General features: G+C 39.7%; 1 protein-coding gene across 1 annotated transcript; it reads left to right on the plus strand.

Annotated features, from left to right (window-relative positions):
• Window positions 1-11,953: 11,953 nt before the first annotated feature.
• RNF217 (ring finger protein 217) lies at window positions 11,954-75,489 on the plus strand. The gene is made up of 9 exons (XM_041423706.1): window positions 11,954-12,025; window positions 37,602-37,673; window positions 43,063-43,296; window positions 49,881-50,045; window positions 57,275-57,476; window positions 63,811-63,882; window positions 65,991-66,050; window positions 67,061-67,124; window positions 70,534-75,489. The coding sequence occupies exons 2-9, from the start codon at window positions 37,650-37,652 to the stop codon at window positions 70,586-70,588; spliced, it is 876 nt and encodes a 291-aa protein (XP_041279640.1). The 5' UTR covers window positions 11,954-12,025; window positions 37,602-37,649; the 3' UTR covers window positions 70,589-75,489.
• The last annotated feature ends 43,382 nt before the right edge of the window (window positions 75,490-118,871 follow it).

A 118,871-nucleotide genomic window follows, 5' to 3' on the forward strand; every position in this document is an offset into this window, starting at 1 on the left:
TACTCCTCTTCAAAATTTTTTTACATTGCACTCTGAAGAAGAGAGGTGAAAGAGCTGGACTTCAGAGAGGTCTTTATATTTTTTCTCTTCCTAATCTGAGTATTTCAATGCTTTTATTATTTTTATGGAAATATTGCTTTTTCTCCTGAAGTGTTTATATAATCTACAGCTTTGTAATCCAAGAGTTGTACACTTCTGTACTGTGGAAGTCTGACTTGGTTGTTGCCTAACAGTATTGTCCTAGTAGTTCTTCCCTTAAACACAAGATGTCAGGTTTTCTACCCAAATATCTCTAAGCAAGTAAAAAATGTTCTTGGCATTGGATAAATTCTAGTATCACTGGAAAGAAGAAAATCACTAAAAAAATAAGCAATGGTTGCACAGTCGCTTTAACAGGTATGATAAGACTGTTAGTTCCTTGTGTATCTAAATTAGTGCCATGCTGGAGATGCCAGACTAGGAAATTGGATCTCACACTCCATATTATGAGACTGGCAAAAGGCAAAACATAGTACCATCATTTGATCTTGGTAAATTTTATTTGATCACTGAAGGCCTACTGTGTCTCTTGTATGTCCTTCTGAAAGAGAGGAGACAGAACAAAGTAGGTATGCAGAGTTATGGAGTTGAAATAAAACATAAAATCTTTCTGTTTATAAAATCTCCTCTCTGAAATCAGATTTTTTTTTTAAATAGTCTATGGTCTGTTGAACAAAAGTAGCAGTGGTTCTGAGGCATGAAGTGGGGAACATTTGGGTCCAGATCCAAGTGGTCCCAAAGCTTAAAGCTTTTAATGGATTGTGGATCAAAACTAATGCTACCATTAGTAGGGAAGGTGTTTTTGTTCTTCATCTCTGATCAGATCCAGCACAAACACAGGACCTGGCTGAAGGCATGGTTAGCCATTGAAGGAGCATGTTCCTGGTCTGAAATGGCAGAATGACACTCACATCCATCATGCTCTCTTAACAATCACTCTTTAGCTTTTAGTGCCTCATGCATTTAATAAAATTGCTCTTTTGCATATGCTCCATGTCAATTTTACTCCAGGTTCAGCATTCATGAAAGGTTTATTTTCTAGTCAACTGATGCATTTCACTGTTTTTTTACTGAAGGTCTCAAAGACAGTAGGAAAGGGAATTCAGCCTTAGTGAATTTAGCCTAGGTGAAAGAAAGCTCTCACACCAAGTTTTCATATATTGTTATAATATAATCCAGAAAACATTAACTACAGAACTCCATATGTTCTAAATGCATGCATTTTAAAACAAAAACTCTTAATGCTTGTTTTCCTCTAGGATACAGCCAAAGCTGTTTGAATGCTTTAGGATTTGAAATTACAATATCCTCCTGTATGTAGTGAAGCCTTTCTTCCCCTAACCTGGAAGAAACCAGAATTAAAGCACTTACAGTGGTCCCTTACTTTGTGCAGAGCTTTAGAGATAATTAATGGAGGAACAATAAAAATACAAGTACTAAAAGCAAAATCTGCAAAGCAAAAATCCATAGCAGATAACACCACAATCACTTAATATATGGCAAGATATCAGGCAGGAGAATAATGTCCTGGAAACATCCATGTACAAAAATGGAGAAAGCAAACTGAGAAAACAAAGAGATATGTACTGATAAAGTCACAGAAGTGGCTTTTCAGGAAGTAAACCTGTAGAGGAGTGGAGGCAGGACTTAAAAAAAAAAAAACCAACCTAAAAAAAACAAACAAAAATAACTGGCAACGTACTTGTTTCCCCTCCTGAATTCTCTGCAACAGGATTTCCTCATCACATCATATGGAGCCATGTAAATATGCCCCCTTTGGCTACGTGACAGGAATCATTTCCTCCACCCTGCTTGCAGGGAAGGAAAGCAAAAAAGAAAGGTCAGGATCTTGGGGATTTGTATTAGCAGAAAACACTTGGTCAGGAAAAGGATAAAGATTACAGGGGAAGTGGTGCTATTCATCTGTGATCCTTTTCTGTCGCACACACTTTATATATTAATAATAAAAAATATGTGGAAAAAATTAAGCTTTACTATTCTGCACTTTTAATTCTTTATTGGTATTTAATGAAGGTATGAAGATTTCAAAATGCCCTAGAAGAAACTCATAAGCTGAAATTTTTATAGCATCCACAAATGTGAAAGCAAACATTTTTCCCTGGTATAACTCCCATGGAAAAAAAATTGCACTGCAAGTGAAGTTATTAACCAGGAAAAAGCTTCCTTAATTGTTTGTTTGCAGGAATTGTTCTGATTGTTCCCAGTCAGACTTCTGTGTGTTGTATTGCTCTAGCAGAGATGGGACCCTAACTCATGCTTAACACAGTTGCACAGAAAAAGCCCAGACTCCTGCAGCAGCACTGTGCCTAAACACTCAGGTGACAATAGACAGCTGCTTTTACCAGCTCTGATCAATGTGCAGGAGTTTTGCTATTACCAAACAGATTCATAAAAACCAATAAAAAATTATTTTTCTAGTAGATTTTAGTCTCATTTTCTACTTATTCAATATATACAGAGTACAGTTGTTATATCTTTGATGGAAAGATAATTTCTAGAAAAGCATCTATTCTTGAAGATTTTAGGTGCTATAAAGTCTGTTACAAACTAGATTTGGAGGTTGAAACATACTAGTTTATTTTTCATTAAGACATTTTATTGAAACAAGACTAACACGGTCGAGTTAAACTCCTTTGTAAAACAGTGATTTTTTTTTTTTTTTTTTTTTACTGTTACTCACTAGCTTTTAGTCACTCTATATATTTTCTCCCTGCTCATGAAATAATTGAGCAATGCCAGGACTCACATAAATCCCCACTGAACTGTACTGGAAACAGCCCCACCTGATGATCCTTGCCTACTGATAGTTACTTCTTGAATTAAATTACCAGTTTTTTCATCTATATTTTACATGTATACTACTTCTGTTGCAATGTAATGTGTTTTAAACAATAATATTACACAACATTAAGATAAATGCTTTACCCATTTTTCAATATGTGCATTCTTAGTGAATTTTAGACTAGTTTACTGTAGTGTTGATGTGACTAAAGAAACTGAGAAGAAGATAACTAAAAGTACATTATGTTATCATACACTACTAACTGATATATTTAAACAAACACATCTTGTTTTGGATATTTTTTTCATTGGCATTGGTAACTAAAAGTACCTTATGTTATCATACACTGCTAACTGATATATTTAAATAAACACATCTTGTTTTGGATATTTTTTTCATTGGCATTGGTGCAAGCTAAACCAGTTTATCTCGACTCCCTCTGAATTGCACCATTTTAATTTCACTGATCTAAAATCATGCTGTTAGTGCTATGTTCAGATCAATTCTTAGCTGAAAAAAATATTCCATTTACTTTATAGTTGTGTCCCAAAGGAACAAGAGATAAATGTTTTCACTGGAAAGTAAGAAGTAGTCAATAGATGCACTTCATTAATATCCACAGAATAAAGCAAGCCTACAGCTGTTTCACATATTAATTGCTTAACCAGTAGTCTTCTAGCATCCGACTTTTTCACATGCCAAAAAGTTTATAGGAAACAAAAATTTAAAAGACAAATCTGATTGCAACTACACAGTTGCCTTCCTCTTTATTTTTATGCTCTCTCTTATAAGCAGATTAAATCACTCCAAGCAGCAGGTGAGATCACACTAAATCAAGCAACCATAAGTAACCCGGTACCTCCTGATCTAATTAATAGAAAGAACACTGTTGCAGTTCTATTTACTATTTCTCTATAAAATCCGCCAGTGTTCATATGAAAGTGAAACTTATGACTGACACTGAAGAACACGACAGTGAGAATTTTCTCCACTAATCTGCTTCAAGTTTGTCTGAGGTTTAAAGTGAAATCAATGCTTTTTATCTTAGTGCTCTGCAGCTGCATCAAATAAGTTAGGCTTGGTTCCTCTCCTCACCAACAGAGATTCATGTAACAAGAGCCCATCACAACAGCTGATTTCCCAGCAGACAGCCACGTGAGTGGCTCCTTGGAAAGGCTCCTGTGATAGCTTGGCATTTCTGACTTTTAATGTTGCTGATAAGCATACCAGAACCACAAAACAAAGTGCAAGGCTTTCACCGCAGCTTTGGCTTGGCAGCAGTCTCAGATTCCACTCTGACAATCTAAGGATTTTGTTTTCTGCCAAGACAGTATCTTCAAATGTTACATTTTTTCCCCCAAGTCAGGATTCCCTAGGATAAGTTTACTGATGCCCTTCTATTGCACCAGGGATTGTTCTGACATTTCCATCCAAGACTTAATCTGCAAACCACACAGCTGACCTTGTTGTCAGGGCATGATGTACCAACCTTGTGTCTAAAATGGCTACTAAGAAACAACTCCTGAAGGGAGAGTGTGAACCATTTTTCACCTATATTTACCAGGTTTCTAGCTGAACTTTTCTTTCAAAACAGCTTTCTATTGCAGTCTGTAGATTGTTCTAGCTGGCCAGCACTTTCTAACAGTATCATTGGTGCCTGTTTTAAAACAAGACATATTAGATAAGAGAATATAGGAAAAGACTTCTAGAAACAGTTTTTTCACCGTTGCTGAGTACTACTTGCAAGAAGACTCATGAGGCTGCGTGTAGACTCATTACTCGTGCATGTACAAGAGTGTGGTCTTAAGCTGTATACAGCAATTCCTAAGGTAAAATACATGCCTTTCACCAACAACTTTTTCAATGTATGCAATGAAGGCTTTAAGAATCAACCTTTAGATTAAAGTGTGGACAAGCCAAGAATGCTCCATGAAAACAAACAGTCCATAACAAAAATATTGAAATTACCTTTCAAGGAAATAATTTAACTGATTCCCTGTTAATTGCTGTGTCTGAGCAGCAATTCAGAAAAGATGTGGCTCCTGACATTGTGTTGTGTCACATACTGGATCTGTGTAGCAGCAAGTTCAGTATTAAGTTTTGTCAGGGCAATTTGTTGTTTTGCCTGTTTCCATTTTTGATGTTTCTCAATCCCCACTGCAGTCAAGCTATCTATAGAATAATCAATTGAGGGTATAATCAATATATCACCACTTTAATTTTGCAGAGTCATAATTCAGACTCCTTTCTTTCCATCTAGCTGAGAAGATTTTCTTATCATGGCACCTCCACAGTGAAGCCAGCTTTACAGGCTGCAAAGCACAGGGACTTGCAAATTAGGGAGAAGGCCATAAAATAAATCTGTATTTTGACCTGTGATGTTATGAAACCAGCATCATCTCACTCTGCCAAATGACTTACTGAGTGTAGTCAGACATTACTTCTTGTGGCAGTAATAAAAATGAATTTGTGGAGAGAAATTACAGTATTTTGATCCTGCTAGTGACTTAGGTTTTATGCTGACCTTTCTCTCCCTGGTATAATTGTCACGCATACTCTACTACATACCTGTTTTGGTATACTAGATAAAATCCCACTGGAAATCTGGACACATGGTCTGAGCAAGGGAAAATGTTTAGATCCCTGCATTCTTACACAAAAAGAGCACGAGGCTGAAGGTGGGTTAAGTTCCTGGTGTTAGCTTATGCAAATAAAACCCTCACAGCGCACACAGTGCTATTCAGTAATTACTCCAGCTCAGCAGAAAAATTCTTGTGAATGTAGTATTCTGCAGTCAAATGAACTAAAAACAGAGTGAAGTATCTGAACATACATAATTTTACTTTTAACTATAAAATGTGCTATTAATGAGCTAATTTAACATGGCACTCTGGATGAGGAAATGACTGTGTTTTGTCTGTGATACAGTAGTAGTACCTCGAGCATCAGCCAAGACCAGGGGATTCACTGGGTCACACAGTGCTGCAGCTGCCAACACTCCTTGTCACACACGGCTTACAGTCTAAATAATGGAGACACGCAAAGGGTAAAAGGGGAAACAGAGATACAGGAGTGTCTCATCCAAGGTCACAAGGCTGGTCAGTAACAGAGCTGAGATTAGAAAAGAGGCCCTCCAGGTCCCCACTCCAGCGCCCTCACCACAAGACCTCACTGCCCTGGTGAAAGCAGCTCCACTTGTTACAGCAGCTTCCTGTGCAGACATGGTGAGTCCCCATGGAGTCACAAAGCCTGTAATGGGAGTCTCTGCTGATAACGGTGGGGGTTGTTGAATTACAGAGATGAACTTAAGGAAGTCTTCAAAAGCATTCTGAAATTTGGCTTTAAGAAGCAAAGCAGCATAATTAAAAATTAGCTAATTTGAATAGCTCTATTTATCCCCAGTGTCTGATCAGGTTAATTAGTTAATTTCACTTTTTTTTTTTCTGAAATCCTTTTAAATTATTTGCATTGCAAAAAAAAAAACCCTCTAGTACAAAATGAGAAAAGCACAATTTGATAATCCAGTAATAAGGGTAGACAATTGTTTTAACAAATGTTCAACTGCTTTTCAGGCCTGAAGCTAAGAAGGAAAAGATAGCAATTTGCACATCAGAGAATGACTCACAATATTTTCAAAAACGTAGCTGCTAAGTCTTTATTTTACAAAACATTCTATTTGTGTGCTACTCTGCATAGTTAATCAAAGCAATAATAGCTATAAAATATACTTGCCCTTCAGCAGAATTTACTCTCACTGTGGTGTTGTCAGGTAATCCTGTGGCCAACTATTACTACAAAAATAAATTCAAAGAAATGCTAATAAAAATAATGCAGTGATGAAGGATTCTTTTTTTGGGAGAGTCTTAAAAGGCTGATGTAATTTAGCATGGTCTCAAGGCTGTACTACTGCTCATGGTGGTAAATAACTCCTGCTTACCCAAAATGACTGCATTGCACCCAGGCCGTGCATTGAGGCATTTCATTCCAGATTAATGCTGACAAATGATTTGGGTGTTGCCTGTTGTTAAGGAAAAAAAAAACAGTGACTGTGGGATACATGGAGTGTAGCTTGAATATGATGTGCTTCTGGGACTAACAGTGAATAAGTTCATTCACCTGGGAAAGCAAGCCATGGTCATGAGATTCCTAGCTTAGTTTCTCAGTTTTAACCTCAAGAACTTGAAAATATATACTCCTGTTCTATGAAAAGTAAGTTTCCTGCTTCACTCAAGTGGTTCTTCATTTGTTGAAGATGAAAGTGATTCCTGATTTATGAACCCAGGTGATATAACGGACATAATGTGGTCAGAAAATCTTGGAAGAATAAAAGATTTGAGTGATGAGGAGAGGGAAATCATTTCCATCAGCTTAAGTTTCTGGTTAGTCTAGCCTTCAGAGGGAAGCTGGATTCAGCAATATCCAGAAGGCAGGCATGAGTCTCTCTACAAAGCTCTAGGCTAAAAACAGATCATTGTGACAAATTTAGGAAGTGAAGATGTGATAGGAAAAACCATAAACATACTAAAAATTAATGATGCAGGCAGAAAAACAAGAAAATAAAAGCAGTGTTGCAAGTGTAAAAAAGGACTTTTAAGAAGTGTGTAGAATTAATAATTCCAAAACAAGAGAAACAATTAAGGTTCTAAGTGCCGCTTAAAATATGACTTGAGACATTGATAAGATCTGTTTGGAAAGATCCATAAATTCTAGAAAAGCATTTTTTCTCCTTAGCCCAAATGTGGGCAGTAAGTACCATAGGTAGTACAAAGGGTTTGATCTGTTTAAGCAATATGTAAGATACATAGTTATGTTTTGAAGGTTGTTTCCATAGTGCTAGATAAAAATAATGGCACAGACTGTTTTCAAAATAAATACTGTAACAATTAAACTAGGCACACAGTCATTCTTCCTGATCTAATTAGGATGCTCATAAGAAATTATTCTAGTGCATGCCTTTTTCTAACCTACACTTTCTGTAAAATATACATGAATCTTCCACCTCACAAGATGAACAGAAGCCAAAGAATCCCCCTCAAAAAGTAAGTTCTGCACCCAATGACCCAGTACCATACTGCCAGTTACTTACTACATAAAAAAAGCAGGCTTCACATTTCCTCAGAGGCTATCAACATAAACCCAGAAGAATGAATGTTAATTACTTATTCTAAAAACATTAATTATTTTTAGTAAAAGTAATTTTCAAGAAGTCTCAGGAATTACAGCCCTGGGAAATTAAATCCTCCTTTCACATATAAGTGTACACACAGATAGATATATGACACAAAGAGCACGGACTGCTTTAGTTCTGTTGCATTGCTGAAATTAAATAATCAGTTTTGTAATTCATTAAAGAACTGCTTTCGTGACTGTGTGTAGCAATGAGTTCTACAGTTTGCCCTTATGCTGCACAGCCCAGTACTTTCTATTGCTGAAATTTTACGTAAGCTTTTGCTCTTTGATTAAAGAAAACAAAGGAAGGTAGGAATGAAGGAACTAAGAGGAAAAAAGGGTGGAAATTCTCAGGCACTACTCTGGAAAATTTTACAAATTTGGAAAAATGCAACTAATTGATGCAATAGCCATCACAACCTCTTTGTTCAGTGTGAATAATTAATAACAATAATAATAAAAAACCCAAAACAATCCCAAATTCGGCATTACTAGAACAGTGGCAGTCAATTACTTTCATTGTTTGAAAATACAAGTGTCTCCCCTGGTTCTAAGCTGTGGAACTTTAAAATCAGGCATGAGTAAAAGGACCAGCCATAAACATACCTTTTCAAACCAAACCCTCTAATTTTATTCAACAGAGAAGGAAAGTATTATGGGATTTGCTACGTTCCCAAAGATAAGCAAATCTAAGTTCTGGTGGACAGCACTGGATAGAGCTTTCCAAAACCAGGCATGTCTCAAAAATAATTAATGCCCTGCCAGCTGCTTCTTCATACTTCATTTGCAGAGTTTAAATGTGTGAATCTCTGTGGAGTTTGACTTGGCAGTACATCACAGGGAGAAAAGTGATTTTTCAAGCAACTAGGCTCAGTTCTACACAACTGTGCTCAAACATAATGAAGTTCTTGTAAACCAAACAGTTTGGTGATAAAAAGGTTTATCTCTGCAGGATAATTTATTTTAATCTGTTATCTTATGCAAATCCAGCAGGGCTGCTACCTTTCTAATATCTTCCGTAAGGCTAGACATGCTCTACAGAGAGCGTAAAATGTGTGGATTTAAAATCACATTTTAAACCAAGAAGGTTTCAGCAACAGACTCATTCTGGATGCAAATCTGACTCGTGGTTTCTCAAAACCTGGGCAACAGCCAGCCTAAGACACATCATGCAGCCTGTCAGCAGCAGTGCAGCCTCTTTGGGATCCACACATTCATTCCTGTGTGGACTCCTGCTTCATGCACCCAGGCACCCACCAGCAGTGCAACAGAGCCAACACTCACTGCTCCTTCTCTCACCAGCTCTCTTGCAGAATAAGCAAGGGCCATGCAACACAAAAACTTATTTTGTCAGATTGTTGGGGGCTGGTGGGAGGCTAGGGTGGTCTTTTTGTGAAAATTCTCCCTTAATGTCATTCAAATATGAGTCTGTGTAAAGGCACAGTGAGAAAGGCCATCAGTACATACGAGCAGGTCAGGTTATTTTACCTCAAGCCTGTATTTTTTCTGTCTATTACTGTATAATTTCATACTTTTTCAATATGCCTGAGTGAATATATACAGAATATGGCAAAGACTTGTTGCAAAAACTTGGTTGATATGTTTGTCAAAGAGTGGGAGAGTCCACTTGGGGGCTGCTCACCAGCCAGAGCCAGGGCCAGGGTCAATCCCACAATCCCAGACAGAATGGGGGACCCTGGGAACAGCTGGGCTGGCACATCTGCGCTCACGCTTCACAGTCAGAACCAGCAGCACCCATGGCTGGGCGCAGGCCACTGAACTACCCATCCTTAGACCATAGGCTAGTAGGGCACAGGCAATTCTGTAACTCCTATTTGCTTCATGCTTCCCCTCAGCTAAGTATGATTATCATTGCCATCCTGAATTCCTGAAGGACCCTTTCCCCTGCTGTGCTTTAGCACACACATTTTCCGAATTAACAGTGGAACAACATTCTGGTTCTTGCAATGATGCTATCTTTCTAGCTTTTACTTGAAGTTCCAAGTGCTCAAGTAGTAGGCCTGTAGGAAATTCTAATGTTTATTCAATCACTAGAAGTTCTACACTTTGTATTTTCAAAGTAAACTTTGGGATCATAACACCTAAAGGCTCAACTAAGCAAAGTTATACATATTGTCTAATAGAAATAATTCCTCTACTTTGTTTTCCTGAAAGGGTAATGATAGTCTGGCATTGCACAAATTCATACCCACTGACTTTCACATCTAATTGGGTCTGCAAGAAATACAGCATTTTCAAGGCAAAGAGCCCCCCAAGCCAGCAGCTGTTGCCAGTTGCTACACAGAGCCTGTGGTGCCTCCATTGCCAGCCTTCAGCAGCCACCCTGTGTGACTTTCTGGGAGGCTCAGCTCTTTCCCAGAGTGCACAGGTACTCCAGTGCTGCACAGGAACCAAAAGCTGGACTGGCTGTATACAGTGCCCTCCATGCCCTGCACTCTGGGATGCTGCGGCTGAGCAGCTGCGCTGCTGAGCTCAGGCAAACGCACGGAGCTGCTCCCTGCATGAGCCTGAGATCATGAGCTCACGGGGGTTGAGGGGACGACATGCAGACAACCATGATGTCCCTGTCATCTCCAGACTTGCAGACCTCCTCCTCTCAGTCTAGTTAAGCCAAACACCATGTCCTCTCAAGCAGAGCATCTAATTAACCTCTGAGAAACACGAAGTTCGGGATGGAAACTGCACAATCCATGTTAAGGTACTCAGTTGCTGCAGCATCAGTTCCATGACATCTTCCCTATGTGATGATGTAAATGATGACGTCAAGGCCCGGAGATACCATCTTCAAGCAGAGGCACTGGCATATTGGCCAACTCTGGAGCAGAATGTGCATACATCCCCCTCATCCCCCTCAGTACCTGAAGAAACAAACACCTTTTTGGACCTGTGTAGATACTCCCGTTGCTAACAGTTTCAATTACTTTTGTGAATGTCACTCTATTGCCTTGATGTTAGTGCGTGGCTCTCACAGTGGAGTTCATGATGCTCACCACATTTTTTTTCCTTCGGGAATGATTTTTAATCGGACGCGCACCATTTACGCAGAGGACATTATTCTGCGGCCGGGCCGCAGGTACCGGCACACGGCGGAGGGAACCCGGGGATCAGGACAACGCCTCGCGGTGCCGATGCCGGGCGCTGGCGTGCGAGCAGCCACGCAGTGTTTACGGCTGAATGAGGGGCGCAGCCGAGGAGCTGCGTCAGCGCGGGCGGAGGCGGGCCGGGGCGGGCGCGCCCGCCGGGGCGGCCGGGCGGCGGCGGCCGGCGCCCGCGGGCGGGCAGCGCGGGTTTCGGCGCAGCGGGGCTCGGGACCCGGAAGCAGAAGCGGGGCCGGGAGGCGGCTGGATGGGAAGGAGCGGCGGTGGGCGGCGATGGGGGAGCAGCAGAGCTCGCTGAGCACCCCGCGGGCGGACGCCGCGCCGCCGAGCCCGGTCGGGGACCCGCGGGAGCCCGGCCCGGACGAGCCGCCTTCGCCGCGAGAGGCGGTCCCGGGCGGCGGGGCGAGGCGGAGAGCTGCCGACGGCCGCCGCCGGCCCGGAGCGGCGAGGAGCCGAAGAGGAGGTGGAGGCGGCGGCCGGGCCGGAGCAGCCGCCGGACTCCGGGGAGCCGGCAGCCCCGGCGGAGGAGGGGCCGGAGGGAGGCAGCGGCCGCCGCCGCCCCCCCCGGCGGCACGTGTACTGCACCGTCTACTGCGTGGAGAATGACCGGCCGGTGGCGGCCCCCGGCTCCCCCCGCGGCGGCCCGGGCGTGGGGCAGCCCCCCGCGCGGCGCGGGGTGGTGTCGGGCGACGACCCGCTGTCGTCGGGCGGCAGCATCGAGGTGGTGGACTTGTACCTGCTGCCCGAGCCCTTCTCCGGGCTGATCGCGGGCGAGTTCGGGCCGCTGCTGGTGCTGAGCTGCCGCGTGTGCCTGGAGGAGAAGCCCATCAAGCCCCTGTCCTGCTGCAAGAAGGCGGTGTGCGAGGAGTGCCTCCGGCGGTACCTCAGCTCCCAGGTACTTCCCAGCGGGCGCTGCCGGGGTGTGCTGTGGGGGGCTGTGGCCGCAGCGGGCTCGGGCAGCCCGGCGGGCCGAGCGCTGCGCTGGGCCCGGCGAGCCGGGCTGGGCCGTGAGGGGCGGAGGGAGAGGGAGCCTTTCCCGTCCCGCACGGAACGTGTTCGGCCACCACCTGCGTGCGAGCTGCGGATTCGGCGACCTGATTCAGTTCCTGAAGCGCTGCTCTGCGCGTCCGTACGCGGCTGGTCGGGCTGGTCGCTAGCGCGTTTTTAGGCTCTTGCCGTGTTTATAAGAATTTTCGCTTTGCAGTCTCAGACTCTTGCTGTTACCTGACCGGCGGCACCAGTTTTCTTTTAAGAGGCGGCCAAGGAGTGATAAGGAGCGGAGTTTGGGAGCATTGGCAGCCGCCTCCGAAGCGACTCCCGGAGCCGTGGTTTTGCCCGCTCCCTCTTTGTGTTCGGGCCCTTGGTGCCGCCGCTGCCTGCTCCTCGCAGGACACATCGCGTTTGGTGTTGCGCCAGTTATGCTAGCTTAAAATAGTGTGTGTGGCTGTTGGTGAACAATTGCAGCTAACAACAGTAAACAATAACTTATTTGGAGGAAAAAAATGAAAACACATCTCTTCCATCCTGGGCTGGCAACTGCTCATCGTGGCAGATAGCTGGCATATAGGGTGTTTACATGTTCATCACTGTTTTGTCAGTCAGAACTGCTGTTTCAAACCGAAATCAGCAGCTCTGATTAGCAACTAAGCTCTGTCTTTGCTAATGTTTTCTGTAGTTAGTTTAGCACTACTAACTATTTGTGTGTTTCTGTTAGTGTAGTCATACCCTAAACACGAAAAACAATGGGAGAAGTATGGTGTATGTGGGAAAAACAAAATAAACGAAACCCTTTGCTTACCACCTTTATGGTTTTATTCAGCAGAAGCTTTTAGGATGTGCCTGGTGGAAATGTGCTAGTTTATTGGTGGAATGAATTTTTTCACCTATTTGGGGCTTGGTGCTGTGGTGGGGCAGTTTGTGCTCCTGCTGGGCTGTACGTGTAGGGAAGGAATGAGTGAATACAGCTACCCCTGCAATCCATTAATAGTTGACAGGCCTCTTCTGACCAGAGTACATTTCCATGCTTGGAAATTGCACGTAAAGTGCAAGTTGCTCCTCTCTGGGCCCTGGTAGCCTATACAGCATTTGCTGGTGCTGGTAGCATTTTTTTCGGGTAATAGTAAACTCAGTAGCATTTTTATGATCTTGTTTGGATATGTTTAGATAATAGCGAAGGGCTTTACTTGGTAACTGATGGAACGGATGGTCAGAGTTAATGTTTTGTGTGTTTTCCTGTAACACTGAAACTCAGGAACACTTAATAAGCCTTCTTGAGACTTCATGCACAGAATGATTTGATTTGTAGATAAGTGGCAGACTGCAAATTCTCACTAAGTTCTTAGATTATGTTATCAGTGCACATTTGTGCTGCTTTGATATCTGCCACTGAGGTCATATGTCAGAGTATTGACTTTGATTTAAGCTGGAAATTGACAAGTGTTTTGATGTCAGGGTGATCTTCCCCATGTTCTGCAGGTGCCTGCAGTTTACAGTGATATAATGGAACTTACATGATCTGGTATCTAAAGCCATACTGAAGAACTCTTCTGCCTGGTTTAGGCTGAACTCTTGGAGAAGGAAGCAGCAGCTTGGTGGCTGAAATAGCTGGCTGGCCTAGGAAGCAGGTAGATGTGCTATGCAGTGAGTTTAGCACTGGCCAGGTGTTGGATGTGTATGCAGGGATGCCCTTCAAGGAAGCCACTACTATTGCTGAGCACCTGCAAAGCTGTTCCCAGCAGCTGGTGAAAGGTACCCGTATGGAGCATAGCCATGTGGGTACTTAACTGTGGTACTTCAGAGGTGGGGCAGGGATACTGGTCTTGAGGAGTGAGATTCACAGAGCACTTTTGTGGACATGTTGTTACAGATGCTTTTATGACCAGGCAGAATTCTAGCTTCTAGATAGATTTGTTAGGGAAAAGTGAAACAAAATGCAATAAATAACAGTCCAATGTGTTCTTCCCTTATCTTCCTTTTTGAAAAGGACGAGAAAGCGATATTTCTTCACGAAGAACAAAAAGTGATCTCTCTTTCCTTTGTGCTGTGGAAGGACCCTGTGAGTCATCCTGGGGAGAGAGAAAGGCATCTCCGTGTCAGTTATATTAGAAGAATTTCTGGGAAGGATGAGTGAAAAGCCAGTAGTATAGGTTAGAAATCAAGTTACTTTTCATCTTTGAGACTGCATTTTTTGTAGGATATTAAAAAGAAAATTTGTGAGAAGCTCAAAAGGTATAAATGCTGAAAAGCTATTTTTGTTTCAAAACTTACTTTTGGATATGATCAGCCTGATTTAAGAATGTACCTAAAATTGAAAACAAACAAAAAACAATTGGAAGAAAAAAAAGCCAAGCAGCATTTTGAATAGGTTAGATCTGGTTTTCTTGTCAGAGAAATAGTAGGCTCTGCCCTGGCTGACTGCATCTCTGGAGGAGTGGTCTGTCATGCTGAAAATGTGGAATATATTGGCAGAAGTATAGCACTTAAAATAATTTGTGTAGCCTTTGATGTCTGTGTGTGTTCTCTCACTGAAGAAAGCTGTATTCTTCATGATAGCTTCATTGTGATTCCTAAAATGATGTTTAATGGAGTAGCAAAGTAAAAACTCTGTTAATGCACCCTGCTTTCTTCTATGCAAATATATAAGAGCATCAGAACTTCTGCCTTCAAGCCCTTTATAGATAAGAAAATCAACTGAAGTTTTAGGCATTCTTAAAAGGAATGCCAGATGAAAATACTCCAACTGCAGCGTTGTTGCTCATCATGCTGGAAAATGAGGGTAACGTCTGAAGGTCCTTAGAGGTCAAATTCAGTCTTATCACTGGCACCTTGCTGCGTAATCCCTTTCAAAGATTTAGTGGCTGGAGCAGAAGCTTAGCAGGTGAGCCTGGAATGCCCAGGCTGGTGTGGAGCCTGACTTTGGGAAATCATGTAGTGTTGCTTCTGCCTCAGTTTAGCTATTCTGTCTCACATCCTGACAGTCACAGAGCACCTGGGGCTCTTGAGGGTCTGAATATGACCAGTTGATCTACCATTCACAAAAAATATTCTGTGACCATATGTTTGGGCTCACAGAAATTGATGATATGGTAATTGATGGGTATGGGTAATGGGTTGTTGTGGAAGAGGTTATGTGGAGCTCAGGATCTTTTGTGGATCCCACAGAGCCTCAGTCAGGTCCCAGCAAGCCCTGTCTCCAGGAATTGATGTAGCCCTGAGCTGTTGTTTGTTATGCTTAGTGGGTGAGGTTGAAGAGTTTGATTGTCTGAAAGGCCAGTGTTCTCCCTCCATGGACTCTCAGGTATGTGTTGAGTGGGGTTGGGATCAAAAACGTGGAAGAACCATTTCCCATTCAGCTGGAAGCTGTGGGTTTCTGCACTCTGTCATCCAGGATACAAATTTCTGACAGGGAAGCAAGAACCAGGCCACTTAATCTCACAGGTGTAATATTAAATCTGTATCTCCTTCACTTCCTTCACTTCCCATCTTTCTCTTCATTAAATGTGGCACCAAACCCAGATTATTGCAGAAACTGCATATCGAGGTTTCATTAAAAAGTGATTCACTACCAAATCACTCTGGGCTGCTTGTATTTTTATGTAAGAGGGAACATTTCACTTTTCCTATAAAATGGCCGCAAAAGTTTTATAGAAACCTCTGTGCCTGCTTTTTCTACATGCAAATAGGGAAACTTGATAATCCAGTTTTGATGCTGTGCTCATTAGTGATGCTTTATTTTGTAAATCTTGTAACTCTGTTGGAGTAGTCATTCTTACAGTAAAAGACTTTGGGTGAGTTAATTTAAACAACGTACTGTATTCTTCATCAGATTTTATGGTGCTTTAATTATAGGAACTCTAATGAGATTAGTAGCCATGAGTAAATCAGAAGAGATGGTTGGGGGTGGGGAAGGACTGCATCTGACAGTATTTTGTGCATGGTTAGCTTTGGTGGGACAAGAATTCTTCTTTCTTCTGAGCCTGAAATGTGGAGATCATCCTCCCTCTGCTCAGGACCTTAGTCGTTCTCTCTCTGTGACCTGAGATTTTTTTTGACCTCTCTCTTTTCTGTGCATGATTTCTTTCTAAAAGAGCTGGAGAAAAAAAGCTGCTTACTGTTACAGTCAGAATTTTTGTGGGGAATGTGATTATAAAGCTTCATAGTGAAGAGGAAAATTGAAGAGCAATCTGCATCACAGAAAACTAGTACTGGCTTGGAGCTGGAGGGCCTTGACACCTGTGTCTTGTCAGGTGTCTGATGGTATCATATAAATGATACATCTTCAAAGCTGTAGTCTGCTGATGAAAACCAGCCAGCAGAAATGTAGGCACCAAGTGCTGAATCATCTGATGGTTAATGAGCTGCTTGTGCCCTGAGTCAAACCAGAGCTCAGAAAGGCCACTGTCATTCAGTGCAGAAGCAGCTCTGTGTTTACAAGGGTAATTAATCTAAAACCTTGCTCTAACACCAGCTACCAAGTTGCTGGGACAGCTGCACACTGCCTTCCAGGAGGTGATAGCGGGGTGAGCGACCACCCTTCCAGCTGACATTGCCAGAATGCAGAAGTTTCCAAAGGAGAAAGAGAGGTGCAAGAGGAGAAAAGAACCTGCTGGTTTACCCGCTTCCTAAACCAAATCAGCATCCTCTGCCACTGTAAGCTGGCTGTGTTCCCAAGGAGAAGAAGGCAGATAGACTTGGTCCGTCAGATGCAAGCAGCCCATAAGCTGCAGGAGCACCTGAACTACTTCTCTGTCATTTTTAGCAAGCAGCTTCTGCAAGTTTGTTGTGTTCTCCTGATGTTTTGTATGCAGTACCAGTATCAAAATTCTGCTGCATAGGCAGATGTCACAGTGCGGGATGATACCCAAGTAACTCTAAGATTGTGAGAGTTAGTCTTTCAAGTTGACAAGATACATGGCAGACTTTAAGTCTGTCTTGAATACTTCTTTGTGAATCTAGTTTGTGCCAAAACTCAAGTCTGGAACAGTTTACAAAATCCAGCATTGAAGAAAATGCTTTGAAATTAATTTTAAAGAAAACTAGTTTTGAGCAATGTTCTTGAATGTTCATACTGCCTAGTTATCCCACTGTGTGTAGGCCTAGATACTCTGTTAGCGTATGAGCACAGCATGTCATATGTTTGTTCCCTGTGCAGGAGTAGCTTCAAGCTTACTCTGCGTGGCTAACTATGACTTCCTCTTGTTTGGATAAGTCCTTTGGCAGGTGTAGAGCTGGAATTGTGGCTGTCATTTCTTAGCCATGCTGTTATGAAGTGAGGTGGAAGAGAGTGGCTGTTCTTTCAGCTAAGAACATTCTCAGTAAAACTCTGGGATCCAAGATACTGAGAATGGAAAAGATGGTGTCACATTTGAACAGTCAGGAAGGCTTTTGCTGGTATAAAAAGGCCTGACTTCGTGAGAGGAGGATAAATGGCATCATGAAGTTGTTGATCCTGGTAGCGAGGGGTAAGGGTAAATGGTGGGTGCTACGGTGGTACCATGAGTTGGCTGATGTTGATAGTAAAGTTGATTGAGACGCAGAGTTTTCCTGTGAATGGGAAATTGCAGTGGGAGATGGAGAACCAGTTTTGTTTTAGTTGGGGTTGAGACCTAATTATGAAAATGTGTTATTTCTATGAAGCAGAAACCCTCCTTGTCAGCTGTCTCTCACAGCCAGTGTGTTGCACCTCGCTGGTCTGTGGGTGGTGTTGGCTTTGGGGACCGCAGACAGGCTGAGCCGTCAGGAGATCATCTGCATGCCCTCCCTCCCACTGCTCCCACCAGCTGTTCACAGGATTTACCAGGCACAGGTATGGAATCAGTCCAGGGAATATAAAATTAAATGAGTTGAAAACTGAACTGTTGATGTTTAGTTGCCCAAACAAAAAGAGATGAAGGAGTTAAATGAGGGTTGGGAAGGCCTTCAGCTCACCTCTGCCCCATAACTGCTTCTCCACCCAGAGCAACTGTTCTTCCAACTGTTCTGGGGCCTCTTGGCCCTTCATTCCTCTTTTCTTCTTGTACAAATATCTTGCTTCCTGCTGTCTAAACCAGCCAGGCTCGAGGAAAGTATGTATTTTAAATGGCCAGGATGTCAGTACATTGTCAAAATGATTAAAAGGTGTAAGGGATGTAATTTCTTTAGAAGAATTCAAACTGGAGGCTTCCCCCTGAAATACATTACTTACCCACCCAGGTTTATCTGTCTTTCTGTATGCTTTATCTGCTTGTGTTTATGTTTCTGTTTCTTCTTTTTTTAAAGTACTTTCTTGATGAATTATATTTTAAAAGTAAAAAAGTCCTTGTCTGTAGGATTTTATTAGCCAAATACTACTTTTTCTATTCTAGAAAAAGTGACAAATTTGCCTAGTGGTGAAGAGGCTATTTAATTTTTGAGTCTATTTTTAAGGACTTGAAAAATTTTTGGTAAGGCAAAGAAATTAATTATACTTGGAAGTTAAAAATTAGGATGACAAATTTAAGACTTTACTCAGAAGAAAATTTTATGGATTTTAGTGCAGAAAGTCAGAAGTTTAACAGTAGTTTAGGGCAAATTTGGAATTAAACCTGAAATGGCTTAGATTCCATGTTCAAGTCCACATTTACCTTAGATGCTACCTGTCTGCTTCAATTTGAGATTGATGTATATTTGCATTGACAGCCTCGTTGGGATGTGCTGTTGCTCTCATTTACTTACTTAGTTGTGAGAAAGGCTGTGCAGCTTCTAGATTAGAAGTCCATGAAAAGTCCAAGTCTATCACACTTCCATTTCCTTACGAGCTTGCCATGTAGATGACAGAGCACTCATTTTTCCCCAGTGATGTTTTTATTAAGTACAGCACAAACAATATAAGATGTTGTACTGGAAAATATAAGGGGCAAAGTTTTATTTTCTCAAGCTTAGTCATTCTGATGCCATTGTATCTTGTTTTCTACCACTAACATGATGTGGATGGCAGCAAAGGCAGGTACCTCTCTGGTTTACTTAGTTTGGCTTCCTGACCTTTTCGGAGTGCTGGTGTATCAGCTTGGGGTTGTGGGATGGGGATCTGAGTGACTCTGTCCCTTTAGCTTGTAGGAAAGGGAAGTCCTATCCCAACTGTTCCAGCAGTGACGTGGCTCTGTGGGGTTGCTCACACAATACAAGGAAGGAAGAAGAGGGAGAAGATTGCTGGGATGGGAAGGGCATGGTGATCATGTAGGAATTGGTTTGCTCCAGAAGGTGGACTTGATCAGGGTAAGCTTTCATAAAACAAAAGGGGATTGTGAAGGCTGGTGGCCTCCACGTAGGGTGGAACCTTGGCCTCTGTTTAAAGCTGCAGCTGAATACTGGCCAGTTACTCTGGTAAATGGTGGTCAGAAAATGAAATGGGACTTGCTCTTTTTCTGGTTTCCTGTTGGATGGAGGCAGGCAGGAAATAAATCTAGCTTTAAAAAAGAAAAAAAAATAGTAAGGATTCTAAACACAGGTTAAAGTATAGAACTTGCAGGAAAATAATGTGTTAGTGTTTTACTGAGCTGCTGGAAGACTTCTATACCACATTGGCAGCAGGGTGGGTGGAGTAGGTAGGTAAAGCATCCCATATGTGGCACGATTACAGAGTGCCTGTGAGGTGCCACTTTCCTGCAGAAGCAAAAAGAATATCGTGTCCTTCACTATAGTCAGTACTATTGCTGCTAGGGGGCCAAATAAATGTGGGGAAGGGCTTCTTAACCTTTCAGCCATTTTAATGTTGCTCACTATGAGAGTGTTAACTGGGAACAGGACATCTTATGCCTTTCCATCCCAGTGCAGCTGTGCAGTCCTGGGCAAAATTAATCCACTTAGAAGCCTCACAGGAGCAAGCATATGAATTGCTCAGTGTTTTTTTACATGCATGGGCAGTTCAGTTGTGCAATAGCTTGGATACTGTTTAGTTAACTTTATGGCATGCAGGTTAAAAATGGGAAACAATGTGCAACTTTGGACTTTTTTGGAATGGATGGATCTGCAAAAGAGCAAAGATAGCCCACAGTATTTCAATGCCTAGTGTTGCATACCAACTACAAAACTTACATGTTAGTATGGTGTTTTGTGATGAACAGATCTATATGGAGGTTAGAAAAGGAGTTGTGAAACACTGGAGTTGAGTCTTAAGTGTTGTTTCTGTTAGACATTTATGCATATTGACATACACAAGTGCACCTAGACCTCAAAGTGGCCAAAGTGAAATACAGTATTAAAATCTGGATATTTCCAAGTATGTACATATCTGGTGGTCCCCATTTGTCTTACATAAGGGAAGTGGAAATCAAGCAGACTCAGGAACTTTCACTCATGTGTATGATGGAAAGTAAATTCAGCCTTGCTTTTGTTATATTTCTCAGTAACATTTAAAGAGTAATTTTCAAACTTCTAAAGATATCAAGTCTTTCAAGACATTATTTGGAGTTCTTAACTTTATTTTAAATTACTAGCATCTTCCCAGTCAGTAAGATCTAAATCTTCCTTGCAGTGAGTTGCAGCTGTTACTGATGGACATCACTGAGTGCTTTTGTCTCAGCAAAGTAGGTAATTCATGTCAAGGCTTGATTTGTTGTTCTTTCAGTGAAAGCAACTCATCAAATCCTACCTGAATTATCCCAGTGTAATGCTTCATGAGAACCTCACCCAAGCCATGACAGGTAGTTAGACAAGGCCAGGCTATCACTTCTGGTAAATTAAGGGTCTAAAATGAGTTCTGGATCTCATTCTATTTTCTCTCCATGTCAGGAAAAGGAAAGTTGTCTAAAGCTGATGGTATACAGTGATTTTAGCTAGCAGTGCTGCTTGCCTCAGTCTGCTGCTTGTTCCCTACTATTTGTGCATCATTTGATCCATCATCAGAAAAAAAGATCTGGTTTAAAAAGTAACCTTTCGTAGTAATGTTTTGCTTCTTTTATTCTTACCCAGTTTCTAATTGAGTTATGCACAATATACAGATGTTTATTTCACCATGAGGTGGTGCTGAATAAAGTGCTAAGCCAAGCAGTTTATTTTGGCAACTGTGGCAGCCTGTCAAACCAAAATATTTGAAAATTATATGTTCACCGAGGTGGCAGATGGGGGTTTTCATTTCAGCTCGATGAAATCAAAAGTACAGTTTGCTTCTTTTGTTGCATCGTTTCCTCTTTCACAACACAGACGGAAGTTACAGCACCTGAAGGTGCATCTGCACCCACAGCTCTTGGACAGGCAGGGTCCAGGGAGTTACTCAATCTGCTCACAGCTGAGATGCCCGGTCAAGCCCAGGCTGGTACCCACTGGTCCTGTCTCCACTGCCTGTGGCATCATTTCATATGAGCTTTCAACTAGCTGAATTCTGAAGTATCCTCTTGTGTTTTGTAACATAGATTATTCTGAAGATAGTCTTACAAGTGAAGTTTTTCATGTGAATATTGTTGCAAATGAGGAACCTCTCTCTTGATCTTGCTTGTTTCAACAGCTTTAGTTTGCTGCAGCCAAGCAATGCCAAGAATGGTTGTTATTTTCCTGAGAGAAATTTTTTTGTGCACCACAGAGCTCTCACAGGAAGTCTCTTGTTCCTAATCTGTTTGAGTAACAAGTGAAAAGATGCAGAACTTAAAATTATAGAAGAATTTGGGGGTTTTATTTTGTGGGTTATGTTGTGTTTTGTTTAGGTTTTTTTTTTGGTGGATGAGGATAGGGGTGTTAGGTTTTTTGGTGTTTTGTTTTGTTTGGGTTTTTTTCCCTGCAAAACCACAAAATGCACATTGGTATTGAATATGACATTTAAAAACATACAACAGTGCAAGGTATGGCACTGTCATGGAAGAACTGGTATGTGTAGTTAGATTTTGATAGTGAAGGTTTGTTTGAGCTTGGCCGTATAGTCTCTTAGTAGAAGTAAAAAACCTAACATTTCTGTTGAAGAAGGCAACCAAAGCATATTCTTTTCTACTCTAATTGATTTTTTTTATGTTTCTGTAGGTGTACTGCTTCTGACCCATAAAAATTGTGAGCCTCTTTTTAAAATTAATCTAGATTTTTAGAAAAGTTCTAGCATGTGCACTAGGCTCTGACTACAGCTTTCACAGGCTAGAAGCATGGTTTTTTGTGAACAGCTTTGAGATGTTTGGTGAAAGGAGAGGAGAACAGGAGCAGAGTCCCATTTCATTGCATCAGTAATGAGCTGGCACCAGACTATAAGTTTTATGATACTAGCTTATCATTTTAGTTCTGTATCAGCTTTCCATGTAGGAGAATTTTATCTATTCTTATAGTAAAAAGGAGCAAGGAAGAGGTCTTTGATTATTTTTATTTTTCAAGTACAAGCTTGTCCAGCTGTTGGAATGTTAGTAGGAGACAACAGATCTGGGTGAATGATGGCAGATGATGCAAATGGCTGATAATGATGAAACCACTAAAAACCTGAATGCAATTTGAGGCTCTAGTACAGAGAGGAGAGCAGTGAGGCACTTGTATCTGCTGAGGCTTAGTCTGATGTCTTGGGTGTTGTCAGTTGATGCTGGCCAAATGCCAGACACCCACCAAAGCCTCCCTCTGTCTCTCCTCTGCAGCTGGACAGGAGAGAGAAAATACTTGGGGTTCATGGGTTGAGATAAGGACAGAGAGAGATCACTCACCAAATACCATCATGGGAAAAACTGAATCATGTTAGAGATATTAATTAAATTTATTGCTAACAAAATCAGAGCAGGATAATAAGAAGTAAAATAAACCCATAAAACACCATCTCCCCACCCTTCCCTCCTTCCCAGCTCCACCTCCTACCCCAGGGAACTAGGAGATGGGAAATGGGGATTTATGGTCAGTTCATCATGACAGTAGTTTCTCCCACTGCTCAGGGAGAGGAGTCCTTCCCCTGCTGCACCATGGAGTCCCTCCCACTGGAGACAGTTCTCCAACCTGAGTCCATCTCACAGGCAACAGTTGTCCTCAAACTGCTGCAGCATGGGTCACACTTCCATAAGTGCAGTTCCGCAAGGACAAGCTGCTGCAGCATGACCCCTCTCTTCATGGGGCTCCCACCAGGTCACAGCCTCCTCTCAGGCATCCACCTGCTGCAGCGTGGATCTCCTCTGTGGGCTGCAGGTGGATTTCTGCATCACTGGAGCTCCATGGGCTGCAGGGGCACAGCTGCCCCACCATGGGCTGCAACCCAGGCTGCAGGGAAATCCCAGCTCTGGTGCCTGGAGCAGCTCCTGCCCCCCCTTCTGCACTGACCTTGGTGTCTGCAGGACTGTTTCTCCCACATGTTCTCGCTCTACTCTTCCCTGGCCAGAATTATATCTTCACAATAACTTCTTTTTCTCTTGTTTAAATCTGTTACCCCAGGGGTATTACCACCATTTCTGATGGGCCCAGCCTTGGCAAGCGGCACATCCGTCTTTAGAGCCACCAGGGACTGGCTCTGCCGGACATGGAGGAAGTTTCTGGCAGCTCCTGACAGAGGTCGCCCTTGCAATCCCTCCACCCCATACTACCCCCCACAAACCAGGTGAAGTAAACCCAATAAATTAGGTTTTAGAAAAATGGAACCAAGGAGGACTGCAAGGAGAAAGGAACTGTTGTTATGATGCAAAACTCTTTACTTGAGCCTGAGAAGAACTGGGAGAAGAAATAACTGTTCTGTCTAAATGCAAGAGGTTTTAATTCAGGTAGGTGCTTATAAAGAATTTTTGGCACAACACAAAACTTTAAAAATTCCAATGAATTGCTAGAAATTAGTATGAGCCTCTATTGGAGAGAGGGATTTGGAAGCATCATTCCAGTCTCTGAAACTGGGAAGAAAGGCATGGTATCACAGCAGTTTGCAAAGCTAGCACCTTCAGTACTCTCAAGGCTTTCTGTGTGGTGCCACTGTATGCTGAATTTGTCCCAGTTGGATGGTAAGGCTGCCTGTGCTTCTCAGTGCACTTTGTTGAGAAGCTGGAGTCCAAGGAGGAAACGGTAGAAGAGTTTTATTGTCTGGGATTCTTTTTTTCTTGACCACTGAAAACAGTAAAGTACTTTGTAATGCCCAATGGGTCCCTGCTTGCAGCACACTTCAAACCGTGCTCTGCATCTGGCATTTTGTTTGTATGGAAGGTAAAGTCAAGCATCGCACACTGGTTTTATGAGAAATAGCTCTCAAATACATTTCAAACCTGAGTTCTTGCAGCAGTTTCTGATTAGACTGTTCTGGCTGAATCAGAGCAATTTTGAAGCAATTCCTTCCCTGTGCTGGCAGAGGAGAGACTGCATTGGTGTTACCCGAGTTGACCTAGGCTAGAGAGGATGCCTTTGTGAAATAACTCTCCAAGGGAACGCATACAGGCTGTTGTATAAAAAACTTGTGAGAGAGAACATTTAGCAAAGACCAGTGATTGTTTTAGTTTCCACTGATTGCTTTTACATTAAAACAATGAACAGAACAGATGGTTAAGGTGGAGGAGCTATGTAACATTGAAAAACAATCTCTGAAATAATGTGATTTGGGCGTGGGGTCTGTTTGAAAAAGACTTTTTTTTTTTTGTGAAACTGTTACCACCTGGGCAAATTTGCTGTAAATTACTGGAAGGAAGTAGTTGGTTGTTTAATGTCCTTGTCTTTCTGTTAGTTAGCTGTGTGCTTCAGTTGACAGGCTGCAGCATTATCATTCTGGATTTATCTCCTTATAGCTCATTCTAAGTGGTTTTCTCTTTTTCTCCTTTTTTTTTTTTTTCCTTCTATTTTTTAATACCAATATCTGTCAAGTTTGGTGGAAAGATTTTGGTATTCTTAGTTATTTATCTTGGCTGCCAGGTAGTCCTTTGGAAGCTCAGGGTGCTTGCAAGGTGGTTTATTGGGGATTATGGTGGCGTCCATCCTGACTCTGTGCCTGACCTGGTGTACACAGGGAGGGCTTTGCTGCTGAGATGCAGTAAACATTGAGTTTCTGTACTTGTCATGAAATACATCTGCAAACTGTCTAGATGAACTTGTTGAAGCTGTTGTGCTCTTTATACCTGCTTTATGTAGAAGCTAGATCTCCAGAGAAAATCAGTAAATGTTGCATAGAGTTAGAGGCTTAGTATCCGTGCACAAATGCCTTATGTTTTTAATGTTCTCTGTGTGTTTGCGCCTTTGAAGACTGTGCAACATTGAAGAATTTTTTTTTTTTTATTCAGTCCTTGTTAAGTTAGGTTTATGTGAGACTAAACTGGTCTCCTGCAGGGTTATATCACTTCATGTCTCCGAGTTCACAAGTGAAGTCTGTCTGGAAAGACAAATTTAATGGAAGCATTGATAGATGCAAGTTTTGGTTCTGCAATCAGTATGAACACCAGTTGGATCACAGCAAGCCTACTTCTGGATTTGTTTAAACCTTGCACAAACATGAAAATTGACATATGCTGACACCAGCAAGCATTGAAACATTGAAAATATTTCGGAGAGTTGTGTAGTTTTAATGGATGTCTTCATATGTATAAACCATGGTGGAAAAACTGATGGGAACTCTCTGGAATATATCAGATAATGATATATCTTGTGTAATGATCTATTGAAGCACCTGAAAAATGCAATGCTGCTGCCCAAGTAATAAGATGGATGAAAAGGAAATAAATGGCTGGCTGGTGCCTATTTTAAGTGGGTTATAAAACCTTTATTTATGGCAGGAAGTTGAGCTTCTTCAAAAGATATATGCTTATCTAGTGAGTGCTGTAAAGATCCTGGAGAGTGACCTCTGTAATCACCAGCTTCCAACTTTTGCTCTCTTTCCTCTTCCCTTTCCTGGATAAGTTTCCTTTCCCCTGTCAGGAGGTTTTTAAAATGCAGTTTCCTTTTCAGAGCAATCCTTTTGCATACGGTGTTTGTAGTAGCACTCTAAAAAGGTTTTGAAGGCAAACTTGGTCACATTATAGATAGTTCATCAGTGCTATTCAAGTGAAAATTACTCAATTGTGAATTTTTCTTATTTCTGTTGTCTTGAAGTGTTTGCCTTGTTTTTCTTCCTGGCAATGTTTAATTGCCTAGAGAGACTTCCTTGCAGGAGGATCTTTGTAATTATATGTCATATCCTTTTGTCTGATGAAAGCTTTAGAGCAGGTAAAGGATTTCCCTGAGAGCTGTCCATGCTTTGCACTGCTGTTGTCACTCTTGTGTTCAGCTAAGACAAATAAGGTTGAACATTCATGACACATAATTTACAGCTGGCTTCTCTGTTCCTTGCCTATTGTGTACACTGCTGGAGAGGGGACTGAACTGTGTTCAAAGCAGTGAATGGTCATGGGAAGTGTTGTTCCTTGTGGCTAGAAGTTCTGAGCTAGCCTGTGTTACTCTGTTACTCAACTGTGATTCCAGTACTGGTTTTGAAGACAGAGCTCAGTAGCTTTGTGCTTCTGTGATGTGAATAGTTGTGGTTGCAAAGTGGAATGATTACGAAATTTGGAAGTATAAAAGCATGTAGCATTATCTTACTGTTGCACTGGTTTTTACCAAAGGTTTTGGAAGACACCCTCCCATCTTCTTGACGTAGGAGAAGAGATAGATTTTGTTCTCCCTTTTCTTACCTGTCGAGCTCTATTATATTCTGTAAGAGAATGGAATAACTGATATTAAGGCTTCATTTATCTGCTTTTCCTTCCTCTTTTCCTCCTCCTCTCTTTCTCTTTGAACAGAATTTGGTTGGGGTAGGAGGGCATTGGAAAAAAGATCTGATCTTTCTGAAGCAGTAGAGTTCCTGTGTGTGATGTCACAAGAGGCAAGTTTACTCCAATTGCAGCTTTAATGTTTCCGTTAAACCTGTGTTATACTGTGTTGGATGAACTAAGAGGTGTTTTGATGCCATGTAGGTGTCCAAATGTCTTTGTGCAGGAAGTGACTATACAGCTGGGCAGGTAGGGCTGCACTAATGAGACCAGAAAAAAAAAAAAAGGGGCTTTCTTTAATAACAGGGAAGCTCTCACTGTCCAACTTACAGAACACATCTCACGGCATCAAGAAATTTAGTGTTGTTTTGTCATATTGTTGCTTTCGCTACTTACTCACATTTTAGAATTTTTTGGGGGGGGGGATGAAGGCTTTAGAGAAATTATCTGCATATATTATGCCTTGGGTTGTATAACAAATAAATTAGTTGTGCTGATACTGCATGGTGCAAACCCAAGCAAACAAATGATTGCTCCTAGATTTCTGGGTTTTAAAAAAAAACAAAAAAAAACCACACACCAGAATTAGGAGAGCAGTTCAGTCATACTTGTCCTATGGTGACCACAGTGAAAAATCCTTGGAATCATGCCTAATTGTGGATCCAGTTCAAACTACTTTAAAAACCAGTTTTGCCATAACTCTTTGGGAAAACCATGTTGCTTTTGGTATTGTTTCATGTGAAACTAGCTGCAAATTCGTAAAATTCCAAACTTCCCCCCCCCCCACCAAAAAAACCCTGTAAATTTGGGGGTACCTGATTGCTGATTGTTGAAATTTCCCTGAATCTGTAAACAGTATATTGAATTACACTGATTACACTAATAATATGAATATGATGATCATTAAACTCTCATACTAAAGTTAAATTACAGCTCATCTAATGAAGGTGGAAATATATGCATTTTGCATAACTTCCTTTCTCCTTTCATGTTCTCTTTTGGATTTCTCTGTTTGAACTCCTGCTGTTAGGTCCTCTCTGCTCTCTGAATTTGCACACCTCAGTAAATGTAAAGTTCCCGGAATATAAACAGAATTGTGGTGCCCCCATCTTTAGTGGGGTCTAAATAAGAGTTCGAATCTACTCTTGTGGACTTTTTCTGTTGCTTGTTGTTCTACTTTTCTCATTATATCTCAGGCAGTTTCTGCAGGTTGGCAAGTTATTTTTGCTGTATTGAACACAAATTTATGGTTTAATGGGCCTTTCCAAGGGTCTCTTAAAAGTACTTCTGTTTTGTGGTATTCTGCATGTATGCAGTTTGTCTAGTCATGTAGGATGTGAATCCAAGACCTTCCATCCTAAGATATTTGTCTGCTGTCATAGCTAAGTAGGAAAATCAGGTGACGTCCCTTGAGAATTCAGCAAGTGTATTTTTAATTTACTAAAATTATCATTTTTGCATCGCAGGTGCAATTTATTGTCTGCTGTTAGAATTGAAGGTTCCTAACACAGACTTCTAGTTTTTCTTGGTTTCTTCTAGATGGAAATGTTCCATCCTACTTGAATCTGTGTGGGAAATCTGAAGAACAGTTAGTTTGAAGAATTTTGAGCATGAACTTCGGAGAAACCCACTTCCTTGGTTGCTCCTGTGGTTGAAAAAGCAAACCAACAGAATAAACAAACAAAAAAAACCAAAAACAAAACCCCAAAACAAAAAAAAAAAAAACCCCAGTCAATCCCCACCCCAACAAATCACATTTAGGTTATTTCACTAAAAATCCTTAGTGTTTCAGTAACTGAATGAGGAACTCAGTATTGCAGGATGTCTGTCTTCGTATTTACAAATGCTGTACACAGGAATGAAATATTTAACTGCAGTTTTTCACCATGTATTAGCTGCAGATTTTTTCATTAGGTGGCTTAACTCACTAATTCTTACAGCATCAAGGTGTCCCAGTCCAGTGGGACTTAAACTAGATGCACTTTTTGTCCATGCTGGCAATTTTAGACCTCTGTAATATGCTGTGATGGATTAAATGCATGGGACAAGGCTCTTTTTTTCTGGATGCTGTGCCACAGCATGGTCCCTGAGGGCAGCCTGCATTCCAGGGGGCATCCAGTAAGGCTTCAGATGCAGGGCATGAAGGCTGACTGTCTGGCTTAGTGAGGAGTGACACCAGTGTGGTGTATGGGAATCCTGGTGCAGAGACCAGAAGAGATGCAGGGAACATTGGCAGCAGGGCACAGGAGAGGCTGGGTGCTTGCAGGCTGCAGCTGAGGCTGCAGGGCTCTTCTTGCTCCCTTCCTTTGCTCTGCCTGGGATGTGGTCCCTCCTGGCACATATCTCCCTAGCAGCTGATCAGCATGAGGTAACTGCCTGCTTCTCCTAGTAGCTATTCCCTTTGATCAAGGGTTATGTTTTTTTTTGCTCTGTATGTGATGGATTGATTTCCACCTTGCTGACAAAAGTGTGTAGAAGCTGATAGTCTCCCATAGAAATGTTTTTGAGGAGTAGACGATTATGATGACTTCCGTGAGTCTAGGAGCAGTAAGATGAGAGAGAATAATGTAATAGTGAAGGTAGAAAAACTGTGTTGTCAGTTTTTCCCCGTCCTGGTACTATTAGAGCCCTCCAGGATGATCCCAGCTAGTCCCTGGGGACTTCTCACAGATGACCACTTAGTGCAGTGACTCAGTTTGTGATCTCACCTTTGGCATTCCAAATCACTAGGAGCTGTGCTTTGAGGTCAATCAAGCTGGTGTAAGGAAAAATACATTTTTACTTGCAAGACATTTATATTCTATTATGAGAAATGAATAATTTTCTTTAGAGGTTTCGTGTGCAGAAATTGCTGAAGGGGCACTTTAAAAAATGCTTTCATTATTTGTTTTATCTTTCTTTGTGTAGACTTGCTAGCCTGTACTTTCTTACTGATTACAGTTTTGCAAATGAGAAATCAAATGGAACGGTAATTTGCACTTTTAAGCATAACAGTTTGTACTTTAGAGACACAAAATGTTGCAAGTGTATGGAAATTAGCACTGGTATAGGGTTTCATTTTTTTTCCTAATTTTAATAATGTTTGTTGCTTTTTTGAGTTACATGGTTTTGTCATACTTTCTCATATGTATTGTTTATTGTGCAAAATTTGCATAATTATTCTGCATATGAAAACACGATGTGTAAGTGGTCATTTGGGGGAATCATTAATCAGTTGAAAGGCTCAGGTACTTTTCTATTCCTCTTGAGCTATATGTGAGTGTTTTCTTCGGTCTTCTGTAATTCTTAGCATAGGTACATTAAAATATTTTACTAGGCAGGTATTTCAGTACAGGTTGAAAGAAGACTCCAAAGACCTCATTATTTAAAATGGCTTTATAATTAGGTTACCCTATGCATAAGAATACAGCTGATTATTACTTCAGTCATAAATACAAATACTCCTGCCTTTATTTTGCACAGAAAGTCAGTGTGCTTTGGGACAGCAGTTTCCTGCATAGCAACAGCAGCAGCTTTTAGTGGCAGCTTCTGCTGTTTGGTGCTGGCTAAAAAGAGACTTTACAAGTGCAGAGTCATCACTGGATGAAAATGTGGAGCAACTAGTAACAGTTCAGAGGTGAGCCAACCTGTATGTGAATTATTAAAGTCAGGAAAAGTAGGTGGATTCAGAAAATTTTGAAGACTAGACTCTTTTCCCCCATGAATGTCAGGCAAGAGGATGTTATTTTCCAGGGGGAAACTGCAAGAGAGAAAATATGCAAGTTATGGGAAAGGCAGGATTTCCTAGGAAAGGCTGATATGGGTCCCTCTTCTTTCTTTTTCCTGCATTTTCTGTTCTTCTCTTCTTCCTCTCCCCAAACAAGCTGTCAAAGCTGCAACTTCTTTTCCCCTTTCTGAGGTGAATCACTGCAGCTACCCACGCCTCTAGAGAAGCTTGTTTTGGTGGTAAATGGTGGTTAATGATTGCTTAACCATAGGGAATAATCACTGTGGGCAGATCTAGAAGAACTATTATTTTTTGGGTTATATTTCTAAAAAAAATTAGTTCTTATTCCATTTAAAATCTGAAACAAAACTAGTATTTTGGCTAGACAGGTCAGGGTTTGACATCATGTGGGGTGTTTCCATTTCAATGCAAATATCAATGAAGTGTGAATCAGAGAGTTTTGAAAAGTTTTCTCCTCCTTGCTAACAATTGTTTTGTTTATCTGCTTGTCTCTTTGTCGCAAAATCCTGTTTGATCCTTTCTTTCTTGCAAAATCTGGAGTTGGAGATGTATGTCCTTGTGTACAAAGCCTCTTGTATTCTGTTACTGTGGTTTGTAAGTTCTACTCCTGTGCTGCTTCAGTTCCTACTTAGTAGCTTTTCTCCCACTGAGTACTATATAAATTATTTGGAAATAATTAATGAAAATAGAATTTCCTCCACTGATATTGAATTAAATTACTATTAGAGTCCATGGCTTCAGAAGTGGAGATGCATATAGTTGACTTGATACCTTCTTCACCTCACTTCACCTGCCCATCTCCTGTTCCCCAGTCCTTTCTGGTGGTCATTTGAAAACTGTTACCGTCTGGTACTGTAAATGTTTCTTTAAAAAGTCAGTATGACAAACCACTTTCTACAGCCCCACAAAGTTTAGCACTGACAGAAGTGGAGTATCCAGATATCTAATGACCTGTTCATAATTTTTCAAACCTTTGTACTCAATAATCCTTGATTACTCTGTTTTTGGGGTTTGGTTTATTGCAGGCGGTGATGTTGAGACAAGTTTGAATTACTTTTGTTTGTAAAGAGGTAGGCAGTACCTACACAAATAAAAAGTAGTGGTTTTCTTCTGATTGTAAGCAGTTTCTCCTAACCATAACCATTTTTAACTTGGAGCCTCCAGAGGTAATATATTTACTGTTGGACTGGAAAAATGAAACATATTTAGTAAAAACATCTTGCAGTGTATTTCAAGTTAATGAGATGTCCTGTTCATAGTATATATTTTAATATTATTCTTATGGTCAGCTGCTTCACAATGTTTTGTAGCATATGTGGCAGTTGTTGGTAGAGCTCCTCTCTGCTTCTTGGCCCAAAGTTGCTGAGGTTACCTATTAACTTCAGTTGTTTCATTACAAGTCATGTATTTCTTCATCTTGAAAAACCTACTTACTTCATAACAGTTCCTCTTGCTTTAGCTTTACAGATAAAACTCTTGTATCCTTCAGGGAGACAGTTGAGAGGAGAACAGGAATTGTGCCTACAGAAGTAGAAAGCATCAAGACCATCTGAGAAGGGCTGTGGGGTGGGTATTAGGGCAAATGCTGAGCTGAAACCTGAAGCTCAGTGAAGGATTTTCATGCATGTTGCTGAGCATTTTAAGTGCAAAATGGGAAAATATACTTTAGTGCTTATAAAGCTAATAATCACCTAGCTATAACAAAATAAAGGCTGCTTTCTGAAGAACAGGAATTCTGGCAGCTGTGCAGAAAACACTGCTGCTTAGGCTGCATGGAGGCAGTGATCAAGTGCATTCCTTAAGTGCTGTAGTTAAGCTTTTCTTATTTACTGAGAGGAGCTGCTGAGCATGTTTTGGGCTTGTAGCTTCCTAAAAGTAAACACAGTTAACATGAGATGTGCTTGGTACTTGATCTGAAGGTGTAGATTGACATGACAGGTAAGACAACTGGTGGCCTGCTACCTCTGCAAGAGTCTCTCCTTGTCTGTGTGCTTCCCACTTTTCTCTTGGGTTGTGAACTAGTGATCATGTGTCGCAGGGGGAATTAATTCAGCTGCTTCATCAATTAGAAAACTTAATTTAAAAACACTTGAGACTCCTGTATTAGCTAACTGCAACTTCTCTCCTTGCAGCCTTGCAATTGTTCTCTAAAGGAAAGAGGAGGAAGGGAAAGTTACATTGACTTCTTCCATGAATTTTTATCCATTAGTCGTGGTGGAGTCTGAGATAATGTCAGTTTTGGCTGACTGTGACCTGATAGAGTGGCTCAAGGGGTGTGACACCAGGGTAGGGAACAGTTGGTATGGGAAGGGTCTGTCTGGAGCTGCACCCCAAACCTTTCAGGTTCATATAGGTGTTTGATCACTTAACTGGAGCCGTTGGATTAAACTGGTGATACAGGGTAAACCTGGCATACCATTCACAAAGAGAGGTCTGTGTGGGTAGGAGTCCTCTTTTTTCCTTTCTATTCCAGATCATTCTCTCTAACCAGCCAAAAAGGATAATTGCAGGGATCTGAATTCATTGTTAACAACAATTATCCACCTTTCCATATTCATCCACTGTCTGGGACTGCTGTTATTCTCAAAGTGATTAAAAACTTAAGGCAGTGAAAGGAAACTTCTTTTTATCTTGTGGTGTTTCTGTTGTTTTGGGTTTGTTTTTTTTTTCCCTGTATGCAAGTATTTCCACAGCCTTATCTGATCACAGCGGTACTTTTGCACAAATCAAATCTCCTCTTCACTGTTAATACTGAGATTTTAGCCCTGAGTCTCCCAGGGTCACTTGGCTTACTCTACCTTTGTTCATTTTTGCCTCATCACAAAAGCAAGCTGTCAGAGCACAACTCTGCCTTGCAACATCTTTGTCAAATACATACCAATGTTTTGAAATAGTGAAAGGTTTGTGGTGAAGGTCATGTTATGTTATACTTTTCTGTTAAACATAGATTTACGTATATAAATAGCAGATGAGATAACTAGTAGTGGGTTTGGTTTGTTTTGTCTTTATAAAAAGAGTTTGTAAAAAACAGAAAGTTGTAGTTTCTCCTCCTGTTGTAAACCTGATGCAAAAATTAGTATGTTAATAGCCTTGTCAGCTGATAGTATTGCCTTTAGGAATTTAAATGAACTTGCTTAATGTTTTCTCTGCTTTAGGAGAAAGTGGTAAGTGTAATATGGTGTTCTAAGTACAGTTACAGTTTGATTTTCCTAGTGTACAACACCCGTATTGTCTGCTTCCCCCCTTGTTGTTTCTAATGGGTTTATGATACAAAGATTCTAGCTGCTTTTGAAAAGCAAGGTCTGCAGCAACCAATACGCAAACTGTCCTTTAATCAGTATGAAGTTCCAGCTTCAGTGGGGGCCCTATTCCATCAGATTCTTGGGTAGACTGACCTGACACAGTAACAACCCCAGAATTACAGACACCGTTTGATCATCAGAAGAATTAACTCTCACAGCTTGGCTGTTTTTTAAGCTGTTTAGAAATTATTGTGCACCAGGTTGAGTGTAGCACTCTGCAGGACTGGATCAATTATGGAACAGAATTGTACTTTCAACTTTCATAAGATTTTTTTCTTGTGTGCTGTAGGTTTCTGCTGGTGTATCGTAGGTAACAGTGTAACTCTTTGATGATGGGTAATTTGCTCCCAGCTGAGGTGACACTTGACTTGAGTTCTGCTTCTCCCAAGTATGGATCAGAATCACTGTTTAAGCTTTTGCCTCAGCTCCCTGGAGAAGGCTGTACTGTTTGCACTTGTTTATCTTGCTCCCTGTGGTGGCTGTATCCATCATTACACTGAATGTGAATCCAAATGTGGTTTCAACTTAAAATGTGCTATGAGAAATAACTCGATGAAGTAATATGACACTGGAGTTATAGCACGGTATCTAGGGTTTGTCCAAGTGATGGCATGTGGGGAGAAGCTTGAAAGTTTTTTCTGCATTAGCCTTTCCTAGATTTATTCCTGAAAATGGGTCAGCATGCACATCCATTACTGAAGCCATGTAAAAGTTACCAATTTCTGTCACTTCATGGTACCTTGTATTAGCGCAGCTTTTCATCAAAACCAGCTGTGTTGTGGATTGGTACTGGTACAATGAGATGGGTTACTTTTCAAAAAGGCAGAGCAAAATAATTATTTATAAATCAAAACTTAGCTCTTTGGTAACAAATTGATGATATAAAGAAGTTTATTCAGGTTACCTTGTTTGTAGGGGAAGACAAGTGATGGTATTTTAACATAATACATTATACCTTGAATGTAAGAAATGTCTACTATTACTCCTGACAATGACCTGTCAGTTAGAAAATACTTTTCAGGCTTTCTTTTGTGTTTGCTTATACCTATGCAACTCTGCTGTTTCTTTATTAAATTTGTCATGTAAAGAGGACACAATTTGGCTTTATGTCTGATAGTCAAGCATGAAAATACTGATTATTAATACATGCACAAGAAAACTCAAAACTAGCAAAGGCATGGAAACTAGTTGTAGATATCTTTCTGAAGAAAAGCAGGACGGTTTAGGAACCACTATAAAATGTGTGTCCTTTTTTTCTATGGGCAGGGGAACATAGACAATCAGGTTGGTGAAGAGAATAGTTGAGAAATTTGTGTTAAAAGTTCTCACTATTTTTAAGTAGTCACCCACATCCATGCCAGCTCTGTCAGGTTTTGTAGTTGTCTTTTGGGATGTAATAGTAAGATAAGCAAGAGTGTACTTCTCTTACCTCCTTTGCTTGATTATGAGAGCTTTTCTTATTTTTTGCTAAGTACCACTTTCTATTGGAAGAATATCAAGCATCATGAAGTGTTTCTGTAGGTGCAACAGTAAAACATACAGCTGTTTTTGGAGAAACCAAGGCTTGATTGATTATTGCTGATGGTATCAGTTGAGCTTATCTGTATGAGAGGTTCAGTAATACAGGCTAGTGAATAGGTTGTGCAAATATACAATGATTTGCCCTGTTTTATTTGAAATAAATAACATACTGCTTGGCAAATGGGAGCTCAGTAGCCTATTCTAGGTTTCATGTCTGATGAGGAACCTGAATACTACATAGCAGAATAGTAGAAGAATGAACTTTTGATCTTGTTTTTTTCAACATAAATAACTGTAGGATAAATTTTCACAGTTTATGGATTTTTCTTGTCTCTGGCTGAAGACCAAAGTGGTGATTCCAAGTTAAAGTTGGGACCCTGTTTTCTCACTGTTCTATAACAGCTTATCATAGAATGGTTTGGATTGAGAGGGTTGATCCAGTTCCAACCCCTGTGCTGTGAGCAAGGATGCCACCCACTAGACCAGTTTGGCCAGGACGTGGTTCAGCTTGACCTTCAACACTTCCTGGGATGGAGCATTGACAGCTTCTCTGGGCAAGCTGTGCCAGTGTCTCCCCACCCTCTCAGTAAAGAATTTCCTCCTAACATCTGATCTAAACCTACCTTCTTTCTGTGTTAAGGCCTTGTCCTGTAACTCCATGCAGCTGTAGGAAATCTCCAGCTCTCTTATAGACCCTTTTTAGGAACTGTAAGGCTGCCCTAGGGTTTCCCTGGAGCCTTCTTTTCTGCAGGCTGAACAACTTCCTTAACCTGTCTTTATCAGAGAGGCTCCAGCCTTCTGATCATCTTATGGATGTTAACATTCTGACCATCTTTAAGAAAGGCATGGGAAATGTTTTTATACCTATGCTGAAAGCCTAACAAACCACTACCATTACAACAAAGGTGTTGCTTCTTTGCTACTTTGCAGTAGTATTTCCTAATGCTACTGAGACCCTCCAAGCAGGGCTCACTCCTTAGATGCCCAGGTTATTTAAATTTGTCATGGTACATGGATGGTCTCCTGGCCCTTGCTGGTTTTCTGAAATCCCTTCCTGCACCTGCTCAGTTTTAATGTGGGGTTTCTTGTTCTCCTAGGCAGGAGCAACTGCCTCTCTTTTCCAGCTGAGAAAGGGCAGGTATCTGGCTTGTTCTGTTGTCCTCAAAGCTCTTCTTTCAAGAGCATCAAGGATCTTTTATTAAAAGTGAATGTGTGTTCTAAGGAATAGAAAAATCAGCATAAGCATACTTCCATTGGTAATATGCACACCTGGGCAAAATGAGAAAGCTTTTGTGCTTTTCCTTCTTCCCTTAATGAATGCTGAGAGGGCTGTGGGTTTGGGTTAGATTGCTCCAAGGTTTGCAGTTTCTGCCATTACTGTTCCCAAGTTAACTTCCTCCACTGGGATTTCCCCCTCCCTCTTCCCTCACACACGTGTGGGGAGGAGAGGTGAAAGATAACTTTCACAACCTCTGGGAGCCCTGGAGAGTGCAGGATGAAGCATTCTGCTAGTCAGTCTCTAACTAGTCAGTCAGTCTAACTCTGGAATGCCTCTTGGCCAGAGTGACCCAGCTCTATGGGCAGCCATCCAGGTTTTGTCCAGGCATGGGACTAAGCTTTATCTCTGCTTTGGGTTTCAGCTCGTTGTGGATTTCAGAACATCAGAACAGAAAGCAGATAATAACCTCCATGCTTGCTGGTGATGTGCACTAGGATTGATGAGTAGTAGCAGGCAGAGGCATAATTTAATGCAGTGCAGTTTTTCTAAATGCATTGCTGAGATAAAATTGTTTCCGTCTTTAATTCACTCAGTGAAGTAACAGGAGATGAAAAGACAAAAAGGGAGAGCTCTCCATGTTGATAATTGTTCACTTCTTGCAAAGGAGAATTTCAGTATTAGTTTGTTTTTCTGTAAGTAATTTTCTGTAAATCCTATTCTGTTTGGTGAGGACAAGTAAAATCTGGATGTTTCTGTTGGTATCAGATCCATGTGAGCAGGTAACACCTAGTTCTGTGGAGGAAAAAAGGAGTAGAACTATGTGTCACCGTGTCATCAAATGAGAAAGCAAATTAAGAGGCATTTAAGAAATAGGTTTAGTGGAGTTTAGGTGCATTCTAAAGAATATCTTTCTAGTTTATCCTCATAGCTTTTTTAGGAGAGCCGTAGATATGACAGTGGAGTGAAAAATAAGTTTGAATGGGAAACAACCAAAATGATGTGGGGTTTTGCTCCAGGCAGCCTAGGACAGTTTTGCCAGTTAAAGTTTTGGGTTGTTTCTGGGGCTAAAGCCACTCTGGTCTCTTCCCACACAGGTGGTGCTGGCTGTGACCCTCGCTGGTGTGTAGCTGCACCATTCCACAATGCTCCTGGGGACATGGATGTGTGTAAGTGTGCTCCTGCCAGTGGTCCTCAGAGTTATGAATGAAGCTGGAATCTCAGCCTCTGGCTGAAGTTGTAAAAACTAGATGACCTAGATGAAAATTAAAGTTGATGCTGTGTTTAAATATGCTTTGTAAAGCATTCAGAAGACTTGCTTTTAGAGCAGAAAGGTCAAACATTTGATGTGCTGGTGGTGGTTGGATGCAGTTACTTAGATTCTCTCCCAGCTTCTTACTTTTGAGTCCTCTCACCTGAAGGATGAGGGACTAGCAAGTACTTCAAAGGCCCTGAGACTTTGCTTCCTTTTGTGTCTTTTTTAGCATTGACAGTGTAGTAATTAATGCAAAACTCATTGAGAACAAATTGTTGTCAAAACTAGAAGAGGTGGTGTCTACTTAAGGCTGTGGTGTTTATGCCTTAGTGACTCTCTCTGAATGTAACATGGAGCAGGAATCACTGTGTCACTGTCATGGCTGCATCCACAAGTGCAGTACTTGTGAAAGGAGAGCAAAGACTCAGAGGACATGCGAAGGGGAGCATCCTCAGAACCTGAGCTGGTGACACAATAGGAAATACTCTGGTTCAACTTTTATTAATAGTAAATAGGCTTTCCATGATCTTAATGATCAAATATATTATTTTGAATGCCTTCTGAATGCTTTTGAGGACAGTGGTACATGCCCTGATAAAGGCTAGTGAAGCCTTTCCCTCCTGAGGAGAGGAGTGATGGTTCTTTGAGTGATGTTACAGATGGTTGTCAGAGAAGATGGTAGCTGAATGAGACAGGCATTCAGGAAGTAACTTATTGCAAGTCTGTTGAGAAATGAATTAAAGAGGGAGTAAAAGTGAAACACCCTATGGAGTATGGTTTGTGAAGTAATGAACAACAGGCAAGAAGTTGTGTGAAAATGTTCTGTGGAGGAGGTGACACACACAAAACAGATGTCTTTACTATTTGGTAATGATACAACCTAAGTAGCTGCTGATCTAATTACTCTTAAGTTCTAGCTGTTTATTGTTGCTTGTCTTGCAGCAGCGCTGGGAATCTGTACAGTTGGAGAGCAATGAGGGTGGATGGATGAACTGAAAAAGAGAATGTATTTCAGAGGATTTTTTTTTAAAGAATTTTGATGGAGAATGCCAGGATATCACTGACACAAATCAGGAATCCAGACTGATGAAGTTAGTGCTAAAAACACAGAAATACCTTAAAGGCAGGTGCAAAATATATAGTGGTTTGCACAAAATGTGCACAAAATGTGTCTTTGGTTTGCACTTCTTGAATCATGTCTACTTGGATTTCATTTGCTTAGCACCTGCCACTGTGGAGTTCTGAATCACGGTGATTCCTTCAATGTTTTCCACAAACTACTACTGGTTTTTTTAAGAAAATAAATTGATAATGACACACTTTCCAAGTGTACAAGAAAAGTAATTCTTCACTGCTTTGTCACTTACCAATGAAAATGAAAGAAATGTTTCCAGTGAACTAGAAAGGAATAGGATTTCACTTGTAAATAAAGGGAGTTTTAACCCAGCTGTTTCTTTACCTAGAGTGTGAAAGTCTTCTAGATTAGACTCTCTCTTCCCTTGCGTCTGCACATTTCCAGAATATTTTTTTAATGCATAATTTCCTTGGTAATTTACAGGGAACTATGTGCCACACTGGTAGAAGTTAAATTTCTCTGCAGAAGTGTGTATTTGGCATGGCCATGTTCACCTTCAGCTTTAAGAAGTAATAGCAATTAAGCATGTGCATCTCTGAACTAAGAGTTTCAGTTAGAAAATGCTTGTTTGTAGATATATGTTACAAAATAGAATAGCCCCCTATTTGAGGAATATATCTGCAATACAGCAGCACAAGTACAGCCTGCAAATGTCACATTACATCCAGCCTGGGGCAGGCCAAATGACAGGTATAAATCAGTGCTTTCTGGTCTAGTTTGAACTTTGCTTTCTGCGCAAAATCTGAAACAAAGTTTTCCTTTAAAAGAAGACTCAGGGTGTGGAAATTATTTTCTGACTTAAAGTGTCATGCCATCTGTTACTGTTTTCTGTTGGTGGTATCATTGCTTTCTTGGGAGGTAAGTAAATCAGTGTAGAGTCCCTGTGCGTGTCCTGTCTCTTCCCCCCGCCCTTTCTGCTCCCTACCACCCACCAATAAAAATGCTTTTAAAATAAAATGTCAGGAATTGGCAGGAGGAGGTACATAGTGTTCTCCTGATAATTTAAATGTTACCTTTCTGTAGGATGAAAGGAGCTAGAGCCTGCTTTCTCCTTCTGAATTGTAAGCAGAATATCCCCTCCTGAGATGCTTTACAGAAGTGAAGCAAAACTGAGTATAAGAGCTGGATGCTGCCTGACATTTAACACTGCTGCAGCTCAGCTGCTCTTAGACATATGAGTCCTTCCTCATGCTGTGAAAGTACACCATGCTGTTCTGTATACTGAGGTTCTAAAGTTCTTAATACACAGTGGTTTTCTTAAAACTTGGGCATTTGACATTGTGACAAGCTGATATTGAAGGGATAAGGCTCTGCAAAACAAAAACAAAATTAAGGAAAATAATAAAACTAGTTATTTGTACCAGTGTCATAAGAGATTGTTTTATTTTGTTTTTCCTTTCTCATTCTGTAGCATGTCCTGAGTCCATGGCAGCAGGTAGCCTGACAGGCTACCTCTAAAGCTGTACTTACATCAATTGCTGATGTTAGTGCACAAAGATAGACTGTTTTGGTAGGACAAGGCTCCATTGAAGTTACTGCTAATAAGCAAGCCAGCACTGTTCACTTCAGTCCTATTCAAAACACAGGAAAAGGCTCAGTCTTTGCCAAACTTGAAAAGCTGAAACTATTACAGAGGTTAAAAATTACTTATTTCAAGTGGGTGTAAAACATATTTTCAAAATAAACACTGAAACCACACCTGACTCTTACCACATATATTAATCATATTCTGTGTGGGCATGAAGTACAGAAAATGTTGAGCTTTGTATTCCTTGGTTTTATAAATGCAGGTTTATTCTAACTAGCATTTAATATAAGCAGTGCCTTAGTACTGTCAGATACAATGCATCTTCTCATTATGTGGTGCTACTACATTGTAAGTCCCATTGTAGCTTAGTTTACTCCTGGCAAAAAGATATGGCTTTTTTAATACCTCCCTAATACTTAACTTTTTTTTCTTTTTAATGATGTAGTCATAGGTGGGATTAATTTGACTTTTCCATTCTAAAGTGTACCTATACTTGTCTAAACAGAAGCTGATGCTAATCCTAGTGCAATAGCTTTTTGTGTTTCTGTAGCAAATTGTTCTCTTAGTTCAGCACGCTTGTGTTCCGTGGTGCTGGACTGATTGTCATCTGCTTTTTAAGTACAGCTTCTTGATGCACTGGGTGATTCTTCTGAGAACAGTCTGGTGGTCTGTATGCTTGGTTTCAATTTTACATGCTGCTACAGGTGAATCAGTGTCCTACAGGTATAAAATGCTGGCATTCCCCAGCATGTAGTGTATGAGGTTTGAGGGATTTTTTTGTTGTTTTTTTTTAACGTCTTTGAGTACATACTCCTGTTCTTGTCCATGTAAAAGCCAAACTGAGCCTGGCATTGTTTGCATGTGGCAGCGCTCTGCTCACATTTTAGAGCTGGAAATGAAATGTGGGGAATTTCCCTCCTAAGAATGGGTGTATTACTGGGGAGCTGCCTCTCCTCCATACTGCAGACAAATTTGCCTCCTTCCTGACCTGCCTGTGCCATGAGCCAAGGCTGCTCAGGGCACCAATCTTGCTGGGGTCTTCTCCACCTTGCTCTGGTCTGAGACTTGCTGCCACCATCCACACCCTGCATTTCTATCTCTAACATGTACCTAATTCTTTGCTCTCCTGAGTTTTAGCTGCATTGCTGAGAGAACAGAGGTGGTGCAGTAGGATTTTTTTTTTAATCAGTATAAACCTTGGGTTTGATACCATGTTGTTATGACTCTTCTAATCGTCTGGTTCCTGACTGAATTATCATTCAGTAGAGTTCATATGGCTCAATTGCTGAAGCAACAGTGACAGGGTTCTGTTGCTTTTTAGGGTTTTGCCCTCCTTTTTCAGCTTAAATACTGCATTAGTAGAGTCCTTGTGTCTTCTGGTACCACTATGAAGCAACGAGATCTGCATCCAAACCTGAGGCATTTCTGTCTTATTTAGTGTATTGTTCGGCAGATTTCTCTAATTGAGGATGTTAAAGAATAAGCAGTGTGGGGAAATCAGACTTCCCAATCTTCAATAGTAATTCCTGGAAAGAGATGCTGGTTGCACCCTTTGTCTCTTTATAGATACTCCATAAGGAAGGAGTTGAATTGGTGGTCAGCTGCACTTGTGCAATCAAAACCCACTTGGGGCAGACACAAACGTGCTTTAGTCGGGTCATTGCAGACTCTCAAGATCCAGCAGGGTTTATTAACTTGGGCTCGCTGCCAAGCTAATGCAACTGTGGTGCTCCCAGACCAAGTAGAATCTGCTGTTTTGGCATGGAGTCCAAGCAGTTAAAGCATGCCAAGTGTGAAGGGTGCAGATCTGGGTCCAGCACGGTTCTTGGATCCAGGAGCTCTAGAAACACACTGTGGATATCTGAACATATGGATCAGCTTGGGACTGTCAGGACTCTAGATCAGCAACAGTTTCTGCCCTGTTAACCTCAAGCTTGTTTGTTTGTCTGGTTTTTATTAAGGTTTTTAAATGTTGTTGTTGGGGTGTGTGATTTTTAAAATTTTCAACTCATGAGTTCTGGGGAAATATATTAGCTTGATCAGCCCCAAGCTCAACTAAAACTTTCTGCTTGTGCAGTATGGCATGTAAGGAACTTCTTGAAAACAGACTGCAGAGGTGCTGAGTGTACTGAGCAGGAACCAGCTCAGGGTTCTGGAGTCAGAGCTGCTGATCCTAAATTGACTTTTAATTTCCCTCTGTTTTATTCCCAGGTCGTTTTGCAGTGAAACAGTATGCAAATGTTTCCATTGGCTGCTTTCTCACAGCCTTTGTGAGCCATGACTGTGGTGCACTCACCATTACACCCAAAGTATGGAGTGGGCATCGTTAGTTAGGACTTGTGTTTGGTTTTGTGGTGTATGTAGCCATGGTACATACACTGAGAGAATGTGTTTAATAATTGCACTTGTCAGGGTAATTAGCTTTTCTGTTTGGATTTGAAAATGCTCTCTGGAAAAATTGCAGTGTGCTTGATGTAACTCCACCAAGCACAAATTAAATAAATTGAAGATGGTATGCTGGGTAGTATCTGAATTGTTACAGTTTTTGAAGTTAATTTTCCTCACAAAATTCACCAATGCTTGCTTAAGTTTTCCAGGCAAAAAGTCATACAGCTCTATTTTTTTTTTTTTCATATGTAGGTGCAGCTGGGCCAAGCGGATATAAAATGCCCCATCACGGAGTGCAGCGAACACCTGGATGAAACAACTGTCCTCTATAACCTGCCCCATGATGACATCATCAAGTATAAATACTTCCTGGAACTCAGCCGCATTGACTCCAGCACCAAGCCATGCCCTCAGTGCAAGCACTTTACAACCTTCCGGAGGAGAGGCCACATTCCTACCCCTGCCAAATTGGAGAACAAATACAAAGTGAGCATGCTTGCCGGGGCTGTGGGTTAGATGACACTGCAAAAGTAGGACAGCATTTGGTGAGCATTAAATGAATTTTTTGTTTCACTGGAGCTGTGTGCAAGCTGTGATTAGGAATGTGAACCTGTAGTACATTACTGATTAAGTACTTAATTGACTTTTAACAGTTAAAGCAGCTGAACTCTTAGCCTATTTTTTTTTTTGGTATGTGGCATAATTTTTTCCTGACATACATTTTAATTTAAGGAGTGTTTTCTTTCTGACATGCAAACAATATGGTCACAGTCAGAAGAGGCTGGGAATGGGGAGTTACCACTACAACCAATAATTTTAGGCACACAACTTCAGAGTTTTCCCTGAAACTCTGGGTGAGTGAATTCTGGACACCTATGGTGTTAGGCTGTTGGCTTTGCTTCTTCCTTGGTAATACTGTCCCACTTGTTGATTCTGATTTCTTCATTCCCTTACCAGAGGTTATACATTACTGTAGTCTCATCATACACAATGCAGAGAAATAGAGTGGTGGGAAAAACCATTTCTACAGAATATCTTTTCATAGAAGAGTTACTTATACTGTCATTTTAATCAAAGATAAAAAGCAAGAATTTGGAATAAGCTTTGAGCTGTTGAAAGTCCATCTAAGTTCCAGGAGACAACAGTGGTCTGCAGCACCATGTTCTGTGATAATTTTCCATCTGGTTATTAGATTTGTTGTGGTTAATTTCATGATTGAGCTGGCCTTTCCTGGACAAACCAGTTCTCCTCAGTAGGAGTTCAGATGACTGTTTAGATAGCCCTAATTACCAAGTGTAAGATTCAGCCCAGTATGAAGATTAAAAGGTGGAAGGTTGTGTATTCATTGGACTTGAAAGGTTGGCAAAGCTAATTCTAAGTTATGAGCTATTTGCGGCATATCTGTGTAGGGCATGAATTACATGCCACACTCTGTTGGACTCAGTGTTTCCAAATTTTTGTCATCTTACATTGGGGTGAAAAAAAATCTGAAACTGCAAGTAAAATTCCTTCTGCCCAAAGCTATTCTCCTTCACCCATCTGCTTCATCATCAGCACACATCAGATGTAACCTAGGGTAGATCAGAGCTTGTAGTGCTTTGGCAGCCTCCTCTCTTAAGGTGTCAGAGGCTGTTAGTGTCCCACAAGTGTGGGTCATTGGTGGTGCAGTTGTTGTATCACAGGCCTGCCGGATCTGAGAACATTCCTCAGGGCACAGCTAGTGCTCTTTTATGAGTTAAAATGCTACAGTTGAAATGTTCCCAACTGCCCTACAAACCACAGTGGGAAAGAATGAGAGACTGTGTGATGCATGGTGCAAGCCAGGAGCAGTTCACTGGTCATGTGGTGGTTCAGTGTGTGTACCTGTGATCTGCAGAGCTTAAATCTCTTGGCAACAGACTCAGGCAAAACATATCCTTTGAGCTGAGCTCAGGTGTTGTGTGCAAGAACGTCTAGTTTATGCTAGTCAGAAATATAATTGGGAAAATGCTAGCAAGCAGTATGGATGATCATGGTCCACAGGGCTTCAGCATATTCCTGGAACCTCAACTGTTTTCTAATGTAGGTACAGTTTTAGTGATTTGTTTTAAGCTTACCACAAGGAGAAGTTTTATTGCAGGGAGAAGGTTTAAAAAGATGACTGTTATGACATGGAGTATATGTGAGTAATTTACATAAACACATAGCTGTGGACCAATATTACCTCTTTTCTTAGGTTCTCATGTGATTACATGTACACATTGTGTCTTGTATTTTAGGCTGTTTGGAGGTGCAGACACATTTTCTTTTGTGTATAGCATAGGAGACATCTGACTGGAGGCTTTTGAGGCTGCCCTATTCCTATGCAAGTAATATAAACAGCAGTTGCACCAGCACTGCAAGTGTTGGCTTCAAGAAAACTGAGTTGAGTGGGGAGCACGTACGCACAGGCCTACTGGTAGGATCACAGCACAGCCAGTACACTCACTCTTATACACTGCAAGGGGAAAGCACTCTAAAATCCAAGACTTTATTTGAACTGATGCTTTAAAAATGTTAATGCCATTTCTAAAATTTTATACAGTATCTAAAATTATAAGCAACATGGAAATTCAAAGAGGCAGCAAAGTTATAAATTAGTTTTTCTTATTATAGTTGATTTGTGTCAGCTAAGCTGATCTAGGTCCAGCAGTTCAATTGGCTGAGATTCAAGTCTTGGTGTACTAAGCCTAGAAAGTTAACAAGTATGTTGAGGAAGGAGGAGGGGAAGAAAAGGAGAATTTGCTTATCCAAACCTTTCTTCTACTATTACTGCCACTTAGGGCCACACAGAAGAGCAAGAGAACTATTTAGTTTTCTATATAAAATATTTTTATCACAAATGGATCCAGCATTAATTCTGAAAATGTCCTTGCCCTTTCTCATATGTCCCGAATTGAGAGTGTAATGTGGTTGCAGACAAGACCCTAACAAACCTTTGTTCAGAACTGTTATGCAAAAGAGCAATGGAAATAGGCAAAAATTGAAAAATTGCTCGTTGAGTTCCTGTGCATGGAACAGGTAAAGGTTTCACAAGAGTGAGTAAGAAGACTTGTTTAGTGAGGAAGCCCTGGCTTTTGCCTGCTAGAGTTATTTTTTTTGTCCTGCCACTTGCCATGGAGAAGGAATACTCTGCTCTGTGAGATTCATAATGAAGTTTTCTTATTCACTTCTGTCAAGAGATACATGTCACATAAAAGGAGAACTTGAGTGCTTGGGTTTGAAAATGTAAATGGTTTTTCAATGCAGTTGTTACACAAACTATCTTTTTTTGAACTTCTAAAGAGTTTCTGAAAGCCGTTCTAGAACTAGCAGGAATTTGTACCAGCAGAGATGCTTTGATCTGTTAGCTCCCCACTTTCAGGTCAGATTTTAAGTGGAAGATATCTTCATGGCTGTGCATCACTTCAATCTACCTTGAGCCTCGGCTGCTGCTGATGTGGTGATTTTGCTGTGCTCTCCTTCTTTCTCTCAGCAGTTCATTCCTGACAGCCTGCTTTTGCTTATGTTGATGCTTTGGAGTCACACTGGGAGCTGGATCAAAGATCTGCCCTAATGGGGTACAAAATTTGTTTGTTTTGTTGTTGCTTATTTTCAGCTGTTTCAAGAGAGGGGATGGGTTGATGGTGAGGAGAAGGAAAATGTTTTGACTGGAGCCCATATTTGTTTTCAAATAAAGTGACGGTGTCTGCAGCTAGAGACTGTAATTCGTGTAATCAGTTAATTGCATAATTAATTTTGCCATCCTGTTATATAACTATATATAACTACTGTTCCACCAAGCAGCAGAAATCCCACTAAGCTTTTTGTAAGGTTATAGGAATATTTTTATGAGCAGTCAGTTTGGCTATCATCAGGTCAGAGTTGTGTTTTGTGTTGAAATTATCTATCAGTTTTGAAAAGTCTTTTCCTGTGAGGTGAGGAAACTGATAGATAAAGTAGCTTGCAGTAAAGAGGCTTGCTAAGAAAATGGAAAATGTTAGCCTGAAAGGTCACTGTTTCAGAAAGCTGAGAACCAAAAGAGTTAGAACACAAAATTGTGTAATCTTTTCTATTTCAAGGGAGGCTGATCTCCAAGTGGCATAGAAGTTTGTGTATATATCCATTCTCTCAATTTTAATCAACAGAAATAGAAATCATAAAATAAGTGGGGAAATGTTTGTGTGAGAAAAAACATATCTGAAAAAACACAAGGTTAATATTTTGTTTTGCATATATAGTTTGTCTGCTTTGCTGGACCATAATATATTTTACTGGTTTAAAATCATATGTAGATAGCATTTCTGTATCCTTGCTATGGTGATTTCATGCATAACTACTAAAGCATGAATCAAATAACATTTGACTTTCTTTCAGAAAAGCAGAGAAAAAGTGAAATAAGAATGTGAAAGACTGCTTTAATTGCCCTGTTCTGTTTGTTTCTTAAGCGCAGGGGCATCACATTGCGTCCAAGTTTGAATGGTTTTAGGGTTTTTTTGCAGCTACTAGTTCCAAGAAAAATAAGATTCATAAGTACTTGAGGTACGTAGTTTTCTTTGTTTGCTTCAGCATTGAACACACAGAGAAGTGAAATGACCCATTCAAAATATAAAAACTATTTACAAGTTCAGTTTTGAGGAAGGTGCTGTCAGGGTGACAGGTGGAAGAGGAAACTGGTAATGAAACATAGAGTTATCACTAGTTCAGTTAGGGCCATTTGTGGTAAGAAATGTTATTTTGAGTTCCTGTGGCTATAGCCTCATCCTGTATTTCAGTACTTTCTGATTAATGTATTTGGTAACACCTGATGTCAGTGTGTCTGTATAAATTTAAATACATATCCTGGTGGCTGCTGCATTGCTTTTGTTTATGTACATGCTATAATAAAAAGATAGAGAATGCAATTAACTTGTCAGATATTCATCAAAAACAAACCAAATTAAAAAAACAACCCAACAGAACTTGTGGTTTAAATTATGTTGCCTTTTTTTTAAGGAAGAAGCTTTAACTTTCTGACCTGTTGATTTGGGTTTGTACTTGTTAACAACTGTGTTCTCTCTCAAATGTCTGAATACTACAACTGATAACAGTTTTCAGGTTGTAAAACATTGACTTGAGGCTACAAGCTCCATCTTTGGCTGAGGCATAACAAATACTGAGCCCTTCAATATGATTCTTGCTATAATCTGTCTTCCCAGCAGTAGGACAGACTTGTGTTACTAAAAGACATAAATTCAATGCAGGGAGGAAGTGGGGTACAAAAAGGAAAAAAGAAAGGTAGATGTGGGTTAGGATAGGTTAGATGACTGTCTTGTGCATACTGGTTTTTAATGTATTGTGTAAACATTTATCAGTGTTCTTTGTTAGTATGGTTAGTAAAAATATATATCTATCATTCTCTAGGTTCCTCAGAGCAGGAAATCTCCTTTTTGTTAAGCTGGTTTTATTAGGAGAATTCATCTCCTAAAGGGAAGCAGAGATGCAAGTTAGTATATTTTCGTTGATTCAGTGTATTGGCCACTGGCTCATTAGATTTTGAGAAAGGACACTATTTTGTGTTGCTTTTGTTTAATACTTTATCATGGCCTTGGACGAGTTTTCAGGTAGAAACTAACAATGTTTGTAATCCACATGTTTCAGTCCTAATCTTGTTTCTCTTTAAACAAGATGCAGTGATTGGATGTGTAAATAATTTTGGCTAGTCCCAGCAAAATATGTAAGGGAGATCAGAGCACCTACTTTGGACTCTTAATTGTAGTCAAGGAAGCATAACACCAGTTGTCATGACTCAACAGGAGGCCACAGCTCCTGGTAGGAGTGAGAACTTGAGAAATATGTTTTGGGGCCTTCACATATGACTGCACTCTATCATGTAGTTTCCTGAGAATCACCCCAACACCATGCATGGTCAGCACAGATGTTTCTATGGTTTGGTGGTGAGCCAAGTCTGGACACACATATAGCCAAAAACACTTGGTTTGGCTGGTTGAATTCCTCAGTCCCATCCATCAGCTGGGTACAAAGCCATGGCAGTGCCAGACATGGACTGCAGCTGGAGGTGGTGGACAGGGCTCAGCGGTTGCTTGAGCAGCTGAGATGTTTTGCTGCTGAACACAGCAGAAATGAACATGTTGCAGGAGCCTGGATGTGCCTAAGTCTAAAGTGTCTTCTAGTTCTTGCTGTCCTTAGTCATGATCCAGATTGGAGGCCTGTTTCATCAGATAAGCAGCTGCAATGTGCCTCTGTTTATTACTCCTGCAAACACAGCAGCTGTCTTAGCTTTTCATTAAAAAAATAAGCAGGCTCTAGAAGAAGACGTGATGATGATGGTACCTGTTTGACACAATGATTTAAAACTGAGGGAGAGAAAAAAACAGATCCTTTCTCAATTTGAGTATGGCTTGTGGGTTTTGCCATTAGGTGTGGTCTGTAGCAAGTGGGCTGTTTGGCACAGGCTCAGCTTGCCTTGACGCAATCAAGAGCAAAAGGAGGTGCCTGACTTCCCGTTGGTAGTTGTGGCTCTTGGATGAGAGCCTTGCTCATGGCTCCTTTTCTCAGGACCATTTCTTAACGTAAGCTTTATAACCCATACGAAGCTGAGATCTGTAGCGCCCCTTCAGAAGATCAAGTACATTCTGTAAAAGCCTTGGCAGTGCAGTTCATTCCTAGAGAAAGACACATCCACTGCACTGAAAACTGTCAAGCTAATTTTCAGGTGTTCTCACAAGTTTATTGGAGGCAATTGAATAAGTTTTCTGGATTCTGCCTTTTGTCAGTTGAGCCACACAATCACTTTGGGAAGTAGTGCCTGTGATTAAGCCAAGCTACTTGTGCTTCATTTGATTGAGGCCTTTCCCAGCTTTAGCAATTTCTTCTGTATTTTCTCTTTTTTAAAAAGGAAAAGAACAAGCTAGCTTCCACAACTTCTTGTGTTTTTAAAACAGAGCCCCCAAAAGATGTTAGATCTTTGCTGGACCGCTGCTCTTGTAATTGAGGAGCACTGGTTTTAAACAGGCTTTCTAGTTGTATCAGCACCCAGCTTGCAAACATGTGGTGTTTTCTCATTTATACAGATCCAGTGTCCATCTTGCCAATTTGTCTGGTGTTTCAAGTGCCACTCTCCCTGGCATGAAGGCGTTAACTGCAAAGAATACAAGAAGGGAGACAAGCTGTTACGTCACTGGGCCAACGAAATCGAACACGGGCAGAGGAATGCCCAGAAGTGTCCAAAATGCAAGGTGAGCTGCTCTCCCTTGGCTTGCAGGTAGTGGCTTCAAACTGTTCAACTATACATTTAAAATAAATACTTGTAGATTCTGCTCAGCATTTGAAATGAAATCCACACATGCTGTGCAGTTTCTTGTTAATGACCCATTGAGAAAAACAGGTCAGATTTTTTTGCTGGTTCCTGTACTGATTCTGCAGTGTCTGCATGTAAAGAAGCATTATGGAAATTATTAACAGGGGGTTTTTATGAATCATAGAAATGTTAGGATTAATTTATTTTGTAATTAATTGACCCAAAAATAAAGCTTTAAAGAAATGGAAAGCTTTAGGGAAATTGTGCCCTTTGTCAGGTTTTCCAGAGAGTTTGAGTGTATTCAATGTCTGAGTAAGGCTGGAAATACTCTGTCAACAAGTTAACTAAGGGAAACTAAGACTTTGCAAAACTGTTAAGTTTTGTAGGATTGAATGTTACTACTTCACAAGCTGTACCTTGAGGTGGGACTTCACAGGCCACACCTTGTCCAGTTCTGGGCCCTTCACTTCAAGGAGGACATTGAAGGTGCTGGAGTGAGTCCAGAGAAGGACAACACAGCTGGTGAAGGGTCTGGAGCACAAGTCCTGTGAGGAGTGGCTGAGGTCCCCCCTGGGCCTCCTTTTTGACTTTGAGAAAAGGAAGCTCGGGGGGCACCTCTTCACTCTCTACAAGCTCCTGAAAGGATGTAGGCGGTGGGGGTTGGCCTCTTCTCCCAGGCAGCCAGTGACAGGATAAGAGGTCATAGCATCAAACTGCAGGGGAGGTTCAGACTGCACATCAGGAGGAATTTCCTTGCAGAAAGGGTTGTTAAACATTGGAATGGGCTGCCAGGGAGGTGATGGAGTCACCAGTCCTGGAGGGGTTCAAGAAATGACTGGATGTGACAGTGCCATGGTCAGGTGACAAGGTGATCAAAGGTTGGAGTTGATGATCTCAGAAGTCTTTTCCAATGTGGATACTTCTCTGAAGTCTTTCTTATTATTCATTTTCAACACTGAAATGCAGTTCTACACCCTAAAAATGTCAACAATCCCTTTGGAGAGAGGAAGTACTTCCCACTACACAGATGAGATGCAACAGCCCTGCAGACGCCTGCACCAGTTGCCCTTAATGAAGGCCACTCCTAAATTGGTTCAAAATTTTTTTCACAGGTACCAACAGAGTAATAAGTCAAAGCTGGACTGGTTTGTAGAAAATAAATATTGAATGGGAAGATTACTTATAAGCATACAAAGCATATGTAACACTTTGAGCCTTACACTGTGCAAATAAGAAAATGTTCATCAGGTTACTAAGTGTCATATTTTGGTCTTTGAGAAAGAAATGCCTGTGATGCCGTAGCTTGAAATTGAAAGATTTCAAAACACTGAGCAAAATTGTAAAGCTCTGAAGTCAGCAGCTGGTTCTTTACCCTTCCTCCTGCTCACATGTGACCTTTTAACAGAGTTTTTGCAGCTTGCTTTTTGGTAAGACTTGATAGATTTGAGTCAGTTCCAAAAATGTTCACTTTCTGGGAAGTCTTTAAGTAAAATACTTTGTTCCTTTCAGAGCAGGAAGAAGTTTCTGTTTTGATTTTAATTGTTTGACTTGTGTCAGATTTTATGACAATGGGAATGATGTAACTTAAATAAATCATCCAAAAGATTTAAGAAAGTGGACCAAGCAAAAAAAATATTAATGTGGAAAACCAGGAGTGGTAAGAAGGCTGATAGCTGGAAAGAAAAAGGAACCAAAACTAAGTCTAACATTAAAACTGCTAAGTCTAACATTCAGCATGAGTAAGTTAAAATTTAAAATGCCATGTTTAAATATTCACCATCTTCAAAAGAAAAGGCTGGACACTTGAAACTTACATGGCTTGTTACTAATTCTGAAGCATGAAGTTGCATGAATTTGGCTACTAATTTAAAAAATACTTGAGGTTTCTTTTCTTAATCAAAGGAAAATAAAACCTCCTACATGGTGGGAGGCAGTATGGAAACTTATGAAACTAGCACAGAAAAAGAACCTCTGTTAAGTCCTTCCTGGTAATGTGGCACTGTAAGTGAATATTGAAGAGGGAATTCAACCTTTTATTAAACTGTGTTGCTACCCCAACTCTTGATACTCTTTCTTTTCAGAAAAAAGTTCTTCCTGCCTGCAATGTCCAAAATGTTTCTGTCAACATAGTGTATTTAAATCAAATCTATAACCTGAAAGTATCAAAAGTACCACTTAGCTGGCAGTTAGTTCAAAAAATACGTCTTTGGGTAGTTAAAAAAATACATCTTAAGCAGTTTTCTTCAGCAAATCTTTAGTAGGTGTTTGGGCACAGAGAGATAAGCATTCTGACAGGTAACAATTTGAAGTCAGGGGGATTAGATCTGATGCTTCTCTGCCTCTCTTTCCCATCCATCCCTCCCTCCAAAACCTGTATATAAAATAACATTGAATCAGATGAGAATCCTATTTCCAAATAAAATAAAGACTGACAAAGAAAATAATTTGTAGCACACTATTTGAATTATCCATGTTCTAGGTCCACAGGGGCAATGTTTCTGGTGAAAACCTACTTTATTTTTAGCATCTTTCATATTTTGCTTTAAAATTTGCAGCAGCCAAAATTGGCAAAGAGATTGAGAGAGTCAATGTTAAATTGTGTCTAAAGATACTAGTATTTCATCTCTACACTAAAATTGAAATGAATGGAAATTAAAGGTAGAAACTTAAGTAGAGGTAGTTTCTTTACTGAAGTAATATGTAAAATTCCTGGTAACTTCCAAAGTGTGATACTGATTACAGTGTAAACTGTGACCATATTTTGCAGATAGCTTCTGGAGATAATTATTTATACCTACACATACATACATACGCTGACTCTTTTTAGCTGTACCATGGAGAAATCGAATGCATTATCTTCCCTGGGCATGCAGGTGAGAAAATCAAAACACACGTAGGGGTATTGTATACAGAAGCAGATCCTCAGGCAAATACAAGTATTTCAGTGGTTTGGGTAAGTGATTTGAAAGAACATAAGCCTTTGTAATGTCAGTATAGCAGGGACTGTAAGATAAACTTAAACTTGATTGCTTTCTCCTGTAGGAGGATACAGCTTTTAGGACATCTAATAGACATCGCTTATATTTACCTGGTCTCTCCCAGATGTGTTTACGTAAGATAATAAAAATGTTACACACAGTCCAAATGCTTAATCATAGATTTATGTTATGACTGTGTGTCAGTATGGAACTATGGAAAAAATGCTACTTTTTTAAACTGTATCTTTAATTTATTTTGAATTTTATTTCTTAATACAGCCTTTTCCAAATTTACTATACACTGTTTTGAGAGTCAGTATAGACCATTTTCCTCAAGAAGACTTGTCCAAAAAGTGCTGGTCTTGTTCTATAGTAAGTTGGCTAATAAGTGCAAATTTGCTACATTATTGGATGTCATTTGCCAAAATTTATAACATTATTTGTCTTTCCCCAGTACTATTTTAAGGGGTTATTTTTTTACAATTTCTTGGTATGTTTGCAACAAAATGCTTTCGTTTACACAAGTGTTTTTACAGTACAGCAAACCGAGGAAGTACTCCATGTTGGTGCTATCTTACCACAAATTTCAAAAGCAGCACTATCTCGGAAACACCCCATAGCAACTCTAGGTTAGAAGGCTTGGAACAGCAGCAGAAATTTAAGAACAAGCATGTCAATGCAAATAAAGGAGCCTGTATACTTCTTATCTGTTCTGATTCATACAGGCATTATCAAATAATTCAGGGTGTCGTTTTTGGAAGCACTCTGCAAATCAATTCTCATCTTCTGGAGGGAGGAGAGTCCTTATTTGTATACAAAATGATAAAGCTGTGCAGGTTTTCTTCAGAGGTGGAGGAGACATGGCCGCTCATCCTTAGAACTCTTGGCAGTGATTTCCCTAGCAGATTTCTATGAGAGGGCATGTGACATGCGGAGTGGGTAAAATGAGGTTCTGAAATAGCCACTGTGCTACTTCAGTTGTCTACTTAAGACTCCAAACTGGATGTGTTTGCCCTTGGTGTGTAGTTTTCACCCCTGTTGTTCTGGAAACTGTTCTTGGGTTTCTGAATGGCTAACCTTCCCCTGTAAGGTGAGCGTAGGTCTTTGGTTTTGAACAGGCTGTGGATGCAGGATGAAGCCTGTAGCTGTGACTGAATGCATGGAGGCAGAAGCTGGGCTTGCAGTGGCCACGCTGCAGGGGAGCCTGCAGTCACACAGCAGCACCGGGCCCCCCAGCAGCATTCCTGGCCCCACGCATTCCCCTGGCTGCCTCTGGTGCGCCATGGTGCTGCCAGTGGGGCGGGAACACTTGTGATATCCGAGCCATCAGCGATCACTTTCTCAGTCTATAGGTTTGTAATCCATCTCTCTCAGTGGATTATCTGGAGGGCACAGAGGCATGCCCGTGTGAACCGGAGATGAAGTTCATCTGGTCATGTCTTAGGCTTGAAAGCAGCCTGACCAAATGATACAAAGTTCACCTGGCATTGTCAGTCTGCAAAGCATGTGATAGGGAGTTCAAGCCCTGCATCTGAGGTTTGTGGGGTTTTTTACTTTGTTTTTTCTAATCAAGTCTTTACTCACTGGAAAAAAGGAGTTTTTGCAATGGAAAGGTATAGGCGTGTACAGCTGGTTGTTCCAGATTAGCAGCATTGGAAGACAGTTATATGTGAAGATGAGTATTGACTAAAATATTTTTATGGTTGGCTTTTTGAAGGAGCAAATATGAAGTGCATGTAGTTGCAGTATTTGTCTGCAAGATAATAAATTCTTATCAACTTATTTCATGTTTCAAGAGGACAGTATGTTTGGAGAATTCAGGGCAGGAACAACTAGATAGATAAATAATTCAGGAGTAATGCATGACTAACTGGAGCTGGGAGGCTTCTAGGAAAGCATGGGTAGAAGGATGGCAGGCAGTTTCTAAGAGGTGGTTATTTCTGATATGAATGGTAGAATATAAAAGGCTGTTGCTAGCATCTCCTTGAAGTTCTTACTAGCAATAAAAATTACCTTATTTTTGTAATGTGAAGTAGTTTTGGTTTGCATCTAGGATTTTTTATAGGTTCTGTGATTCTACAGAATTACAATGAGGATGAATGATAATTGGGTTGGTAAATTAGGGAAGAGAGAGGAGAATTCAACAGTCTTGATTAAAAAAGAAAATAAAGCAACCAGTTAATTCTCATTAGTCACAAAATCTAGTTCCCTCATTTACATTTTTAAGATGGAATCATCAGATGAGGAAAACTACCCTTTAAATTACAAAAGTCTCTATAGTTGCTATCTGAGTTGGTCCCCTGAAAAATTAATTTTAATTACATTTTAAAATTAATTTGTCAAAATACTTTAAGTCACTATTAAAATACCTTCGTTTAAATTCAAGTTAATCTGAGGAATTACAGTAAATAAACTGTGATTCCAGAACTGGAGTCAACAGCTGTTTTCACATGTAACCCTAGAAATAAGAATCTGAACTGTAATGGGGCAATGTAATGTCCCTTTTACCGGGGGGGGGAAAAAAAAAGTGTGTATCTTCTTAAGTTAGGCTTAAGTTGATATAATATTGGGTGGAGTTCTCTTTCTGCTTTGCCTACTGTCAGTGCTTAACTGTGAAAGTTTTGAAGTCAACTGGCTTATAAAGCTCATCAGCAATGGTGTTTTTTCAGATGCTCCTGGAAAACAGGACACCTGTAATACAGCAGAATTCCTTGGGGTAAAGAGGGATGTTTGCTCAGTCAGACAAATTTTAAGTCTTCTAGAATACTTGCCCACTAGAAAGTGTTTTTTTTTTTAATAGCTCATTTCTCTCATTTGTGAATATTTTCTCTTTTGTATAAAAGCAGTGTTTGAAAGTAGAGAAAAGCAAATCCTGAGATCACTACTGAGATTGGCACAGGGATGCTGGCGGGTGTATCTGGAACTACTGTTACCCTTGTGGCTCTTTGCTACGTGGATAGAGTGCCAGTTTCAGTAGATGTTTGGGCGAGCAAGGTGAGAGCTCAGATCACCCTAATCGACACCAAAGAACAAATGCATTTGACCCTCTCAAAAATGTCAGATACCCCAGGAGTCATGAGCTTCTCTAGAGCTCGCTGAGCTTTCAGTGCCTCTGGTGCTTGCAGGGCCACTGAGTGGTCATGCCATGTCTTTGCCTGTACCTTCCTGCGAAATAAATACGCGTAGGTAAGTATAGGAGGTTTCAGGAGGCATTGATTTCTCTGTTGCAAGTTCCAACAGGTGAAATTCAAATTGGATGTAATGGAAAAAAGTATTCCCAGGGAGGATGGTGAAACATGGTATAGAATGCTCAAAAAGGCTGTGACACACCCATGCTTGGAAATTTTTTTTAATCTAATGAGATGAGACCTGGAGCAATGCGATCTGTCTGAAGTTATCCCAGCTTGGAGTTAGGGGTTAAAATAGATGACCCCCGACCATCACTTTCAACCTCAGTTATTAAGCTATCTACTGTTCCACTGTGGAATGTGGTCTTGGAATGCAAGATAGGGAAATATTTAGCAGGCAATTGGTAGAAAGATGGCTGTAGAACTAGGGCAGCCCTGTTTCGTGCTGTGAGTATCATGAAAGCTTGGTGCAAGTTTTTATTCCACGTATAGTTTGTGGCTTTTTTTTTTGTTTGCTTTTTTACAAAGGCGAAAGTATTCATACTTCTCAAATCATGTACTGTAACAGCAGTGCCTTTCTGGTGTTTATTACAAAATACCAGATCAATTTGTGATGGAAAAGGGAGTGGAACCACAGGTGGCCTAAGAGGGAAACCCATCTGGGGAGGGGTCAAACAGAGTTCATAACTGTATTCACTGTGTTGCTTTTATTTTTAGCAAAGTTTGGTGCTAACATATCAACTTCAGGAATAAAACCAAAATTGCAGTAAGGGCAAGAATTCTCATCTGATATGAAGATCATTTAAACGAAAAAGGAGGATTACGAAGGAAATGAGAATCTGGAAACAATAGAACTCACATTTAATGCTCTGAAACATGCCTCAGAAAACTATTATTGTCTTAAGCCAGCTGCAGTATTAATTAATGCAAGTAGTGACTTTGCAGGGGGTTGCTTGCAGCTTCTTTTCATCTGGCGCATGAACTGCCCCAGGTAACGCCCGCTTTCCTGTGCTTAGGAAGGGGGGAAAAATAATATTTCTTCTTTCCTTCTGCTCATACAGATCCACATCCAGAGAACCGAAGGGTGTGACCACATGACCTGTTCACAGTGTAACACTAATTTCTGTTACCGTTGTGGGGAGAGATACCGCCAGCTCCGCTTCTTTGGAGACCACACGTCAAACCTCAGTATCTTTGGATGCAAATACCGCTACCTCCCCGAAAGACCACATTTAAGGAGATTAGTGCGAGGCTCTGTCTGTGGTGAGTGGATTAATGCTCCTTGTGGAGAGCTGCACAGTGAAGTGATGGAGGCATAGGGCAATTATAGTTAAATTGAAACTAGTGGTTTAAAGGATTGGATGGACAACTTGTTTTTCAGTTATTCAAAAGGTGGCTTATTAAGTGTGTTTAAATATATGGCACTTTCCCTCCCTTTTTAGATGGAATGTGTATGATTAATTATTGTGTCCTCTTCTGATAGCTTGTTTACTAATTTTTTTTTTATATAATACATAAGCAAACTGTAAAAGTGCTGTCAATATGCATGTCGCTGGCTGTGTTTATTCTCAAGGTATATTGGAGAAATGGGTCAGAGGAGAAACCTTATTTAAATTAACCTTGGTGTAAGTCTGTTTGAATAAAGGGCTCTTTGGATTTGAACCTGATCTGAGTAGAAAAACTCAAGGTTTTCCCATGTAAATAGGAGGGCACTAACTGTTAGCTTTAGTTCAGATAAAATCAGCTTGAAACAAGCTGATTTTAAAACAAGCTGATTTAAAACACAACTTATATACATTAATTTTGCTCACAAAAGTATGATGCTGAAAATGTGTTTTTATTAAACCAAAAGGCACTCATAATTTGCTTTTGAGCCAGATAGATATTTGTCTCAACCTATAGAAGCACAAGATAATAAAGTAGACTCTTATATTACGTGATGACTTTCATATATGTGAAATTCAGTTATTGTGGTGAGTTTACAGCATGTAAGGCGACCTATAATGTTACAAAAAAACTGATGTATTAACTGTCAAAAAATGGGTATCTGTCAAGGAAAACAGAACTTTTCATATTTGAATTAAGGCATAAAAATTGGAGATGACTTGTAGTTCACCTAGGATGAGGAAATGCTTTGAGCTTGATTGTAGAGGTAAAGGCAAGAGACAGAACTTGAGGGAAAAAGCAAACCTGAGGTGAAAGCATTACTCCTGAGCCAGAAATGTTCCAGTAAGAAAACTAGGTGTTTCTAGAGTAACAGAAGAATTGACACACAAACTCGTAGACCTGGTAATGAAAATGCCAGTCTTGCTGCTCTGCATTGTGGGGGATTTGCAAACCTGGAAAGCTTGTTTTAAAAAAGTGGCAGTATGGCATCCAAGCCCATTAGTTTGACCTTAGGAGCTTGCAAGGCTTTGGTAACAAACTTTGAGAGAAATGATTTAAAGATATAGAAATAACTAGAAAGGAGATAAAAATTGTAGGTGATTGGAAGTGCCTATTCTGAAACATTTTGTAGAGATAAGTTGGAACACACCAGAAGGTCTAGTCTACGTGAAAGACAGTGCTGGCATTAGGGCACATGAATATAAACGTTCATTAAAAATTTAGGCTTAAATTTCAAGAACTGTTTCAAAGCACTTAGTAAGATTTCAGAAAAGCTTTCAGTAATAGCAACAATGGCAAACAATGTAAGCTTTTTTTAAATAGATCTTGTTATATCTGGTGTAATTAGTCTCTGCTGTAGTAACAGATTGCACTCTGAGACATTACCAAGTCAGTGCTGCCCATGTGCGGAATCATGGGTAACCTTTTTAGAATCATAGAATAGTTTGGGCTGATAGGGACCTTTAAAGGCCACCTGCAATGAGCATGGGTGTCTTCAACTAAATCAGATTGCTCAGAGCCCTGTTCAGCCTGGCCTTGGATATTAAAGCTCCATGGTAAATATGTGCATGTCCATATTTACAGGATCACACATAGATAAGGTATAAGATATTTTTATTTTCATCTCCTATTTGCAAGTGTAGTTGTGGTTTGCATTAATTAATAAACCAAGAAAGATTAGCAAAGCTCAAAGCCTCAGATTACATTTATCATGGGGTTTTCTGTTAAAAATTTCTCTCCAAATCCCCCTCTTTCGTATGATGTGGTTTCTCATAAGAATGGTCATCATCTGAATAGAGACAGAGGTGCCTGAATCTGTCAGCACATGTAATAAGTGCCCACATTTTTACCATAGCTTGTTAACTCTCAAGTTGACAAGAATTCAGAAAATTCTTTATCAGTACTTATGACCTTAAATCTCTGTCATTTCTACAGCTCTAGATTTGAATATTGATCCTGATACACTTTATGGATAACTATCAAAATACTCCAGAGACCTAACAGAACTCATACATGAAAATGAAAAATTAAAATTTTGAGAAATTTGCATCTGATTTGAATTTGGGAATTGAGCTCACAGCTCTTCTTCCATTGCAGTAGATTTTGGCTGTGACCTGCATGTATGAGCTAGTCGAGCTTTTGGTACTCTTTTCCACACAAGTGTACATGTGGGTTTTCACATTGGTTTTTAATGGGTTTTCAAAAATTTGTTATATTGCTGTAAGATTGTACCTCCTGACCTTTTGAAGAAGGTATAATCCCAAACTGTGATACAGTTTGTTTGCGGATTATGCAATTTTCAATGCTGGAAATTTGCTTGGATCTTCTATCTTTGTAAAACAGAATTCAACAGAATTGATCTGTGGCTGTTAATTGGGCTTGTATAAAGGTCTGCCTAATAGTCTGTCTCCAGTAGTGTCAATTAAAAGTAAGATCTCACTTCCTGTTTGTTTCCAGTAATCATTGCTTTAGACACTTTCTTAGTTAAGGTTTGTGTCTGAACCTTTGCTTTATAACCCTCAGTGGATGGATCCTTCACTAGTTTTAACAGTTCTTAAATTTTGGCTTCCACAACATTTGTGGTAGAGGCTCTAGGATTTCACTATGTGCCATTTGGATAAAGTACTGTGGTTTTTTTTAATTGATTCCTGATAATTTCATTGGCTACTTTTGTTATAATGAAATTTAGTAAATAATAATATCTTGCTACCTTTTCATATTGTTCTTTTATGCACCGTCCATCAGATTCTACTTTATCATGATATTTGATTTATTTTTTGTTTTGTTTGTGTTTTATGTGTTGAGCTGAAGCTTACTAGTCTTAATCACTTAAGATCAAATTTAAAACCCAAAAATGTTGAATTCCAGTTAGGGATCACACCCAGGCTCAGGGAGATCCCAGTAGCTAGAGCTGAAGATATAAATATGTGAATACTTTATCAGGCAAAAGCAGAACATTATCATCAGTAGGTGTTACTGCAGAAGCCTGGGTTTTGGTTCGGTTCTGAAATTCAGCAGAAGAAAGAGATGGTAGTAGAGATGCCATTAAAAGCATAGACTCTACATTTTAGTAACATGTACTGAGAAACAGGCTGGATTTGCTGTAGAAAAATGCCTCTGCTAGTTAGCTAACTAGTGGAAACTAAAGGAATGTTATCTTGGCTATCTGGGAGACTGGTGAGGTGTGGCTAGATATGTGGGGGTTTCGTATGACTTTTTACTTTATTGCTGTGGAGAATAAATATTTTAATAAATGTGGTTTTATAGCCATGTGGAGTGAAGGTTTTTTGGGTTGTTTCTAAAATCTGGCTAGGTGGAATGTGTAAAAAGATCACTGCACGGCAGGCTGGCATGCTGTCATGGTTTCTGTTGAGGAACAAGTGCATACAAACTGCTCTGCAGTAAAAATAAGGGAAAAGTATTTATGGCAGCATAATTTTAAACATACTTTTCTTCATCAACCAACTATTATGTAAAGGTGATAGTAATCACGGGGAGAAGAAAACCGGAGAACAGAAGTGATCTCTGACATTTCTTACCCTTATTTAGCCAGCATGGTTTTTAGAGAAACTGTTCTGTGACAGTACAGTGGATATATTACCCTAAAACCTGTAACTAAACCCAAAGTTGCTGTGCTGCTGTCCGAGTTTCTGTTATGCAAGGGAAAAGTATTCCTTCATGTTTCCTGAAATACTTTGCTATTTTGCAGAAGAATGTGGTTCTCTGTACCACAAATAAGGCAAACCCTCTGAGACACCTGCAAATACAGTTGTTGTATCACCACAAATGTCTGCATCTTCGTTCTGGGCCACCCAGAAGAGAATTTGTTACAATTAATTTGAGTGCAATTGTAAAAAGGTCCTGTTTCAATTGCTTTTTATTAAGTTCCCTTGAAAAGTAACTTTGGACAACAGCAAACTGGCTGTCATAGCCTACTGCTGAGATGACCACATGGGCTAACGACCCAAGATTTTATTCAGCTCTGAGACAGGCATTAGATTTGCTCTCTGTGCTCTCAGTCTCAGAGCTAACAGACGTAGGACGGTGCCTGCAGCAAGCAGCCTTAGTCTCAGTAACATTTCTTGGTGTGTTGCCTCATAATCTTTTGTGCTATGACAAACGATAGTTATCAAACTGGAATTGGATATAAAGTAGTTTTCAATTCTGACATGTAAAACTGAGCATTTTGTAATTGTTTCATAGAATGCAGATAAAAACCATTGCAGCAAATAGTACATACCCGCTGCTTTGCCAGGGATTGCTGCTGTTTGTACTCTTCCTGATGGCAGCATTTGCAAGTCTTGTTCACCTTTTGTTGTTTGTTAATTTTGGTTTACAAAGGTAGAGAAATATTAAGGATTTGCATGTGACAGATATACAAGTAGAAAAAGTATTTGTTTTGAAATTTGGTCTTTAGAAATAATGCGTTCCTGACCAAAAGAAGATACGGTCTCACGATGATGAAGTCATTTTATTCTACAAGATAAATTATAAAAGATAACTACACAGTACTCGTAACTTGATATTTACAGGCAGAAGGAAAGACACTACTCGTGCTTTATTTCAGCTCTGAGTTTGTCAAATATAAGTGAACAAGTTCTTGAATTAGCTCAGGAACTGTTCTTTATGTCTGAAAAGAAGTTATTCCAATTGAAGGCTAGCTTAGCCCTTCCCATAGACTCTGTTTCTGCATACTTAGTCACCAGCTCATTGACTTAAGTTTTTAATAATTTTGGTGCCAAACATCATAATTTTCTAGTCTTCTAATCACATAGCTATTGATGAAGTAAGGAGTTCATACCTTAAGCATCTAATCTTTTACAAGCCTTAGTTGAAATTGTTGAAGACACTGGTAATGTCTTAAAATGCTTTTAATTTCTTATTTTTGGACCTTTCTTAAGGTTTTCCATCACTTTACATTCATTCTTCTGTCTGCACTTGAATAATGTATTTGACAAGTTCTGTGTGTATAGAACACAGCTCAGTGGAGTCCCAGGAAGGTATGCCATTAGGATGCCTAGCAACTAGAGTAATACAAATATTTGCCAAATTTTTTTCTTCTAGGAATTAATGTTTCCCACCTACTGCACTCCCATGAAATTTAAAAGCTATCAAAACAGAGCAAGAAAAGGACCAGTTCGTTTAACTGCTGTCAATATTTCCAAAATATCTTATTTTTCCTTCAGACTGCTCAAATTAGTGTCTCAGGTTATGGAAAGGTTTACATCATTATTGAATGTAGTAATCCTCTTACTGAAATCTGATATGAGTGACTTGAGGGAGGGAAGAGAGAGGTAACAACTCAATTTTTCTCCCATTCTAGAGGTGACCTTTCAAACACATACCTAACTTAGGGAATTGCAGAATTTCAGGTCCCTGCTCTTTGACGCAACTGCTCAGCAAACAGATCCAGGGAGATTGTTCTACTGAAAGCAGGCAGTGCAAGGAAGATAGCTTGGGTTCTGGTTCAGTTTCAAATTCACTTTTCCAGCAAGACCCCTGCCTTCACTGTGTGAACTTCTACAAATCATGAACTCATCAGAAAGTAAAGAATATGAGCATGCTTTATTTGTTCTTGGTCTTATGCGCCAGGAAGTATGCTGCTCAACATCACTGCCCTACTTGTGTAAGAGCCACAACATATCCTTATAAACGTAGATCCAAAATAGACTTGGCTGTGGTTTGACTTAGACCTAAATCACAGCTGTACATGAGCACTTCACTGTAACCTTTTAAAGCAAGCAGAAATGTATTTAAAGGTGATGGTCTCATCACCTTGAGCTAACCTAAACTTTCCAAGATGCTACTTTGCTTGGTATCTCTCCAGGCTGGTTGCTGTGCAGTAGGATTCCGGAGAAGCCAAATTATAGCAGCGTTACAGCTATCACGTTCCTGTCAATGCTTGAGGGATTTCAGAATGGAAACAGAAATAAATGCAAGCTGTTAATGTATGAAATAAGCTGTGCTCGGAGAGTTGTTGTGGGTGAAGAGGGCAGAGAGAAATGTGTATAGGGAGCTGACAGTGTGGTGATAGTTGCTGGCTGAATTTGTAGGATGAAATTACAAATCGGAATCCTATTTTTAGAGGTAAAAAAAATATTATTTTTAAAATAATAGATTAAAATATTTTCTGATATTCAAATATTTATGAATTGTTGGAAATTAAAAACTAAAAACTTCTTTGAACTATTTAATGAATTTTGCATTTCAGCTGGAAAACTACTCATTACACCCCTAATATTGGTTCTGGGACTGGCACTGGGAGCCGTAGCTGTTGTAATAGGTAAGAGTTACATATGTGAATGAAACTAATCCTGATTATGCAATGACTTTCTCTATATGACATCTCAAAGACACGGAGATAAAATACATATTTCACAGATGCTGTTTGAGTATTAAGCATATTATTTTTTCTAAAAAAATGGGTTTTTTTAAATTTATGCTTACTAGCTTTGTTTTTATTCCCATTTGTTTCATTTTCCAAACAAACATCTTTAACTGCTGTAGATAAACTAGCAAAAAGTCCAGAGTAATTTAAGCATAATCCTGGGGGCTGACTTGGACTCAGCCTTATAATCACCCCATTGAATCACAGTTTTATAATCTCGGTCATTTGTATGACAGGGTTTTTAGGGAACTAAGGCTTAGTCCCAAAAGCTCACCAGCTTGAAGCTGCAACAGCAACAAAGCAGCAAATTGGGATGAGTCAGTCTCAAAACATGATCCAGTGCGAAGGCTGCCAAATTGTATTCCATCACAAAAACTGGTACTCTGAACTCACTTGATTACAGTATCAAAGCTCTCTTACTGTGGTTGCATTAATGTGGACAGATATTTCAGCAAAGATGCTTTTTACTGGGCTTAGCTGGGGTTTCCCACAAAAAGGAGATTAGCTGTGACAACAAGGTATAATTTTGCTCAGGTGAGTGCATATCCACTCTTTATGTTGGCAGCAATATGTCATTGAGGGATCATGCTGCTTCACAGCTTTTCATCAAACTGCTTATTCCACTGAGAATTTGCAGTGCAGGCCTAGCCCTGAGGTATATTGGGGTGTGGCTCCTTTATTTTCATACAATAAAGCCAAAATACACCAGGATAGCTATATTAATAAGGCTGGAAGTAACCAGTCAACCTATAACCGAAATACTATTACAGCTTTTCTAGACTACATCTGGCCAAATAAGGAATATTGCTGTAGTTTCTGTATTTAGACCAACCATCTTCACTTAAGAGTGAGCAGTGCTTATCTTAAATATTTATTCTATTCAAAAGCATTTTTATGCCAAAATTTTAAACAATAAAGGCTTCTTAGTGTCAGTAAATCTTATTTTGGTCTGCAATCTGGTATAATCTATGGTGGGGGGAAAAAAGCCCACTTTTTTATATACTAAAAATTAAGAGGGTTTTGCAGTAATATAATAACAGTATTTGCAATAATAATCAGAGTGCCATTGAAGTCTCATCCTAGGCTTGGCTGGATAAGATATGATCAAGGCCAGCAGTATGAGCAGTTCCAAAAACATTGATCAATTATAGAAAAACTTTGGTTTTGAGGTAATTAGAGCAATATTTGCTGCCAACCACTATTAGAGTAATTACAGTTACATAGCTGATAACCATACTCCACCATTTACAAGGCTATTGAGCAAAGTAACAACCCTGTGATTGTAGTAGTCTTTTGTTCTATGTTGTTACTGTAGTGGTGTTTGAAAAGAAAATCTTTGGCCATTTCAGTCAGCTGGTAGCAAGAGAAAGAGGAAGATACTTCTCGTTTGGGTTTGAAAGAGTACAGACTATTTGACAAATTGTTTTTCACTGGAATGATTGTGATGTATTTATTTATTTTTGTCTTTACAGCTTTCTTTCTCTCAAATGACTTAAGAATAAATAGGTCCTTGTCCAGGCAAGGATAAATACTTGATATTATTAAAGATAAATATTTGCTATTACTTAACAGTAGATGAGGATGCTTGTAAAAATAAATAAAAAGTAAAATTATAACATGCTGTCTCTATTGCATGTGAATCTAATTGAAAAGTAGCTTAGTTACATCAGCTTTGAATTTAGATCTAAGAATTTCCAGAGTGCTTTTATAAGTTTTGTTTGTACTGTATACCAAACAGCACGATTCAGAAATTAATTTGTCAGAGGTGAGTGTAGGGTTAGCAGGAATTTGTTGTAACAGAAAAGAGTAAGTGTAGCTTAACTCATTATCCAAGACACTGGTTGTTGCAGGCTAGTATTTTTTTCTACTTGTCCAAATGCCTGGTCTAAATTCTCCTGAGTCATGAAAAGCTCCATCTGAATACATATATCTAAATAACCTAACACATGCACAAAAGATTGCATTTAATTATGTGTTTTTTTCGTGTTTCCTTCTTTTGGCAGGTTTATTTGTGTTTCCTATCTATTGCCTTTGTAAAAAGCAGAGGAAAAGGTCACGGACAGGTATGCCCTGGTGAGGACGGACATTACTCCTCTGAACTGAGCTGGTCCTGCAAGGGCTATCCGTGTTTTGTGCAACAGAGCAATACAGTGCTGGTTACAGCATCAAAGCCACCGCCCCGGAAGAAGGATGGGGGCTCTCCTGCCATCTTCCCTCAGCTGAAAACACTACTGCAGACCAGAAAGCTTCTTTGCTCTGGTGCACTCTCAACAAGATGGGCCCCCTGACTGCTGCTTTTTAAATGTTTTTGGTTTTGTTGGTTTTTTTTTTTAGTTATTACTTTGGAGGGGTTTTTTTGAGTCTAAGTTTCTGAACCAGACAATCCAAGTCTGTATTGTAGCCACAATTCTACTACCGATTTGGCCTGTGAAGAAAGCATTTAACTGCTAACATGTGCTCGTTTAACTTCAGTGTCGGCCTTTAAGGTGGAAATGCTTAGAAGTGTTTGGACTCTTACTGTATACTGAGCATACTACTTTTGGTATTAAAAACTACTTCTGTAAATAACTTCCATCACACAGCATTCTGTTCAGCATACCAAAACCCCATCACATGCCAGAGCATGACAGCTGGTTATCTTCTGAGTCGTCCTGCTAGTGGAGTGCACATTGCCACCGCCAAACTGCAGTGCCTCAGAGGGAAATACCCTTAGTATTGAAGCGCCGTGATACTTAAGAATATGGTGATTGGTTTCACTTCAGTAATTTATTTATGACAGTCTATTAATATTAATGGCAGAGGGTATGACAAGATTTCTTACAACAGGACTTAATTTTTAAATTCTCACAGTGCAGAAAAAAATCTGAAGGGTTTAGATAACAAGATGTGTCAGTGGCCTAATCTGTCCCAAGATATCCCTGAAATGTGTCTTCAGGGAAGCTGGCAACCTGCTCTTTTTATTCTGACCTGAAATATGATATACATGCTACACACTACCTGTGTGAGGATTGACTTGATGAAATTTTATAGCCTAAATAGCACATTTTGTTTGTTTGTTTGTTCCCTTGAGTAGGCTACTACTACATGAGTCTTGGAGTATCCACTGATGTCTTACGAGGAAAATCTGTGAATCCAGGGTAAGGGAAGTGATCATAAATTCTTATGAGACCACTTCATTCTTATTTTCTGCTTCCAGTGTTTCTCTTCCTGGCGCATGACAGTTCTGAAGAGAATAGCTATCTTTGCTCTTTTTTCCTTAAGTTCAACTGTTTGTTACCAAACTTCTTTCTCAGTGCATCACAACAAAAGCAATGTAATTCAGCATAAGGAGTCAATTACTGAGAATTTTTACACTTTTAATTTTAATCCAAATCTATCATACAAATATAACTTAAAGTAGAATAAATTTGTTTAGACAGAACACTGAAACAATAAAGAAAGGAACTGAACAAAAAAAAATATCTACTTCATACTGTAAAAATTCAAGCTAATCATAAAAGAAAATTAGATTTGTACTGTGAAGGTACTTCTTTTTAGTTTGTGTGTTTGAAGATACACATATATTTATATATATATGTTTGTGTATGTATGGGGAAAGGGGAAGCAGGAAGAGGGGAAATGTCCTTAAGAGTCAACTGACTTCAAAATTTAGGCTGGCAAAGAAAGTATCATTTAAGAGGATGTACTTTGTACCACTTTCTTTGAAAATTTTTGTTAAATCTGAATCCAGTTGTAATTTTTAAGTTAATAGTGTTCTGCCCCACCAACATAATAATGTTACAAGATACTTCGACTTCGAAGCCTCAGTGGAAGAAGCTGATAACTTTTGTTTACCTGGAAACACAAATATCAGTTTACCATAGTTGAATAGTGTGCTTGTTTTCTATCAGCTTCTGTTTTTGTTTTCTTGCATTTTTTTTTCTTCAAGCACACCATAGTAGTCAATAACTATTTAATAATTTCCATTTGAATTTAAGGGCAAGTTTGCCCTGTTATCCTAACAGTAGAAATAGTGTCTTTCAAAGATTTCCAAATTAAGGAGGGAGGCAGTGGTATTTATAAATAAAATTCAATGCCTATAGTCAATGCAAATTCACCTGTTATTTAGACTTACTTTCTTCTGAGACACATCAGTTTTCTGTTTGTGTTCTGTCTGAAATTGGAAGCTGCCTTAAAATTGGTCTTGGTTTTGAGTGTGTTTTCTGAGGCTATACATATCAGTTGTCTTTGGCTTACTCAGGGATTTTTATTCCTCTCTTTAAATGTCAAATAATGAAGATATTTTTGTATTATTTAGAAAAACCTTCAGACCTCAGAGAGCAAGATATATATAGATAGATAGATTTGGGTTTGCAATGCAGTCTATAACTTGGTGTCAAACTATTCCACTTGAGATTATTTTAGTACTGGAGATTATCTGTACTTAACTACGCAGTGGATTAATTTCCTTTCTTTTCATGGTTCTGTATAAATGTAAGAGATATTCTTATAGTCTTTGTAGCTGTTTTCACTCTGCCATGTTTGCCTTTTTCAGTTTTTAACTAGAGTTCAGTAAGATCTGAAACTAAGATACTAGAATAAAGAACATAAAAGGGAAGATAATAGATCTGCACTTACTTCTATTCAGAAAGTATGTCCTTGTGGATGGAGAAAAGGAACATACAACTCAGCTCTTACATTATCATTTCATCTACGCAGATTAGGACAGATTAAATCAAAGGGAAATGGTTCTTCATTTTCTATACAGAGCAGAAAGAGACATCTTTGACCTTTTAAAGATGAGCGAGTCTGATTGTGCTTTTTCTGCAGAGAAAAAAAAGGAATTATGATAATTTTTCCAATTAATAATTTTGCAATTGCAAGGAATTACAATAATTTGTTCTGTAGAACAGGATAAATGTTCAAGAACCAGGCAGAATAAGGATATGGAGGTCTTTTTCCATCTGTATGAAAATACTCCCACCTGAAAAGTACTTAAATATAATTTTTATCAATATTATATAATGTAACCTACTAAAGCTTGAGAAGTAGCTCAGTACAAAGCTTCATTTGGTTAAACACTAGCTTTTAAGCAACTCATCACAGCAAACCTTACATGCATCAAAGCCATGTCATTTGTTTTAAAAACATTAATTTAGTCTTTTGAAAGAAACTGAATGAACTTCATAAGGAAATTATGTAAATGTATTGTGTTTTTTGTAGCTAAAGGAACCATTGGGCTGTTCTACTCCATGTTTATTAGCAGAAAACTTCATCAGGCAGCTATATTAACCTGCTAAGGCAGATTCCACACTACTGTATGCTAATCATCATGGTAATTGTGTTTGCTTTCATGACACTTGATATTTAAGATAATTTAGCTTTGTGCAAGGATGTTGCTCAGCAGTGCCTGTGTTCAGACTAGGAAATGCTTAAATCTGTTGTACACTAGCCTTCTGTTCCAAGCTTGCTGGGGCTGGATTTGCCTGTGTGCTCAGTCCTGCGTGCAGGCGCGCAGTCAGAGCTGGGGCTCTCCCCATCCTGTGCCGTGGCTGTGTGTTCCCCATCCTGCTCCTGCTGGGAGGGCTGGCTGGACACACTCCCCCCCAGGAGCTGCTCTCCCTTTCTCCACTACGTGAATTTAGTTGTATTTCAGTAGTGGGGTCAAGTCCCAGGTAACACAGGGCTACTCAGCCATATCAGCAGCAGGATCATTTTCTGTCCTGTGGCATCTGAAAGCACAATTTAGGTATATGTACAATTTATCCAGGAGCTTGTGACTAGAAAGTAATTGTGCTTTTCCGTATGTAAGTCTATTAGCTGGTGAGAGTAATAAGCTTGAGTGGGAATACAAGCAAGAAGCAGAAAAACAATTCCAAGTAGCTTTGTGCTGAGCTGACCCATCAGGCTTAGTTCTGTACAAAAAAGTCAGTGAGTCTTTAGTTTTCACCACCTTTATAATAAACAGCATATTCCTACCTGTTCAGTGTCATTAAAGTACAGTGCACTTCTAGTGATCTATTATCTTCCTTTGAGGCAGCGCAAATGTGTAAGGGAAGAGTTTGTGTTTGGTTTTGATGCTCCTAATGCTGACTTAGTAACTCTTCCTGGTGTGTTAAGAGTTTTTGTAATTTACACCTATTTATTCAGTATAAAAATTTTACTTTATTAAAAATATTAATTTGCAGGCACTACTGCCAATTTTAACTAGAAAGTATTTTGGATCACCGTCAGGTATTCATTTTAGCCAAGAGGCTTTTTGCTCTTCCAAAGACTGTCATAGTTTGTGTGATGTTAAATGGTGTGTGGGTGGGGCAGTGATAAATTTGTATCTCCCAGAGGATACAAATTTACCAGTGATGGAATGGTTTCTTACGCCAGTTAGAATTGAGAAACTGTTTAATATTCAGTGGCCAAATAGATTGCCGTGCAAATTCTTCGTTGGTTTGTTAGTTGTTTTTGTTTTTTTGGTTTTTTTGTGTTTTTTTTTTTTTTTTTAATTCAGTTGTGTTATTTTGTTTCTTGAGCAAACCTTACGTCATAATTTTTGGTATGCTAATTGTGCAGGTTCAAGTTGTGGATAAGAACCACAGATTGCTGTTACTGTTATAATCTATATTAGATCTCTGCTGATGGAAAGAATCCTACATGAGGAAACTGTTAGGTAATTTCTTACTTTCTTTTAAGCCTTATAGTTGCAGCGAGTTAGCTTCATTGCTGACATCAGTCACAGCCCCATTAAACCAGAGAAAACTATTTTTATGCCAGTGTGGAATTTGGTCACAAATACTTTTATAAAAACATCTGAAAGCATATTGATAGCCATGGAAAACCTGATTCACTTCTTAAGAAGCGCAAACTACTGTGGAGCCACTCCTGTCATTGCGGAACGATGCCAATGTGTTTAGTACGCACAGGAAAGGGAAGGAGTTGGGAAGAATTTCCCAACAACATTCTCATTAGAGAAGATTGTCAGGAGAGGGTTCACTAGCTTTTAATATGATAAAGAGACCTTAATGCTTTGAGTCACTAATAAAATTAGAAACAACACCCAAAGACAACGTTAAATTTCTTCAAATTCACTTTCTTCAATGTAACAAATAGTAGCACACTAAGAAATGGAATTGCAGCTGTTCAGTATTTTTAGGACTTAACACACAAATTTGAGGGTGCACAACATCTAAAAAGTTATGTTGCTGATCTGTTTGGTAGTTTATCTTGCTACTGTTACATGAAAAACCAGCTGAGCCTTGATTCAATTAAAAGACAGTGTTGTCACTGTTGTTACAGCTTGAGTACGTAACACTCCAAAACATTTTTGTAATAAAACTAATAAATGCAGTTGCTTGCAGACTGAAGCTTCCTCGCTGATTCTTCCTTACCTTCCTGTGCATAAGAGTTCAGGAACCATATGTTCTCTCTACAGTAAGGAACAGACTGCACATATTAGGCAATTAATTACTGACGCTTCTCTTCTCTTGGCCTAATAGTGAAATACCATAAGGCAGGGAAATGAAAACTGATCTTAGAGTGCATGCTCTGGTTTCAAAGTTAAAAATGTGTAATAAGTTTTAATTACTCCGTAGCAAAAAATACATACATTTTGAAACATAATTCCAGCTGTTAATTTAAAAATCTGTCTGTATAACACAATAGTTATAATAGTGATTTATTTATGAAAATATGCATATTGTGCAAAATAAAACCTTTCTTGGTGCTTATTTGGCTTATCAAAACATGAAAAATTAATCAGAAGTGTTTGGATAGATGAAATTCAGAAGAGAAGCCTGTTGTGTAAAAATATTTGTTTTTATCATTAATGTGAATTTTGCACATATCTTAAACACAATTGCCTGCCAACCCCATTCAGTGTTCACCTTGTTGAAAATTTGTCAGACTGAAAACAGTATTTTGGAAATTTTTAACTTCTTGTCAAAGAGCATGATGTTACTAACACAATGCCACATTTACCTCATTTTTAGAAGGAACTATATTTACAGAATTCAGAGAAGCTGTTCAGGTGTTTTAAACCCATCCTGTAAAACTATGATGCAGTCAGAAAACATCTTCGTACCTTATGCAAGCTCTGGATGAGCAGATAGATTCAGTCTTTAGTCATGGACTATTTTTTTTGCATAAATATGCTCTCTTAAGAGTTTTTCATATCAATTTGCATCCTGCTGCTTTGTGTCCAGAAATTACAAGGGATAGATTTACATTTCACTGTTTACCATCTAATAATAAATTGTTTACCATGTTTCCATTCTTACACACTTTGTATGCGCTCCTTCTCATTTTAAATTTCATAATTTGAAACTAACTTGTGAAAATGGCTGATGATCAAATTGGACCTGTAAAATATGAACTCATAAGAAGTTGCTTCATTAAGGCTTTGCTGAGATATAAGCAAAATACTAATTTTGTTGTATTTACATTACTTAAAAGCAAGATGCTGAAATCTGTTTTTCTTCAGGGCTTTTAATTTTGAATTTTTAAAAATTTACTTAAACGGCACAGTCATCTTTGTTACATAACTAACCATCTGAGTACAAAATAACATTTTTGGGTATTTGTTAATTCTTGTCACTATGGTAGAGGTGAGAATAGTGTTGAAAAAAAGAAAAAAATTATCTCTGAGGAGTACAAGCTGAATTTAATTCCATGACAGTGCAATGAGAAGTCTTCCCTTGCCCCCATCTCTTGTTTTGTGTATTTTAGGGTGAAGGGTTCCCTTTAAAATAGGCTTAATTTGAATGGCAAGAGGTGAGGGTTGTGAGATAATAGATCACACCCTTTTTAGTGTACAGGCTTCTGGCACAACTAGGGTGCTGGCCAAACACTGTGGATTCATTAAGAAAGCAATTTCTAGTTCTGCATTTGGGCAGCATACAAGCTAGATGCATCAGTGATGGGAACTTTTTGTAGTATATTTATGGGATGACTAAGAACTTGTAAAAACTGGAGGAAGGCAATGCCCATTAAAGCAACACTTGAATTCCAGTATTTAGTGTTTTGTATAAAGAGGGATTTAAAATGTGTAAGTGCCTTATTGCTTGAAACAAATGAAAGGTGTTCATACCCCTTAACAGAGCAGTGTGGGAATTCCTGTTCTGTGGACTCCTACAGTTACATTAAGCCAAAGTAGTGAGTTTTGGTTTGTGAGAAAGTTGACAAATGTTCTATTAGGGAAGAAGTGAGCCGATCATAAAAGTAATCTGGCATGCTTATTTTAATTCTGATCATCTCATTTCTGTGGCTTTTTTAACTTGCTCTTTGCCCCTATCCCTTCCCCTGACTCCCATCTTCCTTCAGACTTCTGCAGAAATGCATCTTAAGTTGTTAGAGTAAGTCTGGCTCCTCCAACATAAGAAGCCATGAGTTTTCCACCACTGAAGGAAATGCAGCCTGTTGGAGGAGAATTGAGCACAGCCTGTTGTGGCTGCACCTGCCAGCTCGGGGGCTCTCTGGTGCCTTGTTCACACTGATTGTTGGAGGTGGAAGCACCAAGGAATATGGCAGATGGAGGTGCACTGCAACTAGGCTGGGGCTTAAAGCAGGTTGAGAGCATTTCAGTGTTATCCAGCTGGAGCTAACATATCCTGTTAATACAAATTGGTAACTCCTCTGGGGTGGATATCTCGGTGGACGAAACCATCAATCAAGATGGTGGCGCAGCTCTGGGATCTCTGCCCAGCCCTTCACTGCAGGGTGGGAGGTGTGATCTGGAAAAGTATTACTCATTTTGCCATCTTCTGATAGCTTCGAAATGGTTGTTGTGGGGTTTATTTCTTCTTACTTCGTTTTCCAGAAGACAGTGGAATTTTACCCTTTCAGTTCTAAACTTACTAAAGGACCTGTTTGTTCTCACTAATATTGATGTGACTGTTGTCCATCTATTATTGAAGTCAGGAATAAGCTACTTTTCTAAAACTACCTTGAATTTCATGAGCTTATGGGAGCAGTTACCTGTCAAAAAAAAAAAATGAAGTATAAAAGGTAATTATCAGAAGGAAATTGAGTTAATGGGGGGTAAGAAGAAAAATTATGCTTAGAAGGTCTTATTTTTTATAGATTCCTGATCACAAGATGGTTTTAATAAGTTCCATTTCCCCCACTGAGAATTTGTAAAGGAAAGCAGGAGAAATTAAGATGAATATCCCTTTGAACCTTTTATTTTCCTGAAACTCTTGAGTTTTTCAAAACTGTAGGAGGGGCTTTTTTCCACCCTGGAGTTACTAGTTGGTAATATAGCTTTCATATACTGTGAACACTGCTGTGACTGTTTAGTCAGGATTCAGCTTGCATATCTAAAGGTTTTGGTGATAGGGAATTTGATTTGGAGCCATACTGCAATCAATTTATAAGTGAATTATTACATATCTTAATAACTTCTATTTCAGCATTATCTCAAGATTTTAAAATTTGAGCCTTCTATAATCCATTAAATAGAAGATGCCATGTGTCAAAATACTCCATCAACCTTATGAGTTACTGTTTATTTTTACTAGTTGTTTTCTTAAATGAATTTTTTTCTCTCCTAGAACCAGCATTCACACAACCAAAATGCTGATAAGATTTCCCCATTATCTTTGTCTTGCATTTAGCTAAAACTATATTTTCTGTTGCCTAGTATTGCAACAGTGGTCTTCATACTGTAATAACTTGATAAAATATTCAGTAGTCTTGGGCAATATTTTACAAATCATTCATCTTCAAGTTGGTATTTTAAATGTACACCAGTAATCACTGTTGAGTGTGCTACCTATGTGGCTGCTTTAGTTCATGTCAATGTTTTGTAAGGATTATTTCTTGCTACCCTCTTCAGAGTGCCTTTTCATATAGGAGGTCTAGAAAGATGGTTCATTGAAATCTTCTGTTGAATCTGCCATAGTAATGTCTGATCTTTAAACTTGTCCTGATGAATGTATAACTAAAATCTTGTTCTTTAAAAAGCTATAGTAGACACAGGTTGTATATGCACATGTACATGCATGGATACAAGGGAAGGTATTCTGCCAATGTTTGTCCTGCTGGACAGGACCTTTCGAAAGTAAGGGAATTTTTTAACAGTTTTATTTTCAAAATGTTACCTCACTAGTATTCAGTAGTAGATATGTCTCTGTATTGCTTCACTTTGCTAAATACAATCACTGTAGGCAGTTTAATTTTTAAAAGACTCTACGACGAATCTGGTGTTCATATGAGACTGAATTTCGTAAGACACAACTTACGGTACTTTGTTTCCTTTAAAGGCATTCCTTTCATTTACACTGACATCCCAAGCCCCTGTTAGCAACAGACTGAAAAAGTGCTTCCCCATGATGAAATGGAAGAATGTAAAGTCGCATTTGAATGCACTCCACCCATCTTAGAATGAATATTCAGAAATGGGGGCGGGGGGCAGTGGATTTGGTTAATTGTGGGGAGACATACATTGTAGAGTTCGTTCACTTGCACACAAGGGGTTTTACAATGTCATCTAGTAATGTCTACCTAATAAAGTTTTGAAAAAGAAAAATTAAATTGCCTGAATGTTTAACTCTTTCTTTAAGCAATTCTATGTGTGAAGGATAGTTGACAATCTCCAAGGAGTCTTGCTTAAATCTGTAATCCTTTTTATGATATTTATATAATCTTTTTTTAAAAAATCACACTAAATAATTTAAACTTCAGAATCTTTGTGTTCTCAAACCCTGTGTTAGAATCACTTCACTCTTTAGCTGCTGTAACACTGAAAATGAAAGCAGAGATAAAAAGCCAGTTTACTGTGGTGAATATTTTAATATAAAATACTCTCTGTCGTGTGGTGTCATCTCTGGCTACTGCTTTCATTTTTAAAAGCATCCTAATGTGCAACACAGAATTTTACCTTCTCATGAAATGTTAAAATGCTAGCTTAAAATAACCCAACACAAAATTAGAAGAAATTTGCTGGAATCCAATTTTCCCATTCCCTTTTTATGACTACTTCGTAAAGATTTACCAGTTTCAAAGAAAGCAGTCTGTAGCTGTAAACTTGAAATTGGTTACCCATTAACTGAAGCAGTTGCCTCTTTTCTCTGGAAAGGAACTGTGTTAAGTTTCCTTACTAGGTGAGCTGTCAGTGTTGATGGAATGTGTTTTCTGATGTATTGGGGATTTTTGCACATTCATGAACAGGCACACAAGGTATTATCATTACCTACACTTTGTTTCTGTAGGAAATAAAGCTGAAAACCAATTCCCTACCAAGAAATACTCAGCAAAAATCTTGAGGCCTATGCTTTGTCCCTCTGGTGGAGAAAAACACTTTCAGGCCTCTCCCCAGGCCCCTCCAAAAAAGTCAAGATTTGCAACAAAATGTCAAGGTCATCATAGAGGTTCCTTATCTGCAGGAATTCTAGCGTGCAGTGTGCAGCAATGGGAGGATAGTCTGCAGACCAAAGAAACTGATAGCCCTAGAGCTGAAACTGAAGTTAAACTAATTTCTCCCTTGCATTCTTAAACTGTTTGACAAAAGACAGCAGACTTTGATTATAAGTGTGGTATTTCTCCAAGTAAATAGGACTAATGTGCTCCACAGAGATTACAGATACAGAGTTTTAATCTCTAGATGCTCCCCTTCAGCTGATGGACGTGTGCTTTTGAGGGTTTTCATGATTTGCTTAATAGTTTGGCTTGAGCAGTGAAATGAATCACTGTGGGGTATGTGAAATACTGAATTAGAATTAGCAACCATGTAAACCTGTTATGCTTCTAAAAGGTCAATACAGTTTTATGAAGGAGTCCTGTTTTTACCAACCTCAAAGTTTATTGGCAGGTCAGCAAGTTCCATAATTCCTTGCAGTAGTCTCAAATTAAACCTAGACGTGAGCTGAGAAGGAGGATCTCGCATGGATGAGGTGGGCGTAGAATGGTCAGAGCATACAAATGGATTGTAGTAAATAGCTTTTGCCATGAAGGGAGGATGGTCCTTGAATTCTGCAGAGACTTGTGTTCGGCTTTGCTCTTGAACATATTTGCAAATTATGTAAAGAAAAAGGTAAGCAATAAACAGTCTTGAGTTACCTGGGGGTGTAGAGATGAGAGTTAGTTACAGTAATCAAATAAATGTTGTTTGGACAACAACAAAATAGAGGTAGGTAGGTTCTTTGCATGAAATGATATGACTGATGGATATTGGTTATTGTGCTTGTACCAAAGGTCTCTAAGTGATACAGGAAAGAAAATAGTCATCAGATGGGATCTGTAACAAAAAAGAAGGGTGAATCTTAATGAAACAATGAAAGACTGGTGAGTCTCCTGCCAAAGGATATTGTAAATGCTGAGAGCATTTACAGGAAAACTGGAGCAATTACAGGAGAGAAAGTGATGGCAAGTCACTTAATGTATTGAATACCCAGTTTGGCTCAGAAAGTCCTTTGAGTCAAAAATCTTTGGAAGCCTGAACAGTAGTAGATGGTAGTATTTGTTTGCATTATTGCATTCTCCCCCCGATCCCTTGTTCTATTTACTGTCAGAGAGACTATTGGGCTCCCTGAAGCATTGGTCTGTCCCAGTATTTTTAGGTAATTTTCTTTTAATTGGAATTCCCTAGGTAGGGATAGTGTCATAGTGGATCCCAGCAGTGATCCAATGAGAATGGGAGGGATATGGCCTGTTCCATCCTACTTGACCATAGAAAACACTCTTACCGTGGACGAGATGCTGATGGGTAGGATAGGGGTTTGCAAAGTTGTGAAGTTGTACAATGTATCCCCTTTATGTACTGTTCTCACCATCAGCTAATTTTTTTTCACCTGTTCTGAGCAATGTTCTTGCCTCAACCTAATTTCCACCTAGCTGGGATGTTTCCACAATCATCTCATTTCCCAGGCTGTTTTCCTTAATACTTCCCTTACTGTAATACTGAAATAATCTGAAGCTAAGATTTGTTTTTGTGATCCTCTAGGAGTGTTGTATGCATGCAAATCTGTGTTCTATGCTGACCCAGACCTTGACTTCTTGACCAATTTGGACATAAATAAATAGCACTACTTCTCTAGAAATATTTCTTTCTAAATAACATGCCATTTTAGCTGTCCCTTACCCATTTTTGTCTGTCTTCTATTTCATCAATCCCATTTTATTTTGTAAATTATATTTTTTCTTTTGTTCTCTTTATGCTAAAGAACTGTTGGACAGTCTCTCAAAACTCCAAGTAGGTAAGAGAAAAAGTGCAGCAAATCAAAATAAAATTACAACAGAAAAGAAGCACTGTGTGATTAAATGAGACTCTGTAGAGATTCCCCTGCCTGAAAATTGTACACTCCTCATTTTGATTTTTTTTTTTTTTTTTTTTTTTTTTTTTTTTTTTTTTGTTTAGCCATGTGCATGATGCATCTGAAGCGTTACCTGTGAGCCTGTTATGGGTGTTTGGTTTTGGTTTGTTTTTTTTTCTTTTTTTTTCCTTGGGGTTTTTTGGGGGGATGAGGGGACCATGGGGCTGGGGTGGTTCTTTCTTTGGTTTTTGTGAAGGAATCTGTATGCACCTCCTGGGTGATGGGGGATCACCCTTCCCTGAGGCTGAAGCCAGCTGAGAGAGGGTTTTGATGATCCCTGTGATGCACATCTTCCCAAGTCATGCTCCTTACAGCAGAGTCTGATGGGTAAAGCATCATTCCAGTCCCCAGGCCTGGCACTCTTTGCTGCCTTCATCCCCTGGAGCAGGAGTGTGGCCAGTTCATGTTCCTGACCATCCAGCCCTTTCCTGCCTAAGAACTGCCTCATAGATTCTCTTCTTTTGACTCATACTTTGCTGAATAACAAAAATGGCAGGATCCAGCCACTGGTACATCACCCCAGAACACTTCACGGAGCAGAAAATGGTGTCTGGGAGGAGTGCTGGGAAGGACACGTGTCCGCAGGGGCAGTATGGTGTGGCACCTGTCTCCCTCTGCCCCAGCCTGCTCCAGGCATCTCTCCACAGCTCTCCCTGCTTCTTGATTTTAACTTTTTTATTTTCAAATTTTTACCTTTCAAATTTTTACCTGTCTATTTTTACCTTTAATTTGATCATATATTTATTATTTATTAAAAAATACTTTCAAATACATGGCTTCATTTTAATTTCATTTGACTTTTATGAGGTGGTGGACAAGTGGACAGAGCTAATAATAAATGGCTTAGTGACAAACTTTTGCCAAATCAAACAAATTTTAATTCAACAGAGCTTTCCAATAATGCCTTCAGTGTTTCAGACCTTCTGTGTCTGTTTTTGCCTTTTTCTCAAATTCCTTTACAACAAGCACTCTATGTCACCACTCCCCTTTTGATGCTATTTTTAACAAACAGATTACTTAGATTTCAGAAAATGTTGAGCCTCCATTTAGCTATCATTTATTTATGTATTGTAATCTTGAGTTAGCTCTTTTATGGCTTTGAACCTTAGAGATGATTGCAGCAATGTTATCTCTCCCGTAGCAGTAAAAGGAGACAAGACAGACAAAGGATGACTTTTCCTCTCCCACAAAGGAGCATTCAAGGACTAAACGTGGCTGTCAGGATTATACTTCATAAAAATCAACCTTTGTGGGGATCCCTTGTCAGCCTGATGGTGGATAAGTGGAGCAGCTCTCTCTGTTCATTCACCTGACAGCCTGCCAGATGAGTTCTCCTCAGAAAAAAGGGGCTGAATGGGACCTGTGGTTGTTGCTTTGGTGGCAGCCTGTCCTGAGCTGCCATTTTCTCCAGCTGTTTGAGGGATAAGTCTGGGGTATGTGCATGAGAACTTCAGCAGGTCCCAGGGCCCTGGATTTGGTGTGTAGGGTGCTGGCTCTCCTAGCCAAGTCATAACAGGTCTAGCCAAGTCATAACAGAGCCCTGCCGCTTCCAGTGTTGCTACTGGAAGGCATTACAGGACCCAGTCCTGTCAATGGGCATAAAGGTAACATGTTACTAAGTATAATTTTTTTAACTATCATCTTTTCAGAGACCTATCAACATCCTTCAGCACAGACTTTCTCTGCCTACTGTAAATTCAGGCAACAAATATTTCCTATGTTAAGACACAGAATTTAGAAAAATACATTTACAAGTTTCAGTTTATTATGTGTGTGCATATGGTATGAAAGCTTTTGCTCTCTTACTTTTTAAGTATGCATGTAATATGTAACAATTTATGCTATAATGTAATAATATATAAAATTATATATAAATATATAGATGTATTTAACCATCTGAAATTCAACAATGGTGAATGCAGGGTCCTGCACCTGGGGAGGAATAACCCCAGACACCAGTATAGGCTGGGGATGACCTGATGGGAAAACAGCTCTGCAAAGAAGGACCTGGATGTCCTGGTGGACAATAAGCTGCCCATGAGCCAGCACTGTTCCCAGTGGTCCCACTGTGGTCAGTGGTATCCTGGGGTGCATTAAGCAGAGCATTCCCAGCAGGTTGAGGGGAGATGATCCTCCCCCTCTATTCAGCCCTGGTGAGGCCGTATCTGGAGTGCTGTGTGCAGTCCTGGCCCCATCAGCACAAGCTGAGGAGCTGGAGCTCTTGCAGCAGGTCAAGCAGAGGGCTACAAAGGGGATTAAGGGACTGGAGCATCTCTTAGAAGGACAGGCTGAGGAAACTGGGCCTGTTCAGCCTCAAGAAGAGACAACCGAGAAGAGGGGACCTCATCAATGTCTGTCAGTATCTGAAGGAAGCGTGCCAAGAGAATGGAACCAAGCTCTTGGTGGTGCCAAGCAATGGGACAAGAGGTAACGGGCCAAACCAGATTCATAGGAACTTCCACTTGAATATGAGGAAGAATTTCTTCACTGTGCAGGTGACCATGCACTGGAACAGGTTGGTCGGAGAGGTTGTGGAGTCTCCCTCACTGGAGATGTTCAAGAGCCATCAGGACACAAGCCTGTGCCATGTGCTCTAGGATGACCAGACTTGAGCAGAGAGAAGGGACCAGATTGCGGTCCCTTCCAATCTGACCCATTCTGTTATTCTGTGATATCTTCTCATCTATGGGTAGATAATAACAGCAAGCCAACAGCGTTATTCATTCCTTGCTGGTTTGTCATGCTGCATAACAAAAGAACTGCAGTAAAATAATTTACCTGCCTGTTTTATTGTTCATGTACACCTCTAGGGCTTTTTTATTATTACTCTTTTGCTAATTTGCTTATCTCAATGGCATTCTTTGGCACTGAATTATCTGCATTCCAATGTGCAAATGTATTTCTTTGCTTTAGTAATTGCCTTTTTATATAATGATTGTCTACTTCCTTTAAGATAAGAACAAGGTCCTGGAAGATGGTTGTTGATTTAAATTTGTGTACATTAAAAAGTGAAACGAGAACTAAAAAAAATTTTCTCAGTTATGAAGAGGATAGCAAAACAGAATTACCAGATCAAGGAAAACCGCTGACATGAAGGCACATCTGATGAGAAATGTAAGTTGTTTAGGTTAGAGACTGACCACATTAGACTGATGTACCCAAAAACTTTTATACAACTCAGTGATTAAAAGCAGTGTCCTGTCATTGTTTTTGCTGGCAACTGAGCTTGTTAGACATACCATATTTAAAATTAGCTGTTCCATGAATGGGAAAACTAAAAGTCTTTTTCCTCGTGAATTTATTTTCTGAGCTCCTCTATTACAACCTGTTTTCAGCTGGTACAGCCTATATGAACCTACCTCTCCCTGTTAAATATCGCTGGTTCTGCCCAGTGTTCCCTAAATTCTCACACAGTGCCTTTTCCCCATCTCCATCTAAGCAAGAATTATCACATGCTCTACCTTTCTCCAAAGCACGTAGGTGCCAGCTGATCATCTACTAGAACTGTGATGGTTGCCAGACCAATTTTCAGGAGCTGTCAGGCAGGCTGGCTGCCCATCAGGAAGTGGTGACTGGGGCTTCACTCTTTTTCCCAACTGAAGCACTCCTACTTCAGTTACCTTTGTCCAGGTACTGATTTTCAGAAATCCTATTTGAGCATGGTTACACTGGGACATCACACAATGTAGTGTTCTAAGCCTCATTTCTTTAGAATCCCAGGAAAAAAATGGAGATTTTCATATGTGCAGACATAGTTTTCCCTTTAATTTCAATGTGAGGTTTCATTTTTTGAGCATTAGTATTAAAGCACACCAAAGGTAATTAGATCATGGAAAGTGAGCAAGCTGTGTGTTGGATAACACTACTTGCAGCGGGTATGAAAAAGTATAAAGATGAGAAGAGGTACATGGAAAAACACAGAACAAATTCTGGAGCTGGGAATAGAAATTAAAAAGTGCTGATAGAGATACTGATATTTTGACCAGATATTTCCTGGATACGGAGACTATTTTTTTTCTTCAAGTTTTGAGTCTGACTCTACAAAGAATCTCCAGCAGAAATTTCCTGTAACTGGAATTTTCAAATCTCCTTCTGGTACTGTGTGTGCCACCAGCCAAACAATTGCTAGGGAAGGATATCAAAAACTGCTAATAAAAATAAATAATATTTGTTTTCACTTTTTATTCAATGAAATAAATTTTCATTATTTTTAGTTTTTAAAAAATGTGGCATTTATATAACAAGTGAAAAATTATTTAGCAAACTTAACTTTAAATCATCACAGTTGTGCAGGAAAAAAAAGCCATGGATCTACTCTTTTGTTGGTTAGATTTATTCTGTAAATTATTTAGCCTACAATATTTCAGAGTTGTGATGTTTTGGATATTTTTTAATAGTAAAAAAGCTGTTTTAAAAGGATGTCAGATTCTGAGAACTTGTTAAAATAGTTTCAAGTTACTGCACGTCTGCTAAGCTTAACTATGTGTTTTTATCATTCAGTTTATCATTTTGCTTAAGCCATGCAGTTCACCAAAGTCTGTCTCCTTACTTACATAGATAAAACCAGTAAGGGAAGAGTTCACTTTCAAAGCCCTTTTTCTGTACATAGGTACATTATTCTATATATTCCATATAAATATACCATTAATATACATTCCATATATAGTTTGATATAAACTAAATGCAGGAAAAGCTTTCTTCTTCAGTCTGGTCATATTGGCAAATAGATGAAGCCTTAGGAGAAAAAGCACTTCATTTTTCTAAAACTCTCACATTCATACCTGCTTATTTTGTTGACAGCCCACCATGCCAGAAAAGGGACTTGATCAACGGGGTTAAGAGACGTGGCATTATATTTATTGTCTGTTAGTGGTTTATGTCACATTTAAGTAATATTGTAGGACATGCTCTTCTGTGACCAGGCATTTAAGGAATTTGGGCAGGAGTTAACAAAAGTTAAAAATTACCTTGGAGAAGAACAGCACATCAAGCATATTCATTATTATAAATCAAATTAAGGCGTTTTTATGTGACCTGTTTCATGTAATAAAAAGGAAAACATGCAGTGATTTCACTGAAGAATATTGTTGAACTGAGTTGGACTACACATAGTGACTAGAGCGTTGTTCAGAAATCCACTGAAATTGGGTAGGGTCACCATATGACTGACCTCAGTGGATTTGATGGATGCAAGTTATTTCTGAAAAAATGCCATGTACTTGGGAGCCTAGCATCAGCCTTATGTGTTTGAAGAATGCTGCCCCAACTTCTGTATTAAAGGGCAAAGAACTGCTTGAAAGTGGATGGTAGAAACACACATCTTTGAAAGATTTTTGCAAAATAATAGGTTGTAATTACATTTTCAAAATAGAGTTTAGCCTGATGCATACTCTCCATTTTATTGTTCATGAGTTCAAAGGTAGTTGAAGTTAGCATTACCTCCCATGGAATGCAAATGAGTCCCAATCCAATTCACCCTGAATAATCAGGATCTTTCTAGAGGGACTACTAGGAGCCAGGAAAGGTTTTTAGATAGGAGTTGTGTAGCACCAACTAGAAATAAACAAGCATAAGAGTCAAGGCCAGCTGAAGATGGCCCAGGATTTTTAAAAGGTAAGAAAGGAAATTACACAGCAATCTATTCTAAAAAATTGTCTTGGCAGACAGGTTTGTTTTTTTTTTTAAGACTGATATGTTCAGATGTTATGTCTAAAATTATAATTTTAGATTATACTCCTCACAAAGAGCAATCTTTGTGTGTCATGCTTTATCAATCTAACTAGTTAGAGCTAATTTAGTTGAAACATTACTGTAGGTATTACAAAGGCTGAAACCAATGTTCCATATTCACAATTTGAAGTTTTAGCATGTCTGGACATGCTGCTTTCAGCAAGAAGGAGACAGCAATTTGATGTTGACTTTGTGGAATGCTATCAGACACTGAGTGTGCAAATTTCTATCTGAATTAATTTTTAATCACTTTTGTATAATTGTTTAAGATTATGACTAGATTGACCTGAGAGACAATAAGGCAGATGGCTGACTTCTTGCATGGAAACATTCAGTTAACGAGGTGAATGAAACTCACCATTAAACACTAAATATTTTCTTCTAGGCACTATGATCTCAAGCTGACAACTTCCATTTGGAACTAAAGTAAAAGGAGTGTGGTTTTCAGCAGAAAAGTATTCAGCAGGGGGGGAAAAAATTGTGTTAATAGCCAAACTGAGATTGTAGATGATAAATACTTTTTTTAGTCTCACAAACGCATTTTTTCATTATCTCTCTCTCCCGCACTCACAATTTGACAGACCACTTACATTTTAGTAAACTGATCTCTCCACTGACCATAAATATCCTCCGTTTTGCTACCAGAGGGCAACATATTTGCTTCCAATTCTTGGACTCTAGCATGTCATTTTTCTAACAGATTTTCAGTCCCTTTCTACCTTTCAGTTGGAAGTGTCAAGTATTTCACACCAGACTGTGAACACTAGGGCAGCACAAAGAAAACAGTGTGGGAAGGGCCACTCTGAGGCAGATTTCTGGTGTCCCAGACACTGTAATGCTCTCCTGGTAGCTCACAGCAGTTTTTCTGAATCAATACCTGGTCCTTGGGAAATTGTGACAGCAGCTGTGCTGGATCAGACAAAATCTGGTAACACACAACTTAAATAGTGTCAGGGCTTTTTAAGCACTCTTGAAGGCTCTGCAGGATTTGCTGGGGGAAGAAGTGGTATTTTTTGTGGGTTTTTTTTTTGGCCTTACAGGTATTTTTAAATGAAGTTTCCCAATAACTATGAAACAGATGCAGATTTTCATTAATCACGATATTCCACAGCAAGGGAGGTGCTAAGTTAGCACCTGTGGAATATATATATATATACCTGAATCAGTATATATATATATATATATATATATTTTTTTTTTTTTTTTTTTTTTTTTTTTTTTTTGAAATTACCACTAGGATCCAGGATCCAATATGCACTGTATAGGAAGGGACAGTGAACTGTCAACCCCTGCCCACTGCCTCCATGTTGTGAGTCTTGTGTACCCCCGCTCTATATAACATAATGTAAAATTCTCCCTGTTCTCCATCACCCGACATCTCTTTTCCAAGCTGAAGAGCCTTAGCCTGTGAGCTGCTCACACAGCAGAAACGCTTCCAATACTTTGACTGTTCTTATTGCTGTTCTCTGGTCCTTTTCCAGTTCTACTTTTTTTTTTTTGTGATAGATGATACAGTAGAGAACATAGATGAGACACATACAAGGTCCTGAGGAGCTGGGAAATCATGGACTCTCATAATGGCTTTCTCATTGTTCATGCATGATTGGCTTTTTTGACTGCTACTGAGTAAGGAAGTGAAAGTTCTTTAAAAGTCCCTCTCAAACACCAAGGTCTCATCATTGAGTCCTAGTTAGTCTGTACTGAATTGAGATCTGGGTAGGTTGCCAGACAGGAAGAAGAGACTCTAGAATCTAGGAGATTGTTTCAATTTGTTCCTGATTAACGTTTTTCTTCCTTATGGAAAATAAATTTAGTTCTGATGCAATTTTCTGTCTTCTTTTTTTTTAGATTATTTATTAGCCCATGTTTCCGCTAATATAGACTTCTTTTACTTTGTAAGCCTATATATAGATATGTCCTGTCTCCTCAATATAATAATCTGAGGAATAGCTCTAATTATAGCAGTTACTCTTTCTATTTTAGTCTACCAACTCCAGCAGTGAAGAGCCCCTTGATTATTACTTCCAAAAGAATTGCAAGAAACTATGCACCAGGCAGAAGCTAAATATTCTGGTAAGAGAGAAGAATCTTCCCTCTAAATACCAAGAAGTAAACTGCTGATATATGCCCAGCTGGGAAAGGGATTGGGTCCTTCCCAGGCCTATTTCACAGTCTGGTATTCTTTATTCAACCAGTTTTCAAACCCCATTTGTTAAATTACTCAAAATGTTCCACTTTCACCCATCCACTGACTTCTTATGCACCTTGAGAACTAAAGGGCAGACTTTTTTCCACAAGGAAAATTCCTTGCGTGTCATTTTCTCCACCCACACTAGTAAGTGAACTCATCAGAAAAAAATTCAGCCTGCTTATTGACATTGAGGACATATATGTATAGCCAAGCTTTTAGATTGAGTGGTTTGTTTCACTTGGATGGTTATGTAAAACAGTAAAATAATCAAATAATGTATTTCTTATTTGCAGATTATTTTTCCCTCTAGCTTATATATATATACACACAAACTCATATTCATTATTACAAATTGCAGTATTAGTTATCATATTAAAGTATATGTTGCTATGTACATTTTATATGTGTATGTGTATAATTTGAATCCTGTTAATTTTTAATCATGTTCATCTGATTGCAGTAGGCTCATGCATTAATTCTCACACACATTTAAGCAGCAGCACTGACAAAAATGCTGTATTGAACTTTATGTGCAACCGTGGTGTGGCAATGTATGCTAATAAATCCTTCCCACCATAGGTGACCTAAGATTGGGACATATCTGTTCATTAGCTGGGTATGCACGTTTACATGTCAGGGCATGGCAGAAGTGCTAGGTTGAAACCAGGAGCCCATCCCAGCTAAACAGGTGGGTGCTAAAAGTGAGAATTGGAAAGAGGAGACGTAACAGTTGAGGTCTTGCCACAGAACAGACAGAAACGTTCTTTCAATAGAATCGTGTGAATTGAACTTTTAATTACTATGTGCTCTTTTCAGCACAACAGATGAAAAACTGGAACTGAGCAGCTGGAAGCACGGACTGTTTTCCAGGAAAAACCTGCCTTGAAAAGTGCTTTGTGAGCATGTTGGAGTTGGAGAGGCAGATGTGTGATTTCACAATTTGATTCTAATTGTGCTCTAACAAGCTTGTGTATTCAAGTTCTGGGGTTGGAGCACTGGCTGAGGACAGGTGCTGTTTAGTGTGATTCAATTAGACTTTTGTGAATCAATTTAAAAATACAAAAGTAGCAGATAAATGCCATGCATAATAGTAATGAGATTATTATGCAAATGCCTTTTGAAAATACTCTAAAAATTGTGTAAGTTTTTGGCATTTTTTGAACATAGCTTCTGACACCAGCGTCTCACTCTGGTCAGAAGCTAATCAGGAGATCAGAAATTAAGCAGGAGTGAAGATGATTGCAGAGACATGGCTGACACATAGCAGAGATGTCAGAAAGTTTAGCTAAATCTCTTTGCCCGACTGCAGTAAGTCACACGGTGTCTTTCACGGGACTGGTGGTAATTGCCCAAGTGCATGGAATGGTGCCCACTCAACACCTCAGCTTGCACCTGGGTGTAACTCTTGCAGCTAAATGGCTTCCTAACATCTTCAAGGTGTCCTTGAGACAGGTGCCTTCTGCAGTTTCTCTCCTTACACTTTTTCATGCTGCATTTATTATAACTTTCAGTTTCCCTCTGCAAATCTACCTTGATGCACAATTTTCTCCCTCTTTCATACTCCCAGAAGGAGCCCACAGACCTTGTTAAGCATAATAGCCCCCATAAGCACACAGCCTATCTCTGCAGGCTGTAAAGGAGACCTGCACAGAATTCTTGCTGCAACTTCATAATCAACTTCATTTCCCTTAGTGAAAGTTAGTATTCAAGAGGAGTTTGTAAACCTGCAGCATGTGGTTTATGTCCATCCTGAAGAAAAGCAAGCCAGTGGAGATCTTTCCTCTGTGCCCTAAAAATGCTATGTGGATAAGGTTAGAAGGTGCAGAAGTAGCACCTGGACAGTCTCCTTCCTGTAACTTCTTTCAAAGTCAGTCACACTACACCAAAATGTCAACTTGCCTGTAAATTCTGCCTGCAGCCTCCTTGGCACAAGTATGTACAAGTACCTTCTCTCACCCCAGTCTTTCACTGCACCCAAGTCCTCAGGAACAAGCACAGACCTCCACCCATATCCTTTCTAATTATTTTTCTTCTTCTGATGCTGAAATGCTGCTAAGCATTATCGTAGCTCGCTGTCCAAAATAACAAATCAATCCTACCTAAATTCTCTGTGCTAACCAAAGCTAAGAGCCCCCTGAACAATCTTGTGCTTGCTCCTGCCAAATTCTGCTCATGGTGATGCTATGCCAAGCACTATGAGTCAGTCACATTTCACTGCTGAGTCAACCTGCTCAGCTAATTTTATCCTGGACTCAAATATAAATGAGAGTGTTGCAAATGGTGAGGACATGATGGTGATTTGCGAAAGGAGGTGGACACACTGTCAGGGATGTGTATGGGGAAAAGGAGCACTCTGGAGATCTGTACATGCCTAGTTGTCCTCACCTAGAGGATGTAAACACCAAGTAGCTCGACATCACAGAGGCCAGAGGAATCGCTGGCAGAATGTGCTGATATTTAAGATACACACACGTACAAGATATACACATTTTAAGAGTTTTCAGAATTGAAGTTACAGTAAGTGAATGATAATCTTCAAATAGCCCTGATATCAAATGATAAATGTATGTTTCCCATGAACAGCAAATGCAATTCAAGCTTCTACTTAAACTCATTTTTAGAAGATGACCTGGTTTTAAAGGGTTTTCAGCTCTGATTGTGTAAAACACTTGGCACCATCAAGTGGTAAAACGGTGGACTGCTCCTTCATAGCAGTCTCAGTAATAAAAAAGGGAGCAATTATGTAAATGTGTATTAGAAAGGAGCCTAAAGAAACTTTTAAAAATATTTTGTCAAGATTATTTGAAAAAGTTTATGAAAGTACTGGATTAAATGTTTTTGTTTCCAGCAAATCAAGTTGGATCTGTCATTGTTTCTGCTTGGATATATCATGGCAATCAGTTTCAGTGTTTTTCAGTCTAAATTACTGAAGTTGAGTCTATTTGCATACAATCAGCATAGAAATAATGCTCACTTTAGCAGAGAAGCTGGTATGGACTTTTTTATTATTCTCCTTGGTGATGTCTTAAAACAATAGTTCTATAAAATGGAAGCAGAAGTAGTAACCTGCATTGTCAGGAGACTTGCTTAACTGCTCCTTGCTGGCCTTTGAATAAGCTTGAATGGGGCCAGCCAGTGGTAAAGGCAGTCTGCAAAAGAGGCAACTGTAGGCAGGTAAAATGAGTAGAAATCAAATACAGAATTTAAAAGAGCACAATTAATTTGGCCCTAAAATAATAACAGCAACAAAGTCTTTTGCTAGGCCAAACCCAATTCTGAAATCTGAAGAGATTTTAAATTATGCTGTAATCATGCATCATTTCAATTAGTACCAGCTTTGGTACAGATAGCACTTAATATATGCATAACTTGATCAAAGAAATAATAGACCTACCTGTGGGGTAAAATGATCTATAATTATAGTTGATTGTTACATAAATGTTTTTAATTTTGCCAGTGTGTGCTTATCAAATAAGGATTAAAAGACCTTCTTCTTAAAAAAAAAAAAAAACAAAAAAAACAAATCAAACCACACCAAACAACCAAAGAACCCACAAACTAACCAAAAGCCCAAACCTGCTCCCATTAAAATAACCTTCTTTATTACTTAAAATTTTATTTGAATAAAATGCATAAAATTGTGTGAATGAGCTCACACAACTGAAGAGACAGAAGAGACAGGCAGATGAGCTGACCTCTGAGAAGGAAAAGCAGGTCATTCAAGCCAGGCAGCACACCAACCTGAATAACAGTGAAGAGAAAATCCTTGTCTTACAGTCAAAGGTATTTTTCCTGATATCACTGAATAACACAAAGCATTTATATGGATTGAATCCTCGTGTTTATCAGAGGAGCAATTTCTGATGCAAAAAATATTTCTCCATTTTGCTATGGATACAGAAGATTGAATTCAGCTTATCAGAAAAGGAAATTATTAATGATAGTTTAAATTAATTTCTTTTAATATACTCTTCAGACATATAAGCTCAATATTTTAGTAAGAGGTGAAGACTTCATTCTCTACTGTTAGTTGAAATCAGTGTTAACTGAACCTGGGACTCTCATAATGGGAAGGGGAGAGCATTTGAAGACTGCAGCAGGCTCCTTGAAAATCAGGATGCCCAGCATCTTCCTGCATCCATAGCTTGTAACATTGTGCTTTTTATACATGTCTTGGACTTCCAAAAAAAGGGGAGGGAAATTTGAAGGGCCTTTTGTGACATCTTGACCAAATTTTAGGATGTTACATGCAGGAAAAAGTTTTTCAAATTGTCCTTTTTTTTTTTTTTTTCAGGTACTGAATGCACTTGATTGTAGTAGCTTGTTCAGCTTCAAGTAATAATGTGCTCACAGAGAAATAGGAGAGTGATTCCAGCAGAAGTGCACAAAACCCTCTCACTGTTTGTGCCAGTGTTAGGTCCTAGAATCCCAAGCTCAAATGCAGAGAAATATGTGGTAGTTAACAAAACATTACTCCTTAATGATTAATCAGGACTGAAATACATGAGTGCCATATCATAGAAGAAAAGTATCATAGAAGAAAAAAAGACATTTATGAGGGAACAATAGGGAGAGAGACAAGGGAGATGCATTGAGTTTCATGAAGTCTTCAACAATATTTTGGTGTAATTTCCTTGTAGAGGCCTTGTCACTACTCGTAAGAGAGTGATTGATAGCAACACTCTGCTGTCATCCTCCCAAACCCCACGTTTGGCAGGGAAGAGGAAGGCTTGCTCTAGGCTTTGTTATCAGCAGGGAAGATGATCCGGGGAACAGCAGTGCTGCTCTGCCAACGGTGGGGTATTAGCTCCACCCAAACGCCAGACGACTCCCAAGCAGGAGCCATGGATGCCCATGCTGGCACAGCTCTGATTCCAAGCTAAAGTACCCTGCCTCCAGCTCAGCTGCTTGGCTGGGGCTCAGTGCAGGACTGGCTCGAGTCCCTCTGAGCTGGAGCACAGGCAGGCTGCACTGAAAACTGCTATTCGTGTGAGCCTCGGGAGGCTTTTGTAGGCATAGTCTGAGTAACAGGGTGTTTTATTTCACACCTTTGAGAGGAATCTGTTCTATAGATCACACATCCTTCAGCTTGATCCTCGTGTCATCTTGACGCTCCCTGAATTTAGAACTTGCCAAACCAAAAGAGCATGCGGGGATGCCTCTATCACATGGATAAAGCTGTGGCTTAACAAGCCACTTTTTAAAAAAAAAAACTCTGCAAAGTATAAAGACACGTTAAAAAAGAATATGCAGTCTGTGATTTAATTGTTTTAATAAATCAGGTAAAAAATGAGGAGATATTCAGTATTTGCTCTGTTTCCCACCACTCATTATTTAGCAAAAGGTGAAGTCAGAATGTGTTGTAGATTTTCAATAAGCAAGCTACCTCTTATCACAGAATACTGGCATCCAAATTAGTGCTGTGGCTTACAGATAAGCTGTCAGTTAACCAAAACTTGAATCTTCATGTTGATGTTCTGCTTATGTGTTTACCAAGCTAAAGCAAAGTGTAGAACAACAAACAGCTGCAGAGTAGCCACTTTCTGAAAAGAGGAGAGAGATTCTGAAATTGCAATGGCTGTACCTGATATGGAGGAGGAAATTTTTTTTAAATAGTGATGGCACAAGAGGAGATAACATGCGATTTCAAGTGATTTGTTTTATGGTAGTTGGGATTTTAAAGGCACAGGACTCAATTTTAAAGGCATTCTAGTTTTGGGAATCAGTTATGTTTTTACAGAGGTTGAAGTCACTCTAACTGGGCATCCAATTCTCTGAATACACTTCGCTCATTGTGATAGATTGCTGGCAGTTCTCCTTATTCACTTTTCTTCTTTGAGAGAAAAGGAAATGAAACTTTATTCTCATGTTTGCTGATTCTACAATTGATCCTTAAGAGGCATCCTTTTTACTGTGAACTCCTTTTAAAGAAATCTTAGGGGGTTTTTTTCCATTCTTGGAAGGATCCATCTCAAGGGTTTTGCATAAATTGGAATTTTTTAAAAAAACCTAACTTTTCAGTGAAGTGTGATTCATGTCTTTGCATCATGATGCTAAATGGATACCTATGTAAGGACATTACAATAGAGTACTTTTCTGTTTCATTTTGCTATTTTTAAAAGAGTTGTTATATTTTTCTCTTGGTGATATAGATAATAGGCAGGGATGCTGCCAGGTTGGTTCAGTCACTCCCAGTCACATGGCAGGATGCACTTCCACTTCAGTCTGGAGATGGAGGATTTAAACCCCAGAAACGGGTATTGCATCCAGCAATGCAGCAATAATTCCATGTGCTAGACATTCCATCAGTATCAATAGCACTTCAAAGAAGAACCTCCTTTAAGAAGTTGAATTAAATGCTTTTCAGCAATAGCTTTTGTACCAGATTCCCAATGCACATATACAGAAATGAATGCTTTCTAAACCAATAAAGAAATCTACTTCTGAGCTACACATGAAAAATAAATTCTGTCCTTGCTTTTAGAATGGCTTCTTATCTTTTGGGTATAAACAAAACATTCTAAGAAGACAGAAGAAACCACATCAGTTCTGCAAAGTGAAAACTAAATGGCACCTATCATGATTATTTTACCTGTATAAAAGATTGATTTTAACCCATTAAAAATTTAATTGTCTTAATATGGATTGACCAAGTCAACTTTCTTAATACAGCATAATTTTGCCAAACCTGGAATTTTATTGTACAGTCTATTGTACAGCAGGATTGGCATATCACTAGATCAATGGACAGAGAGGTGGATCCAAAACTGACTGAAGGACAGGGTTCCAAGAGAGTAGCCCAAACCCAGCTGGAGGCCAGTTACTTGGGGTGCACTGGTCTGCAACAGGTAGAGTGGTGCCAGCAAGCCAAGTGGGTCGATCCTTCCCTCTCCTTAGCACAGGTGAGGTCATGCATGGAGTGCTGAGTCCAGTTGTAGGCAAACGTGGACATATTGGAGCAAGTCCAGCAATGGAGGATGAAGATGATTGAGAGATTGTTACTTGAGGAAAGGCTGAGAAGGCTGGGATTGTTCAGCTTGAAGGCTCAGGAGGAATCTCATCACTGGGCATAAATACTTGATACTTGCAGCACCACTGGGGCAGCCCCTGGGCTTTGTATTGTGCTGGGGAGCACAGGCAATGCTGTCTCAAAAAATTTGAAAACCTGAACAAAATTTCACCAAAGGACATGTGCATGGGTACAATAAAGAGGAGCTCAAAAAGGATTCCAAAACCAGACTATATGAACCAGAAGAATCAGGTGATGGGCCTCTGAATCAGAAATTGCACTCTAAGTTTCACAGAGGGTGACTGGGGGAAGGACCTCCCTCTCCCACAGCCGTGGGGGAACTTACAGATGCCTGTGAGTCTATTCCAGGGTGCAAGTTGGCACAATGTGGGTTTCCTTTTCCTCAGGTTAACTGCTTTGTACAAAGTTTTCACCTGCATGAATTAAATTGATTGCCTGGTGTTTAGTTTCTGACATGTGTAGTAGCAATGTCCATGCCCTACTTCTCAAGGAGAGCTATTGACTGTGTTCTTGGGGAGGTGGGCAGCTTTAGGAGTACAAAACCAGCAAGTTTTTCACTCCATACACCACCAGTGAAGTTGTTCAAGGTTAACAACTGATCTGAACAAAAGCCTAGACAAGCTGACTTACAAACCAGGATACTTAGAGCTTACATAAAGTGACAAGGATGTTCTTTGAAAGGAATGAGGTGATTCTGGCAGGGGTGGATGCACATTGTCAGGCAGACTTGCTGAACATGCAACAATTCTACAAACACAACATGACATTAAGTACTTCTTAACAGGGACTCAACCTACAGACATTTAGCTCACACCTGGCTGCACAAAGCAGGATTCAGTTTTATGAAAAGTATTTCAGATATCGCAAGGAGTCTCACCTGGTCTGGAGCTGCTGCTGCTCCAGAGAGTTTAGGGGTCACATTGGGGTTGGACTGCACATCTCCGCTCTATCGAGGCATCCCAGACTCTCCAGGAACTGCTAAGAGGCATTGAATGTTTTTCTGAAGGTAACTGAGTGCCTTCTGTACTGAATATTTCAAGTGCTTAAAGTTAAATATACACTAGTATTTTAGAAGTTCTAGGGTATCCTGCCTGTCCCAGTATGACATTTCAAAGAACTTCCACAGATCTTTTGTGATACATGCCAGCTCGTGTGGGTATCTCGGGTCTTTTGGACATCTAAAATGGTTCTATGTATATATGTTTAGACATTTAATTGCCTTCCTTCATTCAGGCAGCTAAGTTTAGTCGTGTGCCATCTGGTGTTGAAAGAGCCACGAGGGAATCAGTTCTGAGCTCTCGCCATTGCAGTTCTTCTGAATCACTCTAAAGCTGTGTGCCAAGGTGGCATGAACCCACGCCTAAATGCTGGGTTTCTTTTGTATTTTAACATGAGAGATGAGTCTTTACATTGACCAATAGAGTATTTCATCTCACAAGTTATAGGAATGAATGCTGGATTTTTTTTTTATGGCAGTGTATATATATCTTTTAGAATGTCCTGAAAGCCTAGTGACAGCACATGCTCACACTGTGGTATCCACAAGCCCCAGGATATGTGTCAGCAGTTTGTAATCACTTCATGTATAAATTCTAGTTTGAACCAAACTTCATTTTCAGTCTCTCTCTCTCTCTCTCTCTCTCTGTTTTATTGGTGAAGAGTTTGATGTGCCTTCCCACTTGCTCATCCTCCATTTTTCACCTCACAGTATCCATTTTCATCTCAGGCAAACTGGAAGAACATTCGAGACAGGAGAAAAGACTCAATTGATAGGACAGCCAGAAATCTGTTGAGTAAAGGGGGAAAAAAGGATTCCATTTCTCAAAAATATTCTAAATAACCTCTGTGAACTGTAAAAGCACAGACTAATACTGTCACTGGTAGTCCTATTACATATTTATCAAAAACAACTGCAATGAGTGATCAGAACTTTATTATTTTAATAGAGATGTTGGCATCTGAAAAGGATCTTGATTCAGATTCTTTGACATTAGGAGCATAGTGATCAATGCTGGATCACTCATGTGAAGTTCAGTTCCACTAATCCCAGTTATGAGAAGTCAGGATGTTTGAAGGAAAACAGAGCTATCTAAGAATCAAGCAGATATTTTTAATTCTTATCAATAATAATGAAATAATTTCTTGCTCATGATTCTATCACAGAGCATGTTTCATACAAAGTTAAGCATACTCAAAAATACCACACGAGGTTTATATATTAATTCTTACATTCTGTTAGTTACAGGTGGAGGAAAAAAAAAAACATTTCATGGTAGGAAAAGAAAAAGACCATTAAGATAATTGGGAAATTAGTTTCAGAACCATTACGACAATCAGGAAAACCTATCTGATAAAAAATGTAAATTTAAAATTTCAAGTTCAGATTAAATCACTAAAGAGCAACCTGTTCAGCCTTTTTTTTGTTAGTATTGTCTTCTGCTGCAGGCCTGGCATGACATCCTGTAGCCCTGATTTTGTAAGACTTTGTTAAGCCTTCTGATGTTTACATTCTTTCAACAAACTTTCTCACACACAGTTCTGTAAATAACCTATGTTTTGCATTCTTTCATGGAGGTAGAGAGAATTGATGGACCCTTGGTCTGTCCAGTGGCATTGGAGAGGTGGCACTGTCACCCTCCAATCCACTGTCACCTTTAGAAAACTATAAATGTTGGAGTCAGAAAATAAAGTTCCTCTTCTTCTTTTTTATTCCCCTCGAGAGCAGCAGTGTCTGTGTCATCATTTCGTGCCTTATCACAACAACATCCAGTTACGGGTAGTATGACATACATGATGGTAAAATAAATACATGCTTAGATTGTATTCCAAATTATTCTGCATGTTCCTAGTATATGCATCCTTACAGCCTGTAACAAAACCTAAGAACGTCTCCTAAACCAATATTCAAAATTCTATTTTGCTGAACTGTCATCTCTTCATATAATCTTATGGATCAGATACATGTGTAAAGGAAAATATTGTCCTATGGTAGACAATTAACATAATGTTTCTTACTTCCATTATGTCTTCAGACCCAGCCCTGTCCTCTGCTACACATTATTTTTTTACCAAGGTTTACCGAAGAAGGTAAAAGAGAGATTTTGGAAGAGATTCCAGGAGCGGTTTCATCTTGATATAAGAAAGACATCTTTTACAATGACAGTAATTAATCACTGGAACAATCTCCTGAGGAATGTGGTTGAGTCCCCATCAGAGTTCACCTTCATGAGCTTATGGGATGCTTTAGGCATTTTTTTCCTCTCACTCTAGCATCAGTGGAAAATGGAGTTAAAAGTTTTAGTTGCTGTTAAGAGGTAAGGTCTAGTGTGTGTGATATTGTTCTCTAATAATGTATTTGTATCATTTAGCTCAGTGTTATTTTTTATAGTGTTGTGAGTATCTTTCTAGCATTATTCTATACCTTTTGACCCATGGAGCTAGAACCCCACTGTATGAAACTGCAGGCTAAACTACAATCCCTGTCTGTAAAATACACAATGCAAGACTGTTGTACACTGTAGTAACACTTCATTTCACACTTCATGTTCTAAATTGTAACATCGCCCTACGCATTAAGTATACAAAGAATAAGAGATGAAAATCAAAAGAACTTACTAAAGAAAAACTCTGAAAGAAGATTGAGTCTATTCTATTTTAATTTTCAGTATTTCTTTCAAATATCAGAACCCACAATATTCTGGGAACTGAACATTTAGCATAGCAAATTTACAAAGAAATCAATGACATCTGAATGGAAGGAAATAAATTGTAATATCTTGTGTGAACACATGGTTTTTGAACCTTGTACAAGAAGGCACAGAGCATATCCTTGGCTTTTCCATCCATGGCATATTCCTACAAGGATTTAACCTGCTGCTGGAGATTAAACTTTGTATCACAACTAGAATGCTGTGCTTTGCTGCAGCCTGCCATCTTTCCTCCAAAGTGCATGTATGCACAGGTCATATTCCATCCTGCTAAACAACTGGCCTTTAGGACCAACAAACTCCACTGGTATTTCACAGTCTTTAGATGGTTTGCAAGTCTGTGAATTATTCAGTAGTTTCTCCCAATTATTTTCCATGGAAAATCAGTATGAGTTTAGGATGCTCATTATCATGCAGAATCCTGCCTTAATCCCCATAAGTAAAATGCATGTAGTAACTCACTCCAAGAAGACAGACATCCACTGAAGGCTGGCACGAGACTGGATGTTGTGACTTTTGTGTGAGAGGACAAGAACCAGTCACTGCAATGACATAAACATGATACATTTATTTGAAGCCTATTGCTGTTTTATTGTGAAAATGGTGTAATCTGAAGTGTGTGATAATACATAATTGTTTCAAAAATAAAATAATCTGGCTTTTGTTTTATTCTGTCTGACTTCTTAAAAACCAAACAAAACCCAACTGTTTTTAATTTCAGCATGATGGGAGAGACAATGACCTTTCTCAAGCAACAACGAAGCTCCTACATCTTGATTGAGCCCTTTCAAGACAGAAAACAAAGTCTGAATTATGCCAGTTTCTTCAGAAATAGAAGTGAAACAAAATCACTTGCAAGGCGAATTTGATGAGGAATCTCACTAAATCAGTAATATATGTGGGACAATATGAAAATGCATCCTGTTGTACTGTAGGTAGAAAATTAATCAGCTCTTTTATAATTAAATTTCATCATTTCAATGGGATAGTAATTTTCTAATAATATCCACCTTTAAAATGCTGATTTCCTAGCAGCAGGAGGGTATTGTTAATGAATGGTTTCTTTTTCCTGTCAAATGTGCCACAAGATGAACATATTACTGTGGAACTCAAGACTTAGAGGTTTGTTTTCCTATTTATAGCTCTCTTAAATGCAGAACTAGTTTTGTTGTTCACCATAACTTGTTAGGTAAAACACTGGTTGGATTTTCTTTACAGTAGAGGGCATTCCTGGTGTGGAAAAAGAACTAATGTATCTAAATGTAAAGGATAAATCAAACTGAGCATATAAGCATCTGGTAAAATTTCCTGTTGTTCAGTAATTTGAATAGCATATGCTGCTGTAAGATTTGTAATTAGGTTTGTACATAAACAGTATTGTTAATATTGTTGTAGCCCTGTAACTAGATTGGGTGCTGATTTTTCATCATGCTTCACAGGAACTGCTTAGGCTGCTTTAGAAAGCCCTACCTATATTTGCAGAAAAGTACATCTTCTAATTATGCTGGTAATTTCACATGTTGAGAGAAATTTTTCAGGGATTTCATGCATTCGTGGCTGGACTTGGCTTTGTGTTTTTTCATGTAAGAGTTGCTAGCATTTCTGAGCTAAATCTTGTCACAGTAAGATGTCTCTGCATTTGAAATTACATGAGTGCAGGAATTCATTCTTCTGACAACCTCTCTTCTGCTTTTGTCAGTGGTAAATTCCAGCTCAAGGAGATGTCAAATCACAATGAAGAGAGGTTTGCCTAGGAAAAAATAATGACAATTCACGCCTTAAGGAAATTATAATTCAACCCCACAAGCGTGTGTATTAAAGGAAAACCTCATTAGATATGTACAAATTAAAGCTGTTTTGGCCTTAGTTTTCTATTTTTTTTAAAGGTGAGAAATAAGTAATTTTGATGCTTTGCCAGAAAATTTTAAGGAAAAAAGGACCTTTTATTTTCTAGCTATAAATGGTCTTTTTTCTTTGACCAAACCACATAATCATTTCTTTCAGATAATTTTCTTCAAAGTATGACCCATTTGTATAATTTCACAAACAAATGCCCAACACTTCTTTCATCTGCCCTTACTGTCTAGCTTTGTAATTTTTAGTAGTACAGGCTTTGAGAAGCCATGCGTCCTCAGTGTGCCCTGGATGCATTCAGTAGTATCATACACTCAAATTAGATACAGTGTCTGACTGATAAATAATCTGACTGATAATCAGCCACGGAGAAGGCAGCCTTGCTAAAACAATATTCCGGACCCTTCCAGGAATGAAGTTAATGTGTACTGGTAACAAAGCGTGGAAGTTATGTTGGCACGAGCAAACCCAGAGTAAATCAATGCTGCAGTGTGAACTGACCGTGGTAACGCCACACAGTAATAGCAGGATACAGACCTATGTGCTGGGAAAAAAGTACAGTTTTTGCTTAAGCTTCTAAGTATACATTATGGTTGTGTTTGAGGGTGCCAGGATGAGTGAAGAGATGAGAATCTTGACTCCATGTTTCAGAAGGCTGATTTATTATATTATGATATGTATTATATTAAAATGATATACTAAAAACTATACTAAAAGAATTGAGAGAATAGGATCCATCAGAAGGCTAGAAAGGACAGGAGAGGAGTGATAAGAAAAGCTTGTGACTCTCAGAGAGTCCGAGCCAGCTGACTGTGACTGGCCATTAATTAGAAACAACCAACATGCACCAATCACATGTACACCTGTTGCATTCCACGGCAGCAGATAGCTATTGTTTACATTTCTTTCCTGAGGCTCCTCAGCTTCTCAGGAGAAAAATCCTGCCAAAAGGATTTTTCAGACAATATCATGGCTACAATACATGATAGCATAGGCTCTGCCATTATTTTGATGCGTTCCCATGCTTCTGCCATAGGAGGTAGAAGTAGAACTTGACATGCACAGGTACTCAGACAAGCCATGAACTCGTTCACGTCAGGCACCTGACCGCTCCACTGCGCCGCTGGCACACCGGGTACGCCTCTGCTCCGGCAGCGGGGAGCCCGTGCCGCCGCTGCCTTGCGGCTCCTGGCTTCCCCTGGGGGGCAGTGCCGAGTGCCTCCCTCAGCGGGGCACAGCCGTGACAGCCGGAGGTGTGCTGCGGTGGACACGGCGAGGAGCAGCGGAGGGGCCGAGGGGCTGGCCCGGGACGGGGCCTCTGCGGGGCGACAGGGCCGCGGGCACACGGCCGGGCCGCAGCGGCGCCGCCCGGGCCTGGCCTCGGCTCGGCTCGGCTAGGCTCGGCTCCGCTCCGCTCCGCTCCGCGCCGCTCCGCTCCGCGCCGCACGCACGGCTGAGCCCGCGCTGCCATGGAGCCGCAGGCACGCGGTGAGTCTCGTCGGGACAGAGCCCTCCGGGGCGGCTCGGGGGTTCCGTCCCTGCCGCCCGGAGCTGCGCTCACCCCTCGGGGAGGGCCGTGCCGGCGCGGGGACAGCGCGAACTGGGGCGGGGAGAGCCCGAGGGGAGCCGCGGGCCGGGGCTGGGGCCGGTGAGAGGAGCGCCGTGAGCGGTGCCCGTGAGCGCTGCCCGGTGCCCCCGCCTGTGGCAGCCCCAGGCTCGGCCGAGGAGCGCGGCATGACCCGGCACGGCCCGAGGAGCGTCCTCGCCCCGCGCCCCGTCCTGCATCCCGAGCCGGCATCCCCTTGGCTTTCCTTATGTTTGGGATGTTGGCGGCCGCTTTCTCCTCCTGCTGGCTTTCCGCGGTCAGGTAGCTGGCTGACAACTGTGTTAAGTTAGTGCCGTCGAGGTTTGTTGTTTGGGTGAGGTGTCTGTGTGTCCTGCCCCGCTGTGTGTCCCCTGCTCCGTCGGGCTGCAGCCGCTGCCTCCCGGGGACAAGCGGGACGGTGCGGCCGCAGCCGGCATCGCCACCCCTGTCCTGAGGCAGCCGGAGGGCGGGAGCCGCCTCCAGCATCAGAGACCCTGGGACTCGGCTTCCAGCAGAGCTCTGGATCCACCGAGAGCCGCTTAAAATTCGATCCGCTGAAATATTTCTGCAGCTTTGCAAACGCGGCATTCATTCACTTAAGTGAGCATTTTTCTGTTGCAACAGTTACGGCTTACTTAGCTGTTCATCTCTCTCTCTGGATAAAGTTAATTGGTGTCCAAAGAAGAGATGAAACTTTTCGTGCGAGTTACAAATGATGTTTGTGTCAGCCAAAGAGATTTAGCACACACAGGTCTTGCTCACCTTTATAATCTTCCTTCTGTTTTCTGAAGAGCCTCATGGCTTTGTCACACAGGACTAAGCTGGTGGTACAAATATTTCTGCAAAATCAGAATGTTTAGGAAACAGTTTATGTCATCGGTAAAACATGGAGATGAAATAAGCATATGCTCATTGAAACTGACAGAAAAAAAATAGACTTCTGAATTCCTGATAAGGCAGTTAAAATCTGCCTTAAACAAATACACTTAAAAGAGGCAATGTTGGCTGCAAATGTATTTGTATGTAAAGGAATACAGTGGGAAATTTGAGTTCATGATGCTTGTGAATGAGAGCCTTTCTGGCAAGTGTTGTCCATGTGCTGTCCCAATGGATGCATGGCTGAAGCTGCCTGCTGAAATAAATAGATCTGTGGTTCAATTCTCGGGATTTTTAGAAGTCAGTATTAAGACTACAGCATAAGGCTGTTATTTAAGGTAATTTTCTGAATACATCTGTATAGCTACTATGATGGGGGCTCCTGTTCACTAAACAGGACCTCCATATGATACAGAATTTGGATAATTTCTTGTTCTGTAGAGCTGATGGAAAACAGTATCAGATTCTGGTTAGCTGGATAGTGATGAATGTACATATGAATCTTTTGCCTTCTCTGACTAGTAAAATGAGTAAACACACATGTTCTCAGTGTGTGTTAAAAATTTAGGTCAATAAATGTGTTTTGCTCATGTATATTTGGGTCAGCAGCTCTGTTACTTCCCCAGGTCTTGAACGAATTCTTCTTCTGGATGACTGTTGGCTAGTGAGATAATGTAAAATTTTACCTGTCTTGAGTCACTTTTTTCTTTGGTTTTTCACCCCGTGTGTTTTGTTTTTTTTTTTTTTCTATAGTCTCTCAGAACAATCTCCCATTACAAAAGAATAAAAAAAAAAAAAAAACGAGTATTGCTTCAATAAACTAGCAGTACAATCCCAGATTTTTGTGGTAGGTAGTTGCATGCCAGAAAACCTTTGTTTTTACCCTCCCTTTCCTTCTAGACTTAATTTAGTGCACACTACTGCAGTTATGGAGCCTTGCTGGCAAAAAGAATCCAACCCGTGTGTGTCCAATGCTGTCAAATTCAGTTGATTACATCTAAGCACTGGCCAGAAGTCTGAATTTTTCAATCCCAGTTACACATTTTTCAGAGAACAGTTATAGCACTTTACTAACAAAAGAGTAGTAATTTCCTTGAAAAACTGCTTTACTTCCAATATCTCCTTAAGCAGCAGGAGAAATGTGTATACATTTGAATGAGTTTATTAATTGCTTCTAAAAAAGTTTCAGATGCCCACAGAGAAATGAATCCTGAATGGTTTGTTCCAGTGTGCTCTGCTGGGGTATTGTATTCCAACTGCAAAGATAAAGCATTTAAAAGCATAATTGTGTTGTTTGTGCCATTTTATATTTTCCTTAAGGTAGGCTATGCCTGAGTAGAGAAATTTTATGTTCAAGGAATGCATGCAAGTATAAAAAACAGATTTCTTTGGAGCAGAAAAATAGTTTTTGTCAGCATTTTCACATAGCAGCATGAGTTAACTTAATGAGTCTTAATGCAGCTGTGGACAAAAGAAAAGCATTATGTGTAAATGTATCAAGGTACTGGGTAGATGTTACAGCTACATTCCACGAGTTTCTGGGTGGTTCAAGGCACAAGGTAGTATCTGTCCATGCCCCGAGGACTGTGAAAGTGAACTGCTTTGATACCTACTTTAAAGTAGTAGAGAGAGTTCAGGGGCTGAAACAGAATTACTGTTATACCTGAACGTATTGAATGTGTCTGGCATCATTCATGTGGATGAACTAGATAAGACCAATCAGAGGGTAATAGTAATTAATGATAAAATTATTTTCAAAAGAAATAGCCACATGTTCCATGTCAACAAATTCATATGTGTAATAATTAAAAAAATTACTTTATCTAAACTTTGTCTTTAAGCCTCTGGGTGTTTTTCTCTTTGATTACTCTTTGTTCTTAATGGAAGAGCTGATCCGGGAACACACCATCTAGTCTTGTACTAGGTGCTAAAAATTTCATAACAGCATATTTGTTCTCTTTCCTATGGCTGCCAGTCATTTCTCAAGTGACAAGTTTGGAAATCTGAAGAGCAGTGTTTCTCTTTGAAAGGGAGGAAAATCCAAACTGTGTATGTGCCTCTCATTATACTCATTCTACTCCTGATCCAGATTAACTGACTATCACATGTAGTCCTGCTTTCCAGTTTAAAACTGTGAATGTCCTGTAATATTGGCAGTACCATGGATGTCTTACTCTGTCTCTCATCTGATAATCCACTTTTTTAATACTGGAGCTTTGCTCATTACATGTTTCTCTCCTTTTGCAATAATTCTCTATTTCTTTATGCATCCAGATATAGTTGTACACTCTTTCTCTGTCACATCCTCTCTTGATTCTTACTCTGATAAAAAGCTTTGATGTGCAGCTTTCTGCTCCCTTTTTACCTACACAGGTAGCTCAGCCAGCTGCTTGCACTCCTGGCCTCTGAAGGGGTTTTTGAGGATGGCTCTGTCCTGGCAATTCTCCTTAGAGCTGTTCCTGACAGATGTTCTGCATACTCAGCCAGTTATTCTTTGCAGCCGTAATAGCACGCAGTGGCTACACTCACCCCTGTCAGGTATTGTGGTGAGAGCTGTGGTTAGTTCAGGTGTTGGATGACTCCTCCTCGAGGCCTTATCTCATAGGCTTGCAGCACCTCGCTTCTTCCCTCTGCTGTGTGCAGCTTGCATGCTCCTTTTGGGATCCTCAAGCCAGCTGCATCTGTCCTGTGTAACAGAGCAGAGAGGCAGCACCTTGGCATGTGCGTTTGAGTGGACTTGTGATCAGAGGAATATCACTGGCAGTCATGCATTAGCCCAGTGCCCTCTCCCTGCCACAGTGGCACCTGCCAGTCAGGCGGTCTGAAGTCTCCATGGTGGGAGGCAGTGGTGAGGAGGACTTGTGTTACCTTGATACAGTGTACAAGACCTGCTAAACTGGCATTGGCAGCTTGGTCAGCATTCTCCCTCCTTGCTAGCTACTCATGTTACTAATCCAGACAGGAATCTGGATAGAGTCAGTCTTGCAGTGAGAAGGTAGGGATAGAGAGCACACGGTGAAGCTACCTCACTGCAGCAGCAGTGCTGTAGCCATCAACCAAAGCAGTGTCATACTGGAGAGGGCAGCATCTTCCCTATCCTCGTGTTCGAGTCGGCTGCTTTACCAAGGAGCACTGACTGTTTTGATCTATGTTGTTCACCTTTTCCGTAAGGACAGAATACAACTAGTGGTTTGGAGCTGATTTAGTGTAACTGTTTTATGAGAAGTGCCTGTTCACCTGCGCTTTTTGAGGCATCAGGATTCACTCTAGTTTTCCATGGGTTTGTGCTGTCTCTGTACTGCTTTCTAGAACTCAGCATTGCCCCACTATGGAAAGCAGGAGAGAGGACTTTGCAAAGGGGCAGGAGGATACTGGAGTAATTGAACCAGCCAGTGATAACCTGCTTGTTTCACTGCACGATGGAAGTTTCAGCTGCTGTGTTAATAAGACCACAAGAGGAGGTCAAGTGAAAAAAGCAGGGCTGTAATTTACGATAGGATTCTCAGATATTTAAAACTGTGCACAAAGCTTGAAATAATAGTTCTTTCATGCTTTTTATACTACAAGGAGAGAAAATGCACGTGTGGAATGAGTTATTTGTTTAAGTAAGTAAATGTCTGAAATCAAATGCAGTGCTTCTCTTACATTTTTGTACCTGTATTGTTTTCAGCTTCATGACTCTTGTCACAGGTTGACATTCAGTTTGCTGAGGCTGAAAAAATTTGAGTGGCTTCATGCTACACCTGAGAACTGAAAATAGTGTACTGTGGGATTCAGAAATTAGATATTAAAAAGAGACCTCATCTAAAATCTAGGGCCAATCTTATAAGTGTTTTTAACTTTGACAGTTTTGCAGCCATGGGAACATAAAATGTAGAACATGCTAAAACAAAGACATCTAACCCAAAATCATGTTTTAAAATTCTTGCTCTGTTTTTTTCTCCTGTGTCTTATTTCCACAGGTCTGATGGTATGAGCCCTAGAAAACAGCACAAGTACAATCTGAGTGTGCTCTCTGTACTAAAGTGCATTAGTAGAAAGATGAGTATGCTGATGCTGTCCTGACGTGCCTCACTGACTAGTACAGTAGAGAAATGTATGGAGCTTTTGAGGTGCTTTGCTTAAGTCATGTGCTGCTTGAAGAATGTGGCACAACCTTGACTGAAGATTGTGGAGGGTTTGAAGGAATGTTGCCATATTTAAAAATTTATGTATCAATTGGTCAAGCTTGTTTTAGCACAATCCTGGAATTCGAATTTAGAAAGAATGTAGTCAACCCTTGACTCAGAAAGTGTTTTCAGGGTAGAATGAATTCTTGCTTTCTAATTAGAAAATACCTCTTGAGGTAATAAATAAAAATGAAATCTGGGCAGGCTAGTTTTATCTGATTTTATTTGTATCTCATGGAAATGCACAGTTGCAATGATCAATTTTATATATGTAGTATGCTATAGTCATATCGCTGCTGTCTAAACTGGGCCTTTTGACTGCTGCATGCTCTAAACCCATCTTGTATGAGAAATGGTGAGAAGAGAAATATGACAAATAAGAATTTTAGTATCATGTCTCACTGACCTTCTTTAAAATCCTTCAAAACTATGTAAGTGGATTTGTTTCATTCTTTAGGACAGAGGTAATATTACTTAGCCATCTTTGAGGTCCATGGGTCAAAATCATATCTATCATGATTATACTTCTGCATCCATGATGTGGTTAAGTGTTGCAGGTGAGTAATTGCAAACCACATATTTAGCAAGTGCTTGTATTGTACTTTAGCAGTGAATCTCCCTTTTCTTTCTCTTGTGCTGTCTCTCAGTCCCTCTTTCACTCCATACAAGAAATAGAATGGCAGCAGTGAGGATCTTGTTGCAAATGTTCTTAATGAAATTGAAAAGTGCAAAACAAGAATGCGAAAACTACAAAGTGATACTTCCTGAAGTGCCATCCTCTTGTGATGATAAAGCTCTGCAGTGTCTTCAATTTTCCCTCTCCCACTTGGGTACATTTTACCTTCTCTGCACTTTTAGGATTTAAAATCGCCAGATGATAAAAAGGGCTCCTAAAAGGCTGCTCTTGTTAATTAACTACTTCTGTGTAAGATTTCTTGTACTTTTTGACCCTTTGTTACTTATTCCAGCAAAATGTTATTGTTCATATATTAATGGCCTGTGGTTAATGGCATGATGAAGTGAAGGACCCACTATTGGATCCCCAAGCAGACAAGAAAAATTCCATTGCAAATAGTTGCATAAAATACTATAAATTTCTGTTTCTCTTCATATTACCTGTCATGTTTTCATATGTAAGGTGATTGTTGAAAAATATCTAATTTTTGTAGGTAAAGCCCCAGTCTTTCACAGCAACCAAATAATAATACAGCAGTAAAATTTATAAAGACATGTTTACAGAGAAAAGGAAAAGCCGTGGTTATGTGTGTGTATCCCGATAAAATAGTTTCTCTCATTTAGTTTGCTCTCCAACTAATGGTTTTTCAGATGCTTAGGAGCTATGTAGTCAGAGATCCAGTTCTTCGATTTTTTTTTTAACATCTTGGCATTTCTAGTCACTGAAGGAGAATCCAGGGAGCTGAGAAAACTAGGCTGGAGGTATAAAGAACAGAAGGAAGTCTAATGACTTGTGTCATTTCCAGAAATGGAAGGCAATGATATGTCTTGAGCAGTCAGTTCCTTCTGAAGCAGGAAGGGCTGTCAGGAAGAATGCACACTTCTGGGGCTTTTTCTGTTGGTCTTCTAGGGTTTGGTTTCTGTAAAGTTGTCCTGCTCCTCTCACCACTAATGTACTTTAGCCAGCAATTATCCTTGCTGTCCACCAAGAACATAATAAAAGTACACAGAAACTAGAATGCCAGTGGTGCTTTAGGCAGAGAAAGATCTAAAGCTACATCCAGAAAATACTTTTGACATTCATACAAGTGTGAAGTGCCTATAGATATGGTGTTGATTTTCCTAGTGAAAAGTGTTTACACAAAGTGTTTACATAACAGGTAGCACAGTTTCTTTTCATGTGCTTTCTTGCTGAAAGAGCTACTTTTGTTTGCTGATCAATGAAGTTGTTAGGAGCAGATCCTCTCCAATCTGTTTCTTCCTCTATTGCAAACCATTCTTTCTGAGTTTTTTTTTTTTTTTTTTTTAGCATTTATACAGTCTGATTTTTCTCTGAGCTTTGCATTAATTTGTGAAACACCCTTCCTCCTTAGTCATTCAAGTTGTCTCTATTTTGTACCTGTGCCATGCTTTCAAATTGCATTTAATGATTGCCTAATAATTAAAGTTACTAACATATAAATTGTAAATGAAGCATAATTTAAAACTACATATGATATGAATTTAAAAGTTTGCATGATTTATATTCTGTGGATATTTTTTGGTAGCTGACAGGAGGTAATGCTTTCTGTGTTTGCTTATTCAGTAAAGAGTTAGGTTTTTCGCTGTTCACCTGTTTGTTTAACTGTCTTTTCACCAGTTTCCTCACCAGGAAATTGCCTTGCCACCTGGGTGGGACTAAGGTGATGCAGGTTTGTGGTTACAAAAAAGTGACTCATCACCCTCTAAGAGTTTTAAAATACTTCTTCATAGTTGCCTCAGAATATCTGTTTTCATTGTGCTTTAGGTGATTTTAGTAGTAATTTGTCATGCTGATATTGGCATTTTAGGTGCTTATCCTATCCTGTAATTCCTCTTTCTATGTTTCTCACTTGAATTAAAATGTTCTTAGATGCACAGAGTAGACTTCAGGTCACACTAAGGTTTTTAGAGGATGATATGGAGCAAATGTGTCTAGTTAGAAGGTTTTCTGAAGGCCTTAGATACTTTATATTCTTTCTCTGGTGCACGATGGGCTGTTGCAGGCTAAAATTTCATTTTAAAGTGATCAGAGATAGTTGTATTTAAACACATCCAGATTTTTCTTAGAGACAAGTAAAATATATGTACATTACAGAGCTGGAAGGGCAATTATGCCAGGAACAGAAGATTATCTTCTGCTCAAAGTATTTTAGGTAGATGGCAGCTATTAACTTATTATTGTGGGAGGAAGGAATCAAAGTCATAATCAGAGAAAATGATGTTTGCCATGTCATTACCTAACCAGTGCTTTGCACTATTATGTGCATACGAAGAGCCAGTTGAGCCATGTGTTCTTGCAAGAGAAAATCCTTTAGTCATGTAGTGAGATAGGTGGTTCAGAACTCTTGATAGCAAAGAAAAGATGACGGTGAAGAAGGAGCAATTACTTGAATAGCCTGACTGATTAAAAAAAAAAAAAGGCTGCTGAATAATGTCATTCAGACATTCATATAAACTGAATCACAATGCAGACTTGAAGACTTAAATAAGGTCTTTGCAGAGCTAAATAACAGATTTTATCAGGAAACTGGAAGTCAAATACTACAGGTGGAGGAAAAATGTGTTCTCTTGGTTTTAAATTGCTTCAGAAAACAGAGAAGCATAGACAATCAGCAATATAGATGAAGCTTGCAGTAAGCACGAGGAATAAAGAAGAGTATGTAATGATAGGAGAGGCTCAAATATAGGAACCAGATTTAGACCTAGATCCAGAATTAGAAGGTTACTCAGTTGTGTCCAGTTCTGCACAGAAGTATGGAGCATGGACATGTCCTGAAAAGGGAGCGACAGTATTTTGGTCCTGGTTATGTGCTGTGCGTGGGAGTCAAGGATGTGGAGAGTAAGAAGAGAGAAAAAAATTTAACAATTAAGTTGAGTAGGGATGAAGATGTGAATGAAAGCTATTAGCAGAAATGCAAGTATTGGAGTTCTGGTTTATTTCAGAAAAGTACATTGTGTTATGTCCCTCTTGCAACAAGTTCCTCAGGAAAACATTATTACTTAAGCTAGTAGAAGAGTGAAGAGAAGATAAGGGCTGTCTTGTGCTCATTTTCTAGACTTTCTTGAGTTGCTGAAGTTAAAATAGGCATTATTTCACACTGGGTGATCTGTAAAGATTCTAGATTGGAGGTGTGAATGATATTATTGCCACCTGAGTGAGGTCAAATGCAACTTCAGTGGCATGGCAGCTCATGCCATGTGCTTAGCTAAACCCCATCCTTCTCTTGCCCATTGGCTTGCCTTTGCCTGTGCCCACACCAGCTGTCATAGAAGCTCACCCACTTTGGTTCAGGGGTTATCTTCCCAGCTGATCTTCAAGGAAAAAAAAAAATCCCAAAATCTGCCTGTGTCAGCTGCCATTTTCTGCTGGTATTTGAGAGTGAATTGGGGACCTCAAAGATTGAGGCTGTATGGTGCAGCTGAATGTGCCAGTCTCTGTCTCCTGGTCCAATAAATAGCCCCTCTTCCTGAAGCACTGTCTTTGTGTCACTAGGATGGCTGCATGGGGCATGCCACCTGCTTCTACACAGATAGCCACGGTCCTAAACCCCAGGGGCCTCCACTCAGAGCCCCACTAAACAAACACATTTCTTTGTAATGGTGTTTTATGTAACACTGTGTGGGCAAAGCCGCAAAGTTAACGATTCCAAGAAATCTGAAGGCCTTAACATGGAGCTTAACACTAGAAACAGAACAGTAAGTGCTTCATTTCACACCTCAGGATGCTGGCAAAAAAGCCTGTGGGGGAAAAAAGGGAAACTTGGTGGTGGACAGGCCCAGATGGATGGTGCTGTTCTGACTGAGAAGTGTTTTGTGTGGCCTGTGTGCAGAGAATGACTGTTACACCAATTCCAAATTCCAGGTTTATCAGAGCAAACCCCTGCAGCAAGACATCCTGGCTGAAAAGCAGTGTATCTGCAGGAGGTTGCGTGGCACTCAAGTGAGCTCTTTGTCAATATATTTGGACTACTTCCTTTAAAAAATAAAAAATTGTCTCATCTGGAATAGAGGGCCTGTGCAACGGAACATGACCGTTGTCTCTATTAAAATGTGTTGTTTTCAAATAATATTCATGTAAATGAGCTTTGTTTTTATTGGTTTTAAATAAATTGTGTTGCAGGTAGATGCATCCAAGAGTACGTCAAGTTTATTTAGGGAAGACTAGGGGAAGTTTCGACTGTCACAACCCCCCCCCCCCCCCCCCCCCCCTTTCGTGTCAGGGCTGCACAGGGCCCCACCCTGTTAGGAAGGCAAAAGTGCACCGGTGCAAAGTAGCTACTCTTAATTATGAAGGGATTATCAGGTGAAGCAGGTGGTGCTTAAAAAATGGGGGGCTGGGAGGGAGGAGGACACAACACACAAAACATGTCTGCTCTGAGAAGTGTTTGATTCAGTGTCTCATTTTTGTGTCCATGAGCTTTTACATAATGTAACATAAAAATTAGGGAAAACTCTGGGGAAAGAAACTGTACCTTTCTCCCAACTTAGGGAATGATGTCAGCTCTGGGGCCTCCAACTGAAAAAAGGCATGGAGGGCCATAGAGATAAAGAGAGAGCTGCAGAACCTGTTCTAAGAAAACAGGTTGAGAGAGTTAGTGTTTAGCTTGGAGAAGAAAAGGCTTTGAGCCTTCCAATACCTTACAGCGCCTTCCAATACCTGAAGGGGTCTACAAGAGAACTGGAGGGACTTCTTTCAAGGGCATGCAGTGACAGGATAAGGGGAAATGGCTTGAAACTGACAGAGTAGGTTTAGATGTAATACCACAAAGAAATTATTTACAGTGAGGGTGGTGAGACAAAAGAACAGGTTGCCCAGAGAAGTTGTGGATGCCCCATCCTTAGAAGTTCTTAAGGCCTGGTTGGATGGGGCTTTGAGCAACCTGGTCTAGTGGAGGGTTTCCCTGCCCATAGCAGGGTGTTTGAAACTAGGTGATCTTTTAGGTCCCTTCCAACTCAATCTATTCTATGATTTATTGCTGCTAATTTGTAATTATGCTGCCTACAAAGCTTAGTCACAGATCACAAACTTTTGTGCCAAACAATATGCAATAAGGCAGTCCTGGTCCTTTAAAACTGTGATCTTTACTCTCCCAGTATGAGAGATTGATCACAGAGGGGAAAGATCATTTGTCCCTTTTCTCCCAGCATTCCTAAATATGAGTTTTAGTATATGTAACAATGTAGAGACATTTATTCTGTGTTAAAAAAAATGGAAATAATGAACTTGAGCCTGAAGGACATACAGAATCTATCATGTACCCAAGTATAATTGTTTCCTGTGTATTTTCCCTAGTACATTTACAGGACCAAAAGTGACACATCGGTCTTACATGTTGAAATAGCTGAAAGGGGGTGTGAGGAAAGCAGGCAACCTGCTGGCTGCAGCATGATTTTGCTCATTTTTAAATTACACTTTTAAAGATCTTGTTAGTTATGTATTTTGTGATCTAAAGGACACAAAATATGACTACATGAAGAATTTATTTTGTAATTAAAATATATAATTTTATTACTTCTTGTAGTACAGATACATTGTTGGAAGTTAATTGAGGAGGCTTTTGAGTTTAATTATACTGCAGTTAGATTGCTATCTAATTATATTCTTTTGCACCTGGCTTTAGAAAAGTACAATAAACTGATTCATTCTTAGGAGAGAAAGGTTATTAAATCCTGCCATTAAGTTTCAGTGATTCTGATTCAGTGAAGCAAATGCATGATCTTAATTATACAATTGATGGTATTGTCGTCACTTCTACCAGCTGAGGATGGGACCCCAGGTGCCTCTCTGTTCAGAGATGAGAAAAATGTACTGTCACGTATTTTTAGTATGGAAGGGTAGGTTTAAGAAATGTGACTGACAACTTCCACCTCTGACTGCCAGCATTTCCATGTCAGATCTTATCTTCCCCTATATTACTTTATCTCTACTTTGATTATATATGCATTATTCCTTCATTTGCTTTATACTGTGTGTTACAGTTTCTAGAGTACCTTATTTGTAGAGAACAAGTCCCTTTTGTGATGCAATGTTATCCACTTTCTCATTCCCTATTATTCTATTGTGACTTCATCTTTTTCCTTCTTTTCTCCTGTTCCTCCTAAAGAAAAAGAGACTCTTCCACTTGAGGCATTTTTTCTCACCATTGACTTCACAGAAAGTTGTGCAGCATGATCAATAGAAAGCACAGAGAATGGTACAGTGCTGTCATTACTTTCAGTTTGACATAACAGAAGGAACCTTCTACTGTCTTTAAACTGTTACCTTTCACAATTGCTTTGTTTTTTCCATAGCTACAGCTTGAAAATGTTACCCTTGTCTTGTCCAGGCATTCAGGATTATTATTCTGTACAGAGAGATCTTGCTATAGGGTAAAATGTGCAGGGTCATTCTTGCATTCCTGGACATTTCAGATAATTATTTTGCTTGGAAGATCAGTTCCCAGGTTGAAATCTTAGGTTGAAATAAGTGATATGTATTTTTTAACTGTTATTGCTATTCTCACTATTCTCACAGCGTTTCCATGTTTGGCATGATTGTCAAACTCCTTATCAGTGTATATGGTTTCTTGGTGCAGCGGTCAAGCTGTTGAGTCTCTTTTCTGCTAGTTTTTTGTGTGTAGACTGTCTGTTTTCACTGGCATAGATTGGCAGCTGTGTCAGCAGTTTCTGGGGGAAAAAGAAGGTAGAGATATCCTCAAGGTATGATTAATTTCTTTTTTTTTTTAATACTAAAACAGACAAAAGAATCAGCACAGTACAACTGGCTGTTTGTCCAGGGGCTCCAAATAAAAGTTTTCCTTTGTTTGGAAATCTGCCAATCTATCTCGTAGCTATGGATAGATTTTCTTCCTGCTCAGATTTTCAAGAGTTAAGAGATGGAAGGCAAAGTTTTAACAAAGTCAGTAATAAGCTGCTCCAGGATGACCAGGGACACCTACTCCAAGATTTTAGACTATGTCCTAGAACTCTCCCTATCCTTGACACTACTGCCAGCCAAAAGCTCAGTTGAGAGAGGGAATGAAGACACTTGCCCACCCATCTCTCTCTTTGAAGGAACATACTCAGAGCAAAAAAAAAGACTGAGCTCATATGGTTGCAGAAAGTAGAGCCTACATTTTTCTGTTATGTTTATTACATTTTTAGTCTACATCACCTGTGCATCTTGAGTATTTCCCTCTCTTAGCCAAGGTGAATCCAGCCTCTGAGTTGTTTTTCAATCATAACTTCAAAATCAACCTTATATTTTCAGTTCTAAGTCCTTTAGGAGAGTGGCAGGCTGTATGTAATTGTTAGGCTCAAGCCTAAGCAAGGTCATGGCAAGTTCAGACTTGTCCACAGTTAGAACCAGACACAGAAGGGAAGATCTCCCTTCAGTAGTTTGTTTTCTAGATGAATTAATTGATAACATATTTTCCTATTTTGATCTTCCAGTAATATCTCTGTAGTGGAAAAAATGGTATAGAAATCCTTGCAACTTCTGTTAGCTTTTTCTGATCAATTTAGTTTTTTAGTACATGCTTCTAGTCCCCCTTGTCTCCCCCTTAATCTCTATATCTGGCATTAAGACTACATTATAAAGAAGATCAAAGACACTAATGCAGTGTCTGGACAGTTCCTTTGTTCTACTTACCATTTCATCCCTTTGAAGACTTAATTGCAATTTAAATTTGTGAACAAATGTTTTCCAAATTTAAATAAGAAACTCTAATGACATGGCAAAAGAAGCTGTAGCAAGTAATTTCACTTACTAGAAGGGTTATGTAATATGTTTTCTCACTATTTGATGTGAATGCTAGATAACAAGGTAGATATGGTATTTTTAATTTTTTGGAAAACAAAAAAGCAGAGCAGTAAAAGCACTTCAATTCTTAAATGCTGTGTTAACACAAGGGATCATCTATATATTTCCTTGAATGAATGGTTAAAAATGTACACAAACAGAAATTTGATGGTTTGTACCTTAATTTTGCTGTCATTATGGTTAATTCAACAAACAATAGTGCCTATAGTGTAAGCTTTTCCTTTGCTGTTTTTTCTTAGGGGGTTTTGGGATTGTTTTTATTTTTTAAACAGTCAACATACAAGAAATAGTCTGATACGTAATACTCTAGAACATGGATCTGAGATGAATACAGGGAAAAAACACAAAAAACACTAACTAAAACATCTTTGTGTAGTTAATCTTTAGATACCTGAGTAAGTAAAAAAAAATCTATCATGGATTTTATCATTGTATTATTTGGTTATTTTAAATTTTGTAGAATAGTTACAGATCTTCTAATTCTAAGTGTCTTATTAAATTTGTCATCCCTACTATTCTACTAGCAAACATATGCAAAGGTATTGATCAATGTTGAAACAGTTTCTTGCATTAAATCAGTTTTAACAGCAGACTGTAGAATTAGGGTCACTAGTCTTAGCTACAATTACCATGAACTTTGGGAGAAAACAAAAAATGCCCATTTCAGCACACTGGAACTACTTGCATGGTTGTTGTATTATTTTGTCCTGTGAATCTTTCAGAAGAACACAATAAATGTGCTTCCCCAGCTATTCATCTCCTCCTACTTCTTTCTATATAAACCTCCTAATACAAAGGAGGCTCATTTGTTTCAACTTGTGTCCTTCTTTATGACTTGCAGCTCTTATTTACTGATAATCCCATACTTTTAATGTTTCATTCATATTTTATCTAATGATATATGTGACAGTAATTACTAAACCTTTCTCTAAACTAGAAGCCAAACCATGTTTTGCACTGATTCGAACCTATTTCATGATTTCCCACACTTTATGGGGGCAGGGTTTTTTGTTATTTTGAAGTAACATAGTTACTAACTACTTCATAGTTAGGCAAACTAGTTTGCCTGTTTGTGGAGAATAAATGAATTACACATGAATATATTCTTAGTGTAATTTGCTGTAGTATCAGGAGGTTGTGTGAGACCATAGGACCTGCAGTCTTATCTCCAGCAGTCCTACACCACAAGACGAGGCTATCTAGAAGAGGTAATAAGGGAGGTGGGCTGGGTCTTGCACCTGTCTCTGGGCAGAGTCTTGTGGCAGCATATCCCAGAGCTAATTGTTGATTAATTCATTAAGCTCTGGATTGAGCTTCATTGCAAATGGAGAAGTGGAGAGAAGGGGATAGGTAATGAGAACTCCTTAGCTGACCATGGAGAATGAGGGAGGGGAAGAAGTTCAAGGAACAGGTTCTAAGACAGCTCCTGTTCCATTGATGCCTCTTGTGTGATTTTTTTTTTTCAGTGTAATAGAACTGCTGGGCAGGCACAGCAACTGAAATTAAATTAGGAGCAACAGAATTAAGTTAATCTGTGTAAGACATAGTAGGAGAAGAAACCAGATGTTAGTTAGAGGTAGTGCCTAGTCTCTATCCTCATGCCTTACCTGTTAGTGGCCTGCTTGAATGCAATTTGGAAAACCTGTGCTTTAGATCAATATGTGGATGTCAATGCCTAAAATAATGTGCTGTTAGTAAAGGACATAAGAGATAGAGGACATCACCAATGCCACAGGTTCTTGTAAATGGCTGGTAAGCTACTGGATGAGCTAGCTCCTAATTCATTCAGGGAAGCTTGTAACACCTATACTACAAGGTAAAGCAAAAGTTATTCAATCACCCAACAACTGAATTGCTCTTCTAAAAGGGTGGAAAATTGATTTCCAATTTCACACCTGGATATTAGTGCAATTCTGAAATAACAGCAGCTCTGCATCTGAACAATTAATAACAATTTAATCACAATTCCAGATTTTCCAGATCTGACCACAGCTGGAAGCAAGGCATGATCTTCAGTATTTCTGGGAGGAGTAGGTAAGAGGAAAGTGGATGCAACTTGAGGGCAATGTTTTTTCCTATTACCAATGACCTTATGTTAATCTTGAAAACAACTCAGCTATTTGTACCTGATTACCCTTCCCAGAGTGATCAAGCCTTCATGGCTCATAACTAATACCTATGCATCTTTAAGCAAAAATACTGTCTTTCCCCAGAGCAGTTCCTGTGTGTTGTCAGGTTATGTAGCTGGGCAGGAGAGGAAATTGCCTCAGTCTTCTTCAATACTGAGAGAAGACATAGCAGTCTGCAGCTTTATCATGAGGGGAAGTGTAGAGGCTGACGCTGATCTCTTCTCTCATGACCAGGGGACAGGACCTGAGGGAACAGCCTGGAGCTGTTGCAGGGGAGGTTTAAATTGGATATTAAGGAAGGGTTTTCACCCAGAGGGTGGTTGGACACTGAAGAGGTTTCCCAGGAGAGTGGTCACAGCTCTAAGCCTGACAGAGTTCATGAAGTGCTTGGGCACTCTGAAACACATGGTATGATTCTAGGGCTTGGCCTGTGCAGGGTCAGAAACTGGGCTTTGATGATCCTTGTGGGTCTCTTCCACCCCAGAATATTCTATGATTCTCTGCTTCTTATTCCATGCCCACCCAGGATTTTGAGGCTGTATGAGATCAAAACTTGTAGGTGGGCTTACATCCCTTCAGTTGTACTGGAGGGTGCTAGGCTGCTCCATGTCCTGCATGGTCAGGGAATCACAGAACTTCCTTCAGTCTGGAGACCAAAGTGTGAGAGATGACAGTATCTAGAGAGAGAAACCAGTGACTGGAAGAAATGTTCTGCTTGCCTTGCAGTGTCACACAGTGCAGAAACACCCACAAATCCTGAGCAATAGGTACACCTGTGATCCAAAGCATTCTTGAGTCCTACCTTAAGGCTCCAAAGCACTGTGTTAGGTTATCAGCACCCCTGGGCTGATGAGCTCTGTAACTTCAGTGGAGAACTAGTACAGTATGAGTCTGAGCTGGTGGATGCTGACCTCTGCTGTGCTCCAGTACAAATGTAATGTCCTAATTGTAACCACTCTGCTATTGCTGCTGCTAGAATCTAAGTACTCTCACATGAAGAAGTTTCAGAACTCAGACTGGCCTAAAGAAGGCTGTGACTCACAGTATGCTGAAGAGATGTTCAGACTGGAGCTGTGAGATGGCCAAATTGAAACATTTGGAGAGGGACAGTGACCTTTATGGAAGACTCTCGTAGTTTGAATAAGAAAGTAGAGACTGAAGGATCAGACCAGATTTTAGAGGACTTAAACAAGAAGCAAAGGACAAAAACTGAGAGAGAAACTGGATGAGTTTGCAAAGTATCATAGAGAAGATTGACATGTATTTGTTGTTTTGGAGTGGATTGTAATTTCAGTCCAGTCTTGAAGTTTAAACTTGACCATTGGGCCAAGTGTTAAGTGTTATTCAGTTGTTTCTGAATAGCTGTTCCAAAACTGATGTTTTCCCTTGAGCATGGATGGATCTGCCTTCTTTTTGGCTTAATGATCAGTTGCTCTGAGATCACCTCATCTCAACATCTATCCCAAGGCTTCCCTTAAGGGTTTTCAATCCTGTTGCCCCTTAGATCCTTCCCAGCATTTCCAACAGCTGCCCTGTACCACTGCTCCTCCATCCATGAAAAAATAGACTGCTTTCAAGACTAAGTTTAGCTCGAGTCCCATAGCAACACTATTAATTCTCAAACAAATACCAAATAACAATTGTGTTTAGAGATGCAGGGGTGTTAATAAAGGTGATTTGGGAGCGTTCCTACTGAATAAATATGCTTTCCTTTGTCCTGACTTCAGCAATCTAGGTTTTCCTGGCAAGCTGCTTTTTGGATAATAGCTAAGATTTCAGCTACTTCTATATGCCATCATGTTTTTAGAAGGTTTTGTGCTTAAGGGTGGTGATCTATTTCTGCATAGAGTGCCAAGCAGGGGTTCAGCACCTGTGTTGCTGCTTTTTGTCTTCCCACTCAGAGAAGATTGTAATTAACAAGGCTGAATTCACTCCATCATGTTCTGCAGGGAAGCTGATGGTATGAATTGAATCAGTTCTATTCTGTTAAATAGAAAGAAACCCAGGTACACTGGGGGACTCTAGGTGAAGGAAATGGCAGAAGGCTGGAGGGAATTTAGTTTTCTGCATGAAAATGTAAAGTACTCATTTTCAATAGAATTGTTCCTTGTAACCTCCGTTCTTTAATGCCCAAACTTAACTAAGCTGTATTTTAATCTTTGTATAATAGAGTATACAGGCCTCTGTGAAGGTAGGAAAGAAATTGTTCTCTTTCCTGTTAAGCAGTATACAGGTCTCAGGAGTCAGCAGAGATGGCTCATTACCCTGCTAGGGAACTGAAATAAAGGGAAAAGTGCTGTCCCAGGTGTAACCTGGAGGAGATTTTTGTTCCACAACAGAAGAAGGTCTAGAATTTAAGGCGAGTTCCAAAGTGACTGGAATGTTTTCTGTTATCTCATGGTTTGCTTTGTTTTCTCTGCAGACCATAAAGAATGAGAGGCTTTTAGCAGCTGGAGCCCCAGAAATCTTCTCTTCACTGAATGATTAGGAGATAGGAAGTATTTTCTTTCATCAGTACCTATTATGCCAGGCAGGCCCTGGTCTTGCAGGCATTTATGTATGCACTTATCTTGCTTATTAGAGATACTGACCCTGATCTTGGGCATGCAGAAGAAGAAAGTAACAAGGTCCAGTGTATTTGTCCACCCTTCACAGGCTTAGATTGAGCAATCAAGGAATGCTTCTCACTAGCATTCAGAAAATTCAAACAATAGGTGTGACATTTGCTTCTGCAAACTGTGTGCATCTGTAAGGTTTCAAGTTGCTGCAATCAGAGGTACTTTTAGAGAAAACTTGGCTCTGTAATATACTTCCTTTATTATTCGGTGTACTATTGC

This window comes from Onychostruthus taczanowskii, unplaced genomic scaffold (assembly GCF_017590055.1).
Source record: "Onychostruthus taczanowskii isolate IOZ18803 unplaced genomic scaffold, ASM1759005v1 scaffold8, whole genome shotgun sequence".
NCBI classification, from domain to species: domain Eukaryota; kingdom Metazoa; phylum Chordata; class Aves; order Passeriformes; family Passeridae; genus Onychostruthus; species Onychostruthus taczanowskii.

Bases quoted from the DNA above. Each gene is read 5' to 3' on its own strand.
- RNF217 (XM_041423706.1), top strand. From the start codon at position 37,650: ATGCTCCTGGGGACATGGATGTGT. The intron at 37,674-43,062 runs GTAAGTGTGCTC...TTTCATATGTAG, and splicing joins TCCTGGGGACATGGATGTGT to GTGCAGCTGGGCCAAGCGGA. The intron at 66,051-67,060 runs GTATGCCCTGGT...TCCCTTGAGTAG, and splicing joins GAGGAAAAGGTCACGGACAG to GCTACTACTACATGAGTCTT.